This window comes from Urocampus carinirostris, chromosome 2 (genome assembly GCF_059441175.1).
Source record: "Urocampus carinirostris isolate Australia breed hairy pipefish chromosome 2, RoL_Ucar_1.0, whole genome shotgun sequence".
Taxonomy (NCBI): Eukaryota; Metazoa; Chordata; class Actinopteri; order Syngnathiformes; family Syngnathidae; genus Urocampus; species Urocampus carinirostris.
In genome coordinates this window covers 19,522,068-19,639,537 of record NC_142350.1, presented here as the reverse complement: position 1 = coordinate 19,639,537, position 117,470 = coordinate 19,522,068, and the positions used below count along the sequence as shown (strand labels likewise).

At 40.7% G+C, this 117,470-nt stretch overlaps 4 protein-coding genes across 7 annotated transcripts; 2 read left to right on the top strand and 2 right to left on the bottom strand.

The window, feature by feature from the left end:
• Positions 1-6,705: 6,705 nt before the first annotated feature.
• chrna11 (cholinergic receptor, nicotinic, alpha 11) lies at positions 6,706-33,649 on the top strand. 2 transcript variants are annotated; one of them, XM_088329282.1, is made up of 11 exons: positions 6,706-6,830; positions 10,949-11,088; positions 11,169-11,222; positions 11,717-11,721; positions 13,311-13,423; positions 13,494-13,568; positions 18,815-18,982; positions 19,053-19,247; positions 22,190-22,276; positions 25,087-25,196; positions 26,350-33,649. In XM_088329282.1, the coding sequence occupies exons 1-11, from the start codon at positions 6,779-6,781 to the stop codon at positions 27,040-27,042; spliced, it is 1,692 nt and encodes a 563-aa protein (XP_088185408.1). In that variant the 5' UTR covers positions 6,706-6,778; the 3' UTR covers positions 27,043-33,649. The 2 variants fall into 2 exon arrangements, with proteins under 2 accessions (XP_088185408.1, XP_088185407.1); XM_088329281.1 differs by lacking the exon at positions 11,717-11,721 and having other exon boundaries at positions 11,169-11,213; positions 13,314-13,423; positions 13,489-13,568.
• Positions 33,650-34,915: 1,266 nt separating this feature from the next.
• snx27a (sorting nexin 27a) lies at positions 34,916-60,031 on the bottom strand. Its single transcript, XM_088329279.1, has 13 exons — positions 59,556-60,031; positions 52,135-52,360; positions 47,975-48,167; positions 47,829-47,893; positions 47,249-47,353; positions 47,095-47,173; positions 46,665-46,828; positions 46,467-46,556; positions 45,023-45,172; positions 44,541-44,669; positions 44,379-44,438; positions 44,164-44,212; positions 34,916-42,531 (listed from the first exon to the last, which is right to left on the bottom strand). The coding sequence occupies exons 1-13, from the start codon at positions 59,870-59,872 to the stop codon at positions 42,461-42,463; spliced, it is 1,698 nt and encodes a 565-aa protein (XP_088185405.1). The 5' UTR covers positions 59,873-60,031; the 3' UTR covers positions 34,916-42,460.
• Positions 60,032-71,781: 11,750 nt separating this feature from the next.
• On the bottom strand, positions 71,782-76,146 carry s100a10a (S100 calcium binding protein A10a). Its single transcript, XM_088327837.1, has 3 exons — positions 76,050-76,146; positions 73,371-73,532; positions 71,782-72,042 (listed from the first exon to the last, which is right to left on the bottom strand). Exons 2-3 carry the CDS (start codon positions 73,509-73,511, stop codon positions 71,881-71,883), a joined length of 303 nt encoding a protein of 100 aa, XP_088183963.1. The 5' UTR covers positions 73,512-73,532; positions 76,050-76,146; the 3' UTR covers positions 71,782-71,880.
• Positions 76,147-78,445: 2,299 nt separating this feature from the next.
• Positions 78,446-101,309, top strand: trim46b (tripartite motif containing 46b). 3 transcript variants are annotated; one of them, XM_088329277.1, is made up of 13 exons: positions 78,446-78,498; positions 78,578-78,696; positions 83,511-83,772; positions 83,886-84,066; positions 84,160-84,358; positions 85,334-85,480; positions 85,567-85,662; positions 87,330-87,583; positions 88,883-89,004; positions 90,079-90,417; positions 94,932-95,161; positions 96,557-96,624; positions 97,454-101,309. In XM_088329277.1, exons 2-13 carry the CDS (start codon positions 78,655-78,657, stop codon positions 97,887-97,889), a joined length of 2,376 nt encoding a protein of 791 aa, XP_088185403.1. In that variant the 5' UTR covers positions 78,446-78,498; positions 78,578-78,654; the 3' UTR covers positions 97,890-101,309. The 3 variants fall into 3 exon arrangements, with proteins under 3 accessions (XP_088185403.1, XP_088185402.1, XP_088185404.1); XM_088329276.1 differs by having other exon boundaries at positions 78,459-78,696; XM_088329278.1 differs by lacking the exons at positions 78,446-78,498; positions 78,578-78,696 and adding an exon at positions 79,190-79,233.
• The last annotated feature ends 16,161 nt before the right edge of the window (positions 101,310-117,470 follow it).

Below are 117,470 nucleotides of genomic sequence, written 5' to 3'. Positions count from 1 at the left end.
TTCTACCGACTATTTGAGTATTCCATGCAGTTTCTTGCAAATGCCAAACAGGGCAATGTATGGTATTCTTTTAGAAAGGGCCTTCTTATTGCAGACACTCCCATAAAGGGCAGATTTATGCAAAGTACTAATAGTTGTCTTAAGCACATATTGTCCCACTTCAGCTGTGGGTATCAGCAGATCATCCAATGTGATCATGATCCTCTTGGTTGGTTCTTTGATTAATTTTTAGTTTAGAGGGATAGCCAGGTCTTGCAAGGTTTGCAGTGGTTTTATGTTCTCTCCATTTTGATATGAACTAAGTCTTAATGACATCCAGGTGCACTTTGTTTGGCATTGTTAGTCATTTAGTTTAACATTCGACCATACAGAAGTCATCAGGGAGCTTCTGGAGTCAGTTGGCTGAGCTGAGAGGACATATCTATTTGACCCAGTTCGATATGTTTTCTTAGCTTAATCCACCATACATCATATATGTATTTTTTAAGTTTCTCATCATTCGTCGAAAAACGTGACACAACGCCCCCTCCTACTCAAACGCACTCTATATTTTTGTAACAGCAAGAGTCCTAACTATCAATTGGGTGGATTAAACTTTAATCAAGTGAGACCCAATTCTTTTGAGCTTATGAAAAATCAAATATGTCAGGTGGAATATTGAGCATGAAAGTCATAACAATGACATAGCACCAAATCCGCCTGACAGATGGACTTACAGATAATATGGCTCACTACAAATGGAGACTTCAGCTGGGGGCGGTAATTCAGGGGGCGGGAGTGGGGGTCTACGGATCTGGCCGTAAACAGGATAAAGAATGGTATTATGTTATCGGCAGAAGACTTGTATTAAGGGTGGGATTGTAGCGGGGACAGGACGGAAGGGAAAGCCTTCCCATCAATTGAAATACTTGAGTTTGGTTGTAAGAAGTTGATGTTTTGAGTTTAGTTGACTGTCAAATTAAGGAGAGAAGACACCAATGGATTTTGAACTTACAAATGAGTACAGGAGACGACCCAACCCTCAGATAAAAAATTACAACCTGTCCTAAAAGCTCTCTTCTGAACCCTTTCTTTTTTTATTATATCTCAAAAGCAATTCCGCCCCAAAGTCTGTGAATATTGAAGAAGGATCGTGGAATGCAGATCTCGTTCTTCACTTGTTTGTTGAATTTTGGGTGAGGTGAACGTAAATTAAGAGGTTGGAGGTGAACTGCTTTTCGAGAATTGGCAGAATGTATTGTAGAGACCACCGCGATACAAGTCTTCAATCGGACAACCTTAGCAATAGTCTCTCCATGACATTTTGAAGCAAGATTTTGTTTTACCTTTTTGAGGCATTGTATAGGTCAATAGAAAACACAACTTCCGTTTTCTGCTTGTCACTGTTTTTGTGTTATCAACCAATTCTCAAAGTTTCAGTTTGTTTGGTCTCGCGGTTTCTTGACATCAGGCTGAGCTTTGTTCCTTTGCTTAAAGTTCCTGACGTTAGTCTGAACCTGTAGCCTGCATTGAAAACATCAATTTCTAATAAAAGCAGATATACCTCATGTACAATAGGTCTACAATATCAAAGAAAAGCAGAATTATTGGCGATAGTGACAACAATGTAAACAGTGTGTGATCGTCAAAATAACTGACAACAGCAAAGTATGATAATCAAAATAATGATCGGACATTCTGTGCAATCTCCTTTGCATGTGTCCAATATTAAAAACATGTACAAAGGAAATTCCTCCTCCCCAAAAGTTTGTAGTAACATAAATCAATAAGAAATATTGCTAAGGTTTTTAATTAGCAAGTTGCTAACAGTAGTGGGTGGACATTTAAAAAAAATGACATTAAACTCTCACTGTGAAATAAACAATTACAGCCTTTTTCTAGATAGATATTGCAAAATATTTATAGACTATACAAAGAAAATATTGTTGAAAGTTAGTCTTTTTCTTCTCCTGTGTGTTCATATAATCCCGGATAGTGAGGAGGTAGGTTTTTGAAATGGATTCTTCAAAGATTAAAAAAAATATTTTCATAGATAAGCTACAGGAAATGGCAATAGGAATTGTGAAATGCTCTTCCCCCTGAGATTGAATGTTTAAATCTAAGCTTAAAACACACTTCTATTCTATAGCTTATGAATGACCTATATTTCCTTTTGACAATATCTGTGTTGTGTTTGTTAATGCTATATCCATTGCAGCCTGGTCATCCTGGAAGGGGGATGGCCTCATGTGCGGTCCCTTCTCAAGGTTTCTTCATTTTCCTCATGTTGAGGTTTTTGAGTTTTTCCCTGCCCTCATATAGGTTTTAGATCAGGTGATGGTGTCATAATAGTCTGTGGTTTGCAATAATCTGTGGTCTGTGCAGCCCTTTCAGGCTCCTTGTGATTAAGGGCGTCACAAATAAACATGACTTGACTTGACAAATGCGAAGGGGGAGGGGTTTACCACCATTCTTGTACAAAAACAGCAGAGAGAAAGACACAGAAAGACAGAGAAAGAGACAGACATAAATGAAGAGAGAGAGAGGGGTGGGGGAGACAGAGACAAAAGGGAAAGAGGCAAAGAGACACAGAGACTGAGAAAAAATAGAATGAGAGGAACACAGAAGGAGACAGAGAGAGAGAGATAGACAGCGATGGACACAGATAAAGAAAGCCATGAAGTAAGGATGGACAGAGAGAGAGAGAGAGAGAGAGAGAGAGAGAGACCAAGAGAGAGACCGAGAGAGTGATAAGAATGGACTGACAGATACAAAGGAGAGAAACAAAAACATGCTCATGGAATTCTGGATAATTTGATTTTTTCTACTCCTATACTGTACCTAGTTCCCTATGTTCCCTATTGTTATAAGTGTATTTACTAATATTTTTTTTTAATACATTCATTTTCTTTCCACTAAATCCTATCTGTGTCCTCAAAAGATATTTGAGAAACTAACCCCTTTCTTAAGTATAAGACCCCTGTTCAAAATGAAGATCTGGCACTATCATGGCTAAATATGGCCAGTGACATATTATAATAATCAAACAACATACACAAGGAATTATGCAGGATTAGCATATTTAACCAAGCATCCAACCAGATGGTAGTCACCCAAACATCTCGCATCTGGCAGCCTGAGAATGAATTCGAGCTCATTGCCAAATAGTGCTTAAAAAGTCTTAGCTTAGCGTTTTGTGTGTGCTGCCAGTCTTCATTTAGTCTCCTCCATTATTATGACATCCCGGCCGTCGGCATCCCGGCTAAGTCGAATTAAGAGGCTCGTGCCGGCTAATTGCTGCAGATGTTAAACGATGAAGATTCACAGCGAGGCCGGCTCGTGAATGACTGCCCTGTCCTTATTTCAAAATGTGTCACTGAATATGTTGTCACTATTGCTTGAGTTTTCCAGATATATTACTTTGTTTATTTAATCATCACATCATTGTTTTGATAATCACATTATCAATTTAACATTTGTTGGCTTGGCAAGAGATGGGCGCCACCAGGCTGTACTTGCCCAATTCACACCACAGGAAATGGTGCCGCTACCATCTTAGTGATTAAGGGAACCAAACCCAACCCAACCGGACCCAACCAACCTTATGCACTCTGTTTATCCATATATGTGAATGAAGTATTTACTTGATGTATTCTTATGTCTCAATGTATCCTTTTATTCAGTACTTACTCAGCAATGTGTCTAAGTGGTTTCCTGCCATAATCTTCCAATACCACCAGCAAAATCCAGTTAGATCCAGTATTAAAGGTTTCTTGTTAAAAATGACCCCCCCACCCCCCTTAGTTGGACTGGAAAATCCCTTCACTGTTTTTTTTTTCATTAACCAGCTAAGTTTCATTTTTGTCAATCCAAGGCCCTCCCCTATAAAATCATTGTTCAGACGTTTTTCTAGGCTTGTTTAGGATGGACTCTGTCCTGTTCACACGCCCAGAATATTCTGTTTATTTAGTATTCATTTTTTTTAATAAAAGACCTAAAATGCACGGCTCTCTTCTTAAAATACTTTTTTTGCAATCACAAAATACCCTAGTTGATTTGGGATTGGAAAAAAAACAAAAAATAGTTGACAATAATCAAGTAACGCTGATGAATTTGTAGTCGTCGTAGTAACCAAAAGGAGCCACACGGGAGAGCCCACGAGTCAATTCGGCTTTCTAATGTAATCCCGGTGAGGGATGATGAATGGAGCTTTCCCTAACAGACTAAACCTTTTTCGATTCCTAATTTGGAATATTGAATCCAAGTGGCACTCCCTGGTGGATGTCGTCCATCTTAAAACCCACCTTCAAGGGTATGGGTGCTGTGACGCATTAAAACAATGCAGAAACAATCCCCCCTCCTCCCCACAAGGTCTAATTTCAAAGGGTAGGTCCGATGAAATAGGGTCATCCATTATACAACCTAACTCTTTCTCTTACTCAACAACTGAAGACCCCCCTCTCCAACCCTCCAACCTAATTCTCCTTCCGCTCTCCATCGGAGTTCATCAGCGTCTTGCTGGCTCTGCCCTTACATCAGCATTCCCCCGAGGACAGATAGGGGAATCTGTTTAAAATTGCATGCAATCCTTGGGCCTTCCGCTACAAAGTTTGACAATCAGTCGGTGGTCTATTGAGGGAAAACACCAATGGGCTTGAAAACTGAGGGATGAGGACTCGTGCTTGACATTGCACAGGAAACAGACAAGGCTTAGTCATGAAAGACATCAGTTTGATGAGCTGCCCTGAAGCTTGGGTGACATATACAGGAATCTCTCAATTATTGCGGTTAATGGGGATGAGAACCCCCCGCGAAAAGTGAAAATCCGTGTAAAAGCGTCGCACCTTCATAACAAACCCCCGAGTTAAACCTACCTCGAGATGACGTCCTTACAGAGTGAGAGAATACGACTGTTACAAAATACAAACTATAGATGTAGTAATAAATCAATTGGAGGGTGTGGTCTTTTAGCGCAATAAAGTGATTTAGAAAGTGGTTGGCTAGCTGGAGGCTAGCATCAGGTACCTCGAGTTGAGCCAGGTGTCCATGATGATTAAAATACTAGAGTCACGAAGGTATTAGTTCCCCAAGGGTTGGAGCTCCAAGTAGATAGATAGATAGATAGATAGATAGATAGATAGATAGATAGATAGATAGATAGATAGATAGATAGATAGATAGATAGATAGATAGATAGATAGATAGATAGATAGATAGATAGATAGATAGATAGATAGATAGATAGATAGATAGATAGATAGATAGATGGATAGACAGACAGATAGATACTTTATTCAATCACGTAGGGGAATTCACATTTCCAGCAGTCCCCCTTGTTGTTTATTAACAGATTAACAGGATGCCCTTGGGGTGCTTTGTTGTAGTTTAGCCACAGCGGAGTGGATGACGTCACACGCTAGTCCAAAAGTTTGACGTCCCTGCGGCAGATGGAAATATTTGTGCCCAGGGATACACCACCTCGTGGTAGCAAGTCCACCTCCTCTCCGCCTCCCGCAGGGTTTCGTGTCTCGGTCTAACAGAGCTGAATCCGGATAGCTCCGGGTACCTCCGGGTAGCGCCACGTTAGCGTCTGTGATGCTAGACGTAAGCCACGTTTCCGTAAAACACAGCAAACTGCACTCCCTGTGCGCTTAGATGTTTAGATGTTTCAAATAAAACGCATTTTTGTGCGTTAAAACCCATAACGATAGGATAGAAAGTAATCCAAAGAGTAGTTATCAAACGGGACGAAGAACACCGAAGATAGAAGCAGACACTTATAACAATAAATCACAAAAGTGAGAAATAACACGGAGCTGCTGGAAAGGCTGTCGCTCTCGGCCGTGCCACTTTGATCCATCCGTTTCATGTGTAATGGATCTGGCACTGTTGAGACACAAGCTAAAAAAGTTTTTTGCCCAGCCGTTAGCAGTAAGCCGGACTTGCAGCTGCAGTATTGCCTTCTCTCCCTGGACCTGGTAACAATCCAGGAGCGCCTGCCATTTCTTGGTGCTCCACTGATTTTCCTCATTTTTCGATTTAATTGATTAAATTCTTTTCAACATAATGAGCTGCTAAATATATGATTTTTAGAATTTGAATAAATTGTGAATATATTTGTGCGTCCAAACGATGTGTGTGTAATTATTTTTGAGACAAATCTCTCCACATAGACGCGTTGGGTAAAAACGACGCTACCTTGATTTTTTGCATGGCTCATAATACATGTTTATTATTGATACACAATCCTTGCACTAATACAGAGTTTATTGTGCCCTATTTAGGTGTAGCATGCACCTGTGCACTTGGGCGCGACCCCTAGGGGGCGATGATGCTTCATAGGACAATACCATAGAAACTAATACCAGCTGCAGTTGATCACAAAGAACAAGAAATGCAATGGCGAAGCAAAACCACCAGAGAGCAGTGACGGCATCCTTTTTAAGCAGACTTGTCGAGAAACATGGCAACAATTTCAAGCATTTACAAACAAATCATCCAAAACTTGAGCACTCTTCAATCCTCGCAAACACAACGTTAAAATTCAGGCATTTTCAGGTATTTCAGGCACTCGTAGCAAGCCCGCGGGTGTTTAAAAAGGTCATTTCAACCCCCAACCCCCCTTTTGAAACTCCCCCAGCCTCGCTCTCCCTGTTTTAGATCCACCTCTCGGTTGCTTTCGTCAGGTATCCCCTCCTTTCCTGCCTCACTCGCTTTTCTGCAGCTTCCTCCTCCTCATCACTCCTGCCTCCCCCTTCTGTCTGCTGCCAATCTTCCTCCTCCTCCTCTATCGTCCAGGATGTGGCGTTCGGTTGCTCTCCTCCTCTCGGGAATCTTGGCGTTGATTCACGGTGAGCTCCTCTCGGTATTGAAAAATGAGAAGAGGAAAAAAAGTGCAAGATGTTTGCTTTGCATGTCTTCACGCGTGACTCATGAGCAAAGTGATTGGCGGGTAGAGGACGGATGTCGCTTTTTGCATCTTGCTGCATGCATTCTGTCTGCTGTGAATTTGTGTGTGCGGGAACGTGTTGCTGCGGCGGTGAGGCGCAAACTTGCCTGCCTCTCATGCATGTTTGTTGTGCTGCTACTTGAGACTGCAGCAATATTGTGATTTTAAAAAATATATATTTAAAAAAAACCCACAGAGACTCCCACTTCAAGTTTGCTGTCAAATGAAAAAAAATAAAAAATAAAAAAAAAGTGAAAAAGAGAGAATTGTGGATGGTGTGTTTAAAACAACAATACACACACACACACACATATATACTGGACTGTCTCAGAAAATTAGAATATTGTGATAAAGTTCTTTATTTTCTGTAATGCAATTAAAAAAACAAAAATGTCATACATTCTGGATTCATTACACATCAACTGAACTATTTCAAGCCTTTTATTGTTTGAATATTGCTGATTTTGGCTTACAGCTGAAAAAAACTCAAAAATCCTATCTCAAAATATTAGAATACTTCCTCAGACCAAGTAAAAAAAATATTTTATAACAGCAAAACTAAATCAAACATTTGAAAATGTCCATTGATGCACTCAGTACTTGGTTGGGAATCCTTTTGCACGGATTACTGCATCAATCCGGCGTGGCATGGAGGCAATCAGCCTGTGGCATTGCTGAGGTGTTATTGATGCCCAGGATGCTTCGATAGCGGCCTACAGCTCATTTGCATTTGTAGGTCTGGTGTCTTTCATCTTCTTCTTAACTATACCCCACAAATTCTCGATGGGGTTCAGGTCAGGGGAATTAGCAGGCCAATCAAGGACAGTGATGCCATGGTCAGTGCACCAGTTACTGGTGGTTTTGGCACTGTGGGCAGGTGCCAGATCATGCTGGAAAATGAAATACTTTTCAGCAGATGGAAGCATGTAGTGCTCTAAAATCTCTTGGTACACAGTTGCATTTACTCTGGATTTGATGAAACACAGTGGACCAACACCAGCAGCTGACATGGCTCCCCAAACCATTGCTGACTGTGGGAACTTCACACTGGATTTCAAGCAACTTGGATCTTGCTCTTCTCCAGCCTTTCTCCAGACTCTGGCGCCTTGACTTCCAAATGAAATGCAAAACTTGCTTTCGTCTGAAAAGAGGACTTTGGACCACTCTGCAACTGTCCAGTGCTTCTTCTCCATAGCCCAAGTCAGACACTTCTTCCGTTGTCTTGAGTTCAGAAGTGGCTTGACCATGGGAATACGGCTATTGTAGCCCATTTCCCGGACACGTCTGTGAACTGTGGCTTTTGATTCCTGGACTCCAGCTTCAGCCCACTGTCTTTGAAGCTCCCCCAAATTCTGGAAGCGGCTCTTCTTCACAATTTTGTTAAGGCTGCGGTCATCTCTCTTGGTTGTGCAGCGTTTCCGGCCACATTTTTCCCTTCCAACAGACTTTTTGTGGATATGCTTTGAAACTGCACTCTGTGAACAGCCTGCTCTTTGAGAAATTTCTTTTTGTGTCTTACCCTCCTGATGGAGGGTATCAATGAAGGTCCTCTGGACAGCAGTCAGATCAGCAGTGATTTAGTTTACTGAACCAAGCTGAGTGTTTTTAAGGCTCAGGAAACCCTCGCAAGGTGTTTCGAGTTAATTAGATGATTCAGGTGATTAGTTGAATAGCCTACTTGTATACTTTTTCATGATATTCTAATATTTTGAGATAGGATTTTTGAGTTTTCTTAAGCTGTAAGCCAAATTCAGCAATATTAAAATAATAAAAGGCTTGAAATAGTTCAGTTGAAGTGTAATAAATCCAGAATGTATGACATTTTTGTTTTTTTAATTGCATTACAGAAAATAAAGAAGTTTATCACAATATTCTAATTTTCTGAGACAGTCCAGTATATATATATATATATATATATACATCTATCTATCTATCTATCTATCTATCTATCTATCTATCTATCTATCTATCTATCTATCTATCTATCTATCTATCTATCTATCTATCTATCTATCTATCTATCTATCTATCTATCTATCTATCTATCTATCTATCTATCTATCTATCTATCTATCTATCTATCTATCTATCTATCCATCTATCTATCTATATACATATACATACATATACATATACATATATATATTGGAATGAAATCTCTGCAGAAATGTGAGGGGTCCACTCACTTTTGTGACATCCCTTTAAAGAAGAAAAGTTAATTGTGCCATTTGACTGCAAGCGTTAATAAATCAATAATAACACCCCCGCTCCCCTGGAAATACAATAAATGTCACATATTTAAAAGTAGAGCTCGTTTAAGAATAAGTTCATTACGGGCTCATTAACGTCAATAAGCCTGATGAAGTTTCCGCTGCCAGTAATTAGGTTTGTTTACGTGTCCCCGGCGCCCTTGGGGTGGCAACATCGCAGATTTATGGACCGAAATTGTGACAGAACGAGGATGCAAATGGATCCGTCGACCGCCTCAATTGATAGCCAAAGTCGGAACCTCGCAATTTACAGTGCCTTGCAAAAGTATTGGCCCCCTAAGAACTTTGACGTGATGCCAAATTTCACGCTTTGTACCTATAGATAAGAAACAAAAAATCATTTCTAAGGTTTAGCAACATGTGAGACACAGTCTTGAAATGAAACGTAATTTATTAGACACTTTATATTGTGCAATAAAATAAAACATTGAAAAGTAAGGGTTGCAAAAATATTGGCCCCCTTTGAGAAATACTTTGTACAACCTCTTATTGCTGCAAACACAGACACAGATCTTTTGGGGTATTTTTATATAATTTTTGCACTTCTTGAAACAGAAATATTTGCACATTCTTCCTACAAACAGCTGATATTTGTGAAGGTGTTATAGTAATCGTTTGTAGACAGCATTTTTAAGATCTTTCCACAAATGCTCTACAGGATTGAGGTGTGGACTTTGGCTTGATCATTCCACCACCCTTATATTGATAGTTTTATACCATTCCATTGTAGATTTTGCTTTATTTTTAGGGTCGTTGTCCTGTCAGAACATGAACCTGCAGACTCAAACAAATTCTCACACTTTTTGGCCCCATCGATTTTCCCATCAACTCTTTCCATCTTTCCAGTCCTTGATGAACAAAAGAAACCCCAGATCCTGATGCTGTCACCTCTATGTTTCACAATGGGAATGGTGTTTTCGGGGTGATGTGCAGTGTTGTCCAAACATAACACTTTGCATTCAGCCCAAAAAGATTCAATTTTGGTCTCATCTGACCAGAGCGCATTGTTCCACACGTTACTTGTGTTTCGCATGTGGATTCTTTCAAATGCCAAACTAAGCTTTTTATGGTATTCTTTCAGAAAGTGGCTTTGTTCTTGCCACTCTTCCACAAAAGATCAGATTAATGCAGAGTACGACTAATAGTTGCCCCATGCAAAGATTGTCCCACCACAGCTGTGTATGCCTGCAGGTCATCTAATTTGATAGTGGACCTCTAGGTTGCCTCACTGATTAGTTGTCTCCTTGTTTGGGCTAGAAGTTTAGAAGGAAAGCCAGGGTATGTTTGCAGTGTTTGTATGCTCTCTCCATTTTGATATTAGTGATCGCACAGTGCTCCAGGGATGTTCCTAAATCTTCTTATATCCCATTGCTGCTTTGAACCTTTCCGCATCTTTATCCCAAACCTGTCTGGTTTGTTTTTTGGTCTTCATAATGCTGTCAGTAGAGGTGCATTTAAACTGAGACTTAATGACACAGAGGTGCACTCTGTTATTGTTAGTCATTTAGGTTGACTTTGGATAATTCAGAAGTCATCAAGTAATTTTTGAAGAAAGTTGGCTGAACTGAGTGAACAGGGGGCAATATTTTTGCAACACGTTTTGTTTAGCTTTTCTGTTGGAAATATGATATAAAATGTTGAAATAATTTGGTTATTTTTAAATTTATGCCATTAAGCTTGAAGCCTGAAATAATCATCAGGGGGGAACACTTTCGTCAGGACTATATTAATTTATTTTGCCCCTTTGCAGTGTCTTCAGGCGGACCTCACCAGAGGAACCTGCTAAAGAACCTGCTGAAGGACTACAACCGCATGGAGCGCCCCGTAGGCAACGACTCGCAACCGCTCACCGTCACCTTCTCGCTTAGCTTGATCCAGATCATGGACGTGGTTGGTGAAGTCGCATCGAAAACATTACGATTTTCCGTGGAGAAAAGAGTCAAAAACATGCGTTTCTTGGGCGCTTTCAGGATGAGAAGAACCAGGTGCTGACCTCCAATATGTGGCTGCGGATGGTAAGGATGGTCTGAAAAGCTTTGTGATGTTCGTCGATGCAACATTAGGTACTAAGCCCCGCTTGAGACGAGAAATTTGACGTCCATTTCAATCGTTGGTGTAATTCCACAGCACCGGGTCCAGGATGGAAAACACTATCGAGTCTGTAGATTTTTTCTTGGCTTTTGGAGCCACAAGTTTTACCACAATTTTCTGAGCACAACCATAGGTGGGAAATCAAATTAATAGGATAAGAGAGAGCAAGTTCATGCAAACTTTTGTGTTAGTAACAAAACCTCACGTCTTAAACGGACAGGAAGCCAGTTTACTCATTCTCAGTTGCACTACACGATACAGTGACACATAGTTGTCAAATATTACACAGTGTCCCTTTAATTACAGCGTTATTGTTACAGTGTTAATGTTACTGTGTACCTGACTTGTTAACCTGACTGCCCATTTTGCACATCTGGTTAGCTACTCTTCTTGCACTATCGGCACTATGGTAAAATACTATACGTAGCCAAAATACAATACAACTTTATTTATATCTGTACATTCAAGGAAACTGTGGGGGTCAGATGCATCGACATTTCGTTCTGTATACACGTGTACTAGAATGACAATAAAGTAGATCTGAATCTGAATCTGAATCTGAAAGTGCCTACGCTTTTAAAATAATTTCTTGCATGAAAGACATATTTAAAATCAAAACAAGAAAACAAAACCCTACCCACAAACAAAAAAAAATAGGCCTGCAATTATACTGCTTACGCTTCTATAATATCCAAGTATTGGATATTATAGGGATGGTGTGTGTTATTTAGCACCTCCTAGTGGTAAAAAATGTCATTCATTGAAATAACAATATTAAGAAAAAATAATACATGAACTATCCATATAAACTTGCTTTTTTATGGAATACTTATAGGTCGAGAAATTAGCATTTGTTTTACATTACAAGAGCCTTAATTAAATGGAGGGTACGAAATAAACATGGAAATACACCATCAGACAGCTTCTGCTGTTGGCACAGTCATTATACTATACAAAGGGTAGTCAATGAGGGTCAGATGTCGGATTTAGAGGTAGGCGTGAGGATTCTCCAGTCAATTTGTCACCTGCCGCACTCTGTTGGATCCAATAAAAAAAGTACATTTAGTTACTCACCTGGGTTATTTCAAAAGTTCCCAGGATTATTGGCACCCAACCTCTCATACTTTAATAACAGGTCCATCATCTGATTGGTAAATGTAATAGTCCAGGATATCACTCACCCACTAAACCAATGGTTCATCCAGCTACCGTCTGGGCGCAGATAGAAGACAACAAGATTCAGAAGGGTCCGCCGCTGGGAAAAGCCTGATCCCTTCTGCAATCTCCCTTCTAAACATCAGGCCTTGCTAACCCATCCAATCAATCTGCCCTCATTGTCCCACTGTCATATATGTTTGTCATTCTGCCGTTTTTGCAATCTAAATGTCTGTTGTTTTTGTCAGGACCAGGACGGGAAACAGGGGGCAGAACCCACTCGCGTAACGTTACTCACAATTTATCGGGGAGAAGAGCAATGAGCGTCCACTCGATCCAGGGATCGTTGGTCGCGGAAGTAGATAGATCGGAAAGAGGAAGTGGTCAAAATCAAACAACGCGGGGTGAGAACAAAAAGGTAGCTAAACACAGGCAAAATGGGGATTCACAGGCTTGGCAAAACAAGAGCAAAAACACAGGCAAAAACAGGGATTCACAGGGCTTGACGTATCACAACAGAGTTTAGCAGGAGTTTCGCAGACGCTCCGACCCCAGGCGACTCAAAGACAGCGTTTAAGTAGTCAGGGAGCAATCTGTCAACTCGTTTCCGCTGGTGTCCATGGGCGGGGCCAATTGGGCGCCGTCACAACCGTGACAGATCCTGGTGCCACGTGGCAGGGACCAATTGGGTGCCATGGCAACCGTGACAATTTTCCCTTGGTACAGTTGGTGGAAGTGAAATTCTCTAAGGGGACCTATTAAACAAATCTAATCTAATTTACCTTGTCAGTAAAAAATCGTGTTAATGTCATTTATTGGTAAAAAAATAATTTAAAATGCATGTTATTTCCATGTGTGTGTTTGACAAGAGCTGGTTCGACCACTATCTCCAGTGGAACCAGAGCGAACATCCCGGCGTCAAAAACCTCCGCTTTACCACCGACCAAATTTGGACACCCGACATTCTGCTTTACAACAGGTAACGCTAAACACGCACAAACAGGGAAGTTTGCGGGTTCTAACCTGTCCATGACGCTTCCTCAGCGCAGACGACGATTTTGACTCGACCTTCAAGACCAACGTTCTGGTCAACTCCAGCGGCTACGCTGAATATTTGCCTCCAGGTGAGCTGAAACCAATGCTGGGTGCGTTATTGAAAAATACTAATTACCAATAGAGGTAAATTCTTTAGCGCGGGCCAAACGTGCTTCGACGTGCCTTCCTTCTTTGCCGTTGCCTCAGGCAATTGTGGCTTTTCCTTTGTGTTTTTTGCCGGGTGTCTTGCAATTGCTATAACATTGTCCAGGTTAGCCCCGTTAGCAGTCGGCTAACTCACTAGCCTACTGTTCCCATTGCTTTTTTTCCCCCGGCTAGATCTGTGTTTGTTTCTGCTGCCTTTTTTGTTGTAAGTTCCTGGGTAACCTGGCTGCTTACTGCATGTTTTTGGTCGGCCAAACTCACGTTTTCCGCTGATCATTTCTATTTAGCCCTCTTTATCAGCCGACTAGCCAGCCGTGATCATTTGGTATATTTTCGGCTGGGTTTGTGTCTATTGCCGTGGCTGTTTTTGTTGTTGTTGGCTCCCGGTTATCTTGGCTGCTTACTGCAAGTTTTTGGTCGGCGAGCCTCCTTTTTTCTCACAATCACTCCTGGTTAGCCCTTTCCAGAAGCCAGCTAGCCTGCAGTCATCATTTGGTATATTTCCGGCTGGGTTGGCCAGCCTCCCGTTTTCCGCTGATCACACCTGGTTAGCCTTCTTCAGCAAGGTGCTGGTGTTCTTCACATGACACCAAAGCTCAGGAACTCAAAGACTAGACAGACTGTCTTCAAAACGCATTACAATGGGAAATAGTTGGAATATACAGATGACATATTTATTTAGATAATGGAAAAACATGTACTATTTTCTCACATTTTGTAAGTTTTAGAATTAATAGCCGCGGCTGGACTGAGCCAGAACGTAACAGTTAGCAATAAGTTAGCAGAGTAACACACCAAATTCTAATGACAGTTGAGTCATAAAATCATATTACCATCCTGTAACAGTACTTGTTACTGAAAAAATAATTGTGTTCCAGGAACACGCTTTAGTCCCAACAATGGCCGAAACATTAAACAACAAAAACTGACAATGTAGTCATAAATAATTCCTCATTGAACTCAGCATTTCCATTGTTTCCCCCTGCTGCAGCCAAAGTTAATATATTATATTAACAACAACTTAAACATTGTTTTTACTTATTCACTGTCAGCAGAGTAAATATGGGTTATTTACATTTATAGCTGTCATTTGCAGAAAATTAGTTAAGTCAGGGGTGGACACATTTTTTGAGTCACGGCCCGCATCTTTTAAAAAAAAAATGTTTTTTTTTAATTACAGGTATAGTCTCATATCCGATACCCTGGCAATACATGAGGGGAAAAGATCATGTAGCCCTATCCAATATTTTGCATATCATCACTGCTATTAAAAAAAAAGACATATCTCTTTTTTGGGCATTTCTTTGTGTCACGAACTGACTCTTATGGACGGTCCAAGAGTTGATCAGGTGGCACTCGTGATGCAGAAAGGCAGGCAGGGATGAGGTACACTGGAAGAACAAGGAGCTGAGACAACGGTGCTTGGGATGTGAAGAGAAACACAACATACTAGCAAGGAACCAAGGGTACGGAATACAGTACTAAAAAAGGGAAGAGTTGTGATGGGGGAAAAGCCGTGGGGAAATCTTGACAAGTGACCGCTCCTGTAAGGAGGAAAATCAAACCCTTAGGTGAGTGGCCAAAAAAGGTAAGGTTAAGAGAGGAGAGAAACAGGAACGTAAAAGCAGGAATGTGACATTTCTGCTCATTCCATTCAGGCATAAACAAAAAAGTATAAGAAAAAAATGGAGATACATCTTTTTAGAATAGCAATATCAAATGTGATAAATATCTTGATTAATTAAATAAATACCTGAATGAATAGCAACTAAAGGAAACTGTAGCTAGCTATTTGAATGTTAGGGACACTGGGGACAGGAGAGGCACCAAATCAACATCATCCATCCATTATCTGCACCGCTTATCCTCAGTAGGGTCGCGAGGGTGCTGGAGCCCATCCCAGCTATCTTCGGGCAGTGGGCAGGGGATACCCTGAACTGTTGCCAGCCAATCGCAGGGCAAAATCAACACCATTTTAATACATATTATTATGTCATGAACATTTTTGCTTGCTAGGCCAGATGAAAAACTCTGATGGACGACATGTGGCCCACGGGACGCAGTTTACCCACCCCTGAGTTAATCCAAAAGGCAATTATGAAATGAGGTTTGGGGAGACTTGTGCAATGCTCACAAACGTGGCTGCTGTGCATTTGCTGGCGTGTTTATTATTAGCGTGCCGCAGTGTGTAAATGACGATTACACGGCGGGGAGAATGAATTTGGGAAGTGATTGCGATATCTTGCAATTTTTTTTTCTTTTTTTTCCCATGTTTTTTAATTACCTATAATTTCCTCAATACTTAGAATCTAAGTGTGTCAAACCTGCGCTGTATTTCTTTCTCTCTCTCACACTCTTTCCCTCTATCTTTTTCTTCTTTCTACCTCCCTCTGATTTTTCTTTTTCTCTCTCTCTCTGAGCCTTTGTTACGCTCACTTTTTCTCTTTTCCTTTCTCAGTTGTATCTTCTCTTTTCCTCTTTTTCTGTTTTTCTTTCGCTCTTTTTTTTCACTGTAAATACATTTCTTTCTCTTTCTTTCCCTCTTTTTCTCACCTTCTTCACCCTTTCCTTTTCTACTCTCTTTCCCTTGCTTTTGATTTCTGCCTTTCTCTCTCCCTCTTTCCTTTACTTTGTTTCGCTAACTTTTTGTTCTTTTTCTCACTTTCTGTTGCTCTCGGTGTCTTTCTTTCTCTCGATCTGTGTTTATCTCTCTTCCTATTCTCTTTCTCTCTCATTCTATTCTCTTTTTTCTCCATTCTTCTATTCTTTTTTCTTTCTTTCTTTCATTCTTCCATTCTTTTTTGCATTTTTCTTTCTTTCTTTCTTTCTTTCTTTCTTTCTTTCTTTCTTTCTTTCTTTCCTTCTTTCCTTCTTTTTTCTTTTTTCTTTCTTCCTTGCCAAGTCAAGTCAGATTTATCTGTATAGGCCCTTATTTATAAAATGTCTCAAAGGACAGCACAGGTCACAACTACACCATGCCCTGATCTGATCTCTCTGATCTCTCTGATTTCTCTGATCTCTCTGATTTCTCTCTTTCTCTGATCTTTCTGGTCTATCTTTTTCCTCTGTGGTCTCTCTCTCTCTCTCTCTGATCTCTCTTTCTCTCTTTCTGATCTCTCTCTCTCTCTCTCTCTCTCATCTACTAATCCGGCCAATGTAAGAATTATTTTTTCTACAACATGGTCGCTGAGCTAAAATGAGTCTGACACCGCTGGTTTGTTTAAAAAATGCAAACGAATTCCTTGCTTTCACTATCTGCAGTCGTGTGAAAATGACCACATTCCCACACCCGAAGTGCTTGTTTTCTAAAAGACTTTCAATGCGGCCCGATGCGAAAACGCAGCAACGCGGCAACAATCGTAAACACAGGCCTCCAAATGTCACGTCAGTGAGAGAGATGCTCTTTCAAATGACCGTCTTTTATTTTTGGGACCGTGTCGAACGAGAGCGAGCGAGTCTTGTTTGCCTCAAGGTTACAAGATGGATATCTGTGAGAGGAGTGGAGGCACGCTGCCAACTAGATGCCGGCACTCACAAAATGAGTCACTTTCGGGACATGCAGCGCCTTGCAAACATAGCGCCCCCCTCGGAGAACCTTTTGACATATCGCCTTATTTCAGGCTTCAAACTCCTAGATAAAAAACTCAAATTATTGTCTGAGAATCAACAACACGTGAGACACGATCGTGAAAAGAACCTGAATGTATTCAACATTTTGTATTGTGCTAACAAATACAAAATTGAAAGGCTCCCTTGGGTTAATACTTTGTACAACCTCCTTTTTCTGCACTAGTAAATGGTAAATGGTCTGCATTTATATAGCATTTTTCAAGTCAATGAAGACTTCCCAAAGCCCTTTACAATGTGGTTCACACTTAGCCATTCACACACACACTCACACACCAACAGGGAGTCAGCCATGCAAGGCGCCTACCTGCTTATTGGGGGCATTAGGGATTCAGTGGCTTGCCCAAGGACACTTCGACATATAGAGAGAATAGAATAGAATATACCTTTATTGTCATTGTTACAAAATAGGTTAACATATTGTGACAACAAAATTGGGCATGGCACCCCAGTGTCACATATTCACAGTGAGGATAAAAGAAACCAAGAAGATAAAGGAACAGAGAAGATAAGGTTATAAAAGAAGGAGGATTAGGTTATAGTTATAATTTACACAATATTTGCACAAAGAAATGTCGGCATGTAGGATGTTACATGAAGTTTGGTATCCTAATACAGTTTGGTATCGTAAGGGTTGTGCAATATGCATTTGATGCCAAAATAGTCAACATAGTGCAAAAAATAGTCAATATAAAGCAGTGTGCCGCCCAGGAATTGAACCCTGGTCGCAAGAATGGGATTCTTGAATGATACCACTACATCAGCGGCACAAACACAGAGAGGCGTTTCTATTTAGATTTTTCACCTCTTGATACAAGAATATTTGCCCATTTTCACCTACCAAACAGCTCAGGAGCTTTTGCAGACCATCAGACCATTTTCAAGCCGAGAGCTACTTCTTACTGAATGGCGAAAAGGGCAACCAGTTTGAAAATAACATATTATCATCTTATTACAATGTTGTTATGTGATTATCGAGTTAATAATTCTAGTAGGGTTAAATAGACTCAGTCAACAACTAAAAAAATAATTTTAGTAGAATAACCACAATAACCCAGCACTGGTGAGCTATTTTTAGAACTGGTCTGCCGTTCTATTGTAGATTTTGATTTAATTTTGTAGAAAAAAGAAGAATATATTGGTAATAAAGATAAAAGATAAATAATTTATTTTACCTTTAAGCGGTGCTTGAAATGATGAGACACCTCCACCATTTTCATGTTTCACAATTATTGTGATCGTTGTGAGACTGTTTTCTACTTTTCCGTGATCACTAACTTTGCAAAAAAAAGGCAATATAACACACAACATCACAAAAAATGAGTTGTGGTCCTCTCAAAACAAAAACATTGATGGCATATACTCTTTTGCAATCATTTCCTTCCTCAACTTGATCAATGTTGTACTGTTCGCCTTCTAATTTCGCTTGGGATCAATGATAATGTGAAAAAAGACACACACTAAATCACAATGAAAACGAGATCTGGTCCCTCTCAAACACAATCGTTTAAGCGCAAGGCAGATACACACCATGTCCTTGCAGGTATCTTCATGAGTACGTGCAACGTGGACGTGCGCTGGTTCCCTTTCGACATCCAAAAGTGCTCCCTGAAGTTTGGATCTTGGACATACGACGGCTGGCTGCTCGATCTCCAGATGAACGACGCCGACGTCTCGGGATACATGCCAAACGGCGAGTGGGACCTCATAGGTCAGCCTGGAAAAACATTTTTTCTTTGCCAACCTGTGTCCTACTCAAACTTGAGATGGTGATGACTTAGGGGTGCCTGGCGCAAGGAACGAGGTCCACTATGATTGCTGCAAGGAGCCGTACCCGGACGTGACTTTTATGGTGACCATCCGGAGGAGGACGCTCTACTACGCCCTCAACCTGCTCATCCCTTGCATGCTGCTGTCCTCCATGACGCTTCTCATCTTTGTGCTGCCGGCAGATTCTGGCGAGAAGATCTCTTTAGGTAAGAAAAAACCCCTCAATGAGTTCTGTCCACTACAGAACTACTGGGGTGTCCAGTCAAAGACCCACTCTAAGTGCTGCTGAAGCACAGGGCAAAAACACAGACTAGTGGAGTAATGGATTTCTTTATTCAGACAGGCTTCTGTACACAAAAAGGCAGGGGGAGAGATGCAGGTGAACTCACTCAACAATGATGAACCTGCGTCCCATCTTCCTTGTCCCCGCTAAAGAAAAGCAACCCCACCATGTTCGACAGTGGGGATGGCGTTTTCAGGGTGATGTACAGTGTTACTCCCATGCCCAAAAAAAGCTTTGCAATCGGCCCAAAATGTTCAATTTAGGTCAAATCTGACCAGAGCACCTTGTGCCACATGGTATTTGTGTTTCCCATGTGGCTTCATGCAAATGGTAAACTGGCATTTTATGGTATTCTTTCAGAAAGATCTTTCTTCCTTCTACACTTCTATAAAGAGCAGATCCATGCAGAGCGCAACTAATAATTGTCTTATGCAAAGATTGACCCTCTTCAGCTTTGTATGGCTGCTGGTCATCGACTGTCATCATGAGTCTCTTTTCTGATTAGTTTTCTCCTTGTTTTTGGCTGAAAGTTTAGAGAGATGGCAGTTTTATGCTCTCTCCATTTGGATATTATTGCTCGCACAGTGCTCCAAAAGATGTGTAAAATGTTGCAAAATCTTCTTATATCCCATTCTTGCTTGGAAGTTTTCCATAACTCTACCCGGAACCTGCCTAATGTGTTCTTTGGTCTTATTTTTCCTGTATATTTTTGTCGATGTTGCCGTCAAACTGCACCGTTTCACCATTTGAAGTGAGATGATAAAGCTCTCTGCAAGTGCACACACAGCAACAAAAATTGCAGCTTATTTAAAAATTCACTGCAATTTTTTTAGGGTGCAATATATATATATATTTTTTTTTCATGTGCGCTATAAAAAATCTTTAAGTGGGCCACTTCCACTCCCTCTTTGCGGAAAATGTGATCCTAAAACGCCTCCATTTGAAGGCTGAAATGAAAGTGTTACAAAAGAGGGGAGTCAGAGGGAGATTACAGCACTTGGAGGGAGGAGGGGAAATATAGAGGGAAAAAACACGCCAGACAAATTCAAATATTTACACGCTCATCTATTTTAAATGAGGACAAATATTCCTACAGTTTGGCATTAGCAGTGAGCATTTTAAAGGGACAGAGTGTATTACATAGCGCTTCCTAGAGGTACAGAAGAACTTGATTTATTAAATCAAGGTCATTAGTTTAAGTAATAGGCAAAAATACTATCATATACATTTCTTTTTAAATACCGATACTTTTTGCCATATTGCCATTTTTAGGCTCCAAGCCTATGGATGAAAAATATATTTTCTAAGAATCAACAACACGTGGGACACGATCTTGTGAAGAACCTAAATTTATTCGACATTTTATATTATGCTAACAAAACAAATTGAAAAGTGGTCATACTTTGCACAACTTCCTTTTGCTGCGATCATAGCCACAAGACATTTTGGGTGTGTCTCTAAATGTTTTGCACATCTTGAAGCAGAAATATTGGCCATAATTCCTAACGAAACGGCTCAATCTCCTTAAGGTTTGATCGTGATCAACTGTGCAAAGCTGTTTTCAGATGTTTTCACAAATTTCTCTTTCGGGTTGAGGTCTGGACTTTGGCTTAGCCATTCTATCACCTTTGTATTGTTAGTTTTAAGCCATTATGGTTGGAAGTTCTAATACCTTTATATTGAAACAGATACATTTGCCCATTCTTCTTTACAGACCGTTCAATTTCATTAAGGTTTGATGGTTTGTGCTCATCATTTTATCAGATCTTTCCACAAATGCTCTTTCGGATTGAGGTCTGGACTTTGGCTTGGCTATTCAAACACCTTTATATTGTTGGTTTTGAACCACTCTATTGTAGGGTTAGGTTTAGGGACTTTGTCTTATTGGAAGGTGAACCTGTGCCCCGTCCTCAGGTCCCTTGCAGACTCCAACATACTTTTTGCCAGAATTGCCCTGTACTTGGCTCTGAACAATTTCCCATTAACTCTAACGATCTTCTCTGTGCCTGCTGAAGAAAAGCAAACGCAGAGCATGGTGCTGCCATGTTTGACAATGGGGATAGTGTTTTCAGGGTGATATAAACGCTTTTCATTCAGCCCCAAAAATTCAATTCAGGTTTATTTTGACCAGAGCAGAGTGTGTCCTATGTGGTTTCTTGAAAACACCAAACTGGCCTTTAATAGTGTTATTTCAAAAAAAAACTTTCTTCTTGGCACTCATCCATAAAGATTGTCCCACTTCAGCTGTTAATCCCTGCAGGTCATCCGATGTGATCATCGGCGACCCCCAAGTCAATTGAGTTTGAGGCCACTGCCATACAACGACTTCTAGTTCTCAAATAGGACACACTGTCCTTTTTCAGCAATACCGTTTAACACTGAAATTTAACATCTCCAGCAGACAGCTGGCAAGTTTTGCTCATGCAAAGGTGGGAAAGAAAATGCTGACTGTGCGTTATCTGAAAAGTCACACGTGTACCGTAAACACGCAATTCCAATTAAGTGGTTTAATTAATAAGCCTGTCTTGTCCTCTGTGAACATGCCAAGGACACATGGGAATCTTTCCCTTTCATTTCCCTTCACTTTCTGCTTTGATGTTTCTGCCAGAGAAGCAGTTTTGGTAATTGTTTGTGTTTGGAGGTGTGAATTACGACATCGCTGTTGTTGGATGCAGATGTCGATTGGATCTGTGTACAATAAATAGCTGGAGGGAATTACAATATGTCAAAAAGCAATTTGGGGGATGAGGCCTGGGGGCCATTCTTCAAAAATAAAAATGTTGGCTGCTCGCCCAGCTAGGAACTGATGTTGAGGTTCTCTGTGCGATGGATTTATTGTTTAATTTTTCTCCGCTTTATTTTTAGGCATCACCGTTTTGCTCTCGCTGACTGTCTTCATGCTTCTGGTAGCTGAAATTATGCCGGCAACGTCAGACTCCGTCCCGCTCATAGGTATGTCTATATTTGACTAAATGGACTTTGAATAAATGACAGTAATGGTTGAAAATATTTTCTAAGAATATGTGAGACATAATCGTGAAGCAGGACCTGTCAGGACCAGAACAGTACAGGACAAGTGAAAAAAGGGCTTGCTGTTTAAAAACGGAGATTCGCAGACGGACCGACCAAAGGCGTTTAAATTCTGACAGGGAGCCAATCGGTCAACGAGCTTCAGCTTGCGCCCACGGGCGCGGCCGGTTGGGCGCCATTGCAACCGTGACAGAAGCTGGCGCCAAAAAGCGGGGGCCAATTGGGCGCCATGGCGACCGTGACAGAACCAAATTATTTCAACATTTTATATTATGTTTACATCAAAAAAACTGATAAGTAGGCCCCACTGTGTCAGACGGAAGGAAGACTGAGATCACTTGCACTCGTTTCTTGGTTTTTATTGCAAGGAAGGAATGACAAGTTGTGATTCTTCGATTCGTTGTTTGACGGATTGACGGAGCTTGACAGGCGAGCGAAGGCTTGGCGGGAATGGTCGAGGACAGGCGTAATCGTCGTGTTGTGGGTCGGGGCTGGAGAAGAAGGGCGTCGTCATGTTCGGAAGAGTGATCAGGAGTCAGACGGGCAGGGCAGGTCGTAGGCAAATTCGGAAACGGGTCGGCAACGGAGATCAAGTAGAAGAAAACAGGAAGCAGGCAAAGAGTCGGACGTACGGGCTTTCTGAGCAGATGGCAACAGGTAGCATAGTACAATCAGACAGCTTGTTTCCGGAAGCTGAGGATTTAAATGGACAGGGTGCGCCAATCAGCTGTCCTGGCTGTTGGCGCCAAATCCTGAGCACAGGTGTTCCAGATCCGGGTGATTGTGACACCCTGTTCTCTCAGTTTAGCAAACTGACTCCAGAAGTTTCTAATGACTTCTGAATAATCCAAAGTCGACTTAAATGACTAACAATGACAAACAATGACACAGTTTAAATGTACCTGGAAAAACAGCATTATGAATCATTATGACAGAATGATGAAGACCTAAAAATACACCAGGCAGGTCCGGGATGAAGTTATGGAAAAGTTCAAATCAGAAATGAGATACTTTGCAACATTTACACATTTCCGAGAGCACTGTGCAGGCAATAATATCAAAATTGATAGAGCATAAAAACCACTGCAAACCTACCAAGACCTGGCTGTCCCTTTAAACTTTCAGCCCAAACAAGGAGAGAACAAATCAGAGAAGCAACCAAGAGATCTATGATCACATTGGATGACCTGTGGGCATACCCAGCTGAGGTCAGACAATCTGTGCATAAGACAACTTTTATGATGCTCTGGGGTTGCTTTTTTCCAGCAGGGACTGTGAAGATCCTTAGAGTTGATAGGAAGGAAATCTGTTGGAGTCTGCAAGAAACATGAGAATGGGGCGAAGGTTCGCCTTCCAACAGGACAACTGCCATAAAAATAAAGCCAAATTTACAATGGAATGGTTTAAAACTTACAACATTAAGGTGTTGGAAGGGCCAAGGCAAAGTCCAGACCTTAATTCTATAAAGCATTTGTGGAAAGATCTGAACATTTCTGTGTCACAATCAGACCTTTAGAAACTTGAGCTGTTTTGTGAAGAGGAAATGGCAAATATTTTGGTTTCAAGATGTGTTAAACATCCAGAGACATACCCAAAAAGACTTGTGGCCGTGATCGCAGCAAAAGAAGGTTGTACAAAGTTAATACTCAAAGGACGCCAATACTTTTTGCAACGGCTACTTTTCAATTTTCTCGTTATGAACAAAACGTGAAATGATGTAATAATTTGGTTCCCTTTCATGATTTTGTCTTACATATTGTTAATTCTTAGAAAATACTTACATTTTTTCTGCCTTGAGGTTTGAGCCTGAAACATGGCAATATGGCAAAAAGTGGGGGCCAATACTTTTACTGAGGCAGGCTCAAACAGACACCTCCCCTGTTTATAAGCCATTGTTATGTCTTTGTAGCATTTATATGTCATGCATGTTTTCTTTCCTGGTTGTAAAAACTCTTTAATAAATCTTCACATTCATGCAATGTAGTCATGTACCGTAAAAGTCGGATTAAAAGTGAAACGTCGCTATAAAATACGGCTATATGACACTCGGGGGGTGCGCGGCAGTATAACACTTCAATTTCTCAGTAATCAGCTGACAAGCAGGACGTGTGCAAGGCAACCAACGGGAGCTCACCGTAAAAAAGGAGTGATGATATGCGACATGGTATGCGAAATTCAAATGAAGTGCTGAAACTGCTCTGATGTTCAACTTTTTTGGGGGTGGGCTTTTTAAATATGTATTACAACCAAAAGCAGCGATAAGAATATAAAAGTGAATCGCACTCTTTAGCCACTACCGCTAAACTCTACTTAGCTAATTGTCAGTAAAACTAGACTTTAAAAGATAACATAATTTTTAATTAATCAGTAAATTCAGGCGAATCCCCCTAGCTTTTACTCACACAAGCAGCTATTGCTAAAGTGTCATTATGATGTTAGCAGGCTAGCTGTGATTTCTGTAAAACATACTTTTAAGTAGCAAAAATTCATTGAGAAACGAAAAACAAAAGTCGTTAAAACGTTAAAAACATGAAGGGTTTAGATATGAGTATCTAAAATGACTGTGACTGGCTGGCAAAGTGTCCAGGGTGGATCCTGCCCCTCTGTACAAGGACAGCTAGGGTTGGGCTCCAGCATCCCTACGACTCTTGTGAGCACAGATACCTTGAGAACGAATTCATGAATATTAAAAACAACTTCAAATTAAATAATCCTATGGGGTCCTCTTCCAGGTCAGTACTTTGCCAGCATAATGATCATCGTGGGCATGTCCGTCATTGCCACTGTGGTAGTCCTGCAGTACCACCACCACGATCCCAACGGAGGGAACATGCCCAAATGGGTGAGTCTCGGACACCTTCACACACCCTCCATCTCCACCCCCCTTTTGGACCAATACAATAATCCCTTGGTCATTGCGGTTAATGGGGACAGGAACACCGTGCAAAATGTGTAAATCCGAATAGTAGCAACAACAAAATCAGAGGGCTTCTCCTTCCAGTGCAAGAAAAGTGTTTACCCCAGTATCAGGTATCGAGTTAAGACAGAACTTGGTGATGATTAAAATACAGCTGTCCTGAATGTAGAGGAGTTGTAGCTCCAGGTCATCTGTTTCATGGGTAATTGATTTGGCGTTGGTGAAATACAGGCTCAGCAGGGCTAGCTTGTGAGAGTTACTGTATGTAGCGTAGCTGCAGTAGGCCGGACCGCTATTGCCTTCTCTCCTGGTGCCCCCTCAATCTTTTCCTGGACCTGATCACCTTTTACAGAGCACCAGCTGGTGATCACCATTTCTTTGCTCTCGTCTGACATTACTAAGAGTCCGATTTAATTGTTTAATTTATTATCAAAGTAAGAAGCAGCTGAATCATAAGCTGTTTTTGTAGCCGTGCTTTGCAGTTAAATTTGGGTGGACACATAGACCTGTGCGCCTCACACCCCGGCTGTTTGACTGACAGCATACACCAGCCTATCACATTCGCTCACGTACACAGTCATGCCCACCCAACACACACACACACACACACACACACACAAAACCTGCCAAAGTGGTAGCATTTGCTGTGTGCTGCCTGCTGCAGAACACAATGCACGATACATTGATAAAAATGACAATAAAGACAAATCAGTTAAAAATCCACAAAGTGTCGAAACTGCCAAAAGTAAACCGCGATACTGCGAGGGATAAATGTACATTAAAAATGTATTTTAAGAAAATTATTTATTTAGAATCTTACGGACGATGCGGGTGAAAGGCATAACAAAAGTAGATGGCTATTGATGGTGATGATGCCATGTGTCAATGACAAATTCCAACTGGACTGAAGCAATATGAAAGATACATTTCAGGGGGCAGAACAATAATCGTTCCACTATTGGAATTAATCCACACACAGAGTACAATCACGGGTCAAAAATAAGTCATTTTGTTTACAAAAGGAGCACCCTTTACCTCTTGTTTTTATGAGCAGTGCTGTTGACTCTTCTGTGTCCAGGTAAAGCTAATTCTCCTTCAGTGGGTGGCTTGGTTCCTGCGGATGAAGCGTCCCGGTGAGGCAGAAAAGCCCAAAAGGCCTCAGTGTGCTCCACACCTACGCCGCTGTTCCTCAGGGTCCCACAGCGGAAGCATCCCCAACCACGGCGACCCGGTCCTGCACTCGCTACACCCGCACAACTTGACCCACCAACCTTACCTTCACACCCAGTCCAGCACCACAAACAATGGACACCTGCTCTACTATCAGGGAATGGAGGATCCGCCACTTTTGTGTGACGGTGCCCTGAGGTGCAATAACATCCCTCCCGGGCCTCGTAGCCCGACCCCGCATCTGTCGCCCCACTTTTGCGGATCCCCTCTGCCTCCCGCACCTAACTTGGACACCGCAGGGTGCCCCAGCACCGTCTCGAGCGGGGGAGGCTTTGGAGTTGGCCTGTGTGGCGGACCATGCCAGGGCCAAGGCCACGGAGACCCTTTGCTTCAGGCAATCTTGGAGGAAGTACGCTACATGGCGGACCGGTTCCGTGAACAAGACGAGGCAGAGTGCGTGGCTGACCAGTGGAAATTTGCGGGTGCTGTTATCGATCGCCTATGCCTTGTAGCATTCAGTGTCTTTAACATCATCTGCACCATCTCCATCCTCATGTCCGCTCCCAACTTTGCTGATGCGGTTTCCAAGGACTTTGTGTGAAAAGCCTCGCCGGGTAACACAGCTGATAAAGTCGAGTTAAGGTATCAGCAGCCTTGAATCGAAAGGTACACTGCGTTCTCTTGACTGGAATACTGATGAAAATATGTGGATTTCTTTGCACTACACTGACTGAACACCATGAAGAAAACAGATGAAGGAGAGTCAAAGCTTTGCAGATAAATCAGAGCTGGAACAAAGGCGGGTCAGCTAGTGAGTGAAACTGAACAGCGTGAAGCTACAAAAAAGCTTTTAAGTTTAACTTGTGCAAGGGCAAATTGGCAAGCCTGCCTTTGCTGAATTCGATGGAAAGGCCAAAGGCGGGTAAAAGCAGGCCAGTTAACAGGTCCCACGCCGTCCCTTTTTTGCCTTCCTTAGGTTTGATATGGATGAGACTAAACCATTATTGAAAAAGGGACAAAAAGAGACCTGGGATGCGTTGAAGGATGGTAGATTTGTCTCTTGTCTTTCACCTGTTTGTTTATTTTCAGGTGATGGGTATGCTGGTAATATGTGAGGCTGGAGATGAACTGCTTCCCTAGAAGTTTTTAATTGGCAGAAAAATTCTCGTCACCATTGTGATATAGACAAAGGAAAATGTGTCTAAAAAACATTGAAGCAAGCTTTTTGTACTATTTTTGAGGTGTGGCCTCAAGTTTGACAGGGCAGAATCAAATAGTTCTTGGAGTATTGGGTTGTTTCCATGGTTTCCCAATCGTCCTCTTATGTGGTCCGGCAGTCCGCCAGAACTTGCTGTTTTTGGCGTCCATGCAGCTGGCAAAGTTTCCTGCCTACCCTGTTACTAGCGTTTTCGACAGTTAGCCCCTAACAACTGCGCCACGGTGGTTTTGCGGTCATTGAACCTCTTGACATGAGGTTGAACTTGTAAACTTCCAATTTGCACAAAAATATCCTTATATGACTCAAGCTGATATACTTCATGTACTGCCGTTGCTGCATTCTGCCTAAAAGGAATGTTGCTGTTATTTTTGTTTATAATGAATTTTCACAAAAAATTCCCATTCACTGTATTGAGTAAAAGGGAAAAACTGTTACATTTGGGCCATTTAAATCTCTAACGTACAATTTCGCAAGGTCTCTTTTTTTAAATCGGAGTTTTGAGATGGAACTCCTTGGGGAGCATAGGCAAGGACATGCTGTTTTTTTTAAATAGAGGAAGAGCAGAAAACTAGAGAACGTGGTGCTCATCCATTATTCAACCCACATCTTCTAATGGCCGTCAAATTAAGAAGTCCCCCCGTCGTCTTTACGTGCGACTAATCGTCTTTGAAAAGATGATCTGGGAACTTTACATTTCTTATTATCCCCTCTGCTCCTCCCTAAAATAGATAAAGCGGTGGTGGAACCGAAGCAGATCTCGGTAAAAGGTCCAGAATCAGACGCATGAAAGCGATTTCTTGTTTAAGGCGAGGAAATGAAAGAAAACAGCATCAGCTCCACTAATACTACATATACTAAAGCCCTGTACTTTTGCGGTTCCATTTTTGGTATAAATCACAATGAAAACAACTATTATTGATCACCTTTTGTCATTTGATAATCGAGATACAATATTGGTTCCATACTACCTCAGTATATTAACTGTGGAACCCCATACTACCTAATATTCATATATCCAATACCAGCCTTGTTGGAGTCACTGGCTATGAATGAGCTTTGGCTCTGGGGCCAGACTAAAGACTTTCTGTTCTCAAGCATGCCTGGAAAACATAAATCATCCAACGAGAGCAGGGCTAAGCAAATAACATCCAGCGGGCCGGATTAGTAAACCGGTTTATTAAATAAAAAAATCGTGCAAATATAATTACACACATACAATGGCAACTAAAGTAGTACTTACACAATTTTTGTTGTTGTTTTGGTGCTACTCTTGTCCCCAGTGTGGAAACTCAGGTAACCATTGGATGTCGCTCAAGAGCTGTGTGCGGCTGAAGTATCCCTCCCCCATGGCGACTGTAACATTTTTCAAATTTGTCAACAAAAATGAGAAAATTGACGTGAAAAAGCAAAAATCTTGGCATCCTAACTTTCGGGACAGAACCTTGGTAAGCGGCGTCAAATTTCCAAACGAGCTTGGGTTATTGGTTGGAGATGCTAACACAAGCGGCAAGCTAGTAAGCAGGAGTTAGCTGGGACAAGTGTCCCTCTGTTTTTCCATGTATTTTCAAGTAATCAGATTTAGAACTCCAGATTGGCAAATCCAGAAAAATCCAAGCAATCAATCATTTTTCCCTCCTGGCCTGGCACATCTGCTAAACGTTTTAACCCATTGTGGAACATGAAAGTTTGCCGATCCCTGAAGAAGCTAAGAGAACAAAGGAAAAACTTTTACTTCTGTTGTTAAAGCATTTCATTTTCCTTTGGTGATTTTGTACTCTAAACTGATGGGCTAATTGATGTCATTGTTTAATGGGAACTCACTTCATCTCAAGGTTGGTTGTTGAATCCATTAACCACTAGGGGTCGTAGGGGCACCATTCCCTGTGGTGTGTCTTGGGCAAATACAGTCTGGTGGTGCCCATATCTCTCTAGGCAATCATATAAAATCATCATAACAAAAAAACCCAGCATTATTCAATGTTTTAATCATCACAGAAATAAAGAATGACTATACTTTTTGTTTCCATTTATCAAATAAAAGAAAAGAGGATTAGTTGGTGGGGAAAAAACGCTGACTTGGATTTAATTGATTCAGGAGAAAGGATGGGATGGGCGGCTGAGAGAAAGAGGGAGGTGGTGGCAGGTAATAAGGCTCATTCCTTGGATTTATTGGGGAAGAAAGCGTTCTGCGGAACGTCAACTTGTAGGTCAAATCGCTCCATCAAGTTAGACGAGAGAGAAGTGAGAATTTCATACACTTGGGTGTGCCACTATGTCAGTGTGTCACAAATTGTATTTATAGGGAGGCCCTTTATCCCGAGACAGTGGCATTGGGAGAAAAAGGCTTGTGTACGCAATTTAGGATAGAGACAAATAATGTTTGTTAGCTCAATGTGCAGTTTTCGGTCATTTCAAGGCTTGTTTCCCCAAAAAAAACAAATCTCTTTTACATAATTTAAATCACTCAGTGCATTTGGACTAGGGCTAGGACTTTTTTAGTGGTTGACAGCCTATTTTAACTGACGACTTCCCTATCCTTGAGAATGAGTAGAGGCAGCAATTGACTCGCTGAAGAACAGGAAGTCTCGAGGAATCGACAACATTCCTCATGCGAAACAGTGGTGACATCTTGACAAGGTTTTGCAAAAAGATCTGGCAAACAGGACAGTGGCCATGTGCATGGACAAAATCACTAAGTAAAGTTATGCTCAAGGTCTTTCTGAACGGACTGAAACCGCAAGCTGAAAACAAAGAAAAAGCAGGTTTCAGGAAATGGAGGAGCGCTTGAAAAAGAGGATGGCAAGCCACTTTATGGGCCACCATGCATAAGTACAACATGGGCCAGAAACTAATTCAGACCATTGAACAACTGTATTCAAATGCCAGCAGTGCAGCACTTATTAATGGTACCATTGTTGGGTGGTTTCAAACCACGGTCGGTGTGAGACAAAGTTGCATTCTCTCCCCAACTTTATTCACATCTTGCTAAAAAAGATCGTGAACATAGCCCTGGACCTACATGAAGGTACAGATAGCATTGGGGAACATTAACCTCCATTTTGCTGATGATATTGCTGGATTAGCAGGAGAACAACAGAAACTCCGAGATTGGGTCAAACCATTAACCCAGTATGGGATGGAAATCAGCACAGAAGAAAACAAAAGTAATGACCAATAACCCCCCATAGTATCATTACAAACAGCACAGTCAAGAGCTTAAAACTGTCACCACAATTTAACTATCTTGGAGCGGTCATATCAGAAGAGAGGTCAGAACCAGAAATCATGCCCATGGTAGCTCAAACCACAGCAGCTATTGCCAGACTTAAACCCATAGCGGTGAAATCAAAGATCAGACTCATGCAAGCGCTGGTTACTCCCATCTTCCTCTACGCTTGCGAGACATGAACTGTCACAGTAAAACTGGAAAAAAAATGCAGGCCACAGAGATTCGATGCCATAGGAAACTTCTAGACATTAGCCATCTTGTCCATGTGACAAACAATACTGTACGCATACAAAAACTGCAGTGGTATGGTCACGTCACAAGATTATCAGAACTGGCTAATACCATTCTCAAAGACATAGCAGGAGAAAAGGAAGACTGAAAAAGAACTGTGCTAATAACATTAAGGAATGGACTGGTGACAACTTTGCAACAACTCAATCTCGGGCCAGGAACTGTCAAAAGAGGAGAAAGCTGTCCAGAGTTGCGTCCTCTTTGGTGCCTTGACGACTCGGGCTGTTAAGGGATCTCTGGACCGAGAAACAAAGTAGTAACAACAGCAATAAAATGATAAGCTGTTATTTTAGAAATCCTTACCAAACATTGTAACCTGTCACAATAATCTGTGACAAAAAATAGCTCTCAGTTTCAAAAAGGTTGTTTTTTCCTGTTCTAATAGAACCGTCAAACATCTTTTTTGAAGAAAGTTCCTGTTCAAGAGCAGCCATAACGGATTTATGCGGCTATTGATTTCCTGGCTTTTACAATTTAAATACAGTATCGTACGGGTCTCCAACCTTTTTCGAGCTCAGAGCTACTTTTTAGCGGTAAGGGCACATGGTTTTATATACATCTCTAAAATAACTTAGCTTGGTATAACTTTCTAAGTTGTTACAATGTCATTACCAGGTTAATAATTGTAAGTAGAATGAAGAGAGAAAAAAACAAAACAAAAATAGAAAGGGAGAGAAAGAGGGTAAGAGAAAAGGAGAGGAAAAAAGAAAAGGGAGAAAAAATATAGAATACAGGGAGAGAGTGTGAAAGAGAGTAAAGAAATGAAAAAAATGAAAAAAAGAAAAGAGGGAAAATGAAAAAAGCAAAAAGCAAAAGAAAGAGAAATAAAATAAACAAAGGCAAATCAATAAATAAAGAAAGCAAGAAAGAAAATGTATAAAAAGAAAGGGAAAGATAAAAAGAAAGAAGGAAGGACGGGAGGAAGTACGGAAAAAAGGAAGGTAAGAAGGACAGAAAAAAATAAGAAAGACAGACAGAAAGAAGGAAAGAAAAGCAGAAGAGAAATACATAGGGCGTAGGCTTAATTTGACTGAGTCAAAATCATTTTACAAGAAAATCCCAAGCACTGGTGGGGTATTTTCAGAACAGTTCCGCTGGCACCTCTGCTGTCCTCAGGGGGCACCACATTGGAGACCCCCGCAGTACCGTATTTAACAATAGATGTTTTCTACTGGATGAACGTTTCAGCTTTAATCAAGCCCGAGACCACAGCAGGCAGGGATGGCCGGGCAAGCGAGCCAGCATCCATCAAGCGTCTGGATGGGCTCATCTCTCCATTGCAGACATCTGCCCCCATCCCCCCAAATCCCCTCCGCCATCTTTAGAAGCCTTCCCCCAGGCCCTCGCTAATTAAAAGCCATCGATTGGCTCAGAGATGCAATCGCGCCGTGCTAACATGTGCTGCATTCGACTGGCATTTTGAAAAGATCCGCAGAGAATCCAGCCTATGTTCGGTAAACGTGCAATTGAATTCATTTGTATCAATAATGCACGTATCCATATGGACCCGCGCCATCTTTACTGCAGATCTGTCAAAATGGAGGAAAATTGAACCTTCCCGACCTTTCCAACTTCAGCCGGTCTCACAGGTTTATTTTATTTCACTTTTTTAATAAAAAAAACATCTCAAGGCATAACATTCATTAAAAAAACGTTTAAAAATGAACAGCCAGCACCAGTTTCATGTTTTTTTTCCCATCTTATATTATATTGCCTACATTGAAAATAGTGTATTATTTAGAGAAAAGTTTCTAAACTGGTGGGTAGGGATCCAAATGTGGGTCGCAAACAAGTTTTCAGTGGATCGCGGGCCTTTGCCCTGGCAAAATAATAATAATAATAAAAAACAGGGTCAATTACATATATGCTGACCTATGGGCATTTTATAAAATTCCAGTTTATTTTTTCACATGTATTCTTGGTTATCATTTAAATCAATAACGTTTTTTTTTTTTTACCATTAAGAGGCCTTAATTCAGGTTTTCATACATCATTTAAAGCACTTTTTAAGGACTTTCAAAACCAATTTTTCAATTTCTTCAGTACCATTGAAAGAAGAAATGCAGTGTGAATCATGTATTTTGCACGTATGCAATTTAAATATGCAAAATTTAACCTTGTGCATGCATTTATCAAGACATTTGATTTTTAGAACTTAAGTACATCGCAAATATATTTGTGGATCTGAACAATACATGCGTAAAAATCCTTAATCTCTCTCCATATAAATGTTTGGTAAAAAGTTCTTCACATTGCAATTCAAAACTGGGAAACACTACCTTGATTTTCTTTGCATGGCCAATAACAAATGTACAGACGCTACCCTACTTACGAACGAGATTCCGGACCATTGTTCTTAAGGGGAATTTGTTCGCAAAAACTTACTTCAGTGCTATATTTTGTATGTTTAAGGTTTGTATAAGTAACCTTTATTGTTTTGAAATTGAAAATAAAATGTATTTATGTTTATGTTTGATAAATGTATATGCTCTATCACATTACAAAGCAGGCTGGATGAAAAAGCATAGTACTGAAAAACAAAGCTACACATTAAGTGTTGACATTTTGTGGTCTGTGCAGCCCTTTGAGACTCTTTGTGATTAAGGGCTATACGAATAAACATGACTATGAAGATAAAGAAAGTCGAGTTTAACTTTTGGAGGTTGCGCTTCAACAGGTCCTCCTCTGTGGTAAAAAAGTGGACGATAAAAAAGCGATTCAACCATTTTCTCAACCGCATCAAGCTTTCTTATTCAGCTTTCATTTCAAAAGAAACGGCTCGCCTCTTCTTTAAGCTTTACGCCAACCATATCGAATGGATGCAGGAGATACTAAACAATAAAATCGTCAAAGTTCTTAGCATGCTAGAGCAGTGATTTTCAACCACTGTGCTGCGGCACACTAGTGTGCCGTGAGGAATTATTCAATGTCCCTTTTTAAAATTTAATAAAACATTTATAAATCATTTTCTGCAAATATTATGTTTTTGTCAAGTAAAAACTGGGGATATTATATTGTAATTAAACATACTGTTCAGTGTCATTTATAACATTTTTGGTTGGTGGAGTGCCGCAAAATTTTTCCAGTGTAAAGAACATGCCCTGGCTCAAAAAAGGTTGAAAAACACTGTGCTAGAGAAACAGTGCGGTGCATATACACACAAACCAGGAAGTGGAAGCCGGATTTCTTCTTCTGGATGGATTCTGGGTGACCTTGCACAGCACCACGTAGTGGAAAAAGCACTAGAGTACTGTCCTCTACTCGGAAAAAGGTGCACATAATACAAAATCTAACTCACAGTATGTCCGGATATTTTTCGACATCCTGAAAAAGCGTTCGTATGTATCGTTGTTCGTAACTCAAATGTCCGTAAGTAGGGGAGCGTCCGTACACTGATACGTAATCCTGCACTCATACACATTTCAGAGTTTCCTGTTGATGAGGAGTAGCATGCAACTGACCTCTTGAGCGCAACGTTTCATTGGACAATGCCATACAAACTAAGGCCAAGAAATGAAATAGCAAAGCGAAGCCATCAGAAAGTAGTGCAAGTGTCACTTTTGAGCAGACTTGAGAAACATGGCAACAGTTTTAAGCATTTCACCCAAAACACAAGCACTTTCCAATCCACGAAAACACATTAAAATTCAGGCATTTTCAAATATTTCAAGCACCTGCATGAACTCTGAAATAGGCTTACAGTAAACTGAAAAACCAGACACACTGATCAGCACATTCTCCAATATATAACTTTATTTAAAACTGTCGTTACAATTTTTTACTATACAAATGTCCATCTTTGTCGCTCTGTTTATCGGCACATAAAACGTTTGCTGAAATTCTTTTTTTTTTCTTTCAAGATAAAAACAACTCCGTAGAGCTTCTGAGTTGCAAACTGCGGTTCATTTCTGTCGCATGAAATGTTTGCTTCTGAGAGCGGCGTTCACAATGAGCCATAATTAATAAATAAAAAGGTCGGGCAAGAATGAGTGCATTTGCTATTGTTTGATTTTTCCTTAACTGTGTTCCAACATGAGTATTTACAGTTTGACTAAAAACACAAAAACAAAAAAGGGATGTTTACAACCTGATTTTGGGTGCCTTAAACTCAAATGACCTAGCTTCCTGGGCTGCCTTACATAGAATTAACCAATTGTATGCACAACATGACCCACTTCATATTGTAAAAATTCGATAAAAGGCAGAAAAATTAAAAATAAAAATCAAATCAGAGATACAGTGGCCCCTCAACATATGAGTTACTCTAGTGATAAGTTTATTCATTCTTTAACATTGAACACCGGCAAAGGAAATTGCATAGGATGCCAGTTTGTTATTTCGACTTTTGAATGTCGCATGTCTCTGATTTTCACACCCTTTAGGGTGGATTGGCTTTTGTAACCTAGGAAATCTAATGAGAGAGCAGCGGGGAGGGTCTTAAGAGCAGGTCAGAATTCCTAATCTGAAAGCTTGCTCCCCTGTTCTCCTTGCAAGTTCAAAATCCACTGAATTCCTCTCTATTAGACTTTAAAAACATTTGGTTACAAGAAATTGAGATACAAGACAAATATTTTGCTTGTCATATGAGGGAAAAATCCAAGTTACGGGAATTTCCAGAAGCTGCTATTACTTGAGGGCTTAGTGCTCGAAATGGACCGGCATACAATCTGTTGGGCAGCACGAGGAAGCAGGAAGCGCAGGTACCAAAGCCGTGAAAGAGTTGACGCATTGCAACGCTTCACTAATTTCTGAAGGTTTTTTCCCGCACCAAGTGTTTAACAGCAACGAGACAGGACTTTAAAAAAAATAAATAAAAGGAGAAAAGGATGAAAGAGTCTAACCTTACAATTTGTGTGTAAAAGCCAGGGGTAAATACAAAGTACACATATTTTAGACTCAAAGTTACCAACCTCTGACTTGCTCCATGGGAAGTGCTCATAATAAACTCAAATTCTATTTTGTTAAAAGGGCAGTCCGCAATTTGGAACTTTTACACTTTCTGCCGCCATCTACTGGCTTTGTGTCATCATCGCAGCCTCTGTCAAGCTCCTCATGTTGCTCGTACAAGTACATGCATTGCAAGGGCATGCTCGAATACATTTCCCAAAAAATTCTCGGAGTTTAGGTTGGCGTTTGGACTTTACTTGAAAAGGGCCTTTTCTTACTGTCAACATTTTTCTCCTACATTGACAAAAAACCCAAGCATTAAGTGACTCTCCAGCAAAGCTTACCTCCCATTCCTCCCACCTTATGTGTTCTGCCATGACCAACTTTGCAAAAAAGTATGGTTCTTTGAACTCAGGTGGGCATTGATAACACATGATAGATAAAGTATTCTACTTTCAACTTTTTAAGGACACCTCAAACAATGCACACCACCTTAAATACTATCGTATTTATCCTATTAATATATTTTTATGTTCAATTACTGTATGATGTGTTTTTAGTAATAGGGAAGATTTTCTTTTACAGCCATTTCGGGTTATTTTGGATGATTTTGAGAGTCCAGGAACAAATCAACTCGTTTTGAGTGTCCAATTTTGTTGTCACAATATATCCCATGTTGTAACAATGACAATAAAGGTATATTCTATTCTATTCTATTCTTATGGGGAAAATTTGTTCGACATACTGTCAACGAAACTTTAGATAAGAGCTCAATCTCAGAAAGATAATCTCGTATGTAGAGGGCCACTGTTTTTTTTTTCACACGGCAGCAGCGAAAAAAAAAAACGTCTTCCAATTTTGGCACACAATACAAAGCGTGCTCTTTAGCATTCCAGTCGTCTCGGCGCGCTTCCAAGCAACCGAACACGGTGACATTCACCTCACCGACGGCGGGACAATAACAGGGCACGCACACACAAAGCCAAGGCCTCGACTCCATTAAACAGCGGAATTAGCCGATATGCCGGCACTGAAAAAAGGAACTGTCATGGGGAGCCGGTGATGGTGCTGCCGTGGCAACCACATTGCTGCTTAATGATGGCAAACAAACACTGAACACGAAGAGGATGAGGGAGTAGACCAGCGAGCGCGCTCTGTCTCTCTCGCTACAAGTATGAGGAGAAAAAAAAATAGGTTCATCCATCTTCTAAATGACCGCAGTTGCTCTGCTTGCACTCAAATAAATGCCTGTCGTTTGCCCTTCCAGAAATAAACCAACAGGATGATCGGATTAGATAACGGCGTGACTTGTGGCGGGCGTCTTTAGAGCCTGCAGAGTCCAGAAGTGGCATCTTTAAAAGGTATTCCCAAACCGAACGGAACGTGTTTTCTTTTTCAAATTAGGCACAAAACGTGTAGGGACCCCCCAAAATTATGCCTATATTTTGCCAAGTACTCCACCCGCCGTGGGACGTGAAATTTAGTCTCAAAGTTGACCCATCTGGCTTGTTTGCTGTAGGGCTGTGATGTCATCGAAGGAAATAAAAACACTTTGGAAAATGGCGAATCTCATTAACACAACGTGCCAGGTGACCTCTGAAACAGACAGCAATTGTAGTGAACAACTCATTTCTGATGGAGGTAAGCAATTGAGGGCAGCACAGCAGCTGAGTGGTTAGCATATTCACGGCACAGTTCTGAGGCCAATGGTCCAAATCCAGCTACCAGCCTTCCTGTGTGGAGTTTGCATGTTCTGCCTGTGCTTGTGTGAGTTTTTCTCCGGGCACTTCAGTTTCTTCCCACATTCCAAAAACATGCATGTCAAGTTAATTGGCCAGTCCAAATTGTCCCTAGGTGTGAATGAACGAGTAAGTTGTCCATCTGTGTGCCCTGCGACTGGCATGCAACCAGTTCAGGGTGTCCCCTGCCTGCTGCCCGAAGATAACTGAGATGGGCTCTAACACCCCTGCGACACTACAGGGAATAAGCAGTGCAGATAATGACTGGACGGTAAGCAATTGTGGCTTTTGGTTTGCGTTTTTTGCCGGGTGTTGTTTAAATGGTACAATTTAGGACGGTAAGCTCCCCGTTACCGCAGGGGCTGCCGAGGGCCTTCCTGTTTTGTTTGCTCCAGGTTGGCGCTCATTGGCTGTCCACCTAGTGGTGTTTGCCCACTTTGTTTTTTTTCCCCAGCCTGCTTTGCAATGTTTGCCATAGCTGTTACTTTTTTGGATCCTGCTAGCCTGGTTGTTCACTGTGTTTTTTGATTAGCTAACCCAGCGTTAGCTGTGTCCCTACTTTTGTCGCCGTAGCCTTTTCATTGTTGGTTCCCGGTTAGCCTAGCTGCTCACTGCGCGCTAACCTGCCTGCTTTGCCGTATCCCTTGGTTTATTACGGACCGGCTTCGTATTTGCTGCTGTAGCTTTTTCTTTGTTGCATCCGTGATAGCCTGGTTTTCTTGTGTCCATTGGTCTATTCCCTCCTGGCTTCCCGTTTGTCGTTAGAGTGGCTTTGCCGATTCCTGGATGCTCACTGCATGTTTATTGCTCGCCCACCCTCAAGTTTTTTCCACCGAGGCTGCCTTCTGTATCGGTCCTGGATAGCACCTATTGCAGCTCTCTGTGCTTTTTTTTATGCCAGATAGCCCCTTTTTGGCTGCCCGTCATTTTGTAATACCATTACTGCATCCACCGGCGACATAACTCCTAGGCATTCTCCGCAAAAACTACCAAAACTTTACTTAAAACACTCAAAATTTCTTTGACTCATTAACACTTAAAACGATATGGCGACTGGCTCGCATGGGTGCTGGTGTTCCTCCAATGACAGTCACAGCTCAGGATGCCAAAAGCGAGACATGCTATCTTCAAAATGCATTACTTTAGAAAATAATTGGAATATACCAATGAAATAAATACATTTGATTCAAAAAACACTATTTCCCCACATTTTGCATGTTTAGGAATTTGGGATTACCTTTAAAACTGATGTTCACAGACAAACTGAACAGAGAACCATTCAGCGAGCTGACGTGAGTTGAAATGGACGTTCTACCTAAGGGGGCAATATAAAAAAAAAAACCTTCCCAGGCTTCTCAATGTTGCACACATAACATACTATTTCATGGCGGAATGCACTGAGACATCAAGCGAAACACAACCATTCCGGTTAACAAAATGTACACACAAAAAAATACAACGACTAATACTGCGACGTATGAACACCTACTGCAGTGCTCAATGTTTTGACACTGCACACACAACTCCTGACATAGTCATTGAAGCCATTTGGAGGGGAAGGGGGAGCCCCCCCAGCATCACATTCACACAAAGGACTAAACACGTGGTAGCTGCTGCCTCCTACTGTCCATTTGAAGATAAGCAGCCTGTATCACGGCGCATCATACACTGATTTACCCAATACAAATAATTATGGCCCTTTCGGAAAGTTGTTTTTCCCCACCTAAAATCCTTCATTATCATTCTTAAGCTCCAGGTAATAGCATATCTGACTCCCTGCCAGTAATGCAGATCAGTGCACTACTAAATCCACTGTGTATTATGTAGGGACTAGCCTAGGGGTTAAAACAAACTATATATATATATATATATATATATATACATATATATTGTCGGGTCACCATTTTTTTTACTTCAAAATGGTGAATTCTGCCAAAAGGTGGGAAATTTCATGCCTGATATATACTGTATAGATCTATATTCTTTTAAAACATTTGAAATGTCTGTGTCCCGTTTGTCCTCCTACAAAAAACGTTTGATTTTCCATGATCATTTTTGAAAAATTATGAAAAAAATAATGGAAGCTAGAGCTCTTGTTGGTGATAGAAAGGAATGGAGAGGTGTTGTGAAAGGATAGTGGGATTGTGGACGCGTTCTTAAGGATAGGCTGGGCACCTGTATGATGCGGCAGGGGTAAACCAGTGAAAGCTGACGGAACCCGCTGTTGAACAAAAGAGTGTGTTGTGTCACCCTGACCCGAGTGACATGGCCGCTTTCTGGTGTCCCGTTTCATCTGGAGGGACGAAAGCAGGACCAACTTGGGTGCCGAGGTGCCTAACTTGTTTGGGTGTTTGGGCAATTGGGTTGGCCATGGTCCAAAAATTGTGTGTGGTTTTTTTTTTGCTATTTTTTCCCCCTTTTATTTTCTTTGTTATTTTATGTGTTTGTCTTGCTGTCGGCCACCCCTCTTGAGGGATATGACCAAGGTAGATGGATAGAATTTTTGAAAAAGCGACAAGGAGCCATTAGTGTGGGCCAAAAATCCCCATTCAGCTCCTGAGCCGCTTGTTGCCGACCCCCATCCGAGCCAATCAATTGTCTGTCGGTTAGAATCAGCTGATTACAAACCTCGCCTACAACATCGCCCTATATATATTTCTGCTTAAACTCTCATTAAATTAAGAAAACAAAATTAGCACCTAAGTACTTAACATGCATTAGCACAAAATAATGTTTGTGATTCAGTTGTTGCTAAGTATCTTTTCAAATGTTTCAAAAAGACCATTTTGCAGCTTACTGTAAATACTAAATGCATTATATCGATTTGTGCATAATCAACAAATTAAAAAGTAACATTTTCTTTCCTGCCAAAAAGTACCACTTCCAAAATAGTTTACTTCGAGGTATGCACTTAGACTTCTAGTTAACTACTGTAACTACCCCTAGGTGTATAATTACCGATAGCTAGAATCCTAACCCTAAAACCTATTACATTACTAATACAGTGTTTGTCATTTAGGTCAGTCGGATGACTTAATGCCTTACTAGTTCATTTTTCTGCTCAGTAGAGGACATTTCAGTTTTAGTGGTGAATCCTGGAGCGTGCTAGTGTGAGAAGTAAAGCACAGGAGTTCACGAGCAAAGTTTAATGGCATACAAGTACAGGGTTCGTACGCCGATTTCCTGGCCAAATTCAAGCACTTTTAAGGGATTTACAAGCCAATTTTTCAGTTTTTCCAGTATAATTAAAAGAAAAAAATCCGGTGTGAATTATGTATTTTGCAGATACAAAATATATCTGCGATTTATAAATGCAATTTTTCAAAACATTTGATTTTTAGATCTTGGGAATTTATTTGTGGATCTGAACAATACGTTTGTATATATTCTAGAAACAAATTTTAACCCATGTAGGTGTTGGGTAAAATGATAGTAATATGCAACTTACATTTACAGTTGCAGGAAGTTCTTCCCATAACAATTTACCACTGGGAAACGCTACCTTCATTTTTTTTCCTTGGTCCATAATGAATATGTAATCCTTCTACTAGAACACATTTCATAGTGACCTGTTTAGGTGTAGCATGCACCTGGGCAATTAGGATTTACAGGACAATGCCATATAAACTAATGCCAGATGTCCTTAACGACGTGGCAAGAATGCAATGGCATAGTCAAACCACCAGAGAGCAGTGTTGGCATCATTTTTAAGCAGACTTGTCTTAAAAACATGGCATCAATTTCAAGCATTTGAAACACTGCAGCCAAAATTGAAGCACTTTCAATCCTTGAAAACACAACAGTAAATTTCAAGCATTTTCAAGAATTTTGAGCACCCGTACGAACCCTGTAGTATGACACAAGTAGCACATGTTGTGACGGGAAATAAAAGATGCGGTTCTACTGGTTTGCTGCGTTGTCAAATGGACTTGTAGTACACATGAAATTTAGGACGGTGGATCAAGGGAACTGGTCACATGCTTAAACGGCTTTCTATACAACTCATATTAGATCAATAATTCTAACTTTTATATTAATCTATATTTGATCAAGGAAATAACGCTTATTTGACGTACACAAAATTCGCAGTTACGTTTTGTGTCACTTATGTTTTCCGACAAAGCCACCAAAACCGTGACAAAGGGGATAAAATACACCCCACTGATAGAAAACCTTTTTTTTGTTCATGTTCAGCATCAGACTTTGCATCTTTTAGAGTCAGAAAAAAACGTTTTTCCTCACTCGGTATGTTTCACTGCCTTTTCGTCTTTGTCGCGTTGGCTCAATCTAAGCCCGGCGGAAGATCGGGCGGCTCGCGGCCCTGTTTCCGGAACGCGCTACTGTCAGTTGCACGATGGCTCGTACGGGAAGGAAGTGTCTCGTTTGGAGATCCGGTAATGAAATGAAAGTCGACTTCCCTTCATTGCTCGTCTCAGTGAGTATCCCTGTCTTCATGGCGTATGATGTATTCCTTCTCCCCCCCCCAACTCCCTTTGCAAAGAAAGGTGGATCCCAGTTTTCGACTCCCCGGGGGTTTGGCCCGCTTCTGCCCGTTTCCTCAAGTCTTGCGGTTGTAGATGGGCACGCTCTTAAGGTGGGTGTGACGATGCGAGTGGAAACAGTTTGGTGTTGGGACGGGTACTGTTTTTTTTGTTTACGATGTGGCGATCTCCCCCCCTAAGTGGCACCATCCCTTCTGCTGCGTCTCCAGAGGCGGCAGAAACTCTGCAAAACAAAGCCATGGACACGTCACCCTTGCCATATAATCACACGGCCTAGAGTACATGGGATACATTGCAAAAAACTGGGAATGTATAAAAATAAATAGAAGTAAAATAATCGATTCATCTGCTGATTATATTATTCATAATTGGGCTAAACTCCATGTATTCTAAATAAGTATACCGAGCTTCAAAAGAAGGTTTTTAAAGAGACCCCCAAAACAGTAAATAATTCATACATAGGCTTCATACACGTATTTAATGGCCAAATTTAAGCCCTTTTCAAGGACTTTCAAAGGCAATTTTGCCACGAAATGAAAAAATCGTGTGTGGATCCTGTATTTTGCAGAGCCACAAATATATCTGCAATTTAAATATGCAATTTTTAGTCTTGCATGTGCAATAAACAAGACATATGATTTTTTAGATCGTAAGTAAATCACAACTATATTTTTAGATCTGAACAATGCGGAAATATTTTTGAGGCAAATTTCTCCCCATATGGGTAAAAACAGCAGTCAAGGGTACCTTACATTTTAACTTGCAGTAAGTTCCTACCATTACAATTTACCAAGAAGTGCCATGGCAACACCAAGTCACTAGAGAGCAGCGTTTGTGTCATTGAAAAGCAGACGCGTTGAAAAACATGGCAACAATTTCAAGCACTTTCCAAACACTTCAACCAAATTTCAAGGACTTTTCATTCCTTGACAACAATAGAATTCAAGCATTTTCAAGGATTTCAAGCACCTGTATAAATCTTGTATACAAAATGTTTAATGCAAATATAATCATGTATAATGAATAAATAATAAACAGGAGGTATATTTAATGTTCAAATCATGAAATTTTGAGGAAATACAGAATGTCTTATCTTAAAGGGTCATTGTAAATTATTCAGCGCCTCCTAGTGGTAAAACACTTCATTCATTTCCTGCATTTAAAAAAAAAAAAAATACTCCTAAGTTGAGGATTTATTAATTTATTTTAGATAAAATGACATTCACCTAGAGCAGGAATGTCAGTTGGCTTTGGGGCCGATCCAGACTTAAATTCTGTTCAGGGCGGCCAGACCAGTAAAAGAACTTAAAACTTAAAATGTTTAGCTTACCGTTGTTTTCTGTTTTACCAAATAGCCTACTTTAGTAGCCTATCCTACATATTATAATCATGGATGACAAGGGACCTTCTCTAAGCATAACCGATTTATTCAAACAATTGGAGAAAAATTATATTCATGTTTGGCATTGAATGCAATAACCGGTTTAAGAAGTCAACCAACCCCAATTTAAATCTCTTATTTTTGTGATTAAAAAAAGATGTTAAAGGTACTGGTTGAATATTGCACCACCAAAGTTTGAGCGTAGACACATGACAGAAAAAGGGACTTCAAGTTTGAAAATGACCACAAAGCTTTCAGCAATAACAATACAGGTCTATGTCAATACAAACGCAATTCTAACATATGTTGTTCGTTTTTTCCTCACAGATAGCAAAACAATGCCTTCACTTGTTCCCTTTTCAGGCTTTGTCAAACAAGAATGTGGAAATATAGCAATTCATTCGCTAAATTCCTTTCCTTATGATTCTCCTAATTTCCCAAGAAATGTTGTTATTCCATGTTTAGCATGCCCACCGTTGTTGCTGCAGTTTTTGTTGTCTTTATCGGACGCCTCTTCTTCAACCTGGGAGCGAAAAAATCGAAAATTGGTTTCAGGATGCGCAATGTTTTCTCTCGGTGTTTGCATAGATAGACGAATAATAAGCCATATTTAGACCTTTGAACATGGGACACATGTGCTTTTCCCTCCCCCACCCAGCAGAATGGAAGAGGAAAGGAGTAGTCCCTACCTGCTTCCTCCACTTGAGCTCACAAAAGACTCGCTCGAAACACTCGTGCATGTAGTTGAACTGTCGGATAAAAGCAAATCAAACCAAAAAAAGTGTTTTTTTTTGCGTGTGTTCCTTTTGTTTTGAACATTTTGGATCAAGCATCCGTGGGTCTCCACTCACATATGGGGTGAAAATCTTGACCCAGCGGGGCTTTTTCTCTCCTCTGGCATACTCGAAGCAAAAAGCCATGCCCTCCTCATCCGTGTCCCAGCGCTGCATCTCGGCCCACTCAAACGCAATCACCTGGTTCTGAGAAGAGCCAAAATGACGAAACACTACGCGTTTATTCACAAACAATAGGGAAATAAAGATGTTCACGTTTGGCATTTTAGCAGTGGCGTTTTACTTTGCAATCAACACTTAAATAAACCACCATCAAACTAAGTTTTGTTCCAGTTGTATTTTTTAGAAAACACACACTTTGTATACTTGTATATGTGGTTGTAAGGCGGCCGCAGCAGAGGGCACCCGCGTCCTATTGTATGTGTTTAATACAGAAATAGAACCAGCTACAAAGACTGCGCCTTGTACCACGGTGCGCCCTATGGTCGTGAAAATCCGGTAGATTGATCGGCTAATGCGAAGCGGCGGCTCGCTCAAACCTCCAGCGTGCCGTCCTCGGTGCAGGCGTGCAGTTTGAAGTGATGGATGCTGATGGCCGTGACTACGTGACCTTTCCTTCGCGAGTCGCAGGAGCAGTGGGGGAAAACCACCTCATTGTACCCCTCGCATGAACGCAGCTGGCTCAGGTACTGTTTGGCCACACACGCACAAACACATGGGAAAAAAAGGATTTCTCAAACTTCAGCACTTTTATAAGTAATCTCAAGTGTCACATTTTTCATAGTTCAACATTGTGTGTGGGAACACATCATGAAAAATTGATTCCATTGGATTTAATGGAAAACTATGGAGGTTCCTTTTTCAAGTTGCTAATGCACTAACCTTAAATTGTGACACCAAAATACAGAGTTCTGTCTAGGGTTGAAAATGTGAGGTGGTCACCTTCAGTTTTTTGGTGCTGCTTTTAGGAAACAAAACGGACACCCCCTGCGTTATTGCCGGCCAATTGGTATCTTAAGTGCACATGAAATGGTCAGAAGTCCTGTACCATCATTGTGACCGCCATAATTTCATCCATTGTTGACATCTATATTCAAAACGTGTTAATGTAAAATGCATAACTTTTTATAATGATCAAAACATACCATTAGTGCAATAAACTCCAGGGTTCATACACCTCTTTCACGGCCAAATTCAATCATAATTTAAAGACTTTTAATGCCATTTTTCAAATTTCTCCTGTATCATTAAAATAAGAAATTGAGTGTTATTCAATAAATAACCGTGATTTTTTAGGTCACCGAGTGGTGCCTGTAAGGAACCAGATAATTTGATGAATCCTAAGCCAAATATTAAACCAGCAGCTATCATTCACTAAATGGGGCCTAGAAAACGAAACATAAAATGAAAAATGAAATGAATTAATTGTTTTTTGCTGCCGTTGCAGTTTGTTCTATGTTGTATCAAATCATTTTATTACTGAGAGCTCGAGGGAAGTATTAATGCAATGGCAAAGTGAAGCCACCGGAGCAGGCTTGTCACTGTCATTTTTGAGCAGACTTGGATTTTTTTTTTTCATTTAATGAGTGGTCTATCGAGCTCAGACGCCCAAGAAACATGGCAACGATTTCACATATTTACAAGCACTTCACCTAAAATCCCAGCGCTTTTCAAACCTTGAACACGCAACATTAAAATTCAATCATTTTCGAGGTTATTTAGCACCCGTAATTTTTTCAATTCTAGGATCTAGTGTAGTCTATTATTTTGTATGCTTTGAAGAGCTCTTTAGAAAAAGAACAGATAATTAACAACAAGCTTAGGCAGAGAAACCATAACCACTTTGTATGATCTCCATTCCCAACACACTACTATAAATGCTTGATCTGTTTATCTTTGCAATCTTCCAGTAATGGCTCTAGAATGTTTGTAGACCCGTCCCCGAGTCTCTTCCATGGACAATGGCGGTTTTGTGGGACTGACCGTGGCCATCGCGCGCCGCTCTGCCAGCTTCTGCAGCTGGTAGGATTTGTCCTCTGTTTTTATGAATCCCTTCTCCACATCTTCCAGGGCCTGGACGGCAACGGGCAAGGAGGGAGAGAAAAGATCGATTCAGCTCTTCTAGTGTTGCTCCGTTTAGTTCTGTTCCAATTTGACTGCAGGCGGACGCCAAGTCTTTACCTGGTGAAAGCAATAGTGCAGCACTAGCGGGTTGTCTCGGAGCAGCTCCTCCTCCTGGAAACTGAAGAGCCACTTGCGCAGGGCCAGGCAAGTGCCCGGCACGGGCGACGTGTAGTTCTGCATGTAAAGTTTGTGGGGGAACTCGTTGGGTGCCAGCTTCCGTACTGGAACAAATTATGTAGCGTTCTTAGAGACTCTACACAGTAGTTACTGAGTCAATGTAAAAGATAGCAATGTATTGCAGTAAAACAAAGCAACCACTGTATTGGTGTGTGCTATGTTCATTAAGGAAGCCTATGTGCGTCACAATGCCTAGTTTAAGCCAAGAAAAAACTTCAATGAAATTGTCAACTACTTTTTAATAAAACAAATTATCGGCGCGTGTTGTACACAAATAAATATGGTAAACCTATACAAGCACAGCTCTTACCAAATGTGTGATTGATGACCTCAAATAGAGCAAAGTAGGTGGCCATAATACTGTCCAGTCCAACTTTCAACACCAAAGCCTGCAGGGAGATCGTTTAGGTTCATAACTACTAATTGTTTTGAAATTAAAAACAAAACACAGGCGATGACCCCACCTGGTAAACTTGATCCGTGGTGCTGTTCTTGCGCACCCTGACTGACATGAGGGTCTTGTCGGGCAATGCCACCCACAGTTCCACATCAGTCACACCGTTATAGTTCTGCAAAACGAATGCAATAGTCTAGTGCAGGGGTGGCGAACACGTGGCTCTAGAGCCGCATGCGGCTCCTTGCCTCATCATATTTTCTATATACTGTGGCTCTTTGCCTTGTTTCATGTTTAGTTTTTTTTGTGTGTATTGAGGGTGGACACTTTCCTTGAAATCAACACAAGAACAATAGTTGTTGTATTGTAAGGAGAGGAATGTGTTATGGGAAATAATATGTTTTTAATTGTGTGTGTTTCTGTGTGTCTGTCATGGCAGGTCAGTGCGTGGTGTGGCTCTTTGACTCTCACAGTTAAAAATTTTGGCTCTCTGTGTCAAACTTGTTTTCCATCCCTGGTCTAGTGATTTCAGATGTTCAGAAGACATAAGTATTGTATAGCTGACCATCGAAACATTTAAAATGATCCAAACAAACTTGAGATAAGGAAATTAAAGGTAAGACTTTGCAAGTTTTCAACATGCCAAATACCTCGTCAGATTCCGACAAAAACTCCTGCATGATATCGCTTTCTCCGATCACCCGCACGGAGCAAACTAGTGCAGAGAGAAAGAATAACAAGGTGAGAAATCAATCATAAGATTTTTTTTAGCATGTCGAAACATCAGCGCCCGCACCTCGCTCCAAGTACTCCTCCAGGCCGCGACGGCGGGTATCCAGCTGCTGCTCGGAGAGCGAAAAGGGCCACTTGCCCGGAAGCTTGGGGAAATTGAAGTTTGAAAACTCGCGTCTGAGGTTCTGGTTGAGGATGGCAAACTCCCGATACCGCTTGGAGCAAAGCTGCCGGCCCGACATATATACGTTGTACACCTAAGAGGCAAATGTTGAATTAATTTGGGGTTTAATCAAGCTTCTATGACATACATTTTTTATTGATCTCAATACAGCTTTCTTGTGTCGTGCCATATTTCCTGACTAGTTTGAAATCATTGGGAATCTATATTGCACATTTATCATTAGTCTAAGGATCTGTGTAAATGAGTGAGGGAAATTTCCAAGACTTGAAAGCATTGGGATCCTTACATAAACAAATTTAAATCAACATGAATGCCAAACTTTAAATCAGTAAAACAAAATACAAACCAGGTGCGGATGTTTTTTCTTAACTGAATCATTTATTAAAGCTGAGTTTTTTTGGGGGAATTTTTCCCTGCCCTCGTGTACGTTTCAGATAGGGTTATGTTGTAATGGTGGTCTTTGCAGCCCTTTGAGACTTTTTGTGATTACGGGCTATTCAAATACTGTTATGAGAATATATGTCACTTGACTTGGATGTGACCATCATCCCTAAATCGAAACTGAAGGTGAGAACCCTGATTACAATATAAAATAACACCTGGATATCTCATCTCATCTCATTAGCTGCACCGCTTATCCTCAGTAGGGTCGCGGGGGTGCTGGAGCCCATCCCAGCAATCATCGGGCAGTGGGCAGGGGACACCATGAACTGGTTGCCAGCCAATTGCAGGGCACACAGGGACAGACAACTCGCGTTCAATCACACCTAGGGACAATTTGGACCAGCCAATCCACCTGAAAAGCATGTCTTTGGAATGTGGGAGGAAACCGGAGTGCCCGGAGGAAACCCACGCAAGCACGGGGAGAACATACAAACTCCGCACAGTAAGTCTGGTAGCTGGATTTGAACCCACACAGGAGGTTCCCGAGACCTTAGAACTGTGCAATTCAAATATTTTAACATGCTTCAGCCATTCTGTGATCAGGGTTAGATCGCCTTTTATATGGCCAAATTCAAGCACCTTTTTAAGGACTTTCAAAGCCAATTTCTAATTTCTTCAGTATCATCATTTGTGATTTATGTAGTTTGTGGAGCCACTAATACATATGCCATTTTTAATCTTGGGTGTGCATTTATCAAATGGTTTTAAGATCTTGAGCAGATCGTGAACATATTTATGGCTCCGAACCATACGTGTGTAAATATTTTTAAAACAAATCTCTCCTCATATAGGTGTTGGGTAAAATGGCAGTAATATGTAGCTAACACTTTTAGTTGAAGGAAGTTCTTCCCATTAAAATGTACCACTGAAAGCACAAAATTATTCTTTTCGCATGGCCCATAATAAATGTCCTTGCACGAATACACATTTCATAGTGCCCTGTTTTAGTTTTAGCATGCACTTGTCCCCTTGAGCACGACCCATAGGGGGGCAATGACGCCTCATAGGACAATTCCATACAAACTAATGCCAGTTGACGTCGAGCACGAGGGAAGAAAAAATGCAATGTCAAAGCAAAGCCATCAGAGAGCAATCTTTTAAGCAGGGAAATATGGCAAAAATTTCAAGCATTTCACCCCGAAATTCAAGCAACTTTCAATCCTTGAAAACACATTAATATTCAAGCATTTTCAAGGAACTCAAGCACCCGTACGAATCGTGTATGATACATGCAACATCTAAATGTGAACTTCACATACTAATTGAAAAGCAATATAACACTTTTTAAGCTTGGTTCATTCCTTTCTGATTAAATCAGTTTGACTGCTATTTTGTGACCTTACAGTAAATTTTTGTTTTGATTTGTGCAAGAGTTTTGTTCTTAGTTATGGGGGAAAATATCCTCTGTGTGTGTGTGTGTGTGTATATATATATATATATATATATATATATATATATATATATATATTATCCAAGCGCTTTGGAAAAATCACATTTCGGCATATTCATTCAAAAATAGAATATTCCTCTTTAAGCAATATTGTAAAAGCGAGTGTGTCCTGTAGTCACATTACTCATGTGATCTTTGACCTGCGGACATGTGATTACAAAAGATAAAACAATTTCCAGTGTGATATTACATAACATTTATAAGGTGCCATAGGTGCCAGCAATTCACGATTGGTTTATTTAAGGAGATTTTTTCTTCAGCCAATATGAAATGCAGCAACATTAGCCAGCTCATAATTTGTCAACATTAAATAAATTATTCAATGGATGACTTGGGTAATGGGCATATTTTTGCATCAACCAAGTATCATGATTGACTTATTCAATCTAGACAACTTTTTCCCAGGGCCAAATTACTAATGCAAAACAATATTCACTTAGTTGGTTAGACCAGGGGTCTCCAACGTTGTGCCCATGGGCACCAGGTAGCCCTCTAAGAACACTTGCGTTGCCCGCAGACTGCTTCTGAAAATTGCTAACCAGTGATAGGTTCATTCTTTCCTGGGAAATTTGATTTCTAACTGGCATGATGTTTTAATGGTTGGCAGAGCCCATTTTAACCCTACTTCTAATAAGAACAAATTGGTATCAACTTAGTAATAATACATTACTGACATAGTAATACCATGCACATTTGTTATTGGAAATTCATATCAGCAATGTATCCCATTGCACTTATCAGTGACAAAAAGTAGATCTCAGATTAAAAAATGTTGGAGACCCAAGGGTTAGACATTTATCTTTGAACTTTACAATGGGTTTTTGATCACTTTGAACTGTCATTTATTGTGTGGATTAAGTCCCAAAAAACCCTGAGATAAAATAAATCCCGAAAGTGTCAACAATATTTTTAACAATTATCATACAATTGAGTACTCTATTGTACACTTAAACCAAACAACATACACTTTTTTAACCAAAGACTGTATACAGGTTTTGTACACCTTGCTCATGGCCAATTTCAAGCACTTTTGAAGAACTATCAAGGACATTTTTCAATTTATCCAGTACCATTAAAAGAGGAAATGTCAAGTCAAGTCATGTTTATTTGTGACGCCCTTAATCACATAGAGTCTCAAAGGGCTGCACAGACCGCAGATTATTGCAAACCACAGACTATTATGACACCATCACCTGATTTAAAACCTACATGACGGCAAATAATACCAGGTATTGTTAACACAAAATATAAATTATTCATATGCTTTAGAATAGAAGTGTGTTTTAAGCTTACATTTAAACATTTACACTGAGGTTGCGGATCAAATCTCAGGGGGAAGAGCATTCTACAGCACCGGCCGGGGCCAGAATGGAGAACGAAAGGCCATACATTCATTCATTGGCCCTGTGATCAGCAAAACTAACTCTATTATCAAAGCAAATTTACTTAAGATACTTAACAAATCAATGATGTGTTTAATAAGACAAACATTTCCCTGGCTCCGCTCGATGTCTTGCATCATCAGTAGAACTGAATAGCTGAAAAGTGACCCAGCCGTCTAAACAAATTCTAAAAAAAAAAAACGATTTAAATTTGGAGAGCCGGCACCAGATGTTTGGCCGGAGCTCAACACCAGCCTACTGAGCGGCGGCTTGCCTGCTTTGGCTTTATGACCGGAGAACTGGTGCGAATCATATATTTTGCAGAGCCACAAATATATCTGAGATTTTCAAATGTGACTTTTAATCATGTGTGTACATTGATTAAGACATGATTTTTAGATCTTGGATAAAACACGAATATATATTTGTGGATCTGAACTATACGTGGGTAAATATTTTTGAGACAAATCTTTCCCCAAATAGGTGTTAGGTAAAAATGACAGTAATATGAAGCTTAAATTTTCGTTAACGCTTCGAAGGACAACGCCATACAAACTATTGCTAGCTGCTGTTAATCACAAGGGAAGAAATATTTTTTTGACTTTTGTAAACTGAAAAATCCACAAGTGTTATTTAAAAAAGTGGCTTTCTGGAAAACAATAAATGTTTCCTGCAATAGTCACACTTTTACTGCAACAAACCGGCCCCTCATCAGAGAAGGTGACCTCTGTCCTAAAAGATAAGAATAAAGAAAAGGTACTCACCACAAACCTCTCTGAGTGCTGCTCCACATGCTTGTACGTAGGGATAGAGATTGGCACGGCCTGCTTGTCCCCGTAGTCGTAGTTGGGCTGGAGATCCTCGCCTCCCTCCAGGCCGTCGGCTTCTTGCGACGGGACTGATAATACGGCCAGGACCAGTTCTTTCTCGCCGGCCCGGATCAGGTCCACCACCTGTTTGTGGGTGGCTCCCTCCACGCTCACGCCGTTTCTGGGGGGGAGGGTGGACAGACATGCCATCATGATCAAATCAATTCCCTGCCAGCCTAGCTTTATTAAAAATGTTGACTTTTATTTACATTTTTCACACGGAATGTGTTACATAATGTCATAAGCTGAGTCGATAAAGGTAAATTTACATAAAAAGTGTTAATTAGCCTGATCGAGATGAGAAACGAATAACTGGTGGTTATTCTTGCTTGAATTGGCAGAGGCCAGATGGCAGTGGCATCAGGTATCGCAGGTAATCTTCGTATGAGCAACAGCAGGAAGGCTGAGGAGTATTCCATGTGCCAGTATGCTTTTTAGTACATGCTGAATTTTTCCTTTTTACAGAATTAAAAAAGCTCAACTTAGATTGTTCTTATCAAGAAAATATGGGAGGAAAGGTTATAAAAGTAGTAAACTAATCAAAAATGCATCAAATGTACTTCTTTTGAAATTTACTTTTCCAAATTAATCATTCCATTATCATAAGTATTTGAATCAGTAAACAAGGATAAACCTTACTCCCTTCTTTTATTATAAATTGAAATATTATATTCACAAAACAAAGAATCATATACATTTGTAGCAAGTCGATTCATGATTCACAGCCTGACTTTCAACGGTATGGCTATGTGCTGTTCAGTTTTGTTGTTGTTTTTTTAACAATACTGTAGATATGGGATGTCAAACTCAGTTAAGCTCTGGAGCCTGATACAGGCTTTCTGTTCCCAGGCGGGCCAGATCAAGTAAAATAATGTCAACTCCAAATGTTTAAATTTGTTTTTTAAGTATTATACTTTATAATTCAGCATAGATTAGTAATTAGTAATCATTGATGACAAGCGATCTTTTCTCATCACAACAAATGTATTTACAAACAACGAGGGAAAAAGATATTCATGTTTGGCATCGACTATATTATCTGGTTTATTTTGGCAGAAGAGTGGATGCAGTGTTACACCTGAACCAGCTCACTGCACTATACAATCCCAACAATGGCCTCTGGCGGCCGGAAAGAGCACTTGCTTTGCATTATTAAAAAAAGAAATCATAACTCTTTATAGACAAAGAGACTCGCTTTTTCATTTAGCACAATCAAAAATTTATGGCAGGCCAAATGAGATCATCCAACGGTCTGCAGACTATATGTTTGACATGACTGCTGTAGATTCTCAGTAATCTCAGTGGTGGCAGTTGACAAAAGATGAGATCAAGTCCGGTTGCGTTTTTCTAATTTTTTGTAATTAGTTTTCCAAAAATGTTTAAAGAAGACTAAACAATATGAGGAATTGTTTTGATTTCATTTTAAAGAAGAAGAATATGGTCAGGAAATGGGGTCTTAGAGGGTAGGGATAACATAAAGAAGACCTTTTTGTAAACGGCTAGGGGAGGGGTGGCAAACAAGTTTGACACAAAGAGCCGAAATTTTAACTGTGAGAGTCAAAGAGCCACACCACACACTGACCTGCCAAGACAGACATAAACAAACACACACAATCAAAAACATGTTATATCCCATAACATGAAATGAAATGAAATGAAATGAAATGATCTGCATTTATATAGCGCTTTTCAAGTCAATGACTTCCCAAAGCGCTTTACATTGTGCTTCACATTTCCCAATAGCGGCCGTGATCTGTGCAGCCATGTAAGGCGCTAACCTGCTTATTGGGGGTAATTGGGGGTTCAATGTCTTACCCAAGGACACTTCGACATGTAACACGGACAAGCCGGGATTCGAACTGGGATCCCTTAATCCTAAGACGATCGCTCTACCTCCTGAGCTACTGCCGCCCAATAACACACTCCTTTCCTTGCAATACAAGTATTGTTCTTGTGTTGATTTCAAGGAAAGTGTCCACCCTCAATACACACCCAAAAAAACTAAACATAAAACAAGGCAAAGAGCCACAGTATATAGAAAATATGCTGAGGCAAAAAGTCGCATTCTTATTGGCCAAGAGCCGCATGCGGCTCTAGAGCCACGTGTTCACCACCCCTGGGCTAGGGTGTCAGAGTCAACAGTGTGTCATATTTTGCATAGTATTTTATGAGGAAAAATATGTTTCATTTTATATGAGGGCAAATATATAAAGCGGTAAAAAAGATTTTCACAATAATTGAGATGGGATGACAGAAAGTGTTGGTTAAATGTATATTCATCAGTTTTATTTTTTCAGACGGAAGATGTACTTTTCCATGAAAGGTTTAATTGATAAGAGAAACTGAGAGTCGCACGGATATTTTGATCGCATGTCAAAAAAACTATCTCGAAAGAGAAAATGACTTAAAAAGTAATCAATGATAATTGTAGAATGTTCCATTTATTCTTTGGATTTAAAATACGGGTCACACAGACACTTTTCTCAGATATGCAAGACCTGAAGGTGGATGCTCACAGAGCTGGAACCTGCATAAAATGTAGAGACTGTGGTTTCTTTGGAGCGGTGCAGCCCCTGACACAAATGTTGTTCCTCTGCTGCATGCATAACTAAAACATAGCTCGTCGAGCCAAAATATTGTCGCTTGAATAAATGACAAACAGAAATCACTAAGACATCAAATATTTGACCAAGGCCACACTTGCAGCAAAACGCTGACTCGCACATCTTATTCGTTTCATTTGTATTTAACAGAATACAAAGCAGTCGGATTTTCACATTCAGTCATGTGACCAGGACCTAAACACTTTTGGGCCTCCTGAATTTCTGATGGCTAAGCAAATGAAGACAATTCTTGTTTCGGTTCCTTGTGTTTAATTTTAGCCTTTCAAATCCCTGAAGTCACATTTAGATAACTTTTAGACTTCAGGGTGGGATATATTGTGGAAAAAATGACTTTTAAATTTATTGTGTAAAAAATGGGATCCCTAGAGTGGCTGCCCACCCAGTGAGACTGAATGAGCTTTTGTGGAGTGCCCTTTGTTAAAACAAGCAAATCACCTTGGTGAGACAATGCATCATATTTTCCCCAAGTTTGTTTAATTTACTCAGAGAAAGGAATCTTTTCCAAATGCGGCTTTGAAGTAGGACTGCAACTACTAGTCAACGTTGTCGACAAAAATCAATGATAGAAATAGTCAACAACAAATTTCATTGTCGACTTTTATTGCCAGACACGTTTTCTCATTGGAGAGAAGCATCTTTTCGTGAATATATTTCATGCTAGGAGTCATGCATGCGCAAAAGCATTTTTGTCTCAAGCGGTAATCTAAACATACAGAAATGGCGGCGTTCGCATCATCTATGCATACCAAAACTTTTATAGTTTTGGAACATTTTAGCCTGGATACGACAAATAAAAAGACTATTTTGTAAAGTTTACATAACAGACCTTGCATATCATGGCGGTACCTCGGTGATGCAAGAACATTTAAAGAGCATGTCGGACAGTTAAACGAAACGGAGTCTGACTTGCCTCGGTAAGATTTATGTAGTTTTCGAACCAATATGGGTTTTATATTCTAATTTTATGCGTGTATATTTCGCTATAGAAGAGAGCTTGTTTGACTTCACTGCGCCCGGCAAACATATTTGAAATCTACAGTCCCGAGAACAAATGTCAGATGATAAAATCTTAAAAACGACAAGTGTTAGTTATTCAAACCATTTTTTTTTTCAAACTGTTGAGACTCTTTCAGTACTTTTGTAACAAACTTTAGGGTTGACCACTGAACGTACTTTACAAAAAGCACATAATATTTGTTTTATTTACTGTTCTACTGCTGCTATTAAGCCTGTTCTTTGTTTACAGTGATACATGTTTACTTGATTTTAATGTATTATGCATTTGCCTTTTCCTTAAAAAATGGACAGAGATTTATTTATGGATTTATGTTTCTACTGACAGACCACTGTGCCTAATTGGTTTTAGACAGTGCATGGTTATTTAACTTTTGTACAAATTTTTTGTTCAATAAAAATAATGCATTTTACATTGTACCCATTTTCCTGTGTTTATTATCAATTGCCACATAATTAAATCTTGCTAAATTGAAGAAATAAAATTAATAATTATCGGTTTATTCGACTTATCGTTTCAATAGTAGGTGACTTCTCCACTTTTAAAATACTTGTTGGTAGCAGCCCTACTTTGAAGCAAGTCTAGGTGAATATTCGGCACCTTCCGTACACCGGACAGACTACCGACTGAAAAGATAAACGGCATAGCTTGATAAAGTTACTGGTGCATATCTGCACACTTTAAAAAGTCAAGGGTATGGTGAAAATGTGTTGCCTCTGTGATTGAAAAGGCAATTCATATTACGGGTGCTGAGGATAACGGCTCTCCAGCCGACCTCTCCTGGTCTGCCAACACCAAGGCTGTGTTAGGGAAGGCCCAATAGAAACACTACTTCCTGAGAATGCTCAGGAGGAACAACCTGAACAGAAGCTGTCGGTGTCCTTCTACAAAGCCAGTGGAGAGCATTTTACCACACTGCATCACGGTGTGGTATGCTGGGAGTGAGGCGGCCGACGGAAAAATCTCAAAGAGTCATCAACACAGCCCAGAAAATTATTGGCTGCTCTTTGCCCAGTCTGGAGGACTAGCAATAATGCAGCAGAGCCTTCAACATTATAAAGGATTCCTCACATTCCAGCACCTCTTTGACCTGCTGCCCTCTGGTAGGCGCTACAGGCCCCAGGACACCCATAAATAGATTCTTTCCCAGGGCCATCCCCACCCTAAACAAGTGCAAAAGACAGCAAATATATATCTTATATATAGAGAAAAACAGGGATTTGTATCTTGTTTATCAACTTGCTTTCAAATGTAGTTGCGCTAAATGGTATTGAGCTATTTTCCATTGTTACGATGCAATTATGCCCTGCGATTGGCTGGCAACCGGTTCAGGGTGTCCCCTGCCCACTGCCCGATGATTGCTGGGATGGGCTCCAGCACCCCCGCGACCCTACTGAGGATAAACGGTGCAGCTAAAGAGATGAGATGAGACGATGCACTTACAACCTCGGTCAGTCTTCAGGCGCTACCTTGTAAATATTTTTGTTCATTTAACCTCACATTCGTATTTTTCTGTTTTGAGTCTTTATTACATATTTATCCGGGAATGCCATTTTAATCTTGTTGTGAACAACATTCACTATGTTGTTGCCAATGACAATAAAGACCATTTTAAGTCTAGTGTTTGCAGTTAGCGGTCACAATTTTTAGTCTTAGTTTGGTCGTCTGTCTGTAGTTGTCATGGTAACAGGGTACCCACTCTGGGATAAAACAAGGTCATCCTCTATGAAAAGGCTAATTTTTGCAAAGCAGGTGAGAGCAGACAAGCTATAAAGACACCTAAGACATACCTGTCAACATATATGCTTTCCCTGTATTTTCTACGATTTTTTCGAGTTTTAATTTGTGTATACCATGTAATAATTTTGGTACGGGGGATTTTTTTTTCTTCAAAACATTCATTTAATCTCGTTTTTTTGTTAGACCTATCTCACTATCGAAGATTGCCATGATTGTCATGGTACACTAGAAAATGTTATACTCAACCAAGTATTTATTTTTAGCGCATATCCCGGCACGGCTACGTATAATAAGCAACACTAAAATTTACTGTGAGTGGGGAATAAAATTTTAAAAAAATGTTGAAATTATTGTTTATGTTATTTTTTTGGTAAATAAAATCAACTGGTTAACACAAATCACCTTTGATTTCCACTTAAATAGTCGGTCTTGCTGTGGGTCCGCTGTGTTTGTAAGGTTTGTTATCGCTTAATAAGGGTGATTGTGATTATCAATCAGGGGGGCATGCTAAAACTGATTTGACTTGTCGACACTATCGCAAGTTAGTTCAAAACTTTGATGACAGACCATAAAGTAATTGTGCAGGAAGATTCAGCAATGTGTAAGCATAATGATTCCGAATGCATCGTTACAAAAATGAGAATTGTCAGTCACTAAGACATTGATACTTGTCAAAGAGACAATGCTTGAAAAAGTTTAAGGAGCTGTACGGAATTTGGAACCTTTTGACATACTGCCGCCTTATCCTGGCTTGTGTCATCATTGCTGCCTCTGTCAAGCCCCTTATGTCTTACAGGCAAGTGTGCTTGAATAAACTCAACTTTTCTGAGGTTTGGGTTGGCATTTGGATTGTAGTTGAAAAAACACATTTTCTTACGTTCCCCAGTTTCATACTACACTGTCTAATAGAAACAGAAAAATCACTCAAAGACGAGTATTATGTCACTCTCCAGCAATCCCTCCACCCCTTATTCCTCTGAACTAATGCATTCTGCCCCAAACAACTTTGCCAAAGTAAGATAAAAAGCAGATCGGTGCAGTGGAAAATAAATAAAGTATATGTTGGGCATTGTTAACACATACTTAATTGTAAAATATTACATTTTTATCTTTTAAAGGACATCGAGCACTCCAACTTTAAGCTATTTGGCTTTGAATCCTTGCTTGTATTCACGGGAGAAAACCTAAGTGCCTTACATGTGTAAATTTACAATATGCTTTGTTATGTCTGCAAAACGTTTGTGTCACGATATCATTATAGCATTGAAGAGTAAATGCCATTTATTTTTACAGAGTAATTCAACAATGCAATCGCAAAAACTTATCGGGATCAGTATGATGTACCTAATGTTTTGACTAATGGTCAACAGATGAGAAAATTAAGAGAAAAAAACATACAAAACACAAATAGAAGCATTACGTTTAGGTAAACCGCCGAGCTGAATTTCCGTTCTAGTTAAATCCATGAAAACGAAGAAATAAGGACAGCAAATGTTTTGGCTAGCCTGACAGGCGGTGTCATTCGCGTACACGGACGACGCGACGAAGAACCGGCGGGGCGATAGTGCACTCCATTGTCCGCAGAAACTACGGCTGTAAAAACTAGACTTGTCGGGGGAATGTTTAATATCGAACCCGTGTTTGGTGAACAACACTCGGCCAAGAAGCCTATAGTGGACGACACAAGACGTTAGCTACCTGAGCTAGCTGCTCGGCTGGAGCTAATCAACATGCAAAGCCCGTAGTGTGCCTTACATAAGCTGCTTGGCGTTTAACATGTCTAAAAATGCACTTTTGTTGTTCAAATACGTGACTGAAAAACTCAGAGTGGCTTGGAAACCAACGACGAGTGGCGAATAGGTTACGGGATCGAAAGCAACAGTTAAACCTCCAGCCTCGCGGCCGGCGGGGACTAGCAAGGGACCAAGCCGACTTACACCTCCAGGATCCGGTCACCTTTGGCGATGCCCGCCCGGTCTGCAGCCCCGCCGGGCAACACAGCGCTGACGTGCTGGAGAGGCGCGTATAGTTCCCCGTTTATGCTCCGCAGCTGGCCGCCTTCGCTGACTTGTCCGCGGACGTTAAAGCCGTAGCCGGACTCCGACTTGACGATCCGCACCATCCGAGGACCCGACGTCGCTGTGGCCGGGCTGAGGCCCGCCGGTATGATCGCCGCCGGTGATGTCGCCGGGCCGTTGTGGTGGGATGTCGAAGAGAGAGGCGGCCGCGTCTCATCGCCCTCTACGTCTGCCATATTCTCCACGGAAGCCTGATGGCTGTGTCTGCGGGAGGGGGTGATTCGAAACGGCGCTTCTCCGGCTCCGTCCCCGCTGCGGCGTTTACTACCTCCGCGGATGCACACAACAGCGACTGTTGTTGACGACCCGCCCCATCGGTAGCGTCACGGGACGCGGCCACGATGTGTGACCTCACTGGGGGCGTCGCTAAGGCACTCATGACACGAATATGCAACGTCACAAAACCTTGATGAATGCATTTCCCCATTGTGATCAACAATTTTCGGGATTGTACTGTAAAAAATAGTTCCAGTTATTCGTTACTGCATAAAATAAGTAATTGTTTTCCGTTATTAGTGTCAATGAATTTGTTCAAACCATTAATTGCTGTTAAAAATGTTGAGAAAATTGTTAAAATGTCATATTGTCAGATATGACGAAATTGTGAATATGCTTAATTGCTGCTAAAATTATCGAGAAAAATTGTTCAAACCTCACATTGTTTATTTGCTGTTAATAGTGTCAATAAAATTGTTCAAACCAAAAAAATAAAATAAGTAATTGCGTTAGCCCTTTACACATTGGTTAACTGCTGTTAAAAGTGTCGATAAAAATTGTTCACTCATCCTATTGTTAGAATAGTCAAGTCAAGTCAAGTCATTTTTATTTGTATAGCCCTAAATCACGAAGAGTCTCAAAGGGCTTCACAGATTATTACACTATATTACACAGACTATTTTTCAGAATATTATAACTCATGCCCCTGTTCTGGAGCCGACAAGAAGAGTAGGTTATTCATATGCTATAGAGTAGAAGTGAGTTTTAAGCTTAGATTAAAATATTTCCACTGAGGTTGCAGATCGGATCTAAGGGGGAAGAGCATTCCACAGCACCGGTGCCCGGATGGAGAACGCTCTCGAACCAGCAGAACACTTCTTTGCTCTTGGGATCACCAGAAGACCGGCACTCTCAGATCGTAGGCTTCGGACCGGGACATAGGGGGAAATCAGATCTGAAAGATAAGAGGGAGCAAGTCCATGTTTGATTTTGTATAATACTAAGAGAACCGTGAAATCACATCTAAGGCTAACTGGGAGCCAATGCAGGTTAGCCAAAATCGGTGTGATGTGATCGGACTTTTTTGTCCTAGTTAAAAGCCTCGCTGCGGCATTTTGTACCAGCTGAAGAGACTTGATTCTAGACTTCGCGAGACCAGAGAGTAGTGCATTACAGTAATCGAGACGGGAGGTAACAAACGCATGAATTATAATTTCCGCATCTGACTGAGACAGTATTGAACGGATTTTAGCAATGTTACGATGATGGAAGAAAGCGGTTCTAGTAATTTTCTTTGCATGCATTTCAAAGGATAGATCAGGGTCAAATATGACACCTAAATTTTTAACTGAGTCACTCTGTGATGTGACATTTGTCAATGTTCACCGCAGTTTTTGAGAATAAGTCACGGCATTTAGATTGACCAATGACTAACATTTCGGTCTTTTCAGAGTTAAGACGCAAGAAATTGAGTGACATCCACTCTTTTATCTCAATGAGGCAGGCCTCCAAATTTCCACAGTTTAGTGTGGCAGATTCCTCCAACGGAAGATATAGTTGAGTGTCGTCTGCGTTGAGTGTCGTCTGCGTAGCAGTGGACACTGATATTGTACTTGCGAATAATATCACCTAATGGAAGCATGTAAATGCTGAAAAGAAGGGGGCCAAGCACTGAACCCTGCGGAACACCACAGGTAACATTAAAGGGTTCAGTTGTCATTTCGCCATGTTTAACACAGTGCGTCCTATCTGAGAGTTAGGATCTGAACCATGAGAGAACGGTTCCTGAGAGACCAATCCATTTTTCCAACCGTTCTAGTAGGAAATTGTGGTGCACTGTGTCAAAAGCAGAACTAAGATCCAGCAGCAGCAAAAGTGATGAAGCGCCAGAATCCATTGCCAGTAGGAGATCATTTGTTACCTTGATCAGAGCTGTCTTAGTAGATTGGTTAGCCCTGAATCCTGATTGCATAGATTAAAAAAGGTTATTCTCGGATATGAAATCATTCAGCTGCTGTGCCACTACTTTTTCAAGTACTTTTGAAAGGAAAGGTAGGTTTGACACAGGTTCATGGGCGGCAGTAGCTCAGGAGGTAGAGCGATCGTTTTAGGATTAAGGGATCCCAGTTCGAATCCCGGCTTGTCCGTGTTACATGCCGAAGTGTCCTTGGGTAAGACACTGAAACCCCAATACCCCCAATAAGCAGGTTAGCGCCTTACATGGCTGCACAGATCACGGCCGCTATTGGGAAATGTGAAGCACAATGTAAAGCGCTTTGGGAAGTCATTGACTTGAAAAGCGCTATATAAATGCAGATCATTTCATTTCATTTCATGTCTATAATTACATAAGATTTCTGGAGCAAGGTTGGGTCGTTTCAGTGTGGGTTTAATAACGGCGGACTTAAATAATATATAATGAAATTGTGAATGTATTTAATTGCTGTTAAAAATGTTGATAAAAAATCATATTGTTGGGATATGATAAAACGAAATTGTGTGTTTAATTGCTGTTAAAAATGTTGGAAAAAATTGTTAAAACGTCATATTGTCAGATATAACGAAATTGTGAATATGCTTAATTGCTGTGAAAATTGTCGAGAAAATCTGTTCAAACCTCACATTGTTTATTTGCTGTTAATAGTGTCAATACAATTGTTCAACCCCCCCCCCCAAAAAAAAACATAGCTGACACCCAAAAAGTAGTGTGTTACCCTGAAAGTGACTAGTTACAAAATACCATTCATACCATACCTGTCAAGCTCCAGGGCTCCATGCCCTTACAAACTGTCGTATTTTCCCTTACGAAATACAAAATAATCTTACACCATATTTTTTTTTCCAAACGTGTTTATTCATGTAGTTTAACATGTTATGTTCTACATGTGTTTCGTTATATCATCATACCTGTCAACCTGTAAGTTTTTGCCAAACAAAGTACGTTTATTATGCATTTTAAGACGTGTACGGCGTGCGAGAAAATCTTTACGGAAAAACGCAAATTTGTCAATGATGGATACCACCCGGTATACATCGACTATCACGGAAGGGCAAATCAATCAAGTCAAACGAGTCCGCCGCGGTATCCTCTATCTCGGTATGTTTTTTTTCGTTGCAAACGAAACGAGGGTTTGATGCTACTGTGCGCATGCGTCTGCCGCTGTAGTGCCTAATTTGGACTCCCCCTGCAAAATCCCTCGCGTGAACGCGCATTCTGCTGCGCTTCCGACAATAGCGATTGTATTCTATATACAGGGAGTGCAGAATTATTAGGCAAATGAGTATTTTGACCACATCATCCTCTTTATGCATGTTGTCTTACTCCAAGCTGTATAGGCTCGAAAGCCTACTACCAATTAAGCATATCAGGTGATGTGCATCTCTGTAATGAGAAGGGGTGTGGTCTAATGACATCAACACCCTATATCAGGTGTGCATAATTATTAGGCAACTTCCTTTCCTTTGGCAAAATGGGTCAGAAGAGGGACTTGACAGGCTCTGAAAAGTCAAAAATAGTGAGATATCTTGCAGAGGGATGCAGCACTCTTAAAATTGCCAAGCTTCTGAAGCGTGATCATCGGACAATCAAGCGTTACATTCAAAATAGTCAACAGGTCGCAAGAAGCGTGTAGAAAAACCAAGGCGCAAAATAACTGCCCGTGAACTGAGAAAAGTCAAGCGTACAGCTGCCAAGATGCCACTTGCCACCAGTTTTGCCATATTTCAGAGCTGCAACATCACTGGAGTGCCCAAAAGCACAAGGTGTGCAATACTCAGAGACATGGCCAAGGTAAGAAAGGCTGGAAAACGACCACCACTGAACAAGACACACAAGCTGAAACGTCAAGACTGGGCCAAGAAAAACCTCAAGACGGATTTTTCTAAGGTTTTATGGACTAATGAAATGAGAGTGAGTCTTGATGGGCCAGATGGATGGGCCCGTGGCTGGATCGGTAAAGGGCAGAGAGCTCCAGTCCGCCTCAGACGCCAGCAAGGTGGAGGTGGGGTACTGGTATGGGCTGGTATCATCAAAGATGAGCTTGTGGGGCCTTTTCGGGTTGAGGATGGACTCAAGCTCAACTCCCAGTCCTACTGCCAGTTTCTGGAAGACACCTTCTTCAAGCAGTGGTACAGGAAGAAGTCCGCATCCTTCAAGAAAAACATGATTTTCATGCAGGACAACGCTCCATCACACGCATCCAAGTACTCCACAGCATGGCTGGCAAGAAAGGGTCTAAAAGAAGAAAAACTAATGACATGGCCTCCTTGTTCACCTGATCCGAACCCCATAGAGAACCTGTGGTCCCTCATCAAATGTGAGATTTACAAGGAGGGAAAACAGTACACCTCTCTGAACAGTGTCTGGGAGGCTGTGGTTGCTGCTGCACGCAATGTTGATCGTGAACAGATCAAAGCACTGACAGAATCCATGGATGGCAGGCTTTTGAGTGTCCTTGCAAAGAAAGGTGGCTATCTTGGTCACTGATTTGTTTTTGTTTTGTTTTTGAATGTCAGAAATGTATATTTGTGAATGTTGAGCTGTTATATTGGTTTCCCTGATGAAAATAAATAATTGAAATGGGTATACATTTGTTTTTTGTTAAGTTGCCTAATAATTATGCACAGTTATAGTCACCTGCACACACAGATATCCTCCTAAAATAGCTAAAACTAAAAAAGCCCCACTCCAACTTCCAAAATATTCAGCTTTGATATTAATGAGACTTTTGGGTTCATTAAGAACATGGTTGTTGTTCAATAATAAAATTAATCCTCAAAAATACAACTTGCCTAATAATTCTGCACTCCCTGTAATGATCTTATTAAAACAATAAAATATTATTTTGTTTATGAGTTTATGAGTTATTGTTTTTGTTCAGTTTTTATTTTAATGTTCGAAATAAAGTATTCATTCATTCAAATTTAAAATACAAGCATCAATGGTTATTGTGATTTGGTTTATAAAATAGAAATGCCTACAAATATTTTTCCTCCAAAAAATATCTTTATTTACAAATTTAAATTTAAAGTGTTATTAAAGGATATTTTAGTTACACTGATAACATTTTTTTTCTCATATTATTTTTTCTATTTTATTATTAAGAATATGTACAGAATGATATAACAAAACACATGTACAATATAACATGTTAAACTAAATAAATAAACATGTTTGAAAAAAAATATGGTGTAAGATTATTTTGTATTTTGTAAGGGAAAATACGACAGTTTGTAAGGGCATGGAGCCCTGGAGCTTGACAGGTATATATAATATATATTGTTAGTTAACATTTTGCTGTGAGATACTGAGTTGCTTGAGATGAATGAGGTTTATTATAAAAAAGTTCAAAAATTAAGTAGCTTGGACGTTCACTGGAGAAGGAAAAAATACATGCAAATATAATTAAGTAGAAGAATACATTTTCTTGTTCAAATTATGAATTCATTTTCTGCATTAAATTATTGTTGGTAATATACTGATTAAAGGGATAACCACAAACCTGTCTTTTTTCATTTTCTCCTTTTATACTTCCTTTTTTTCTTAACTTCTTTATACAACATAATCATTCGTAATATAATGCATCAAAGCAAGTGAGCCGTTTGAGAGCCGGCTGTCTTTAATGAGTTGAGCCGAAAAAGCCGTTTTTCTAAAAAGAGACTGACTTCCTTTCACTACATAACTACCACATGAAATCCGAAGCGGCAGACGCATGCGCACAGTAGCATCAAACGCTCACTTCGTTTGCAAAAAAAACAAAACATACCGAGATAGAGGCGAACTCGTTTGACTTGATTGATTTGCCGTTTTGTGATAGTCGGTGTATACCGGATGGTACCCATAATTGACAAATTTAGGTTTTTCCGTACAGATTTTCTTGTAGGTTGTACACGTCTTAAAATGCATAAAAACGTACTTTGTATGGCAAAAACGTACAGGTTGACAGGTATGCGATTGTACTGTAAAAATTAGTTCCAGCATGCAAAAAGTAATTGCGTTAGCCCCAGATAACTGACACCCAAAAGTAGCACATTACCCTGAAAGTAACTAGTTACAGAAAAACGTTCATACTCACACTGAAGCCGACCCCTTGAAACTGCTTAAAGCCACGTAATAAAAGAGATTGAAAGAAAGGTGTACACCAACCTGTGTGAGCAGTAAACCAACCCTTCATATTTTTGGGCTTGTGCAATCTTGGGAGCTTGCAAACTCACACACCTGGGACACTCCATATCCATTTTGTCTTTTGTCTTTCAACCACTCGAATATTTCCTTCACCATTTCCGGGTAAAATCCTATACATTTTCTTTTTTCTCCAAGAATGGTCTCTTGCAAAAATAAGTTTACAAATAAACAGACCAAAATATAGCACACTTCTAATGTAAATTCTATGGTCAAGCTTGCCCCATTGTTATAGTCATTCCTGTATGAGCCACGCCCCCTGAATATGAGCTGCCTACCATTCGCTGCCGATGACTCACCAAAATCAGCGCATATAAACAGAACCACTTATTTCAGCATTTATTTTCAAAGTTGTAAATACAGCTTGGACGTGAGTATGTACAGTAGAGAGAATATCAGAATATCGTTAGGGAGAGATTACATGTCCTCGTACTTGAGACGGCGCCACTGTAACTATTTATTTGTATTTTGTAGCAAGATATAAACACAACCACCCTTTCATGGGATTAAGAACAATGTAATGTTGCTGGCAGATTGAAGGTTGTATGCTACTTCAAGGGTGAGGAAGGAACGGTTAAAGGACAGAAAACATTGGAACTCAAATAGAAAATACAGACGTTTTGAGACCACTTTATTTTTAGGCCAGATCTTTTATTCAACTCGGACTGTCATTTTCACTGATACCACTGGTACATAGTATTTCCTTCCGTCTGCAAAATAAACCATGTTACGAGAAAACTATTTTTAAATCCCAACAGATTTTCTTCAATATTGTATTTAAATAATGTGAATTTATAGATGCAGTCCATTGTAATCGTTTATCAAACCACGGTCATCAAAATTGATTTTTTTGGATGACATTTTGAAACACTGTTGAGAACAAGGTCAGGCCAGCGATTTGTCTCAGGGCTTACACTGGCAGACACTAGTCTGCATTCACAGCCAGTGCTTCAGGTCATTCAGGCTTTCCAGTTCGTCTAAGATGCACTGGTCTAGAGGAAGAATTGGGACAGTTGACAATGAAAAGCCCCATTTTCACCAAATTAATGTGAAGTCAAGTCAAGTCATTGTTATTTGTAAAGCCCTTAATCACAAAGAGTCTCGAAGGGCTGCACAGGCAACAGATTATTGCAAACCACAGACTATTACGACACCATCCCCTGATCTAAAACCTACATGAGGGCAACTAACACACAGATATTGTCAACATAAAATGTAGGTTATTCATATGCTATACAATAGAAGTGTGTTTTATGCTTAGAACAAACATTTGCACTGAGGTTGCAGATCGAATCTCAGGGAGAAAAGCATTCCACAGCACCGGGGCCCGAATGAAGAACGCTCTGGGACCTGCGGATCTCTTCTTGGCTCTTGGCATCACTAGTAGACCAGCATTTTCAGAGCGAAGGCTCCGGACCGGAACATAGGTGGAAATTAAATCTGAAAGATATGAGGGAGCAAGCCCATGCATGATTTTGTACACTACTAACAGAACATACAATGCTTGACATATGATGGGCATAGTTAACATTGCTAAAGGCACAAACCAAAAAACAAACTCACAGTAATTTTTAACATGTGCTAATTTTGATATACAGTGTTTTTACGTGTCATTACACCAAAGATAGTCAAATCAAATTGTATTTGCATAGCACTTTTGAAGGCACGCGGTGTGATATTTGGCCACTAGATGTCATTGTAAAGTTTAGCACAACCGAAAGCTCAACGAAGAATATAAACTACAGAACTTAAAGTGACTGAACATTATTTTTCTTTTCATGTATTAGCCCAGCCTTTCCGGTTTATAGTTTTGGGGGGTCACCCGTTGCAGCAAGATAGCGAACAATCATGTCATGTCCCTCTGGGATCTAGAGTATAGGTGAACCTCTTATGTAAAATAAACACAAATAGCTCTACTTTGGAGTATTTTCTGTGTTCTTACACCTATTTTCTTAGACAAATTCCTCCCCACATGGATAAAATTACAGTAATACGTAGCTTACATTTTCAGTTAGAGGGAGTTCTTTCCCTTACAATTTACCACTGGGAAACGTAGCATTTTTTGGCATGGCCCATTATAAATGTCCATAATTGATTTGTAATCCTTGCACTAATACACATTTGATAGTCCTCTACATTCTGTGCAGCCCTTTGAGACTCTTTGTGATTAAGGGCTATACAAATAAACATGACTTGACTATATTGGGGTAACTTGCACCTGTTCTCTTAGGTGTGACCTTTAGGGGGCGATGACGTCATAAATACTAATGAAGGCTACTGTTATTCACAAGGGAAGAAGAAATGCAATGGCAAAGCAAAGCCACCAGAGAGCAGTGTCGGCATCATTTTTAGCAGACTTGTTGAGAAACATGGCAACAATTTCATGCATTTACAAGTACTTCACCTAAAATGTAAGCACCTTTTAAACCTTGAAAACACAACATTACAATTTAAGCATTTTGAAGGATTTCAAACACCCATAGAAACCCTGCATCTTAAACTGCAAGTTTGTATGATAGTTCGTGTATTTTTGCATATTATTCAATTCATTTATTCAGTCATCATCTGAAACGCTTATCCTCAGTAGGGTTGCAGGGGTGCTGGAGACCATCCCAGTTGTCTTCGGGCAGTGGGCAGGGGACACCCTGAACTGGTTGCCAGTCTGTCACTGGGCACACAGGGACAGACAACTCACTTGCTCAGTCACACCTAGGGAGAATTTAAACCGGGCAATTAACCTGACATGAATGTTTTTGCAATGTGGGAGGAAACCCACGCAAGCATGGGGAGAACATGCAAATTCCACATAGGAAGGTTCGATCTTATGACCTCAGAATTGTGGCACACATGTTCTAACCACTGCTCCACCGTGCTGCCCCATGTTAGTCAAATCAAAATATTTTTTGTGAATCAATTTTTATACCTATAAAAAACCATTATATACACACACACACACACACACACACACACACACACACACACACACACACACACACACACACACACTCTCTCTCATACCTACCAGTATATAGCACCATGTCAGTAGCAGCTGTTGTAGTAGTACTAGTAGTTGTAGTAGTACTACTCGCACTTGTTGTACTATTAATAGTTGTTGTAGTTGTCGTACTAGTACTTGTTGTACTACTAGTAGTTGTTGTAGTACCACAAGGTGTGGTCAGATTTATTGGGAGACTTTGTACTTTCTTTCTGCTGTCTCGTGGTTAGATGGGAAAAACTACATATCGCAATTGTCGGATGCCATCTAGTGCTCAAAACGGAACACTACATTTGAAACAACCAATGGTTGTTCGCAACAAACACGTTGCAATGTAACCTAGAAACCCCTGTTTGCATAGTAACCATAACAACTGGAAAGAGGAAGTGTATGCAGCTCATGACTTCATCATGACTCCCAACCCCCAATAAATACAGTTCCTTGCAAAAGTATTGCTTCCTCAAGAACTTTTTCTTGCTCTCAGCACCGTATTTGGTGGATATCCACAAGGAATGCGTGGAATTTGATTAGTTAGTTAGCTTTCCCTCCTTGTCGGTGTTACACAACGTTCAGCTGACTTTAGAACCAATAACTTAGAGTGGAAAAATACTGACTGGCCCATTGACTCACTACCGCTCTTTGAAGGCAAGTGAGCAGCCACTTCTATGTCTTAATATATCCTGCAAAGGTGAGGGGTGTGTGCACCTTGGAACATTCCCGGAATTCCCCAGCATAGTGATAATTTGTTATCATAAAGAAGGAGCGGCTCTTGTGTACTTTGACTCTATTGGGAGTCAGGCAAAGACAAATGACCACTTGAGCCGTATCAGGTAACGTAATCACGGCAGTACAATCCTAGTCGGTCTTAAAATGATATGAGTATGCAAACGTTGGATTGCAACATATAGTTACAATAGTGAAAAAGTCGCTGTAGTCATTGATATCAACGTCGTGAAACATTCATTGTATGCAACAAGCATAGACATGGCACTCCAGGGTAAAACGTGTAATAAAGACAATCCCTCGTTTTTTTTGTGCAGTGTTGCATTCTAAAAAGACCCCAAGATAGGTAAAATCCATGAAGTACAAACCCGGGGTTTCTTCAGCTAAAGGCAAGTTCAATTCAAGACTTTTAAATTTAAGACCATGTCGACGAAAAAGGCTAACAATTGATGCAAACAAAACAAAGACAACGGTCTTAAAAGGCATTGAGTTCATTATTCTAAAATTAAGGCCTTAATTGACATTAAGATGTCTGCAATCCAATTTTTGAAAGTTTATTGTTTTCTATGTCTAAAATTTCGGAGAGTGCAAGTTTTCAAAGGGACCAAAATGTGATTGAGGGTTTTTTTAAAATAAGCATTTGTTTCAAATTGCCTCGATTTCATGTGGTGCTTTTTTGTTTTCTTTCAGTTTTGTCTTCTTGCACTTCCTGGACGTGGACAGTTGATCAATATGACTAAATCTTTGTGGTAACATTTTTAAGACTTTTGAAAATGTGATTTAAAACATTTTAATGCCAACAAAGGCCTTATTTTTTAGAAATAATGAATTCAATACATTTTAAGACCGTGAAACCTTAGACTTTAAATATTACAGTATTATACATTATCCGATACATTATTGTGCATCTTTTTCATGGGCAAGGTCAAGCAACTTTTAAGGACCTTCAAAGCCAATTTTCCAATTTCTCCAGTACCATTAAAAGAAAACAAACCCATGTGAATTATGTATTTTGCAGAGCCACGAACATACCAGCGGTTTACATATGTTATTTTGAACCTCTCGTGTGCATTTATCATGATATCTGGTTTTTAGATTCTGAGTAAATCTAGAATATTTTAGTTTTTTTAGACATTTCTCTCCCTGTATACCCATTAAAATTCACCACTGGAAAACGCTACCTTCATTACATTGCAATTGAAACAAAACCCTTGCACGTATAGACGTTTCATAGTGCCCTGTTTAGTTGTAAGGCGGCAGTGGCTCGCCTTGGGATCAAGAGATCACAGTTCGAATCCCGGCTCCTCCGTGTTACATGTCGAAGTGTCCTTGGGTAAGACGCTGTACCCCTAATACCCTCAATAAGCAGGTTAGCGCCTTACACGGCTGCACGGCCGCTATTGGGAAAATGTGAAGCACACTGTAAAGCGCTTTGGGAAGTCTTGACTTGAAAAGCGCTATATAAATGCAGATCATTTAATTTCATTTCATTTGTAGCATACACCCGTCCTCTTGGACGCAACCCGTAGGGGGCAATGACGCTTCATAGGACAATGCCGTACAAACTGATGCCAACTGCAGTTTGTCACGACGGAGAGCAGCGTCAGAATCATTTTTGAGCAAAATTGGCAACAATTCATTTACAAGCACTTCACCCATTAATAAAGCACTTTTCTTAAAATTCAAGCATTTTTAAGGATTTCAAGCACCCATATGAACGCTGCAATTATAACACACTATGCAGTATGGTTTGACTAGCCCTGTAACACTGTAAAGAATTTTGACCATAGGAAAATATCGTTAGCTTATGATTCAGAATGGAGTTTTTAACTGAAGGAATACATCTTATCATACCGTATCAACCCGGCCACGTCAAATGTGAAACCATCGCATTACTAAAATTCGTTGTGTCTTCCGAAACACGCATTATGGTCTCACACATACAATTGGAATAAAACGACTCGCGTTGGTTGGGTTTGAAATCCCTGGAGACATTTTAATGGACGTGCGACTGAAGATTGAAAAAAAAACAAGACATGAAATGTTAAGCTAAGTTGCGTCGTCTTCCTTCACTTTCTAGCCTCCTGCTTCAAGCGCAACTGATAGCACCGCTCACATGCAATGGACAGTCCCACCACCAGGGACACAAACTCTTCAAAGTCCACTTGGCCGTCTTTGTTAGTGTCCAAGTCCTTCATGATCTTGTCCACAGCTGCCGGGTCTTTCTGGCTCTGATAAAACAAATAATCAACTTTAAAAAGGAGCTGTACGGAATTTGAATTTTATTTTTACATGCTGCTGCCAACTTCTGGCTTGTGTAATAATTGCTGCCTCGGTTAACTCCTTTATGATGCGCGTGGATGTACATGCATTTTATTGACACACTTAAGTAAACTTCTTTTTTCATTTTTCTTTGGGTTTGAACTCTACTTAAAGCAGGCCTTTTCTTAATTTCACCACTTTCATGCAACACTAACAAATAGAAACAAAAACAAAAAACGCAGGGAGATGCATGATGTCACTCTCCAGCACTCCCCCTACTCCTCCTACCTAATGTGTTCCTCCCTGAACAGGTTTGCTAAAATTAAAATTAGAGAAGATAGGCATGATAGAAAATAAATCATAAGGGCTCTTTAAACTCAGCTGGGCACAGTTAACACGTACTTCATTGAGAAAATAATTTACCCCCAAACTTTTTAGACACCCCTCCTTTAGACTATTTACAAGTATTCATCTAAGTAACACGTTTTACTTAAATACATCAAGTGCGAATTTTGTGTTTCGTGCCTTGCGACAAGTACGGCATCCTGACTCAAGACATGATTGGCAGTATAGAAACCCTTCGCTACTTCGCGCTTCAGTTATACCCATTTCACTGCTTCGCAGATTTTGAATTAAATTGTCTTTATTGTCATTGACATCAACGTATCATGCATTGTGTTTTGACCAGATAGCACACAGCAAATGCTATTATGGGGACAGGTCAGGGGGGACTTATTGTGTTGGGTGGGCGTGATTCACAGTGTGCACTGACTGCTGGTGTATGCTGTCAGTCCCTGGCCAAAACGAACAGCAGTGGACGCTACAGCGGAGCTAGTATTTTAGCGACTCGTTACATTGAAAAGAAATTCCTTTGACTAAATCCGAGTCCGAGGAGAGTCAGAAGAACGCAAAGAAATGGTGATCACCAGTGGGTGCTCCGTGGATTGTTCTCAGGTCCGGGAAACGACTGGGGATGCGTCGGGAGAGAAGGCAAGGGTGAGCCTGCAAGTCCAGCCTACTCCTATGGCTAAGCTGACAACACTCTTAAGCCACCCATGCGTAGCCTGTATCTCACCAGCACCAAATCCATTAACAATGAAACGGATAACCTGAAGCTAAAACTAGTGAAAAACTGCTTCTTCGCAACGATTGTTTTTTATTCATGACAGGGACCTGGCTAAACCCGAGGTTACCTTGTGCTGACGTGCAGCTAGCCAGATGCTCTTTATTATTACCTACATAAAAGGGGATTCACAAGAATTATACAGTAAAAATAACTGATATAAGGATAGGATACCCTCAAAAAGTTGGAAAGCTCATTCTCCATCAATAGCCGGAGTTCTCGCCGACTGAGGGTTCCGCCCCTGCCGTCCTGCGAGGCGTAGCGGTGGAAAACCACAATGAGGGACTCCATGGCTGTCTCCAGTTCAGAAGGCATGCTTGCTTGCTTGCAAAATCACTAAAGGGGAAAATGTTTTCACTGTCAATCAATTGAAATTAGTAAATGTTAGCTCAGGTGTGGGCAAACAAAAAATGGTCAAAATATAAAGACAATACATATAATAGTAAATCAAGTACTTTAGTAGAGTGATATCAATGTTTTTTGGTGCCAACATTGTCCCTATTGTCTCTTTGTGTGTCTACAACAAAAATTATAATAGAGAAATACAGTACAGTACTACAAAATTACTACAAAAGTAACTGTAGTGTTATCGAAATGACACCGAGCTAAACCATCAAAGAAGGACCATGACCACAGTGGACGTTTAACTCTAGCTTCCATTCCCTCTATAAATGGTAAAAACTGCAAATTGCATTAAAATGCATTAAGTTTATGTACGAAGTTCACTATAATAAAACACATAAACGTAATGTCTATCTAAATTATTACAATATACAGTTGTCTATAAATCATATAAATTATTTTAGAAACTTAAGGCATTGAATTGTTAACCCTTCAACATGGACGGAGATAGATTAGAACATGCACTTGTCCTGTGTGTAACTACTGAAGTCAAGTAAATCAAAGAGCAGGAAGTGACAGGGAAAACCTGGGAGTAGTATTACCCGGAAGAAGTATTATTTAACTATATTTTTCAACTTAAACACGATAACTTTTTTTAATCAACAAAAACAGTTGTCGTAAGGTCAACACACTATCAAATTTTGTGACTAAAAACAGGGACCTTAATACTGTAATACAGAACTACAACTATAGAAATATTGCAAACCTGAAATACTACAAAAATAAAACTACAGTATATTTCCAAAAATGCTGAAGAAATACTAAAGAATACTACAATGGTAATACTACAGAAATATTTCAAAAATACTACAGATATTCCACAAAATACCATTATAGAAATACTACAAAATACTAAAGAAATATTACTACAGTGGTAATATTATACAAAAATACTACTACAGAAACATTACGACATAAATACAATATATATATATATATATATATATATATATATATATATATATATATATATATATATATATATATATATATATATATATATATATATATATATATATATATATATATATATATATACTACAAAAAATTCCCCATTGGAAATGCTACAAAATCACAACTACAGTAATGCTACAAAAATACTGCCTCAGAAATACTGCACAAATAACACAAAAGTACTACTATGGAAATACCACATAAATAGTACTGTACAAATACTAGACATATATTTCAAAATTACTGCAGGAAAAACAGTACTACATAAACCCAACTGCAGAAAAATACAACAAAAATACTTCGAAATCAGTAAACTTACAAATCTAAATACGAAATTCAGTGTTTAAAGTAAGGATCTAATATATTACATCATTTTGCTTTAATTATTAATGTTTCAAAACCAATGCAGATGTCTGCATGTATATTTATTTGTAAATTTGTTTTTGGATAGGTCTCCAGTAGCGGCCCTTAGGCCAAATTTTATAACCCAATGCGGCCGGCAACTCCAAATAGTTGCTCACCCGTGCATTTAAGGGAAAGAGTTGAGTATTCCACCGCAAGATGTTGCTGTATTGGGTAGTGCACCTGAAAACGAGCGCTAAAAAAGCACAAAGAAGACTTAGTGACCAAGCCGCAGTCTCTCAGGCATTGTCCTCTCATGGTTCAGATCCTACCCCTTGATAGGAGGCATTATGGTACCTACAGTGATATGACCCCCTAAGCTTTTAGTGTCACCTGTGATGTGGCTCGGTACTTGGTCCCCTTCTTTTCAGCACTTATTTACTTTCGTTAGTGATATTATTCGCAAGTATAATATTAGTTTTCATTGCTTTGCAGATGCCACTTGACTTGCTTTTACCCATTATTTTGCCCAGGCTTTCACAATACTGTATTGTATTTCCTTTCATGAAAGTTTTTCTTCTACCACTAGGAGACGCTTAAAAATAATACACACTGTCCATTTAAACTTGCGTTTTAAGACGGGCGGCATGAATTATCATTTTGGTTGTATGTGGTTTTAGGCTAAAATATGACAGAATAGTAGAAGGTTTTTAGTCATGCCTTTTTTTTGGTTGTTTAAAACTGGCCTGTTGAAATTTAGAATACTGTGAATTTTCCATGTTGTAATGCGGTGACACAAGCAATAAAGTATTATTGGCTGCGCCCCAGGCAGGAAAAAAAGCAAGAAATCCGTCCAAAGGATGACTAAAATGTCTGTTCAAGATGGGGAAAATGACTGTTATTCTTTGTTCTACACATTCAATTTAAACAAAGAAAAAAAACACTTAAATGCAATATGCTCGAAGCAGGCCACGCCTAGGGTCTATATATTGGGTAACATTTTTAGTTTAAAAACCTTATCTATCCAGTCATACTCATAATTAAATGTATAATAACCCACAACTGCACTTTACTCAAGACAATCATAGTTGTGAGTTACAAAATGAAAGGTTAGTATAAATCTCGACATGCTTTAACAAAAATGGAAATTCCTACCGTGCAAAAAAATTGCGAAGGTCCGCACAAGGAAAGTATGTAGCGTTCAGAAGTTAGCACAAAGTACAACTTAGGCTTTTATATGCAGGCCCCGCCCTGTCGCGCTGCGTATGTGTCAAAAGTAAGCAAACCCAAGAGCGTCCGGTTCGCCATTTCTAGAGGAAAGGCTTTTTTGGCTCGGTTTGCAGGAAAGAGCCGGCTCTTTCGTCTCTCAAACGGTTCATTAGATTATTTTTGTTTTTAATTTTATATTACCAATACTAATGATACATTACGCACCAAATTAATTTATTTTGTAAATGTAATATGTTATTGTATTATATTAGCCATTGTTTCGATATACAGTAAACTTGAACCTTATTAAAACTTTCGAATTGTTTATACCGTACTAAGAAAACAACACAGAACTGATGTCTCATATTGACCAGTCACAGTGCCTTTGAGAGAGAGGGGGGGAGAGAGGGAAAGAGAGAGAGAGACAGACAGACAGAGAAAAGGAGGAGATAAAAGGGAGAAAAAGATGAGATGAGTGATAGAGAAAGGGACAGAAAACTAGCGCGAGAGAGATGGAGAGAGACAGAGAGAGAGACAGAGAGAGAGAGAGAGAAAACTAGCAGGAGAGAGAGAGAGAGAAAGAGAAAGAAAACTAGTGAGAGAGCGAGAGAATGAGAGGAAAAGAGACAGAAATGGGAGAAAAAAGACAGAAATGAGAGAAAAGGAGAGAAAGCTGGAGAAAAAAAAAACTAAAGAGATAGAAAGAGGGGAGAGGGGGAAAGGGATAGAATGAGAGAGAAAAAGAGAGAGGAAAGTAGAAACAGAGAGTTAGAGAGAAAGAGAGAATAGGAGGGAAATAGATAAAGTAAATGAAAGAAAAGGAGAGGAAAAAGATGGGAACATGGAGGGGGAAAGGGATTTACAGAGGAGTGAGGAAGAAAGGAAGACAGAGAGAAACGACAAAGAACAGAAAGATAGTAAGATGAAGTTAGAGACACAGAGAATGAAAGACAAGTAAAGTGTTAGCTAGAGAAAGAGATAAAAAAACAAGAGATTGATACAGAGTTAGAAAGAGAGAACGAGAAAGATAGATAGAGAATGAGGGAGAAAGAGAGAAAGGTAGAGGGAGAGAGATGGACAGAGAAACAGCTCGGAGAAAGGGAGAGAAAAAGGGGGAAAGAGTTACGGAGTTTCTAACATAAATGTTTTCATGGACTTGCACCCTGTTGTCTCTCTGATTTGATTTCCCCCTATGTTCCTGCACGGAGTCTGCGCTTGGAAAATGTCGGTCTACTTGTGACTCCGAGGGCCAAGAAGTCTGCAGGCTTGAGAGTGTTCTCCATCCGGGCCCCGGTGTTATGGAATGCACTGCCTCTGGAGATAAGATCTGCAACCTCAACGGAAGTTTTTTGATTCAAGGCTTAAGACACACTTCTATTCCAAAGCGTATGATTAATGCCCACCTCATATTCTGTTTCGTCCTGTCTTTTCCCGACGCCTGTCTGGTGGTGATACGAAGGAGAAGGACGATTTGAGATGAGTCAGCGGACCAGCGTTTGACCTGAAGCATGTCAACGCCTGCCTTGACCAGCTGGCAGAGATGGGAAGCTGCGTCGTGGCCGTCATAGACTTTCTGGACTAGTTTACAGGCTGGGGGCGTCGCTGCTGTCATGCACTTTCCGGACAAATTTTCAACATGTTACCTAGTGTTTACTATGTTTTTGTACTGTAATGCTAAATGTAATTCCCCCTGGTCATCCTGGAAGGGGGATGCCACTAGTGAGGTCCCTTCTCGGGGTTTCTCTTTTTCCTTGTGCTGGGGTTTTGAGTTGTTCCTTGCCCGCACGTCGGTTTAGGATCAGGTAATTGTGTCATTGTGTGCAGTCCTTTGAGACATTTTTGTGCTTAAGGGCTATATAAGTAAATTTGTCTTGACTTGACTTGAAGGGAGTCGTTTACTTATTGATGGGGAGCTGGCTCTTGACATTCACTTTATAAAGCCGTTTCGTTCGCGAACGTCCCGTTACTAAAGGGAACGGTAGGCAATAGAAGACTTGCCTGGACTCATCAACAGAAAGTGATTCAGCAGTTGTGCACACAAACGAGTCAGAAAGTTCTCAGGAAAACCACTAACTACCGAAATGTATTTAGAGCCCGCGCAAACTAGAGGAATCAATTCAATTTTAAGTAAAGCTGCACTCGTAGTGTTTGCTATTTGCCAAATAAGCAAGTAGTTCCGTGTATGTGGAAATCGTGGTAGTTTTAATTGTTATTTTAAAGAAAACACATAAACACATATCAGGGATCATTTAGTCGATACAAAAGAAAAAAAAAGACAGAAATACACAATATGTCTAATCCTTTAAATCGATTGGTTCGTACATTGAGTGGGCGTGGCTTACCGTGGAGGGTGCTTCACGGCGAGAGACGTATCTGCTGCATGGGGAATCTGACTGTAGATAAAAAAACATTTTTGCTTAACGTTAACCTCACACGGAAGACAAAATAATCGCATTTACTTGAATGTTTTAAAGGGAGGTGCACTATGGCGTCTGACCGGCGTTTTAATGTGAAGATGATGTGAACTCTCTGCCACTAAAACACGGACGTGATGGATTTGAAGACGAACATGGACACTCTGGTTCGCATCAGTGTGAGTAAATAATTGTCGAATTGTATGTTAGCATTTAATGCATGAAAAAGGCTTCTGAGTCTATTTAATATGTGTAGAAAAATGGATGAAATATATATAAGTGTGTGTTTGATTGAAATACAAACACCTAGCCACTTTTTAGGAGTATCTCCAAGGATAAAAATACACATTGTGACCCTCCAACCCAGATGTGATACAAATATATTTTTTAAATCAAAATGGCTGCAGCCAGTGCGGATCGAGAAAGTGCCGTCTCTAAGGGATGCTTGTTGCCATGGAGACGGCAGAGCTGGATGCTGCGTCAACCGTGCGCCTCAAAGGGGGATGGGTGTTGAGGGTGATTTGATAAAAATCGCTCCAAAATTATTCACAAATAAGTTATCTTTGAGGTGCGTTACGATAAGTAAATATAAAACGATTAAGAAAAAAAATTGCTCGCCCCTCCCTCTCCACACTCAGCCCCCCTCCCCCCCGCCCATCAGTGAAGCCGTTGAGTGCGTGTGAAGTGTCATGGCGCCAAGGTTCTTGCAGGTGAAGGTAAGGACTTGCCAAAGCAGGAGCAGAAAAATTGGTTTTTCTATGACAATTCTGCATGAAACGTGATAAAATCAATGAAATTATGCCAAAGAAGAGTGAGAAGGGGAGATGACATTAGGGGAGCGAAGCGCATGGAAAAGGTGATGGTCGGTTTTATTACTGGTAGCGCTTTGTATAGCTACATTAAATGTCCAGGCTAAAAAAGTAAAATGTTCGTCTGGCTGTTTTATTGGTAGAATCGGTAGAGTGCTGCTGTAAGCGTTCCTGTCCATCAGGTTGTGAGTTAAAACTGTGATGTCACCCGTTGTCATCCTCACATTGAGGTTTTCATGTGGGGCGAGGCCTCCTCTGACCATCTCGTTTGCCCTTTCTCATCAATGAAGGAAAAAATATCTTTCGGAAATATCCGTAGCACACGTAGTTAAGTAAGAACATTCTTTTAGTATCTAGCAAACGTATGGGTACCTGACAAACCAAAAACCTTGTGAATGGCTGGTTTCCCCCCCCAAAAAAAACTGAAAAAAGTGCAGTTTGGTCACTTTGAGTCTCCCTAGTTTCTATTCTTTGTGATTTTATCACTCTTTTTCATTTCCACATTTAAGTGACCACCCTAAAACATCTTTAAAATAGTCAAGTCATGTTTATTTGTGACACCCTTAATCACAAGGAGTCTTAAAAAGCTGCACAGACCACAGATTATTGCAAACTACTGACTATTATGACATCATCCCCTGATCTAAAACCTACACGAAGGCAAGGAAAAACTCAAAAAAGAAACTGTAAAATGAAGAAATCTTGAGACCGCTCGAATGATACACACTGTCCCCAGAGATTAAAAATGAGAGACAAAACTTACATTTGGAAAACAACAGCATAGAAATAATACCAATACTTCGCAACACTTTTTAACTTCTACCGTATTTTCCGACTATGAAGTGCACATGAAATCTCTGATTTTCTTCAGATTTCGTAGCGCGCCCTATAGTGTGGTGTGCCCTGCATCTTATGTAAAAGTGGCGGGCATAGCTGAGGACATAATAAGGCTGCTGTTCACACTGCAGAGCTTAATGCTCAATTCCAATTTTTGGGTGAAATCCGATGTGAAATCCAATGTTTTTAGCACCTCCCATGACTTTTAACGGTTTGCGCAGAAGAAGGTTTGTGACGTCACATGCAATGCATTGTTAGCGGAAGTCCTCATGGATGCTAACACTGTACCGTATCTAGCAATTTGAATGTTATTATGCTACCGGAGGCGGAAGAGAGTTGTCCCCCCAAATATGAATTGAATAAATGTAAATGTTCTGCATTTATATAGCGCCTTTTAAATCAATGAAGACCCCCCAAAGTGCTTTACAATGTGCTTCACGCTTTTCCCTTTTACACACTAACTAACTGATAGCAGCACTAGCCTTGCAAAGCAACTACCTGCTATCAGGGGCATTAGGGATTCAGTGTCTTCCTCAAGGAAACTTCGACATATAACAAGAAGGAGCTGGGGAATCGAAACTGCGACATCTTGATCCCAAGAAGAGCGCTCTACCTCGAGAGTTGTCCCCCCAAATATGAATTAAATCCAAAACCTCACTTTCCCTCCATTGAATGCTCTCTGTGTTTTCGTCCGTAACAGTATGTGTTAATTTCTACGCTACGCCGAAGAACATGGGAACCGAGCAGCCGCAAGAGAATTGAAGATAAATGAATCGAAGGTTCGCAAGTGGAGAGAGCTGAAAAACGAACTCTGACAAGTTTATGTCCACGTCTCTCACCTTTTAATAAGTACTCAAATTAACTTAAACCTAACTCTGTTATACTACCGTTCTGTTTTTATGTACGCACAGTTGTAACAAAAAAAAGTCCCTCTTTGCGCAAACATTGGTAAAATGTGTTTTAAATCTAATTTTGGAGGGAATGTAATTCAACAGTATGGCATGGAGCATTTGAACCTTGTATGCGCCAGGGGAAACATTTAAATCAAACACCCGCGCCCTATCGTCCGAGTGCGTCCTCTGTAGGATTAAATACAGAAATAGAACCATCTACGGAGACTGCACCCTTTCACACAGTACACCCAATGGTCGTGAATATACGGTAAAACTTGTGAGAGGTGGACTAATTTCGCTATCCTTTCGAACTATTCTTAAGCCATGGTTACCTATTTCTAAAAGACAGTAAAATCATTTTATCTTTGTAAGGAAGGGGGTCGTGTTCCTAAAATAGAAACATTTTTACTCGAATGAACATCTTTATGTATGACCCTAGTGAGGTCCGCATAGGTGAGAGTTTTTTCTATACGAAGCTTGATGCTCCAAATAGAAAGCTTGGCTAGGTTATCAATAATTCACTTCGGCCCTTTATGTATTTTTGAACAAGTCTGATGACCTATGCTGCAATGACTGCTTCTACTTTCAGAGCAAGTTGTATGAAATAAAAAATGAAGAGGGCCAGCACTCAGACCAAGATACGAAATCACACAGACAGGAACCCGTGTTCAAAACAAAGTACATATATGGTAATGCAGTAGTAGAACAATTTGATAATAAAGCGCTGAAGTCCAAAAACAAAGCTTCGACTTAAAGGAAACTGTATTATCAGACTGCTGGATGTTGCTGCGTTCAGTAGTACGGCTAAAAAGCACAAGGAACACTACAAACTGAGGAGACTCAAACCGCAGCATTATTCGTAGCGTTTTTTCCCTGTTACAACGTTTTTTTTTTTTTTTATTATATTTCAAGGCTCTTGATGTGATAACCAGATGCCCGTAGTAGCAAGATTATGGATAATCATGTCAGCCCCTTCTATTTAGGCCTTATGTAAAATAAATACTAACTTCTCTAACGATGATAATTTAAAAAAATGATTGTTTCAATCATGGTTCCTTCTATTTTTTGTTTATTATTTGAATCTGTTTTTTTTTTAATTAATGAAGTTTTATTTTCCTGTTTTTTTTTACCACAAGGAAGTGCTAAATAACACACACTGACCCCTTAATAGTCAAGGGCATTTAAATCTGTGTGGCCATTTTAAGGTAACCTTTCTCAAATGTTTCTCTCTGAATCATAATGCTAATACTGATCATGGGAAGATGAAAAAAAAGCCTCAGGAAGCAATGACTTATAGATTACAGGATATCAACTAATGGGATTTTTGTGGTCCTTTAATGTATATCTTCTGAAATTCATTTTATGTGATTGAAAAACACAAACAAAATCTGCCCAGAAGCCACTTTCCTTGTTAGCGTTATATGTATTACCCATGATTAACTTGGATATAAAGTAAAACAACCAGTGTTTATTCAAAGGAACTGTACAGAATTTGGAACTTTGTTACTCTCTGCCACCATCTCCTGTCTTACATCACTATTGCGACCTCGGTCATCTCGTATTTATTCATCATTCTTAGGGTTTGGGTTGGACTCTACTTGAAGCTAGCTTTTTTTAACTTTCAGCATTTTCATGCAACGCTAACAACTCCAACTTTCAACTCTATTGTCATATATGCTATATGCACAACATATAGCACAGATGAAATTACTTCCTCTGCCCCAACTGCAAACATGCAATGAATAAGACACAATACATATAACAAATAGCAGCAAGGTTAAAAAAAAAGATAAACGCATGCATATAAAGATAAAAAAAATATGAAAGGTTAATTAAAAAAACCTGTGCAAAGTATGGCCAGAATCCAAATAAAACAGTGTTGTATAGATTTGGCCAAAGGCAAATGGTTGGGGGAGGTAGTTCAGGGAGAGTTCAGAGTCCTCAGCACCTGATGGAAGAAGCTGTCCTTGAGCCTGCTGGTGGTGCCTCTGAGACTTTTCAGTCTTTTCCCTGATGGCAGCAGGTTGAAGAGCCTGTGGCGTGGGTGGGGTCACCTGCAATCCCGGTGGCTTTGCGGGTGAGGCGGGAGTTGTAGACGTCCAGAAGGGGTGCGTGTGTACTGCCCTTATTTCTGAAACGTAATGTGTATGCACTGAACAGCTCCGCTCAAAGCAAAATAAAAGCAGATAGGCACTGTGGAAAATAAAGCATGAGGCTTTTTTTTAAACGAAAATTGGGCATTGTTAACACATACTCGAGTGGGAAAAATAATCTACTTTCGACTTTTGAGGACTCCTCAAACGACTCACCCTACCTTTTAACACTTGGGGATAAAAACTATATGTTAACTGAGGTAGTGTCAAAACAAACAAACTGGACTCCGCTGTGTTAAGACTCAGCAATCTCCACTTTGTTTCACTAAGTCCTCTCATTTGAACGATTTGGTTTCTTTAGTCCAACATGAAGAGCCTGGAGCAGGAGCTGCACTGCCCAGTGTGCAAAGACATCGTCAAGCAGCCTGTGGTCCTGCCTTGCTTGCACAGTGTTTGCCTCCTGTGCGCGTGTGAGGTTCTGGTGGCCCGTGGTTATCCGCATCCAGACCTACCTGCTGAGCCCAACTCCCCGGCCTCGACGCCCAACATGCGCTCCCCACGCCAACTGCGGAGGCCCAACCCCAAAGCCGATCAGCGGCCCATTGATCGGGTGCTGCGTGCAGGTGAGGGACAATGTGGTCCTGGTAAAAACGAAGGATGGGCGAGTGCCAGTACCACGCATTGGTATTGGGGTGGTATTTCAATGTATGAATTACTTTTCTTTGTGATTTTCGAGGTCCTCACCCACCTTCCCCCTCCATGCCCCGATCACCGGGGTACGCCGGGCGTCGACGCAAGGAGGCTCCGCCCCTTTCCATGTTGTTCCCCTGTGTTCCCTGCGGACGTGACGTCGAACTTGGTGAAAAAGGCCTCACCGACTGCTTGCGCAACCTCACGTTGGAGCGTATCGTGGAGAGGTGGGTCGATTTGATACAAAACAGTTTTGATGGATGCTTTACCTACTTTGCGTGCGCTTGTTTTCACTGTCGCCCCCCCTACTGCACTGGAAGATACCGGCACACAGTCAGTTTGGGCATGGTGGCTGTCATGTGCCAGTTTTGCAAACCGCCTCAGAGCCTTGAGGCCACCAAGGGCTGCGGCGACTGCCGGGCTAACTTCTGCAACGAGTGCTTCAAGCTCTACCACCCGTGGGGGACGCCACGGGCACAGCACGAGCACATCCTACCCACGCTCAATTTCCGACCAAAGGCAAGTGTGACAAGTATTTAGTTAACAGAAGCAGGAAAACAGTAAGTAAAGACCTAGACCATGCACAATTTTTTTTGAAAAATAAAATGAGAATGTACAGCTATGGAAACAAAACTAATTGCAGAGAAATCAGTGTGCACAAATCCTTGTCAACACACTTCGAAATGGAAGTTCCTCTAGTAATGAATGATGAACAACCAAGCACCAGTGTCCTTTGGTTTATGAGCTTAGGTGAGGCTCCTTCAAGGGGTGCAGGGGTGCGTTTGACTTTGGGGAACTTTTCTTTTTTTAACTTGACCAGAATAAAGTGCAATTCCGCCTCAACTACACTAGGGCGCACTGGTGTTATCTGTCATTGAGTTTTAGCCTCCGCAATATGCATCAAGCATAGAATACAATATAAGCATTGAGGATGAAGTGTAGCCACAAACTTGAGTAGACCCTCAAGCTACCCCATGAAAACAAGGGGAGAGAGATGGGGTAAGTAGACAAACTAAAGTCTCCTACCGAAAGCTAGAACCGGGGAATTTGCCGAAGCGTACCTCGTACTTTACTGCAACCAGGAAGGGAGACGAGCAACGAATGGTGTGATTGCTATGTTAAAAATGTTGGCAGCAGACAGCATGAAGCCAAATAAATTGAGCTGTCACTTAAAGACATTACAACACAATCACGTTGGTAAGACGATTGAGTTTATTTCAGCGAAAATGTGCCGAAAGGCGTCAATTTGGCATGCACAGAGTGAACATGTTCCAACCAATATCGAGCAATCGTTGTTTCCCCCCCACCATTATTATGTGATCACTTAAAAAAAAGATAATTCTCGAGAAGGGGGTAGGGGGTCATGCGGCAGAAAATGATTGAGAAGCACTGTTGTAACAACAGTACAGTACTCTACCAAGAAAAGTAATTGCTTTCCAGAAACACGTCCCTTTGTTACGTGTTAGTCCCAACACTGCTAGTGTCTCCTGACAGGTTCTGACTTGCGCCGAACACGACCAGGAGAAACTGCAGTTCTACTGCCGCTCCTGTCAACGGCTGCTTTGCCCACTCTGCAAATTGCGACGTTTGCATGCAGGACACAAGATCCTGCCCGTGGCTCAAGCATATCAAGCACTCAAGGTACAGCAATCACAGCAAAACCCCACTGCTGTCTCATTTCTTGATTGCGCTGATTTTTTTTTTGTTTTCTCTCCCGGGGAGAATAGGAGAAGATTACAAAGGAGATGAACTACATTCTGTCCAACCAGGACACAGTGCTTGCTCAGATTACACAGCTGGAGAGCGCCATCACCCAGACGGAGGTGATTAACAAAAGCGCAGACACAGGAACCCATGTTCTAAATGGAGGACAGTAACGGTGCCTTGCAAAACTATTTCGCCCCCAAGAACTTTTTGGCATATTGCCATATTTCAGGCTTTAAACTTATACATGAAAAACTGAAAATGTTTTCTACAAATCGACAGCATGTGAGACACGATCGTAAAAAGGAACCAAATATATTCAACATTTTATATTGTGCTAACAAATACAAAATTAAAAAGTAGGCGTTGCAAATATATTAGTCCCTCTTTAAGTTAATACCTTGTACAACCTCATTTTGCTGCGATCACAGTCACAAGTCTGTTTGGGTATGTCTCTAGACATTTTGCATATTTCTGAGCAGAAATACTGCCCATCCTTCCTTACAAAACAACTCAAGTTTCTCAAGGTTTGATAGTGATCAGTTGTGCAAAGTATTTTCTTCAGGGCCTTCCACAAATGGTTGATACAAATTGAGGTCCGGACTTTGACCTGGTCACTCTAGTACATTTATAGTGTTAGTTTTGAATCATTCCATTGTAGATTTGCTTTATGTTTGGGGTCGTTGTCCTCTTGGGAGGTGAACCTGCGCCCAATTTTTAGGTCTTTTCCAGATTCCAAAAGATTTTCTGCCAGATTTGCCCTGTATTTGGCTACCTCCAACTTCCCATCAACTTTGACTCTAACGAACCCAGTCCCTGCTTAAGAAAATCAACCCCGGGGAATGCTGCTCCCACCACCACATTTGACCGTAGGGATAGTGTTTTCAGGACGATGTGCAGTGTTACTTTCGCCCCAAACCTAACTAACGCTTTGCATTCAGCCCAAAATGTTCTATTTTGGTTTCATCTGACCAGAGCACCTTGTTTCACGTGTTATTTGTCTTCCTCATAGCTTCACATGCCTTTTTATGGTATTCCGTCAGAAAGGGCTTTCTTCTTACTACTCTTCCTTATAGGAAGATTTATGCTGAGTAGGACCAATAGTGGTCTCGTGCAAAACTCAGCAGTGTATGCCTGCAGATCATCAAATGTGATCATGGGCCATTGCGAAATGTTCTTGTACCCCATTCTTGATTTGAACTTTTCCATAACTTTATCCCGGACCTGCCTGATGTGTTCTTTTGTCTTCGTAATGCTGTCTGTTCTCTAGTGTCTGTTTACACATACTTTTTAGCCCATCACAGAGCAGGGGCATTTAAACTGAGACCTAATGCACTCTGTTTGTCATTGTTAGTCATTATGTCAACATTGAATCATTCAAAAGTCATTCGAGAACTTCTGGAGTTAGTTGGCTGAGCAGAGAGAACAGAGGGCAATATTTTTGCAAAACTTACTTTTCCGTTTTTTCGTTGTACATATAATACAAAATGTTGAAAAAAATCTGGTTCCATTTCACTGTTGTGTCTTACCTTATGTTGATTCTTAGAAAATATATTCAGTTTTTTAGCTGTAAGTTTAAAGCCTGAAATGTAACAATATGACCAATTGTTTTGGGGCCAATGATTTTGTTTGGCACCATATATCCACTGGATGTCGCCAAGACATGCACTACTCACAAAGCACCCACTGTAGCTTGTTTCCAGACTCCCATTAATTGACCAGAGAACATTGCGCAGACCCATCCTGATGTCAACGTTTTTAGTACAAGAATTGTGATGAATCACAGGTGAACAGCGTTTCGGCCCGCGAGCAGCTGGCCCAGAGCATCAGGGATCTGACGGCGGCGTTAGCCGAGCGCCACGCCTCGCTAACCCAGGCACTGGAGGCGGCTCGGCACAAGCGTGGGGAGGCTTTGGTGGCCCAAGTGGCGGAACGGCGCAGCTTGTTGGAGCATGCTGGCCTGCTCGCGTTCACACAGGAGCTCCTCAAGGAGACCGACCAACCCTGCTTCGTGCAGGCCGCTCGCCAGACGCATAACAGGTGTGCCAATAACTTATTCAATGCAATGCAAGAATTGTCCCTGAGTGCCAAAACGTAAAAATACATTTTCTTGTTTTATTTAAACAAAAAACAAAACAAGTATTATAAATTGGTTGGCCCTGCTCACTAATAAATTTCAAGCCCCATGGAATTATTTCAGTATAGTAAATCACTATTAGATGGCAGGTGTGGCTTTGATCAGATATTTGTCCACACATCAGGAAGGCCAACTTCCTTGTGTTGCTTTCTTTTTCTGACAATCGAATATGTGTAAGCGGTCCCATTTAGCGATTGACGTAGTGACACATTGTGGGGAGAGTCACTAGTTTTAAACTCGTCAACAGAGCTTATTCTTTTAAAAAACATGATGAAGTCCAATCATCATCGTCTGGTCATAGAGGGAAGATGTTTTGTACACGTCTGCAGGAATGCAGTCGCCATGGGGACCAAAATCTTGTGATCACGTCACCAAAAACAACAGGCCTGAAAAGTTCTTGCAAAGTTCATCCTTCTTCCATGCATCAGTTCAGTGTTCTTACAACAAATTATTATTTTGCAAGCAAAATGCCCTTGTTTTTATGGAAAGAGTTATTTAAATATTGGACTATCACAAATGCAAAATTAAAGCGCGGAAGGGAAAGTTCTGCTTGAAAAGCGTCCTTTCACAAAAAGCTGTTTTTTCTCAGAAGTTTTCTTGGAATCGGTTATTTTTAAGAAATTTGCTCAACTGTTTATTAAACAATGGTAAAAGCTTAACACGTCCTTTTTTCTCACGAAATAGGGGGGAAGAACATTTATTTTAATATTGCTTATGCCTATATAGGTACAGGCCTAAATTGTCGGTAGGATTTTAAAAAATTAGTCAAAATGGGGCATTGTTCCTAACTTAGGTTTGGTATTTATTTGGATTACGATTTGGACTTTTGTGTCAAAAAAAGGATTATAATTAACAAGGCAACTAACCGTGCCTTAAATGACAAATTCACTATTTTATTTTCAGTTTCAGGGTCTGGGAGGTGTAAAATAAGCCCCTATAACCAGGTAATGTGTTGTGATTTGAGGGTGACTGACCCATGTGGGGGAAGCAAGAATTGGAGGCAGAGTAAAATTTAATATGTTTATTTTGAGTAGATGAGAAAACAAGTCTCATAGTTCAGCATTTTCTATTCGAGCTGTTTTGGCCATTGTCAGGAATTCCTTCGGTTGAATGATTCGAGTGCTGTCTTTACTCTTAATTTTGAATATGATCTGTGTTTGTTGCACCCCACATTTGTTTGATGAGGCCAATTTTCATTCTAGGTTCAGCAAAGCGATCGAGAACCTTCAGCATTTTTCTCTTGCTGCTGATCCATCCTTCCGACATTTTCAACTGGATGTCTCCAAAGAACTAAAACTTCTCACGGAGCTGAATTTCATCCGAGGTGTGAACGACGCAAAATTCTAATATAGCCTAGCAAAAGTATTGGCCCTCAATGAACTGTTGTCATATTGCCACATTTCAGGCTTCAAATTTAAAGCTAAAAAACTAAACGTATATTCTAAAATTCAACTACATGTGAGACACAATAGTGAAGTTATTAAATTATTTCAACATTTTATATTATGTTTACAATTTAAAAAAACCCAGGAAAGTAGGTGTTGCAAAAATATTGGCCCGCTATTATCTCAGCTCAGCCAAATGACTCAAGAAGTTTCTTATGACCTGTGAATGATCCTATGTCGACCTAAAAAGAACAGACAACATTATAAACAGGGTTGGGTAGGGTTACTTTAACTGGATTACTTTAAATTACTTTTGGATTACTCCAATACCAAATATGCTAATAAAAGACAAAATAAACTAAACATGAATAAAATTAGTAAATTTTGTGCAGCCTTGGGGAGTAACGGAATACATGGAACGGCAAAAATGATGTTGGCAAGCTGTTTGGATTTATTTTCATTTTGTTTCTGTCGCATTTTATGTTAGTTTTGCCGGAGATCAAAGAGATCAAAGCCAGGAGCGAAAATTTACCACGCGTTGTGAGTCATTATTTTATTCATATTTAGTTTATTTTGTCTTTTATTAGCATATTTGGTATTGGTGTAATCCAAAAGTAACTGAAAGTAATCAAGTTAAAGTAACCCTACCCAACCCTGATTGTAAAGACCAAAAAATAAACCTGGCAGTTGATAAAGTTGTAGAAAAGTACAAAGCCGGAATGGGATACAAGAAGATTTCGTAACATTTACACATCTCTCGGATCACTGTGGGAGTAAAAATATCTGCTGCAAACCTACCTGGCCATCCTTCTAAACTTTCACCCCAAACAAGGAGGAAACTAATCTGAGAAGCAACGAAGATCACATAGAATGACAATTGTGTCTCGCATGTGCTGATTTTAGGAAACATTTCAAGTTTTTTTATCTATAAGTTTAAAGCCTGAAATATGGCAATATGTCAGGTACTGTAAATGGTTATTTTGTTTGTTTGTTTTCATTTCTTGTGGCCACAGCTCCTTTGGCCCCAGTCTTGGACACTCAGCACTCCCTTGCCTACGATCAACTGTACCTGAGCTGGCGGCTGCCCCCGGACTCAACGCCAGCTTGGCACTACTCGGTGGAGTACCGGCGTAGGGGCGTGCTCCCTGGGGGCGCCGCCCGGGGTGGGAATAGGGCGGGGCTGGCCGGCGCCCGCTGGGGTTGGCAACGTCTGGACGATGTGGGCGGTTGCAGCGCCGTCATCGACCGTCTGGAAATGGACAGCGTCTACGTGCTTAGGGTTCGGGCCTGCAACAAAGCCGGCTACGGAGAATACAGCGAGGAGGTGTACCTGCACACCCCTCCGGCACCAGGTGAGGGCGACGACGGGATTATTTTTTATTTTTAGAAAAGAGGAGTTCCAGAAATTCTTTTGAGTGTACTTTAAGGGACATTGTGTATCATTTAGTGTCTCCTAGTGGAAAACTATTTTAATTTAATTAAAAAAAAAATAAAAAAAATATGAAAACCTTTTCCTGTGAGAGTATGGCGGGCCATAGAGAATGAGAGAGAGACAGGAGGAATGCGAGAGAAAGAGGGAATGAGATCGAAAGAGAGAGAGGGGGAACAAGAGAGAGAAAGAGGAGAAAGAGAAGAAAGAGGAGACAGAGGAGAATGACAAAGAAGAAAACAAGAGAACATGAAAGTGGAAAAAGAGAGAATGAGAAGGAAAAGAAAGAGAAAATGGGAACGAGAGGATAAAGTAGAAAGAGGGAATGAGAAAGAGGAGAAAGGGAACTAAAAATAGGACAAAGATGAGAAAGAGAAAGAGTCATAAAAGGAGAAAGAAAAAGATGAGAAAGAGTAGAAAGAGAAAGAGGGAACAAGAAAGAGAAAGAGAAAAAAGAAAAAATATCGATATTTGCATCGATCTATAAACCCCTACTATGTCAAACTCTTTTTGGGTTGCACGACGCAATACAGCAGCCACATCTAGTGGTAAAATATGATGCAGTATCCCATTAAAGCCAAATAATCTACAAAAGGTCTAAAAAAATCTGTTTGGTATGTTCATTCATGTCTTTCTAGAACACTTTGTAATCCATTCTCTCTTTTCTTCTGCTTACCGACATTTGTCTTTTCTCTTCTCACTTTACTTCCTGTATTTGTTCATCCATCCCTCTCACCTGTCATTTCCATTTCACAGCTTATCATCCTCTTCGGTGCTCTTCACATGCTGCCTACTCACCTACAACGTAAGAGTTCATATGTCAGGAAAAGCTTCAACATGCTTCTTTGCTATTGACGGTGTCTAGCAAAAGTATTGACCCCCCCCCCTCCCCAAAAACTTTGTCATTTTGCCATATTTCCGGCTTCGGACTTTTAGAAAATCAAAATATTTTCTAAGAATCAACAACATGTGAGACACAATCGTGAAATTGTACCAAATTATTTCAACATTTGATATGTCTTACGAAAAAATTGCTAAGTAGTAGGCCTGTTCTTTCAGTTCGGCCAACTGACTCCAGAAGTTCCCTGACTACCGAATGATCCATTGTTGACCTAAATGACTAACAATGACAAAGTGCATTGAGTCTCAGTTCAAATGCACCTGCTTTGTGATGGGCTCTGAGATCTATGAAAGTAGACACTAGAGAACAAATAGCATTATGATGACCAAAGAACACACCAGGCAGGTCCGGGATAGAGTAGTGGAAAAGTTCATTGCAGAAATACGATAAAAGAAGATTTCGAAACATTTACGCATCTCCCAGAACACTATGTGAGCAATAATATCAAAATGGAGAGAGCATAAAACCACTGCAAACCTACCAAGATCTAGCTGTCCCTCAAAGCTTTCGGCCAAAATAAGAAGAAACCTAATCAGAGAAGCAAACAATACTTTTGCAAGGCATTGTATTACGTGGTCATTCCATGCATTCGCTGTTTTTTCTTTTCCTTTTTGCACCCCTGACCAGATGCCGCAGCGATCAGGTTTGCCGATTGTTAAGATTGGAAGATTAACAATCAGATAAAATTTCTTAAAAATTCTTGTATAATATCAGCGTTTGTTTAAGGTTGTTGTTTTCCTCTTTCCTATGAGAGGCCGTTTAAGAAGTAAATCATCATCATGTTCTTGCTTATAACATCATACTCTCACACATGCACAAATATACCCTCATCACAGTTCATGATGCACAGATCCCTTGAGCGCAGGGGTCGTCGGGGCACCAATGAGGACGCAACTATGGACACTGTTGACGGTCCCTGACCTTTTCTTGGGTTGTGGCTAAGTTGGCACAAGTCTATTACTCAATGTTGTGGCCAAGTTCTTCTTCTGCCACCTTGGACTGTGCCCTTAAGAATGATCTTGGTCATTCCTGATGTTCTGGTGACAAGACCATACCACTGAAGTTTCCGTCTGTGCACAGTTGACAACGGTTCTTCGTAGGGTCCAATGTGCCCTCTGATGTGTTGTGCACGGTATCGTTTGACACAAGGGCTGAGTAGCTGATGCCTTGAAGTTTCCTGTAGCATCGCATCTCCAAAGCCTGGATTTTCTTTTTCAGTTTTGCTGAGACCATGTCTCGCAAGCATTTCGGAAGATGGTGCTTGCATGAGTCTGATTTTTTATTTTACTGTATTGTTTTTGTTCTTCTAGATAGGTTTAAGTCTGGCAAGTGCGGCTGTTGTTTGAGCAATTTTGGATACGATTTCTGGTTCTGAACCCTATTCTGATATGATTGCTTCAATATATTCATATTTGGGGACAGGTTCTAGCTCTCTGAGGTTGATGTGATGTTTGTGTTGATACCTTTGGGATTGTTGGTCATTACTTTTGTTTTTTCCGTGCCGATTCCCATCTTATACTGGGTTAATGCATTGTTTGACCAGATCTCTGAGCCCTGTCCTTCTCCTTCCATTTCGACAATATCATCAGCAAAACGGAGGTTAGTGATATTGTGTCCTCCAACACGGACTGTAGCTTAATGTTGCTGCAAAGCTTCAGACGTGATCTTTTCAAGGAATATGTTGAATAAAGTTGGAGAGAGAATGCAGAATTTTCTCACACTGATTCTGGTTCCACGCTCCAATGGCACCATTGATAAGTACCGCACTGTTGGCATTGGCATACAGTTGTTCAATGGTCTGAACTAGTTTCTGGCCCATGTTGTACTTACTCATACTATTACACTCTCTCACACGCACAGCATTTAAATAGTTCTTTACTATAAATGTTTTTGGCACCTAGTGTAATGATCATCTCAACTTTCAGTGTTGATTTACACCGGGTGCTTTTGGTGACCAAGGCGATGCACACTTATCTCTGTGTATACGTTGTTCTTGTACTAATATGTGCCCCAGAGTCTAGTAATGAGTATATGAGGGTATAGTGGAATCTGTGAGAGCGTACAGTAGTTTGTGTATAAGTGTATATAGTATATGGGGGAGAGGATAGAGTGCATTTGAGAGAGTATAGTAGAGTTTATGCACGGGTACGTCTGTGGCTTTATGAAAGTATAGTTGTGCATGTGTGAGTGTATGATGTCGTATCTAAGAGCAAGCATGATTTATTTCTCGAACGGCCTCATGTCGTTCCTGCTATCGTATCCAATCCCTGTGTGTATCGAGGGAAAAAAATTGTAAATGTACTTCTGTCATGTGATACTGCAAGTATTGTTCTCCTCAAGCGGTCTGATCTAAAGCATTCCAATGTTTTTACGGTTGTACTTTTGAAGTTTGAGTACTGCTTTGGATTGATCTAAAGCAGAGTACCCCTGGGGGTACTTCAAAGGACTTGAAGGGGGTATTTGAAATTTTTATATACACCTTAAAAAAGTAGCATCAATGACAAAACAAAGCCATTTCCTCCTTTCTAACACCACTCCAAGAAAATTAATACAGTAATTGTATGTTTTTTATTATTTATGTTTTTGTTCTTTTATTTTCATCTTACATTCCCGATTTGTTTTTATATTTTTTTATATTTCTTTCTTTCTTTTGATAGAAGAAAAAAATTTCGACACTCCATTTTTCTCGCTTTTCTTTTCACAGTGTCTATTATTTAGTGCCTCCTCGGGTAAAAAAAATCATCAATTAGAAAAAATAAAATTTAGATTTGAATAATAATAATAATCATACGTGAACTATTATATAAACATGCATTTTTAAAAAATTATTTGTAGTTCGTAATATTTGAATTTTTTTTTTTTACATTTTAACCTATTTTCCTTTAAAGGAGTAGTGTGTATTATTTTTAGCACCCCGTAGTGGTAAAATGTATTTCATTAAAACTATTTTGATTTAAATAAAAAGCAAAAAAAACATAAAATGCCATATAAAGATGCATCTTTTAAAATAATTGTACGTCTAAAAAATGAGCAGTTAGTTTACTGAATATAAGACAAGTATTGTCGGCCATCTTGCTCCTACTGGTACCCGAAAAACCTCAAAAAGGTTGGGTGAAAAGAGAAATACAGTAAACAAATTCATTTCGTAGTTTGTATTCTACCTTAAGATTGTTGGCATTCGTTTTCAGTTGCAATACACAATACATTGATAACTTGCGGTCTAATAATACACACTATCCCTTTAAATTTTTAATTGAGCAAAATGACCCTATTTGCTCATTTTAAGGATGATATTGCTTACTTGAAAAACGAGTTGAAAATATGCATTTTTCTTGTTATTCAACATAATGTTAAGTTGTAGTATTCTTTGTCAATTATTACTCAATAAACGAGTTGTAATAAAGCAAAAAGAGGAAGGAGAATCCTACCAAACCATGAACTCAAACATCAAAGTACCACTGAATGAATAACCTATACTTCAAGCCTACTTCCTGGTTCCACCTATCATTCCCTTAACATTCCCTGTCCCGGTCCAGTGTTGAACTTCTACCTGGACTCTCGCTGGGGCCTGCACGCCGACCGGCTGGTGGTTAGCAAGGAACAAAGGGCGGCCCGAAGCGTTCCGGGCCTGAGCCTGCTGCAGGCCGCCGACCACGCCCTCACTTCCTGTCACCTGACCTCGGATCTTTTGGTGGGAGACGTGGCCATCACGCAGGGGAGGCACTACTGGGCGTGCTCCGTGGAGCCCGGCTCCTACCTCGTCAAGGTGCGGCAGCGCTTTCAAACTTGGCTCGAGGGCCACGTACTAGGAGATTAAAGAGGAAGAAAGAAGGGGGGAGAAAGGGAGAAAAAGAAAGAGAGAGGGGAGAGCAAAAACAAGAGAAGGAAAGAGAGCGAGAGAGCAAGAGAGAGAGACAAAGAGGGAAATAAAGAAAGAGAAAAATAAAAATATTCACAGAGAGAAAGAGAAGAAAGTAAAAGAGAGAGAGACAGAGAGAGAGAGAAACGTGTGAAGAAGAGAAAGAGAGAGACAGAAAAAGAAAGTGAAAGAGGTAGAGACACTAAAATAAGAGAGAGGACAGAAAAGAGAGCGAGAGAAAAGAGAGATTATAGGAGAGAGAGAGGAATAGAGAGAAAAATTAAAAACAGACAGAGATAAAGAGACAAAGAGAAGGATGAGAAAAATGTGAGATAGTGTCAAGTTGGCCGTTTTTCATATGTACATTTCTCAGAATTCAATGCAATGAAAATAACTTGTTTTTATATTCCTAACCATAAAAACAACCTTTCTCTCTCTCACACACACACACACACACACACATTAAGTCACGTTTCAAACATCAGCCTAATTACATCTTTTATACGTTTATCAACGTTATATTCTTTTATTATGAAGTCGTGCTCATGTATGTTCCTTTTCCTGTCTGTGTCAATAAAAGGGCTCCTGACCGGAAGTAGCCAGTTCTGTCGAGGACAGTTGGCCACACGGCCTTCCTGTCAGGGCTCTTCCGCTAGGGAATTTTATTTAACTTAATGCTTGTTTTTATTTGAGTAATTTTGCCAACATAGATTTTATATAAGTTTTAACTTTAACAGATAGAAAGGGCAAGAGAGAGAAAGAGAGAGCAAAAGAAGAAGAGAGACAAAGTTAGACAAGTTGCTGAGGGGGGAATAGATGGAGAGGGTGGGAGAAAGAAGAAAGAGAAAAACAGAGAGGTGAGAGAGTAAGAGAGTTAGAGTTAGAAAGAAAGAGATAAAGAGAGCGACAAAAAGACACAGAGTAAGAAGTAGAGAATGATAGGAAGATAGGGAAAGAGAGAAAGAGGATAGAAAGAGAGAGAATAGAGAAAGAGAGCAGGAGAAAGAGGGAAAGAGAGAAAATGCGTGTGAGTGAGGAAGAGAGAACGAAAGAGGGAGAGAGAAAGTTAGCTATTCATTTTTGCTGAGGGGGGAACTTTATGTACTAGTGTTATCTTATTGTACATTGATTGTTAAACACAGCACTTGTTGTTGTGTTTCCATGTCTGAAAAGTGCTGTACAAAAAAAAATAGAATTTGGATTATTTTGCTAACATATTTCTTTAATTAAAATTAAATGTCGAATGACATGTTTTTCATTTTAAATGTTAAATTCGAAAACCCGTAAACCCGTCTTTTTCAGGTTGGTGTCGGTCTGGAGTCCAAGTTGCAGGAGTGGTTTCATCTGCCGGAAGACATGGCAAGTCCCCGGTGAGTATCTGCTTTTGTAAAATGGATACCAAATAAGAACCACTCTGCAGAAAGTGATACCGGTACTGATACTATAAAACAGGGATGGGCAAACTACTACGTTGATGGAGCTGGTCAGAATACTCACGATGGGGCCTCTGTTGAATGAGAGCATGGTGGGGGTTGAACTCTTGCTCTCCTGAGTTTTCGGAGAAAGCCCAGGCCTTGATGGGCATTTTTTAGCCAGGGATGCGATGGAAGGCTCCTGGGCAGTTTCCCGCTGATATGCACACCCAAGAACTTGATACTGCTCCTTTTACCACCGCAGCACCGTTGATTGTGAGTGGGGCATGCTCGGGAGCGCCCTCCTGAGGTTCGATAACAACCTCCTTGATGTTCTTCACACTCAGGTGGAGACTACTGTCTCTCCTAGCCTGCTCACGTCACTCCTGTAGGTTGTCTTGTCGCTATTGTTGACAAGACCCACCACAGTTGTGTCGTCCGCAAACTAAATGAAGATGCTGGAGCTGTTGATTAGAAGAGTGAAGGGGAGGGGACTCAGCATGGAACTCTGGGGGCCCCCTGTGTTCATTATGATGGTGCTGGAGGTGTTGCTGCCGACCGGAACTGCCTGTAGTCTCTCTGTGAGGGAGTCGAGCAGTGTTTTTTATTTGTAGATCTATAGTTGTTATTTTGTTTTGGTCGTATACTCTCAGTCGGTATGGACGTCATCAGGGTAGGTTTGGCCATTTTTATGAAAGGGCATCACTACTTCTTCGATTTTCACTTCTGCCCCACATTAACCGATGGATTACTGTGTGTTGATCAGTGGCTCTTGCGTCATTCCTAGATACGACCCGGACAGCGGTCACGATAGCGGTGCGGAGGACGGCGGGGACTCAGCCCCGCCTTTCTGCTTCCTGACAATGGGCATGGGTAAGCTCTACCTGCCCCAGCACAGCTACCAACACAATAACGACCAACGCTCGGACCCCAATGGCAACGGGCCCTCGCCGCCGGCCGGCGTGACCTACCCGCTCCCCCCCCGGCTGGGCGTGTCCCTCGACTTCGAGAAGGGCCGGGTGACCTTCTACGATGCCCACTCATTGCGGCCTCTGTGGGAGGGCCACGTGGACTGCTCAGGCCCGGTGTGCCCGGCCTTCTGCTTTATCGGCGGGGGGGCCCTGCAGCTTCAGGAGCTGGTGGCCAACCGGGGGGCCGAGCAGACACCCGTCAGGAGAGTAACCATCCAAGCACGGGGCGGCTCCAATTTGAATAACAACTAAATACCATTTAGAATGTCAAGTATTTTGCCTTTAGAGCAGTGGTCTGCAACCGCAGGGTCGCGGACTGGTACCGGGCTGCGGCTAAATTGGTACCGGGCTGCACAGATAGAAAAAAGGGTTGCCTCATTTTTTGCTTGTTCTGTATTTACATGTGTATATTGCAATTTTTTTTAAATCCAAAAATAACTCACGTCATACACGAGGTTATTCAGTAGTATATTACTGTATTCGAGCAATCATGGATCAGTTGAAAAATATCGCCGAACACATTGCACAGCATTGCAACGGGTATCGTATCTTGGATTGCGATTGTGAGAACAGCCAGTTTTAATCACTGGACCACTAGGGATATGTAGCAATTGGAAAAAGCTCAAGATTTAATTTTATTTTCACGCTATTTTTGCTCATGGTACCACATTCTTGAATACGAGGAGCCATGATTAAAATAATTCATATCATCATCCTGCAAGGCCACTGGATCGTCTCATAGAAACTGCAAGAAAACGGGTGGAACAAACTGTAACCCAGAAACCAGTAACAAGGGACCAAAGTCTCTTGAACTTGCTAGCTAGAACAACTTGCTCCTGGCAAAAACTCTTAGTAATCACAAGAACACCGGAAAATGAGCACGGCACAAGCCATATGCAATCCACCTCAGTCAGGTTGACCACATCATGATACCACAATGTTTCAAAAGTGGAATCAAGACACCTGACACCTGCACATATCTTGGAGCCGACGTGGGAAGCGATCACGACTTGCTCATGATGAACTTAACTTCACCTTGAGCGATTGAAAGACCCACAGCTGGTCGAGAGTTTCCAGGCCTTTATTGGCAGATTTTTAATATGCGTTTCCTATGTGAGAAGTTTCAACAACACCAGAGAAACTTCTATCATGTTTTTGTTAATTTCAAGAAGGCGTTTGACAGAGTCTATCAGGCCGCTTTCGTGGCCACCGTGCAGAAGTACAACATGGGCCAGAAACTGGTTCAGACCATTGAACAATTGTATGCAAACTCTAACAGTGCGGTACTTATCAACCATTGGAACGTGGTTTCGGACCACAGTCTTTATTCAACAACTTCCTGGAGAGGATCATGTCCGAAGCTCTGGAGCAACATAAAGTTGTTGGGGGACACAACATCTCTAACCTCCGTTGTCCTGATGATATTTTGCCAGATTGGTAGGAGACGAATGGGAACTCAGAGATCTGGTCAATAGCCCGGACAAAGAATCAGACCAGTATGGCATGGAAATCAGCACAGAAAAAACAAAAGTAATGACCAACAATCCCCAAGGTATCACCACAAACATCACACCAATCACAAAGAGCTAGAACCCGTCACCAAATTCAAATATGTTGGAGCTGTCATATCAGAAGAGGAGGGCAGCCAGAAATCGTGGCCAGGATAACTCAAACCACAGCCGCACTTGCCAGACTTAAAGCCATATGGAGAGACAAGAACATAGCAGTGAAATAAAAAATCAGACTCATGCAAGTGCTGGTTACTCCCATCGTCCTCTATGCTTGCGAGACATGGACTCTCACAGGAAACTGGAAAATAAAATCCAGTCCTTGGAGATATGTTGCTAAAGGAAACTTCTTGGCATAAGCTACTTAGCCTATGTGACAAACAAAACAGTGCACAACATCATCAGAGGGCACATTGGACCCTACAAAGAACCGTTGTCAACTGACGGCAGAAGGAAACTTCAGTGGTATGGTGATGTCACAAGATCATCAGGACTGACCAAGATCATTCTCCAGGGCAGAGTCCAAGGCAACAGAAGAAGAATCTTGGTCCACAACATTAAGGAATGGACTGGTGCCAACTTCGCCACCACCCAAGAAAAAGCTCGAGACCATCAACAGTGAAGGCTGTCTAGAGTTGCGTCCTCCTTAAGGGATCCGTGAACCGGGAACTGTAAAATTATGAACAACATAACAAAATAGAATGTATCTTAGGTCCTTCAAAACCCGATTCATCATCAGATACAGCAAAGAGTTGTTTCTCTCGTGGTGCTTTCCTTGTGTTTATATATATCTTTCAGGACAGCAATGTGACGAAAAATAGCGTCACAATAACATCAAACCCAATGCCCTTTCACATGTTATCTACATCTCTAGTGGTCTGGTGATTACACAGTGGATTTAGGGTTAATATTTTTATCGTTATCAGCTATTTTAATCAATGTTAAGACTGGGCAAGGCCGCGAGATTATCGTCAGACATTAAACCGGTCCGTGGTTCATAGATGGTTGTGGTCCACTGCTTTAGAGCATTTTTACGCTAACGAATATGCAATGTAATTACGTTTCTTAGATTTTTATTTGCATATATCATTTGCTTTTGTTGTTTTCAGCTCACAACGTTTCCTTGAATTATAAACACAGCCTTGTGCTGTCTGTAACTACATATATCTCATTATCTCACTTAGTGGTTAGCGGCAGCATCTGCGATTACACCGTAAGCACTCAGCCGGCGGCCAGTTTTGATGCTTTTGTTTGTACATTCGAAACAAACCGCTACCTGAAAACAAGAATCCATACTTTTTCCCTGAAACGGGTGTCAGACATGCGGCCCTCGGGCTGGAGCAGACCCGCTAAGGGATTGAGTCCGGTCTGTGAGACAACGCTGAGAAAAGCGCAAGAGGAAAATGAGCAGCAGATTTCACTATTGTCCACTTGATGTCGCCTAAGCCAGGCATCCCTCATAGAGCAACTCCCGCTGTGTTTCTTTTTCTCTCTCTCTTTCTCCTTTTTCCGTCCTCTCCTCTCTCTTGCTCTCTCTTTGTCTCTCCTTTTCTTCTCTTTTCCTCTCTATGTCTCTCTCCTTTTTTTATCTATGTCTCTCTATTTTTCTCTTTCTCTCTTTTCTCTACTTATCTCTTTGTCTCTCTTCTCTCTTTCTCTCATTTTTTCTCCCCTTTTCTCTTTATTCCTCCTTTCTCCCTTTCTGTTTATTTCTATTTCTCTTTCTCTCTCTTTCTCTCTCTCTCTCTCTCCTTTTTCCATCCTCTCCTCTTTGTCTATCTTTCCCAATGTTTCACTCTTTCTCTGTCCACCTCTCTCCCTCTTTTATTATTTTCCTCTCGCCTTCTCATTCTCTCTCTCTCATTCTCTCTCTCTCTCTCTCTCTCTCTCTCTCTCTCTCTCTCTCTCTCTCTCTCTTTCTCTCTTTCTTTCTCTCTCTTTCTTTCTCTCTCTTTCTCTCTCTCTCTCTTTCTCTCTCTCCCTCGCTCTCTTTCTCCCTATCTCTCTCTCCTTCTCTCTCTCTACTAGCTCGCCCAGTGAGAGTGTTTTCTTCCCAAGCTAGATTAGTTGGACATCCCTTCCCTAAATCATCCAAAGTCCCTCTCGATTGTAATATTAGCAAAGCCTCCTTTAAACACGAGAAATAAAGACATTTCCAAAATGCTCTTTGTTTTTTTGGTTTGAACAAATGTATTGACACTAATAACAGAAAACAATCTTGACAATCTCAACAGCAATCAAGCACATTCACAATATTATATTTCAATATGACGTTTAACAGCAAACACAATGTGAGGTTTGAACAACCCTTCTCGAAAATCTTAATAGCAATCAAGCGTATTCACAATTTCGTTGCTCTTTGTCATCGTTTCAAATACGAGATCATGAAAAGCTAAAAAAAAATCACTTTTCTATGTAAACCATTTCCCGTTTTTGGTGATTTTTTTCGTGTTTTGCACAAGTGACGTTTTTAAATAATTTCATCATGGCACATAGACACGACGATTAAGCGTGATTTTTTTTCAGTAGGAACCTAGACGATGACGTCATCACATGAAAACAATCACGTAAAAGCGGGAACTTTATCATCAAAACATGAAAGTTGCCATAAAATGAAACATGAAAACATATTTGAGATCCGTGAGTTTACTATATCTGTTTGACCACTAGATGTCACTGTATTCTGCAGGTCAACTGCATCATGTGTTACCGAAGCACAAACAAGACTACAAACAAACTAGGATGCAAATTTCAAAATCAAGGGCCGCGGGTCAGATGTGGCCCGCAGAAAGTCCCTGAGATGATCTTGATACACTACTGCATCATACGCTCAACAATTGTTGCATATTTTTTTCACTGTACGGTATTCTCCCTCGAAGAAAGTATTGTTTATGTACTGTTTATGCACTTTATTGTATTTCAATCCAGTTATTTAAAAAAAAAACACATCTATTTTAGCTGACTGTGGATTAAAATTATTATTTTGCCCAATAACAAACTATAGGGTAGTGGTGGTGCCTGAACATCATCGCTTAGCGTCATTGAGGCAGCTTCTAGCATCAATCTTAAATAGAAATAGAAATAATTAGTACATTGAAAATGAATGCACATAATACACCGTAAAAATAATTATTTCAAGTAAAATAACATCGTTTTACGCTGTTAGCTTTAGCACCTATATTGTCAGCGCTTCAGAGGTCTCTAGCTGCAACTGGGGCACCATTAGCATCAGTCCACCCTTGGCTTGTTGTTACTTTTTTGATTCAGCCTTTTTTACTTTTGACCTTGACACCCCTGAACTACAGAGAACCAAGTGACCGATTGCACAATTTTTCTCATCCTCTTTTGGGGGTTTTGTGGGCGTAACCGTAGCAGCAAAATGGCGGACAATCATGTTAGGTGAGCCTCGTATTAGGTAGAATGAATACAAATTTCTTGACAGGTTTTGAGTTTTTCCTTGTCCTCGTTTAGGTTTCAGATCAGGGGATGGTGTCATGGTAGTCTGTGCAGCCATTTTGTGATTAAGCGCGCAGGTTCTAGATGATGGCGTGCATCAGGTCCAAGTGCCGGTAAGATGGTTCGAAATACATGCACCGTGCGAAAAACAGGCTCGTCCTTCTCCTTCGAGGGCAAGAAGACGAGAGTAAAAGATCAATATCACTCATAATATATAGAATATAAGTGTGTGTTAAACCATGATTCAAACAGTTCTACTGAGGTTGTGGATCGAATTTCAGAGGGTGTAGCATTCCACAGCACCGGGGCTCGAATGGAGAGTGCTCTCGAACCTACGGATTTCTTCTTGGCTCTTGGAATCACTACAAGACCAGGGTTCACCGAGAGAAGGCTCCGAGCAGGTACATAGGAGGAAATTAAATTACATCTTAAACTGGCAGTGCAGCTCAGCTCAAACCCGAGTATTTTTTGAAAAATGAAATTTTCGTGCATTTTGGTTATTATGTAAATCAATATATTTTTGGGATGAATGAAGTTCCTTTTACCACTAACTAACTAAAGTTGGTAACTAAAAAAATACACTGGGTCCCTTTGGACAAGAAAGTCCCTTTATAACAAGCGGATGTATTTCGCTGCTATGCCGCTAGAGGGCAAAAGCGCACCACCCTTCCATTTAACTGTCATTGTCTTCTTCACTCGCAGCTCATATCAAATCTTAGCAGATGGAAGCAATTTGTTGCACAAACGCCACTTTAATAGATTATTACAGATTTGGCAGCAGGCTTTATAAAATCTTTCTTATGAATGTGGAATATTTGAGATTGCGTCTCTGCATGCAGCTCCTTTTTTAACCAGGGAGAAGGACATTTCAAAACCGGTATCATTGTAGTACGCGTACCTGCAAACCAGGGGCGTTACCAGACCTGAGTCTCGGGGGGCGTGAGGGGCTCATATCAAATGCATAACTGTTATTGCCCCAAGTGTTTTCAGGGTTTCTCAGTTATGTGTTTCACAATTCGCATTTTTAGAAATGTACAGTCTATTCCTGTATTTCTTGCAGTTTCTTGAGTGTTGCACTGAAACGTCATTATGATTTACAGACATTTTGTTGTGTCATACAGTGATTTTGGTTCAAAGGAGTATAAAAAAGGTTCAAATGAGGTAAAAGTTCACGTGAATACATAAATGTCACTATAATTTAACATTTTTCAAAAAATGTTTGAATTTTTATTGTGCAAAATATGGCATGATTATTGGTAATATACTAAACAAAGGGACACCCAAAACATGTCTTTTTAAAATTTTTCAGTTTTCTTTTAATTCTTGCTTTTTCATTTTCTTACCATTTTCCCTGATTTTTCTTTCCATATTTAGTCCTTTTATTCTTTTTTCCCCAAGCCTTTTCCTGCATTTTCTTGTTTTATCATTGTCTCCTTCTTTTCCTCTCTTTTTAATTTTTTTTTCTCGATTGTTTTTAAAGCAAGGCTGAGTCCTTGTGCATGAATAAACCACTTCGTTTCCGTTTTTGTCAAAGTTTTGCCACTTCCAGGTTCAAACAAGCAGAAGTTTATTTTTTGTTTGTTTTACTATTTTGGGAACAAATTCTATTTTGCTCGTAAAAATAGAGCGCACAATAAAATCTACCGCTTTTCAATATCATGTACAGTAAATACAATACAAGAATGAAACGTTAGATACGGACAGGGCACGGCGCCATCTGTTGTTTCAAACAAGGAACTTTTGATAAAAGCCTTGTCAGCGTTCCAAAATAATAAAAATAATAACACTCGCGGAATCTCAGCGGTTTCGAGCGCCAAGACAAACATGCGTAGCATCTGTTTTTGATGCTGCCATCACATGTGTAGGTGTTTAGCATTCCTTATGTAAATGTAATGTAAATCCCTGGCGAGGGGTTTGCCGTTTATAGGTTGAAATATGATGAAGGAAGGATAGAGAAAAAGCACATACAGTATGCATTTAATTACAGGACGCTTGGAAGCGTTGACGTGAGGTTTAATGTTTTCGGATCACGAAAAAAAAAGTTTGAGGCATGTTTTAAAACACCTTTATCCTATAACTTTGTCAAATTTTGTCAAGATTTAGTATTTTGGGGTCGTTTTTGTAGTGTTTTGCAAAAGTTCTACAAGGCACAAACAGTTGCACTCTGTCATTGTTAGTCATTTAGGTCGACATTGGATCATTCAGATGTCACCAGGGAACTTCTGGAGTCAGTAAGTTGAGGTGAGAGAAAAGGGGCAAAGTTTTTTGTTTTCTGGATTGTTGTTATGGACATTTTGTCAGTAGTTTATTGCCTGCTTGTTTGTTACTTTTTACCTTGCATCTCCATTTGCCGTTTCGGTCTTTGTTTCTGGTTTGGATCATGACAGATCCGTTTCTACATTTCATTTGTTTTGTACCCCATTGTTTGTTTGTTTCTTTGTTCCTGGTTGTGTTTATAAATACCATCCTTTGTTGAGCATACTTGCCTCCATTCCGGCTTCCCCGCATTTGGGTACACCTCCGCAAACCTGACAAAATGACCCTTCCACTGCAGATCCCATCTCCTCTATCATTTTATTGGCATCAAAAGACTGACTGCCGGACGTGTTCTCTGTCGCTGCAGCAAGGAGAAGGTCCCTCGGTTACTTCTGTTTCCAGTTCCAGGCGGTGAGGACAAGGTCCCTCGGTCACTTTTTTTCTTTGTCCCAGTAAGGAGAACGTTCCTGTCCTGGATGTGAAGGTCCATCGGTCGCTTCAGGTCCCTGTCCCAGCAGCAGGGAGAATGTCCCTTTATTGCTTCTGGTCCCTGTTCTAGCAGGATGAGGTTCTTGTCTTGGAGCTGAGGTAAAGGTCCCTTTGGCGCTTTTGGTCCCTGTCCCAGCCGGGAGAATGTTCCTGTCTTAGAGGTAAGGTGACAGTCCATGGGTTGCTTCTGGTACTTGTCCCAGCAGTGAGGAGGATGTCCCTTGGTCGTTTCTGGTCCCTGTTCTAGCGAGAAGAAGGTTCCTGTCCTGGAGCTGAGGTGGTGGTCCCTCGGTCGCTTCTGGTCCCTGTTCTAGCAGGGAGAAGGTCCCTCTGTCGTTTTGTAGTCCCTGTCCTGGTGGTGCGGTGAAGGTCACCAGCTGCTTCTGGTCCATGTTTCAGCAAAGTAGGACTAGGATACTTAACTGCCCAAATCCAGACGGGCCAAAAGCAAAATAAAATTATAGAAGAACCATTGACCGCCAAAGTACTGGTTGGTGCCCTCTGGAGGAAGGTGGCGGATCAGATTGTGACACTATTTTTCTTTTTTTAAATGATAATTTTTAAGACAGTTTAATTTCAACCCATTTTAGTCCAGTAAACAAAGACAAGATTGTACTGTTTGTTTTATACGTCCCCCAAGTGGCCAAAACATTCACAGCATGAGGAGCAGTACTATCCCTACAGCTTTATGTTTTTACAGTGAAAAATATATTGAAGTGATATTTTGTAAAATGTTCTTCTTGTAAGCAGTAGAAGAAAGATCTTACAATCCATCATAAGTAAAGTTGGCTGACTCCAGTTCTCAGCAGCTCTGATTTCCTTTAAAGGCAACCGCTCCCAAAGAGTTGAAAGCACGCAAATGTCCCAAAAACCTCTTCAACTACGAAGATCAATCATGATTTACGGGGGTAAATTAAGGGATGTGGTCCCGAAGCCCGGCTGACAAACGGCTTCTCAATAAATCAGGCCGGGAGGGATTCGAATAAGGTCCTGTAGAGAAGCGACTTGACGAGGGCCGCTCCTCCTTCCTTTGCCGGCAAATCTGCAACAGATTGCGTTTGGGCTGACCGGAGGTATGCAGCCACAACATTGCAGGCGGGGGTCCGTGTAATCCCCGCCAGCCCCCTTCCACCACCATCTCTCCTAAGTATTAAGAACAACCTTTCCCCTGTAAGACCATGGCAGAAAAAGCCACACGTAATCTCAGTGATGATCATTTACTAGACTTGAGTGGCAGAAGGACTGCATCTGAGGAGGGGGCTCATAGGTATTCCCAAATCCTTAAACGTACAAAATGTGAGAAAAAAGTACATAGTTTTTGCGTAAAATCCATACATATGTATATTCCCATTATTTTCCAAGCATGTTTCTTCTTTGTCATCCTGAGCTGCGATGTCATCAGAGGAACACCAATCCCCTCGCAAGCCAATCGAGTGTTCTTTAGTCAAAGAGGTTAAGGGTGTTTTAAGCAAAGTCTTGCTAGTTTTTTGGAGAATGTCTAGGCATTGTGTCTAGGTGGATGTGGTAATGAATGCAGTAGTAAAAGGGCAAGCAGCCAAAATAGAGCTATCTGGCAAAAAAACCCACAGGAAAAGACGCCAATGTAAACCGGAACCGATCAACAAAAGGGGGTCGCATTACTCCTGTACCAAAATCACAGATCGACTCATCCTCCTCCATAGCTTCATATTTTTTCACGATGCTCTCTGATACAAATTGGACACAGCTCACACAAATCAAATACACAGCAGCTAAAATCATCTCCCTACCCACGTCCATCCTCTCAGACTTAAATATCAGGCCCATAAGCCGACTGGCAAACACAATAGTCCGGGATATCACTCACCCTCTCCACCAGGGGTCTCCAACCTTTTTCAAGCTGAGAGCTACTTTTTCATTTCTAAAATTACAATGTAGTTTGTACTACTTACTATATTGTTACTATGTTATTACCAGGTTGATTATTGGAAAAAGAAAGAAACAAAGAAAGAAAGCGAGAAAACAAGCAAGAAAGCAAGCAAGAAAGAGAAAGAAAGAGAGAAGAGTATTTTGTTCTTTTTTGTGTAAAAATGAGATTTCTTTTGGTATTTGAAGATAATTCCAAAAAAAGACTAAGCTAGTATCGGATTGCACGGGATAAAATTTTCACATCGGCGTGATTCTAACGAAAATAATTTGCAGGCAAAAAGGACAAAGCATACCTTACTTTCTTTGGCTTACCTTTACAAGGCTTAGCGGTTTATGCTAAGCTAAGCTAGGCTTTCGTTGCGGCTTCTTCCGCTAGCGGAATGCAAAAACATTGGTTTTAAGGCTCAGGAATGTCGACACGGCGGCCTTAGCCCAAAAGCCAAAAGTCTTTTGCAGGCTTTAGGGGCGCAGGAGTTACTTTCAAGCTAGGATAACACGACATCTGGGGTATTATTGTTTCCATAAGAGCGGGGAAGCTTAATGACGCTTCGCGAGCAATGAGGGTTGTGCGTCGAACGCCGTGCACGCTGTACGGTGACGGAAACCTGCTGATTTGTCCCGGGGAAGTTTGAATTCCAGGTGTGTGAGAAGTGAAAAAAAAGTGTCCTCTCAGGTGTGAATGTCAACCGGTGGTTTGTATCTTAGACAACTCTGTTCAGACCAGCTGTAAATACATCACTGATGCAGTTGAATGAATGGTCTTTACAAAAGTACAAGAAAAGTTTAAGGCTTCTCTTTTTCAGTGTAATAAACCAATCCTTGGATTGAGCCAGGTCTCCGTGATGATTGAAAAGGGCCCTGAATTTAGCGGTTTACCATAAGTTGTAGCTCCAGGTCCTCATGTTGGTGAGATACAGGGGCGCAGGGTTGGCTTAAGAGAGTCGTTAGCCTAGCCATAGAAGTAGGCCAGACCTGCAGCCTTGCTGGCTTTGCTCCCGACGCCGCCTCAGTCTCTTCCCGGACCTGCTAACAATCAACGGAGCACCCGCTGGTGATCAACGTTTTTTCACGCTCTTCTGACTTTCATCAGACTCAGATTTAATTGATGATTTTTTTTTTTTAAATAGAACGAGCCGCTAAAAGCTAACTGTAGCCGTGTATCTGCAGTTTGTCTGGGGTGGACACGTGGACCCAACCGCCCCCACTGTTTGACTGACAGCATACACCAGCCTATTGCATACAGTCATGCTCACCCAACACACAAAGGCCTCTCTACCCTGCCCCCGTGATAGCATTTGCTGTCTGAACACAGTGCATGAAAGATTGATATCAATGACAATAAAGACTATTCGATTCATTATCCACGAAGCAGTGAACCAGCAATAATCAAAGTGCAAAGTGGTGTTGGGTCTCCGTATACTGTAAATCCTCATCAATACTGTACGCCTTTCCAATCGTATTCATTGTATTTTGCAGTTCATGAGGCACACTGGGTTATAAGGCGCAATTTCACATTTTTGCCCGATTTATGATTTTTTTTTAGGTGCGCCTTATAGTCTGGGAAACACGGCCCTTTTTGGTGTCATGTTTATTTTAAAGAAAATACTTTGCATTACCATTTGTCTCTTCCCTTTCAGATGCTGAACAAAGTGGTCAGGTGCCTGAAGGCGAACAGGAGGTTGGTCGTGTTATGTCGAAGGGTCGAGCAGAGTTAAGAGACTTTAGCATGCTAGGTGCCGGGGCCAATCCGGCCCCCGTCCGGAGCCAGAACAGACAAGAGCGGCGGTCTAATCAACGTGATTTATTGCGGCCAGCGGCGGACCGTAGGCGGAGGTCCCAATCAGCTTTTAAAAAGCCGTAATCCTTCGAATTCTTGACCTTTTTGCAACTTCAGCGGAATGCGCTAGGCAGGCAGAGTTGTGGGAGTAAACGAAAAGGGAGTGCGAAACAATACAGAAGCATCAAACATGATTGCGTCCCGGGCCTGGTGATAAGTCGAATCGATTGGATCGATTTGTCGATATAAAAATTGAGGCCTCATAGGACGATGCCATACAAAATAATGCCAGCTTCTGTTAATCACGAGAAAAGAAAAAATGCAATTGCAAAGCAGAATGACAAACACATATTACAGTGACACAATGAGGGAAGAATGATTAGATGGGTCAGGGTGGCCTGTTGATTAGAAGGGCAATGGCAGGGGGGGATCAGGCTTTTCCCGAGGCGGGCCCCGCTAAATCTTTATAGTCATGTATTTGCGCCCTGATGGTAGTGGGATGAAGTATTGGTGTAGTGAGTGAGTGATATCCTGTACTATTGTGTTTGCCGGTCAGATAATGGATCTGATATTTAAGTCTGAGCGTTTGGGTGTGGGTAAGCAGAGGATTTAGCTGCTGTGTAAGCAGTGTTGAGCATGTTTCTTAAAAAAGCAATTAGTTATAGTTACTCACTACTTCTTCCAAAAAGTAACTGAGTTATTAACTGAGTTCGACATTTTCTGAGCAGTATTTAAGTCAGTTGAATCGAGAAAAACAGACAAGTAGTTTTGTTATAGAACCTTGTAATTTTTATTGCATTTTAATAGCAACAGATTTATCCTACACAAAGAAACAGTTTACAATATCATAAAATAACAATCAACAGTAAATAATATAAAGTAAGTTTAATAAATTAAATCTTACTCAAGTGGTCCGTTGTAGAGATGGGAATTCCTACTGTTTTTAGAGAACCGGCTTTTTCAGCTTGGCTCACTGGGACGAGCTCTTTTGGCCCCCAAATGGCTCTTCAGGTTGTTTTTGTTGTTTAATCCATATATTACCATGTATTATGTATCATTATGAATGACTTAAAAAGGGGGAACAAAACAAATCAAAATTAATGCTTGCACGTTAATACTGAAAATAAAAATATTTTATAAATACGAGGATAAAATACAAAACAATTTTAAGCTTTTTTTTACTCGATGAATTCAAAGTCTACAGAACAGAATGGCTAATCAATTTCTACAAGAGAAAAATAGCGTCTCGAAGGGAACCGGCTCTTGATTTGATGGCTGCAACTTCCAATAGACGGCTCATAAAGCCGTTTCGTTCACGAACGACATGGTTAGATCGCCGCACCACCAATTCGCCTTTTTTATAGCGCATTAGTAGATACTGTATTTGTAATGGCTATCTAACTATATGGTAGTCGCTATTTTTAATGGTGACATGATCTCAAAAGATGTGACGTTAACAACTCGAAGGAGAGCGCAAAACAGCATCAGTAGTGCCAAGGCGGACACACCGCCATTGGCGTTCCGCTTTGACTGTCAGTAACGATTATTGCGTCGTAAGGGCAGAATAAGTAAAGGGTTACTGAAATAATTAAGCCGTTACGTAATGGTGTTATTTATATCGCTGTTATTCCCAACACTGCGTGTAAGTAATACGTGTGAGTATTTTGCCGTGTGTAAAAAATGCAGTCAAATTCTGTTGTATTCACTGCAAATTCACAACGTCTGCTCTGGCTCTGCGACATGAACCACATCGGGGTCACTTTGACCCTGACCAGACGAGTCCACACACAAGAGCGCGCCAAAGATCAATATCTCAGACGTTTCTGAAACGTACCGAGTGGAACATTTCTTAACTGATCGGTTCCAGTTTCTACAATCCTAATGCGAAGAGGGCACAGATGACAGATAAGAAGGGACGTCGGAGGGCAAGGAGGAGGGTCTGGATTGTTGGACGCCACCGTTTTAGGCGCTGTGAAAAAAATACGGGATAGTATCCTGTAAATTGTGGTCCCCATACCGAAGGGGTCACCAGGATATAAAATAATTTTATGATTATTCTTTATATAAATGATTGCAAACGCCATGGTGTGTAAATGGTCAGTAAGCCCCTTTCCTTGTGTGAAAGCCTGCACTAGTTATTGCCCGCTCTGCTTACACTGTCACTAGACGGCTGGGTAAAATGGGACATTGAAGAGCGTTTTGTTCCCCCAAGTGAACCGTTTTCAACTCTGGGCAACCAAAAAAAGCTTTAGTGCTGAGCGTTCCGCGCAAATACTCCCAGTGCCTTGTCTCACTGCCGGCATTTTCAACAGAGTGGAAAAGCATTTGCAAGCAATCTGAAAAATTCGCTTAAAGTAAGAAAACGCTTCGGTGAACACAGGCCCCAACTGTATCTCAAAAATTGCGCGTTACAATAACCTCCTGTAAACCATCGAAGAAGAACCGGCATCCTGTCATAGCAGCAATCACAAAAGCGGCGGGACTGACTTTTAACATTGTAATTTACCAAACCACTGATAAGAGTATTACAATTAAATAATTATCCATCCATTATCTGCACCGCTTATCCTCAGTAGGGTCGCAGGGGTGCTGGAGCCCATCCTAGCCGTCTCCGGGCAGTGGGCAGGGGACACGCTGAACTGGTTGCCAGCCAGTCGCAGGGCACACAGAGACAGACAACCATTCACTCGCTCATTCACACCTAGGGACAATTTGGACCGGCCAATTAACCTGACATGCATGTTTTTGGAATGTGGGAGGAAACTGGAGTGCCCGGAGGAAACCGACGCAAGCACGGGGAGAACATGCAAACTCCACACAGGGGGTTCAATCTCATGACCTCAGAACTGTGCCGCACACGCACTTACCACTGCGTCGCCGTGCTGCCCCTTAAATAGATGAATATAAAAGGCAGACTTGTGATTTGGTCTTTTTACCCGCTGATACAATACCTTAAAATAGTACAGCATCGGCATCTGAACAACACTTGATATTTTTAGTCTACCAAGATAACGGACAAATTTTTTCAGCATTAAACTCCTGTCTTGTTTACCATTCTTTGTGGGTGTGACTAGTTTGCTGTGTTATTGCCTTTCATAACCAGCTTGTCATTAGGGTGGGTGGGTCCTCAAGTCAGATACTCTGGATATTGTTCCTTCTCTACCCGACTTCCCATATACCAAATAAAGGACCGTTTGCTGTACTCATTTGTGTTTTTACACTGCGCTTCAAGACCGCCCCAATTGGGTTCCTGACAGAAAAAGTAGTAAATGCCAATCTTTGGCCAGGCCGTGAACATATTACAAGACATAAAACAAGTTTGTGGTACACAACAGGTTGGGGGTCCTTGCAAAGGGGTGGGACCCTGGCCATGTAAAGGGATGTTAAGACAGCAGTAAGAAGGGATTGAGGGGGGCACGGTTGTATTCCTTCATGGGGAGAAGCCGAAACAGGTGTTTGTCTGTTTCAGACTTGAGTCCGGTCACACTTGACCTGCCTTAGACTTTTGCACCTCCCCCAGGGAAAAACACAGTGAAAGGTTTACTCGACGGAAGGAGACGCGTGCTCGTACACAGACATGCCTCATGATCTTTTGATGGTGGTTTCCATGTGCAACCATGTCAAAAGTTTGCTGTTAAATCTTCTGTGCACAAACCTGGACAAAGTGTAGATAGTAAGAGGTAAGATCCAAAATATCCAGCCAGACCCGACCCGGGCAAGGGTATAAAAGCCCGAACCCGACCAAACCCGACCGATCAACTCGATTTGGCGACGTGCGCGCTTCGGCTGAACTACGCGCGGCGCCGAAACTCCAAAGTGCAGCTTCGGGTTTAATTCAGGCTCGATGCGACAAATCAAGTGTGGACCCCAAAGCGTGCACTTCTGCGCGGCACAGGGTTGCAGCGCCAAAGTGTATTGCTCAAGTGAAAATACTGTTACTTCTGAAAAAGATCACTCAAGTAGAAATAAAAGATATTCATCCAAATGACTACTTGAGTAAAAGTAAGTGCATGTTGTGCAGATCCTTCACAAACAAAAAATTAAAAAAGTGGCGAGAGAGAAGCCTGGACCGGCCCAAGATCATTAGATTGACATTTTTGCCATGCCTGGGCCCAAGATATTACCTCTAGTGAACTGAAAATATTGTTTAGCTATTGCTAGAATAGCTCTACACACCTAAAAGGCATTACTGAAACTATTATTATGTAATCACAAATTTTTTTAAGGATTTTCAAATCAATTTCTCCAGTACTTTTAAAAAACAAATCCGGTGTGAATCATGTATTTTGCAGAGCCACAAATATATCTGTGATTTATATTCACAATTTTAAATCTTGTGTGAGCATTTGGTCAGGACGAGAACGGAAACCGGACCCAATTGCGTAACGTTTACCACAAGTTTTATTGAAGGAAAGAGGAAGGGCTGCGCACACGATCTAGTGTTCGCTGGACGCGGGATCAATAATAGGTCGTAAGCCGGGACGGTAGAGCAGACGTGGTCAGGATCAAAACAGGTTGCGTAGCCGGAGACAAACGGGAGCAAAAACGGGACAGGTGGGAGTCAGGGTAAAAAAGGCTTGCCTAGTATACACTGAGGTTCGCAGACGGACTGACGACAGGGGATTTATAGGACTCGGTTTAAGTAGGGACAGGGAGCCAATCAGAACCCGCGGCGGTTGGCGCAAAATGAGCGGGCACAGGTGAAACACATCGGGAATCATGACACATTTATCAAGACATATGATTTTTAGATCTCGTGTAAATCCCAAATATATTTGTTGTTCAAATCTCTTCCTATACCGGTGTTGGGTAGAAATTATATTTAGCTTACATTTTTTAGTTGCAGGAAATTCTTCCCTAAAAATGAATATAATTTTTTTGCATGGCCCAAAATATATCTCCATAATTAATATGTATTCCTTGCACTAATACACATTTAATAGTGCCCTGTTTAGGTGTTGCATGCAAATGTTTTCTTGGGGGCGACCTGTAAGGGGCGATAACGCTTGATAGGAAAATGCCGTAAAAAATGATGCCTGCTGCCGTTAATCACGAATTGAGAAAAAAAAATGGGAGAGCGAAAACACGTGAGAGCAGTAACTGTGTCATTTTCAAGCATACTTGTTGAAAAAATGGAAACAATTTCATGCATTTACAAGCACTTCCCCTAAATTTGAGAACTTTTGTATCCTTGACAACACTGCGTCAAAATTCAAACATTTATAAAGAGTTCTAGCACCCTATTTCTGCACACATCCCTCAGAGCATTAGAAGGAACAAAAAGAGCTTATCTTTTTATTTTACTCAAACCAAACATTCCCGATTTTTCACAGTGGTGTTCTACCAACCCAAGGGGGTTTAGGGTGGTGGGATGGTGTTGGGGGCGGTCACATCTGTAACCCCTATTAAACAAAGGATGACCGCTGCATTTCGGGACCTCTTTTACTTCCTCCCTCTCTTCTGGTTTTGTCCCAGGCTGCCCCTAAAATTGTCTTCATGACGTCCGGGTCTGAAGGTGTCGTTCGGCTGATGTAGATAAAGTCTGGGATGAAGAACATCTGGATTTAATGCGCCATTAAAAAGGTCACTGCATGCTTGAGCTGCACCTGCATCCCCCTCCCCTTCTTTAATTCACCCCTTCACCCCTCAATTTCACCCTTCCTCTCTGTAGTCTTCTCCTCTTTCTCACTTCTGAGGCTTCTCCGTCACACCCCACCCCTACCCCCAACACGCTCCTCTGTCTTTCAGAGTACATAAACCTTTTTCGGGGCAAATATATATATATATATATATATATATATATATATATATATATATATATATATATATATATATATATATATATATATATATATATATATATATTACATTACAGTTCTTGGGCTCCATGGACAAGAAAAATGCATTCCAGTAATAATAATTGATTATAAGCAATTAATTAAGAGAGTAGAATGAAAATCTATCTGTGTATTACATAAATGTGTTCATTTATCTTTGTATTTATTTATTTATTTTACAGGAAATACAACAAACTAAATTCCAATTAATGGATTTTTCAAAGCGAAGAACAAAAAAATGTGCTGTTTATTTAACTAATTATCTGGCTAGGATTTTAACATTTTAGCTAGTTATATTCCTATATTTTCAGCTATTTAGCAAGCTATTTAGCTAGCTTTTGAATTTTTTCCTGCAATCCAGCTAAAACTTTACATTTTGCTAGATTTTGGCCTCTTTCTTGCTAGCTATCTAGCCTTTCTTTCTGGCTATGTAGACCGCTTTTTACTCTTTTAGCTAGTACTCTAACTAGCTTTTTAGCTTTGTAGCTAGCTATGTTCCTACCTTTTTAGCTGTTTAGCAAGCTACCTTGCTTGCCTTTTACCTTTGTTTGCATGCTATCTAGCCTGCATCTTACCTTTTTGCTAGTTATCTTGCTAAACGATGTCCTCCATTTTAGCGAGCTAGCTTTGTTCTTATCTTTCTATACGTCTTTAAATTACTTTTAGCTACCTATCTAGCTCGCGTTAGGTTTTTAACTATCTATCAAGTACCCTTTTAGCCATTTGGAAAGCTATTTTAGAAATGTATATCAAAGTGGGTCTCCTTTGCGCTAATTCGTAACAAAAAGTAGCTCTCGGTTTGAAATGGTTGGAGACCCCTGCATTACAGTAATCAAGCCTAGTAGTAATAAACCCACATTTTACTCTGATCTGATTTCGACAGCATCAGGCGAATATTCGCAGAAGGTAGAAGAAAGCTATTTTGGTAATCTCTCATTTTTTCCTTTTTAGCCCTCGGTACAGCAGTTAAAGGAGCTGGAAACGTGCATGGAACAAAAAGCCAGTGCAGACTTTGATGCATGCATGCACGCACGCATCCATGCACGCATGCGTGAGATTTCACCACCTGGAGTGAAATTATATAGTGTGCGATATAGATAAAATGCTCACCAGATGGAGGGAAAATATAGGAAGGTTTTATGATGTATGGAGAAGAAAATATAGAAAAAATATGGCGTGAAACAGTCGGGGAGGGACAATCCAAAACTGCACGGGTACTGCAGTAATAATTTGATTCATATGTATTGCATATTATAGTTGAATACTTCTAAATAACAGCAGGATTCGTACACCTTTTTCATGGACAAGTACTATGTTGGAGCAAGTTCTTTCAGTTACAATTTGCCACTGGGAAACACAAACTTAATTTTTTGTATGGCCCATAATAAATGTCCATATTTGATACGTAATCCTTGGACTAATACACATTTCATAGTACCCTGTTTAGGTGTAGCATGCACTTGTCCTCTTGTGCGCGACCCATAGGGGGCGATGACGCTTTACAGGAAAAGGTTGTACAAAATAATGCCAGCTGCCGTTATTCACGAGGGGAGAAGAAATGCAATGGGCAAGCGAAAATACAAGAAAGCAGTGTAGGCGTGATCTTCGAGCAGATTTGTTGAGAAACCTGGCAACAATTTGTAACATTTACAAACACTTTACTCAAAATTCAAGCACTTTTTAATTTTTAAAAAGACAACTTTAAAATTTAAGCATTTTAGTGGATTTCAAGCATCCTTTCAAACTCTGTATAATCAATCAAATTCTGATTAGGAACAAAAACAGCAAGTAAAATCCAAGCTGCTATTGCCAATACACAAGATCCCAACAACAAATTTGTAAAAATTTACTTTTGCTGTCTAGAATGCACACTGCAATACAGTAATTTGTTAGTTATCACGGTTAATCTATTTATTTGATAGTTAATTTCCAGGCTCAAGTATTTGTTTATCAAATACATCTACTGTACTTAATACCCGATTTTTTTACATATAACTTCTATACTGTTATTTTAAAAATAATTTTGCTGTTTTATCGCACAACTTTCTGAATTAAGAACCCAATCCACTTCACTTTACGTGATACTTTGCCGCCATCGTGTGGGCGTGACGGAAAACATTTCGGTTCTGTTTTACAGAAACCATTTATCTTTTATCATCGCGCATTTTTGAAAAGCGCCAGGGAGCCACTAGGGAGCGCCAAAGACTCCCATGTAGATAGATAGATAGATAGATAGATAGATAGATAGATAGATAGATAGATAGATAGATAGATAGATAGATAGATAGATAGATAGATAGATAGATAGATAGATAGATAGATAGATAGATAGATAGATAGATAGATAGATAGATAGATAGATAGATAGATAGATAGATAGATAGATAGATAGATAGATAGATAGATAGATAGATACTTTGTTCATCCCCGAAGGGAAAATGTTGCTCCTGTGAAGGTTTTGCGGGAAGAGAGGTTCAACTTTGTTGTCGGTAGAAAGCATCTTTCCCTGTTTGGCCAATCAGAGTGCAGAACAGTGAACAAGCTATAACCAAAGCGCAAAGTCGCGAGGTGTCTCTATAATTTTAAAGACATCTTGTCAGTT

What these genes read in the sequence shown, in the direction of transcription:
- chrna11 (XM_088329282.1), top strand. Translation starts at nt 6,779, where the DNA reads ATGTGGCGTTCGGTTGCTCTCCTCCTCTCGGGAATCTTGGCGTTGATT. An exon ending in CGCTGAATATTTGCCTCCAG is followed by an intron (nt 13,569 to 18,814) that starts GTGAGCTGAAAC and finishes ATGTCCTTGCAG; the next exon opens with GTATCTTCATGAGTACGTGC. An exon ending in GAGGGAACATGCCCAAATGG is followed by an intron (nt 25,197 to 26,349) that starts GTGAGTCTCGGA and finishes TTCTGTGTCCAG; the next exon opens with GTAAAGCTAATTCTCCTTCA.
- snx27a (XM_088329279.1), bottom strand. Translation starts at nt 59,872, where the DNA reads ATGGCAGACGTAGAGGGCGATGAGACGCGGCCGCCTCTCTCTTCGACA. An exon ending in TTTTGTCGGAATCTGACGAG is followed by an intron (nt 47,354 to 47,828) that starts GTATTTGGCATG and finishes TTCGTTTTGCAG; the next exon opens with AACTATAACGGTGTGACTGA. An exon ending in AGCTCAAGTGGAGGAAGCAG is followed by an intron (nt 44,213 to 44,378) that starts GTAGGGACTACT and finishes TTTCGCTCCCAG; the next exon opens with GTTGAAGAAGAGGCGTCCGA.
- s100a10a (XM_088327837.1), bottom strand. Translation starts at nt 73,511, where the DNA reads ATGCCTTCTGAACTGGAGACAGCCATGGAGTCCCTCATTGTGGTTTTC. An exon ending in AGCTTTCCAACTTTTTGAGG is followed by an intron (nt 72,043 to 73,370) that starts GTATCCTATCCT and finishes TTGTTTTATCAG; the next exon opens with AGCCAGAAAGACCCGGCAGC.
- trim46b (XM_088329277.1), top strand. Translation starts at nt 78,655, where the DNA reads ATGGATTTGAAGACGAACATGGACACTCTGGTTCGCATCAGT. An exon ending in AAGCATATCAAGCACTCAAG is followed by an intron (nt 85,481 to 85,566) that starts GTACAGCAATCA and finishes CGGGGAGAATAG; the next exon opens with GAGAAGATTACAAAGGAGAT. An exon ending in GAAGACATGGCAAGTCCCCG is followed by an intron (nt 96,625 to 97,453) that starts GTGAGTATCTGC and finishes CGTCATTCCTAG; the next exon opens with ATACGACCCGGACAGCGGTC.